At 37.6% G+C, this 123,586-nt stretch overlaps 10 protein-coding genes across 12 annotated transcripts; 5 read left to right on the top strand and 5 right to left on the bottom strand.

Moving 5' to 3' along the window:
- The first annotated feature begins 7,191 nt into the window (after window positions 1–7,191).
- ccdc177 (coiled-coil domain containing 177) lies at window positions 7,192–9,651 on the top strand. The gene has a single exon (XM_020921594.1). The coding sequence runs from the start codon at window positions 7,192–7,194 to the stop codon at window positions 9,649–9,651; it is 2,460 nt and encodes an 819-aa protein (XP_020777253.1).
- Window positions 9,652–14,158: 4,507 nt separating this feature from the next.
- plekhd1 (pleckstrin homology domain containing, family D (with coiled-coil domains) member 1) lies at window positions 14,159–25,486 on the bottom strand. Its single transcript, XM_020921870.2, is given in 14 exon segments — window positions 14,159–14,476; window positions 15,261–15,404; window positions 16,255–16,399; window positions 17,332–17,464; window positions 19,887–20,092; window positions 20,784–20,835; window positions 20,837–20,875; window positions 21,790–21,884; window positions 21,960–22,012; window positions 22,557–22,648; window positions 23,251–23,327; window positions 24,073–24,162; window positions 24,235–24,328; window positions 25,332–25,486. Coding segments are annotated over 14 exon segments (1,533 nt in total). The 3' UTR covers window positions 14,159–14,318.
- Window positions 25,487–28,172: 2,686 nt separating this feature from the next.
- On the bottom strand, window positions 28,173–32,959 carry slc39a9 (solute carrier family 39 member 9). Its single transcript, XM_020921673.2, has 7 exons — window positions 32,428–32,959; window positions 32,088–32,196; window positions 31,645–31,845; window positions 31,184–31,252; window positions 31,015–31,100; window positions 30,811–30,945; window positions 28,173–30,131 (listed from the first exon to the last, which is right to left on the bottom strand). The coding sequence occupies exons 1-7, from the start codon at window positions 32,521–32,523 to the stop codon at window positions 29,898–29,900; spliced, it is 930 nt and encodes a 309-aa protein (XP_020777332.1). The 5' UTR covers window positions 32,524–32,959; the 3' UTR covers window positions 28,173–29,897.
- A 186-nt stretch (window positions 32,960–33,145) lies between these two features.
- rbm25a (RNA binding motif protein 25a) lies at window positions 33,146–42,682 on the bottom strand. Of its 2 annotated transcripts, none has more exons than XM_055159723.1 (18): window positions 42,523–42,682; window positions 42,254–42,348; window positions 41,874–41,923; window positions 41,400–41,564; window positions 40,909–40,966; window positions 40,541–40,701; window positions 39,973–40,158; window positions 39,788–39,871; window positions 37,802–38,142; window positions 36,957–37,068; window positions 36,731–36,820; window positions 36,548–36,621; window positions 36,312–36,462; window positions 35,234–35,609; window positions 34,349–34,647; window positions 34,171–34,269; window positions 34,043–34,090; window positions 33,146–33,664 (listed from the first exon to the last, which is right to left on the bottom strand). In XM_055159723.1, exons 2-18 carry the CDS (start codon window positions 42,345–42,347, stop codon window positions 33,572–33,574), a joined length of 2,481 nt encoding a protein of 826 aa, XP_055015698.1. In that variant the 5' UTR covers window position 42,348; window positions 42,523–42,682; the 3' UTR covers window positions 33,146–33,571. The 2 variants fall into 2 exon arrangements, with proteins under 2 accessions (XP_055015698.1, XP_055015703.1); XM_055159728.1 differs by having other exon boundaries at window positions 42,254–42,362; window positions 42,523–42,681.
- A 560-nt stretch (window positions 42,683–43,242) lies between these two features.
- LOC110157386 (nucleolin-like) lies at window positions 43,243–45,238 on the top strand. The gene has a single exon (XM_020921717.2). It carries the CDS (start codon window positions 43,464–43,466, stop codon window positions 44,787–44,789), a length of 1,326 nt encoding a protein of 441 aa, XP_020777376.1. The 5' UTR covers window positions 43,243–43,463; the 3' UTR covers window positions 44,790–45,238.
- Window positions 45,239–46,158: 920 nt separating this feature from the next.
- Window positions 46,159–53,619, top strand: arg2 (arginase 2). Its single transcript, XM_020921737.2, has 8 exons — window positions 46,159–46,391; window positions 46,476–46,548; window positions 49,689–49,863; window positions 50,483–50,642; window positions 51,110–51,204; window positions 51,281–51,385; window positions 51,503–51,639; window positions 52,375–53,619. Exons 1-8 carry the CDS (start codon window positions 46,278–46,280, stop codon window positions 52,566–52,568), a joined length of 1,053 nt encoding a protein of 350 aa, XP_020777396.1. The 5' UTR covers window positions 46,159–46,277; the 3' UTR covers window positions 52,569–53,619.
- Window positions 53,620–54,341: 722 nt separating this feature from the next.
- vti1b (vesicle transport through interaction with t-SNAREs 1B) lies at window positions 54,342–57,847 on the bottom strand. The gene is made up of 6 exons (XM_020921773.2): window positions 57,612–57,847; window positions 57,437–57,495; window positions 56,984–57,166; window positions 56,206–56,379; window positions 55,806–55,867; window positions 54,342–55,730 (listed from the first exon to the last, which is right to left on the bottom strand). The coding sequence occupies exons 1-6, from the start codon at window positions 57,706–57,708 to the stop codon at window positions 55,637–55,639; spliced, it is 669 nt and encodes a 222-aa protein (XP_020777432.1). The 5' UTR covers window positions 57,709–57,847; the 3' UTR covers window positions 54,342–55,636.
- A 533-nt stretch (window positions 57,848–58,380) lies between these two features.
- On the top strand, window positions 58,381–67,928 carry rdh12 (retinol dehydrogenase 12). The gene is made up of 7 exons (XM_020921674.2): window positions 58,381–58,538; window positions 60,225–60,343; window positions 60,914–61,069; window positions 61,149–61,253; window positions 62,040–62,249; window positions 63,034–63,223; window positions 64,805–67,928. Exons 1-7 carry the CDS (start codon window positions 58,465–58,467, stop codon window positions 64,905–64,907), a joined length of 957 nt encoding a protein of 318 aa, XP_020777333.1. The 5' UTR covers window positions 58,381–58,464; the 3' UTR covers window positions 64,908–67,928.
- Window positions 67,929–68,434: 506 nt separating this feature from the next.
- On the bottom strand, window positions 68,435–100,789 carry zfyve26 (zinc finger, FYVE domain containing 26). 2 transcript variants are annotated; one of them, XM_055161145.1, is made up of 43 exons: window positions 100,674–100,789; window positions 99,766–100,046; window positions 99,603–99,678; window positions 99,349–99,435; window positions 99,128–99,277; window positions 98,646–98,979; window positions 97,929–98,053; window positions 97,681–97,845; window positions 97,492–97,580; window positions 97,137–97,291; window positions 96,842–97,045; window positions 95,544–96,092; window positions 94,961–95,125; window positions 94,119–94,267; window positions 93,747–93,987; window positions 92,968–93,231; window positions 91,072–91,191; window positions 90,817–90,984; window positions 89,836–90,069; window positions 89,433–89,538; window positions 88,047–88,870; window positions 87,175–87,374; window positions 86,197–86,301; window positions 85,984–86,106; window positions 85,281–85,457; window positions 83,472–83,721; window positions 82,476–82,574; window positions 81,970–82,157; window positions 81,353–81,489; window positions 81,175–81,203; window positions 80,437–80,573; window positions 78,754–78,974; window positions 78,129–78,276; window positions 77,033–77,242; window positions 74,050–74,265; window positions 73,286–73,483; window positions 73,108–73,188; window positions 72,359–72,486; window positions 72,123–72,282; window positions 71,923–71,982; window positions 71,169–71,351; window positions 71,004–71,054; window positions 68,435–70,601 (listed from the first exon to the last, which is right to left on the bottom strand). In XM_055161145.1, the coding sequence occupies exons 2-43, from the start codon at window positions 99,954–99,956 to the stop codon at window positions 70,389–70,391; spliced, it is 7,710 nt and encodes a 2,569-aa protein (XP_055017120.1). In that variant the 5' UTR covers window positions 99,957–100,046; window positions 100,674–100,789; the 3' UTR covers window positions 68,435–70,388. The 2 variants fall into 2 exon arrangements, with proteins under 2 accessions (XP_055017120.1, XP_055017123.1); XM_055161148.1 differs by lacking the exon at window positions 94,961–95,125.
- A 567-nt stretch (window positions 100,790–101,356) lies between these two features.
- On the top strand, window positions 101,357–120,967 carry dnaaf9 (dynein axonemal assembly factor 9). The gene is made up of 37 exons (XM_055157531.1): window positions 101,357–101,532; window positions 102,125–102,201; window positions 102,307–102,432; window positions 102,500–102,624; window positions 102,708–102,804; window positions 102,896–103,002; window positions 103,071–103,148; window positions 103,227–103,328; window positions 103,579–103,634; window positions 103,718–103,853; window positions 104,145–104,226; window positions 104,398–104,434; window positions 104,521–104,605; window positions 104,677–104,753; window positions 104,827–104,871; window positions 104,958–105,003; window positions 105,323–105,434; window positions 105,668–105,738; window positions 105,837–105,884; window positions 105,980–106,067; window positions 106,267–106,370; window positions 106,440–106,583; window positions 106,878–106,963; window positions 107,077–107,178; window positions 107,533–107,650; window positions 107,739–107,827; window positions 108,239–108,373; window positions 108,888–109,013; window positions 111,759–111,796; window positions 111,932–112,067; window positions 112,635–112,721; window positions 113,485–113,591; window positions 113,884–113,958; window positions 114,676–114,836; window positions 115,616–115,681; window positions 115,750–115,843; window positions 116,104–120,967. Exons 1-37 carry the CDS (start codon window positions 101,477–101,479, stop codon window positions 116,208–116,210), a joined length of 3,426 nt encoding a protein of 1,141 aa, XP_055013506.1. The 5' UTR covers window positions 101,357–101,476; the 3' UTR covers window positions 116,211–120,967.
- The last annotated feature ends 2,619 nt before the right edge of the window (window positions 120,968–123,586 follow it).

Here is a 123,586-nt window from a genome sequence, read left to right as displayed (position 1 = left end):
TGATGTTAATTGTTTCTGGCATGCACTACATAATGAATCATTTATCATAGCACAAAATCTCAAGCTAAAAGCCAAAACATATAGCATATATAAAGTTTGCTGTAGTAGGATGCTTCCATATATAGGCTTAGAAATAATATTGTTTCCATTTTTAGTCTCATTTGAGCCAATGCTGCTGTCTGACGCAGACTGAAGCTGGTGGCTATATGGAAAAGTTGGAGGTCACATAGAAAGCCCTCTTCTTTAAAGTGTCATCTGGATTTCATTTCATAAATTCCACATATTTTACATGTACTGGCTGCAATTTTCACTAGCTCCTGAAACAAAGTGTACATTTGGCAGTAAAGATCAGAGTGAAGTCTCCACAGAGAACAACACAAGTGCATAGGCTGAAGTGACAGCACAAACAAACACACACTGAAAGTGTGAAAAGGACCATTGAGCCTGGACTGGTGTCACACACCTGCGCGCCCCATTCACCCTCTGTTTACACACTGTCATACACAATTACAGCCCTGCGCCTGTCCTCCTCACCCCCCGTCAGCCCCCACCCTGTCAGCCCCCACCCTCTTGGCCCCCACCTTCTCAGCCCCCACCCACCCGGTCCTTATGGCTGTCTAATTGAGCATAGCGCTCAACTGATTGAATCAACAGCTCTGTCTCAGGGACCTTTCCCCTGTGCTGAGGAGGGGTCTGCTCCGCTCCAGGACGTCCCATAGCACAGGACAGTTATGGAGGGGGCAGTGGTGTAGGGTCAGGGGGTATAGCTGTTGAAAGTGTCCAGAAAAGTGTCCTTTCTGTTGGCAAACTTCGACTGGAGATGTGAAGTGGGGGCACCCAAAGGTCCTGTCACAGGAGCAGCAGGGTGTCACAGAGGCACATTAGGCTGCACTTTCTCACACTCACTCCACTCAGGTCTGGGTACGATGTTCTTAAGTTGAGTTGAAAACATAAAATGAAATGGAGGAACTGTTCCAAGTTTGGCCCATTTCATGTGAAGACCATTGTGTCTTGGATAGATTCTTACAGATGGTGCATGAATTGTTCTACATCCATATTCATTATTTTGTATTACTCTATATATCTTGTGTAATCTGTGGCTCTGTGGGATCCCTCAAAGAACAGACCCACAGTGCACAGTTGATAATCTCCCAGAAGTGCTCCTTTCAAATATTCTTTTTCCCCCTGTATTTGATCCCTGTCAATGCAACATGGGGCAATGTGCATCCAGAGGAAACCAAGTGTGAGGCAAGTTGTGGGTGAAATTGCAAATCTATCTACAAGGAATGGATTCTTTTAGCCGAACAGAATAAAGATGTTATTGTATATTTTTATTTGACAAATAATAACTATTGGGGAAGTTAGGCAAGCTTTGGACATTTGGCACAATGGCTGAAGTAGCACTCCGGACTCACAGCAAGAAGGTTGCACACGGAACCAGACTTTTATGTGAGGAGTTTGCATAATTCTCCTTGTGGGTTTTCTCTAGGGACTTCAGTTTCTCCCATAAACCCAAAAACATGCACAATAGGTCCAATCCTCCAGCTACAGTTGGTCTGTCAAAATCTAGCTCAAGATCTGGAGATGGGACCTGGGTGCTGGATGGTGAATCTCAAGGCTCTTGACAGAGTGCCCTGGAAAAATAGGTAACAATTATGGAATTACATGTAATTCATTGCTCAAACCAAGAATTAAAATGATAAACTTATAATCAAAATCAAAACCAAGCAAGAATCTTAGCAAAATCATAAATAGACTATGTTTTATTGAAGTTGGTAGTCTAAGCTGTCATATAGAAATAGTAGAATTGACTCTTATATGATTGCCTCATTACAGAAATATTCTCACCTCCCGATGAACCCATGTCCATCTTTAGAGGGGAGCATGCCCAACCATAAACACAAACAATAACATTGAAAAGTGTCTGCGCCCTCCAGACCCCATGCCCCTAGTTAACAAACCATGGCCCGCACGTTCCTCTGGTCACTGGTTTCACACTGTCCCCCTAATACGACTCACGGGAGGGGCCAATTAAACCAGCACTGCCCCCCGTACCATCCCCACAGCACCCACCCTCCTTCAGTTTGGGTCAGGAGTTTAGTGGGTCAACACAGCACTTCAGACACAGTTATCTAATCCCGGTTCAGATCTGGAACTGGACCAAACCGGACCTGAGTCTGTCTTAATGCATTTGTATGTGACACTTTATTTAGTAATGACTAACTGGGCTAATGCTTGAGTCATGAGGGTTTTCTGCATGAATTCCCCCTTACTCACCACAGACCGGAGACATGGGGTTGGTGTGGAATATGTAAAACAAGCACAATTAAAGCCGCAAGCGGCGTCGAACGGCCCTCGCCCGCCGCGCCCGTGAACGCCGCGCCCGCGAACGCCGCGCCCGTGAACGCCGCGCCCGCGAATGCCGTGCCTGCAAATAGTGTGCCGTGCCAACACCATACTGTAAACGCCGTGTCCGCAAACTCTGTGCCTGGAAATGGCAAAATGACATAGTACGCCTGTAAATGTTCTTTGCACCCCTACTGGCCAACCTTGAAAAATTCCCATGTCAGCAATATATCTTTTTTCTTCTAGTCATTAATAGAATTTAATTCCCAAATGTGGTGCAGATCCGACAATGTTGATGTTTCATGTCTATGGTAGGGGGCGCTATAGTGTTTTTTCATATGTTTTATAGTGTATTATATTCAGACTGAGATCACACATTAGTGATACAAATTTCAACACGATTGGACTAAGTATGTGGGAACAGGAGCAAATAATGTCACCTTGAAATTCGCCAAAACTTTGACCAAATTTTGCAGCTTCGCCGCACGTAAACCGTGACAGTTATCAAAAAAAATCAGCTAACTTTAGATGTTCCACTTGTCTAGATGATGTACGGTGATTTTCAGCCCTGTGGGTGAAGCACCTTCAGAGGAGTTCGTTCAAACGCAATGTGAACGAAAATGCGGACTGAAACTTCAATCCAAGATGGCCGCCTTCTGGTTTGTCAGGGGGCGTGGCCATAATACATTTTTTTGTTTGTCTTGACATGACAAATGTATGTAGCGAATTTCATGGCTCTACGACAAAGTTGACTGGGACGTATCCCATAGGAGCCAAATTTTTGAGTCTTTGCGCCCCTGCTGGCCAACAGTGAAAATGGTATCATGTCCATAATATAATTTTTTGCTCATAATCATGCATAGAATTTAATTCCCAAATTTGGTGCAGATTTGACTATGTTGACTTTTCATGTCTATGGTAGGGGGCGCTATAGTGTTCACTTTTCATATGTTTTTTAGTGTATTATATTCAGACTGAGATCACACATTAGTGATTCAAATTTCAGCATGATGGGACTAAGCATGTGCGTGTAATATATTTTTTAATATTTTTGGAAGGAGTTTTAGCGCCCCTGCTGGCCAACAGTGAAAAATTCGCCATGTCCATAATATACTTTTTTGCTCATAATTATGCATAGAATTTAATTACCAAATTTGGTGCAGATCTGATAATGTTGACGTTTCATGTCTATGGTAGGGGGCGCTATAGTGTTTTTTCATATGTTTTATAGTGTATTATATTCAGACTGAGATCACACATTAGTGATTCAAATTTCAACACGATCGGACTAAGTATGTGGGAACAGGAGCAAATAATGTCACCTTGAAATTCGCCAAAACTTTGACCAAATTTTGCAGCTTCGCCGCACGTAAACCGTGACAGTTATCAAAAAAAATCAGCTAACTTTAGATGTTCCACTTCTCTAGATGATGTACGGTGATTTTCAGCCCTGTGGGTGAAGCACCTTCAGAGGAGTTCGTTCAAACGCAATGTGAACGAAAATGCGGACTAAAATTTCAATCCAATATGGCCGCCTTCTGGTTTGTCAGGGGGCGTGGCCATAATAACATTTTTTGTTTGTCTTGACATGACGAATGTGTGTACCGAATTTCGTGGCTCTACGACAAAGTTGACGTCGGGACGTCTCCCATAGGCGCAATGTATTTTGACTTTTCGAGGTGGCGCTGTGTCGCCATTTTTTTATGCCCGTGCACGAAACCTATATTTTATCGAATTTTTCGCCACTTCTGAATTTTGGGCCAAGTTTGGTGAGTTTTTGAACGTGTTTAGGGGGTCAAATTAGAGTTCAAAGAGCAGAAGAATAATAAAAATAAAAATAAAATAAAATAATAATAATTCGAGCAAAAACAATATATCCGAAAACATTAGAACAACATATTATACGTTTTTTGAAAGCTCTCGACCTTCCCCACGTCACCGTGGGGTCATTGGTGAGTGACGGGCACTGAGGCGCTCGTCATTCGCCATCTCGTCGAGGTCACCCATCGCCTTCCATTGACTTCCATTCATTTTTAGCAGTAGTAAATATGAGCCAGGCCTTGGGCGTGGGTTACTGGATACTGCTGTTCGTGCCGGGGGACCGTGGACATAGTTGCATGTCGTCTTGTCGCATTCGGACATGCGCACGTCCCTTCCCATTTGCTCCGCTGAGCGAAGCAATAGGCCCTACGCCCTGTCGGGGCTCGGGCCTAAAAAGAGAGAGGTTATGAACAAATATGTATATCCAGATGCACATCCAGCAATTTACATGCCATTTCAATTAATTTGTCAGTTTATTGCATTTATCTTACAATATATTAGCCCATTAAAAGTCATTTATTACATAAAATTGAATCTTGTGAGCCTTAAGCCATGTTAGAACATCGAAAAAAAATATTTGGACTAAACATTGCAAAAATATGTATAAAAAACTGAAAAAGAAGCCATAATATACACTTACTTATCAATATGGTATAGTCTATTAAAGTAAATTGTGCTATAAATGGTAAAATCAAAAGAATGAAGTTGCCTATGCTGTCTTCCTTTTTGCTCACTTCAAAGTGTCCAGGCATTCAGTCTAGACACAGGTGCCAGGCAGCCACAACTTGCTTTCTTTGTAACACTATACTGCACACTGTACTACCATCTAGCGGCATTATCTGAGATTGCAATGCCATCCAACCTTTTTCTCAGAGGTTTCATTACTTTTACTACACCATGTGTCCAAACTATTATTGAGTAATGATGATGTTAAGTGCGTAATTTTAGAGACGTTCTGAGAGAAAACAAGCTAAACAACAATTTATTGCCTTTGAAAAGCTTTTTGTCTTACCACATTTTAGGCTTTAAAGCTACAGTTACATCTGCTCTATAAACCCACCAGTCACTTAAAACAATCGCCTTCAAGAAAAGTGGCACTGCAGTCATCTGGTCCTGTCAGGTGAGGTGAGCTCATAGACCCTAACCATCATCTTAACAAAGAAAGGCAGCGCCGCGTAGTGGCTAAAAGACGCAAAAAGAAAGAAAGAAATCAAAATACAACTTTATAGTCCATAACTTAATTTAACAGTGTAGATGTACTATAAACATGAATAAATAGTTCGATTTCATTTCTTTTTTATTATTATTATTATTTTGTTTAGATTTTTTACTCTCCAATGTAATACCATGGGCTCCGAGCGACTGAAGAAGCCAGGAGTCACTAAATCTTGAGCCAGTGTAGCAAAGTGGACTGTTAGTGTTTTTGCTCTCGGGCAGATACCATTAAATCAATTGGCCGCGTGTTCTTTGCGCGTGCAGAGAGCGGACAGGCGCGCTTAATTGCTCGTGCAGACCAAAGGCATTATATGTTATGCACTGGCTTGTACATACTGTAGGCAGGGGAGACATATTCTCAGCATCTTTTCCAGAAGAGGGCGGAGCTACGGAGGCTGGAAGAGGGATGCTGACGCTGAGCAGGTGGGTACCGCGGATGTTTACTGGCGCGCTCTCTGCCACAACACCTCATCACAACCTGCTTATAACCTCGATATATCAGCACATATCGATCTTACGTTACGCGTTAAGAATTGCCTAAAGATCGTATAAGATTTCTGTTCGCTGCTGCGTTGATTGACAAGCTGTGAAGCCCACCGTCTGTCGCGATGCTGTACGGGATCTGATGCTCCCATAGCGGCGCCGCGGCCTCTGCCTTTCCGCCTTGCGTTTTTATTATGCGGGAAACAAGGAGCAGCGGACGGAGAACAGGCGAACAAAGCACCAGCCGCTGCACTACCGAGGCGCAAGTAAACAGTGGCAGGTTAGTGCATTTGGCTTATATAGGCCTACATATACTGTGCTAGTGTAGAAAATTAGCCAAGACGCAGATTTTACGCAGCAAATATCCACTGTGACCATTAATACTATTTGTATTAAAAATAATTACACGTAGGCTATGTTTTTAGAGGTTTTATTTGCCAATTGCTCTTATGTTAATGAAAAGTCACAGCCTAGTGTTATTGATGATTCACTATATATCACTAAGAAGACCCCCACCACACCTTCTACTCGCCAATACAGGCTAATTAATGTCATGGCTAGGTTCCGGATGCGTTTGTAGGTTGATTGAGGGATATAGAGTGAGAAAATACGTCTACGAGTAATCAAATCGTCTCAGCCCAGTAACTTTGCCAAAAATAGCGTCTCTATAAAAGGACAGTGGTGTTGCCGTGCGTTATGTCACTTCCCTAGAGGCCAGATATGTCTCATCTGGAGTGCATGAATCTGTGTTTTCTGCATGCATGAACTTGTGTTAGGACCATCCCCCATAGACTAGACGTATTAGAATAGAGGTGAGGGGAAACATCGTAAAAAGTACCCCACCAAATTCATTTAGAGGCCTGGAAACAACAACATAGGGATTTATTTCATCTTGTACAGTGTAGGATTGTAATAGTGTTTCAGTGTGAATTATTTTACTCTATGGCTCAGAGTTGAATATTGATCATGCATAGTGGGTTTATTAGGAAATTATTTGGTTTGATAAAAAAAAAAAAAACATTTGCCGTTGTATGTTATTTAACCTTGGCACTCTTTTCTACATTAATGCCATGATTTTAATTTTACCAATGGCTGAAAAAAGTAGTTTATCATATCTTACCTATTGAGGAAGTGTGTATTTTGAATTACAGGCAAAGTCATAGCTATTTTGAACACCAGAAGTGTTTTAGTAATACTCATTTTTACAAATAAACTGTCTGCCTCTCATAGTATCAAGCTTGAAACTTGTAATCCTAATTGTTGTTTTTTTTCTCTTCTCTTTTCTATGTGTCTCCAACTGCACTTCCCCCCTCCCTGCAGTCAGTCATGGTGGACCCTTCGGAGGCAGAGGAGCAGACCAAGTGCAAGAGCCCGAGCGTGGCAGCTGAGGACCCCCGTGTCACCGACCAAAACACAGACGACGGCGATGGGACCGCGGAGGAGGATGGCGACGCCTGCTTCCAAACTCCACCCACTGGCAGCGCCGAACCGAGCCCCTGTCATACCATATCCATCCCGGAAACCCCTTCGCCTCAAATTGTCCCTTCGCCACAACCTCCACCTCAGGCTGAGCGGGATTTAGCACCCAAACTGCACTTGGATCTGTACAATTTCGACTCGCCAGCTGCGGAGGGGAGCCGATATGTTTTGACCAGTCCACGATCTCTGGAAGCATGTGCAAGATGTGGAGTGAAGCCGGTGGAGCTGTTGCCGCGGCCTTTGTCCGATTTTGCCAGAGAAGCTCCCGGGAGGTCCATGCGGGTAGCCACAGGATTGTTTGAGGTCTATGAACGAGAGAGGCACGCCAAGCTGAGGCAGTGCAGAGAGGAGAGAGAGAGGATAGTGAGAGAGGAGAAGCGCAGGATTTTACAAGCAGCGGTTAATAGTAACGTTTCACCTTCACTGGAGCACAAAGCATCACCTCCAAAAACAGTTTCAGTTATTGCACCTTCAGACAGTGGACCAACCTCAAAAGCAACAACTCAAGCTCCGAAATCCACTCTTTTGTCCAAACCTTCCATCAGCAATCTTAGCACTTCCCCAAAATTGACCCAAAATGGTTCTTCCAAAATTGGATCTACAAGCTCCCTGGCATCTTCAAAGGGAGGATTTCAAGGATCTAGGACCAAATCTACAGAGCAAGTCAGACTGACTCGGCAAGGATCTTCAGGTCCTCCTCCTGTTTCAAGGAAGTCCTCTGGGGGCAAACCTCCAAATACTTTTCCTCGATCAACCCCCAAGCCGCCTGCGTTTCCTAGAGCTAACACTACGCTAGCATCGTCTGTGTGTAAACCAGTGACCACTCAACCTAATGGGGTAATAGGAGGACACTTTGGGCAGCATAATGGACATTTTAAAGTGAGAGGTAAAAGCCATTCGCTAGAGTCGTTACAAAGGAAAATAGATCCAATTTACTCATCGGCATCTACTAACACTACAAACACATGCACCTCTTCAGAATCAGGGGCTTCTTCTTCCTATAGTTGGGACGGTACCAGAGATCATTGGGCAAAGGTTTCCAGTCCTAGAGCACGTACTCTAGCAACATTCAATTCTCTAATGGGACGAAGTTTAAGTCTGGGAGATCTGAGCCACTCTCCCCAGACAACTCAAAAGGTAGAGCGAATTGTAAAGGAGGTGAAAAGAAGGGGACTCAAAGCTGTTTCGGAGCGGGACAGGAAGATAGCGGCGTTGATGCTTGCTCGATATCAAGAAGAAGACATAATGAGTCAAACCAGATTCGTGGCGCATCTTCAGTGGGACAGTGAAAAGAGGATGGAGGAGTTTCGTAGAGAGCAGGAGGAAAGGGAGAAGCAAAAAGCAGTGCAACAATGTCAGAGAGTTTGGCAAAATCAAATATCTATACGGCAACAACGACTTAGCCAGCAAGAACGTGAGGTTGCAGAGGCCAAGCTCAAACAGGTTGAGGAAAATGAGGAGAAGTGGAAGGAGTTAGCCGAGCAACAAGAGAAAAATCGGTTGCTGAAGTTGCAGCAAGCTGCCAGAGAGGAAAAGCATAAGAAAGTATTGCAGGAGCAGAATCTAAAGGCAATAGAGGAGGAGCGGGCAGCGGTGTTGGAACAGGAGAGGCTACTGTTGAAAGAGAAGCTAACTATGGCAGAACTAAAAAGGCAAGAGAAGGAACACCAAGCCCAAGAAGAGAGACGAGGTTTGAATAAGGCGGAGAGGAGAAGACATGCAGCTATCATCCAAGAGATCGCACGTAGAGAGGAGGAGGAGAGGGAGGAGGCCAGGAGGCAGGCTGAGGAGAAGCTCAACCGATCGCTGGAAAAATACGAACAGATTGTGGAACGTAGGGGGCAGGAGATGAAGGAGAAAGCGAAGCGAGAAGAGAAGCAGATCCAGAAAGCACGCAAAGCTGCAGAGAGGCGTGAGAAAATTCAACAGCAGCAGTTTGTAGCCAAGGTTAAAGAAGCAGAAAAGAGGGCCCAACATGCAGCATTAGTGGTGGAGGAGAGAGCAAAGGAGAAGGCACAAAAGGCAGTTCAAAGTAGACAGGAAAAGGAGAGATTACAGAAACTTAACAGGCAAAGAGTGGAGGAGGAGGAGAGACAGAGGAGGTTGGAGCTCATGCAGTCCATTGAGAGAAAACTGGAGAAAAGCGAGCAGATTTTCAAGGAGAAGAAGGCGGTTTTGGAGAGCGCCCGGTCTGTAGCACGAGCATCTTTTCACGTGAGGGACAAAGTGAGAGAGGAGACCAACATGCGTACGTTTGACAAAATGGCTCTAGAGGCACAGCTCAAAGCGAGTCTGGATGAGAAATAAACTACAAACTATAAAACATCTGCCTTCACTGTCAAACAGCTTTACCCCATTTTCCAAATTCAGTGTTTTTCATATCTTACCCCTTAATTTTCTTATTTTTTTACATTATAACATGGATGTAAAGGAGACGTCAGCTGTATAAAGCCAATCCGGGACATATAGTACTTCATTATGGATGAGTGCATACTAAGGACTGCCCGATAAAACACAATTTCACTCTGCCCTCTGCACTGCCGCAACCACTGGACTGAAAAATGCACTGTTGAAAAGACTTATTGTTAACCAGGAAGCACAAGTCCGAGATACAAAGCTTTTAAGAGTCCTTCTGCAGGGCATGAATAAACTAAAAAAGCAAATGGTTTGACATTGTGCCCTTGAGCAAAGCTTGTTAATGACGTGATGCAGTGGGCAGCCTCTGCAGAGAAATAGCCTTGAAACAGTCACATGTTGTAACTAAAGCTGACGATGCAAAGAGCCTCGTGCTGCTGACCAATCAACATGGGATTTCACTTTGTGCAAAATGCCAACACCATTTAACACAGTAAGGACTCCCTCTGCCTCCCCTCCACAGACACACTGCAGCAAAGAAAGGCCCAGAACTGCTCACATCTGGTACCTGGAAATATGTCAAGGTCAAAAACAGGTATGACTTATATAGATATGTGCTGATCCCTAAAGTACAGCTCAGATATGGTGGCTTGTTTCAGCAATTGAAATGGCAGAACACATTTATTATTTACATTCAGAACAAACTGATTCAAAAGAAGGGCATCTGACATTTAAAAGCATACATTTAAAAGTGCACTGCTTAACTTTACTGATTTAGACTGTTTGTTCCCATGGACAGGTTATTGCTTTGCCTACAATGTTTCACAGTATGGCTTTAAACTTATCTATCAGACAAGCAGAGACTAGGATATGCAGGTCATATTGCTCACAATAAGAATGCATGTTTTTAAAGGCAATAATGCACTTGTGTATAAATGCAAGATAGATTAATGTAATGACATAATGTGGGGAAAAAACTAAACAAAAACAGAATCTCCATGGAGGCAAGCAGGTGGCTGGACTCCTACCAGAAAAAATAGCAGCTTTAAATGAAATAAGATTTTAATTTAAAACACTTAAATGCAACTGATAATATATTTCATTTATGTCCACTATTTGTGTTTACGGTAGTTTGTATAATCGTGTAGGGCTACTTATAATCTACCTAAAAAGGTGCATTGTGTAACATTTCTGGTGGAGGGTTCGTCCCATCACCTACTTGTTTCCATGGTGATGTCATTGCTTTGCCTGTAATATTTTTATAGCTCAAAAATACTTAGAAAAACATGCATTCTGACTGTGTGCAGGATTTCCTCTCCACAGATCTGACCTGTAACTTGGTCTGGTTTGGTCTCCATGATGTTAGAAAGATTTAATAACATACTGTGAAACATTCCAAACGAAGCAATAACATCTCCATGGAGAAAGGCATTTGATGGACCCTCCACCAGAAAATACACAATGCACCTTTAATCATTTTAATTTTTTAGTTTGCACTACTGAAACCTGTCTTTAAACATGCTCACCCTTGTGTGACTTTGCAGAATGACTAAAACACATCCTCATGCACAGATAGCATGAAACCCTGTGCTCTATCTGCATTAATCCTGCACTGTCAGATTTAAAAAAAGATGCGTGTAGCGGCTTGTGCCCTCTGAGGCTGCCGTTGCCATAGTGATTAAGGGATAAAGCAGCGGGTGGTGAGTCACATGGCAGAGAAAATAATGATGATATGAACATTGTAAATATTGCATAGCTGTAGCACTAAAACAGCATCATATACTAGTATAGCCATTATAAGTATGTTAGCTCAACAGCTTTAGCATGGTTAAGTCTTCATGAGATCTTACTTAGCATGGTGTTAATTTAAAATGTGCACTACATTTGTCCTCTAGCTAGGTACACTCCAAACTATAAACCTTTATCTCAACATCTTGAAATGGGTTCAGGGCATTCGAGTCACTCGCTGCTCTTGATAGAAAACACTGCTGCACTTTTTGAAAAAAAAAAAAACATCTGAAATGCAGAAGACAAAGGTCCATCATGTTTCATGAATTGAACTGAAAAAAGGAGCTTTAACACAGTATTATTCTCAGTCCCAATTTAATCCTGGGAGAAGGGGATGATTTGCAGATTTAGAGTGATATTATTTAGTGCTTTACTGACGTTTGTTCTCTCTGGTTTTATGAATAAATAGACTAAAACCAAAGACAGACTGGACAGAGCAAAGCTTCATTTGAGCAGACAGGCTCAGACCTCTGACTGGTGATGCACAGATTATCCACAGATGAGACTTGTGATGCATCAGGGAGCTGAAACATCACAGTCAGACAGAGCTGTTACTACTCAGCCCCTTGTTGTAGTACTGGGTATAGTCAGACACTGTTGCTTCTATGGACATTTTATTTAGAATACTTTAAGTAAACTTTTCTTCATTCTTAATTATTTTTTAGCAAACTATACAGCAACAATGCTTATACACTGATATTATTTTGGAATTCAAGAATGGTTCGATATTTTCTTCATAGCAGCATTTACAATGCATTACAGCTTAAAAAGCACTATATAACTTTTTTGGTGGACAAATGAGCAATAAAAACACCTAACAAAATGTGTTATTGCTTTTAAATGAAAGCAAGAACTTAAATGTCATACTATGGAACATTACAGGTACTGCAAAAACATCTCTGTGGAGACAAACAGGTGGCAAACCCTACACTAGAAAAGTTACTTAGTGTGTCTTTATGTTTGTATTTATTGGTGTTGTATTATATTCTATGCAGCGTTAAACACGTTTGTAGTCAATAACCCCAGGTGATTATTCCCTAATATAATTCCTAGAAAAATATTATTTGAGAGACATTTGTATTGCTCATCTATTAGCATTACACACTACGGTGATTAATTATTTCTTGTATTTTGTTGCAGATCCAGGTGGTCACACCCACTCCCTTCAGTCACAGCAAACCAGCACCGAAGTGAACTCGTCCCAGATGAACCAACACACATATCTCCTACATGAAAACAATTTTAGTGCCATTTTTGTGCTGCTAAAAATATCTGATTTTGTGTTGCCCTGAAGTGAACCATAAGCCTTCTACCTAGATGTAAAATGGTTCAAAAACAGCTTTATCAGTATTAAGGCATGTTTTTCATTGCATTGTTAGCTCTCTGTTACATTTTCCCCTATTATCATTTTGGTGTCATTGTATAATTTGTACATGGCTATGAGATGTACCAAATGCTTGCTTTTAGAATTACATAAGTGGTATCATGAGAGAAAGACATTCAGATCAGTGTTGATAAAGTTTATTATTTCATTATCCCTCTGTTACAAACCAGATTTACAGTTTTCTGCTTGTCTTTAAAACTACAGAAATAATGTAATGCTGTTTCATGTATTTGTCAATGATTGGAATGTAAATTAAAGGCACACTGTGTAACTTTTTTGATAAAGGATCTGCCACCTGCTTGTCTCCATGGTAATGATACTGCTTTGCATTGAATGTTCCACAGTATGGCATTAAATGCATTTACCTTTACAATTACAGGTGTTACTACTTCAGTGTACCACAAAAAACATGCATTCTTACTCTAAGCAGGGTGACATCTAAACAGATCTGAACTGTAATTTGGCTTGTTGGCGTTACTTGCTTGTTACCATTTAATGCCATAATGTGGAACATAGCAAGTAAAGCATCTTCAAACATCTTCATGGACAGAAGCAGGTGGTGGACCCTTCACCGAAAAAGTTATGGTACACAGTGCATCTTCAATGAAAATGTATCAGTGTTTATTTAGTGCTGTAACCAATGCCAGTGTTTTTATTCCCCACAGAGACAAAGGATATTGGATTGTGCAATTCAGTCTCATCTGACGTAGGCTGCCAGTTACTTCTGTCTGTTTTTAAAATGAACATGAAAACTGTGAACAAAACCTGTACAAAACAATGTGTGCATACAATCAAAACCAGAAAAATTAAATCATTTTTCAAGATAACTTTTCACTGCGTGTGCCTGCTACTTACATTTAATAATATTTCCCTTGGATCAATAAAGTTTGCCTAAGTCTAATATAGTTATTTACATTAGAACTTTGTCTTTTTATGTTAATTCCTGTTAGGTATATATAGTTTTTATCCTCCTCAAATCTACATTTTCAGTCCTTCCCTGTCTGGTCCAGTAAAAGACTGGAGGACTGTCTATAAAAGCAACTTAAAGAGACACTGTGTCACTTTTTGAATAGGGGTTCTATCTCTTGCTTGTTTTCATGGAGATGTTATTGCTTGCACCTCCATGACAACAAGCAGATGGTGGAGCCTCCATCAGAAAATGTGCACATTTAAAAGGCAAAATATCATAAAAAGTTGTTAATTGTTCTTGAAGTGTGATTGAAGTAGGCCTTATATTATGCTTATTGAAATCGCCAGGATTTGGAACATTCTTTGTTACGGCTTAGAAATACCAAATCTGTTTAAAGAGTTTCCATCTCAACACATTTCTTGCATCTTCTCATAACTATTTAATAAAGAATCAATCAATCAGTTGTGCTTTACGAATTATTAAGGTCTTCAGTGCCTTCTCAGACCCATTACAAGTTAGTGAACCCTCAGACCTTTGTTACACATTGGTCCCGTTGGTGGCGTCCTTTCGGGACATGATTTTATAAACACTTTCTCTGAAGCTACTGTCTGAGGTAAGTCTTCGGGCTGTGGCCTTCAGCTCCTCCATCTCACCAGCTTCTTCACTGGCCACTGCAAAAGACCTGGAGTGTTTCACTGGACAATAAGAAGAAAAAGAAGAGGGAGGAGAAGCAAATTACGCAAGTAGCATTACCACGCCACAAGTAAGTAAAGTGTGTGTCTAGTCTGGATGCTCACTGAAATGCTCATACAAACAAGTTCAGATATAACAAAACACAATTAACACTCATAACTACAAAAATGTGTTGCCAAAACAATCCATGGTTCAGAGACTTGAATAATAGTAGCAATGCACTATTTATGCATTGAGCTGTCCAGGGAACGATTGATGCCTTAGTCATTCAGTGCTGCCACTACTGTAGCCACAGCTGTAGCCTCTTCAATCACCACAAATGGCCTTCACAAACCACATTTATACTTTATGGTGAGTGAAGTGTCTTGTCCAAGGACACAACAATAGTATGGATTGGTCAGAACAGAGATTTTGTGATTTGTGCCATGGTCAACTCCTTCAGTGGTTAAAGAAAATAATATTTTGCATGCCAAAATATTGGGTAGTATATTGAGTAGTAGTAAGACATGCAAATTGAAAATTACAATAATATTTCTGCAGTTTCAATAAATGCAGAGTAAAAGTAACTTACGGATGGCAGTCGAAATGTCTGCATTTGAAAAACATTGTTTAGATGGCTCTGACTAAAACCTTTTCTGTCATGGACTACTCGTGGGCAAAAGAGAGGATTACACGGAATAGTAATAAATACAGTGAACCTCTAGAATAGTGAGCATTGTTGTTGAGTACTTGTTTGTATTTTCTTGACACAAATCTATTCAATATATGTGAAGGAGGCAAACTTACACCAGTGCCGTTTAGAGGCCCTCCTCTGGATCCTGCAGCTCTTTATCCTCCTGGCCGCTGCTTTGTGGAGATACACAGCGTTCTTCATTATTGATGGGAGCTTTGCCTCGATCTCTGCAGCACAAATGCACTCCTCGAAAAACTCTGCAACAACATGCATTTATCACACATGGCCATGGCTGTACATATTTACTCAACATTACATTACATTTACTCAGGACTGTTCTAATATGTTGCAATTTTAGAATAATTATTTTGAAAAGAAAAATAGCACATCCATACAGAGTATTTAATTGCCCGCCATTAGCTATCAGCTATTCATGCTGGAGACCTATGTAACATGTTTTGGGTCGATGGTGGAAACCAGAGTGGCTGGAGAAACCCATCCAGACATGGGAAGAAACATGCAAACTCTACACAGAAATGGGGATCAAACCTTCTTGTGAAATTTTGTTAAAGTTTGTGCTCTCTAAAAAGTTTACTGGTATGTTACATTATGTGTAAAGATTGACTTGGATTTTAGTTCAGTGTAAGTTTATTGAATGTTACCCTTGGAAATTCCCAAACCTCCAAATGTTTTTCTAACCAACTATAGCCTGCACTCTACAGCTCCTAACACAGGACATACCTTACAGTTCATTGAGTTGCATGAAAAGTAATACATATTTTTTCCAGTAGGAGGCAGATTCTGGACTAAAACATTTCCTTGGGAAAGTGCATAAGTTCAGTACAGTAATGTTAATCTTGCTTCTAATGCTTCTAAATATAGTAACATGATTCCAGTGTTACATGAATCCCTGTAATGTTATATCAGTGGGCACATTTATATCATCAGTAAAAGTCAGATACATAGGATAACTGGATCGATTTTTGTTGTTTGTGCATAACAGAAATATGATCATCAAAAGCACCAAGTCACACTCTAATAACTCCAGAAATCAGATAATAATCAGACTTTGGTGTACATGTAAACACAGTCTTAGGCCAAACTTACTCCTGAGCTGTGTAACGTCTCCCTTCATCTTCTCGTCTTTCTCTTTGCTTCGGTCCAAACTGCTGAGTCCCTTCTCCAGATTCTCCAGCGCTTCTTCTGCAGACTTCAACCTTCGCTCCAGCTCCACTCTCGACTCAATCTCAGCCTGAAAACACAGCACTTAAAATGAGTCTATTTTGTCTGTTAAAAATTATCATTTAAAAAAAGACATTGCTCCTCTCTTTGGTCATTTTCATGTTCTGTATCACTGTATCACCGTTTTTGTTTGTCTCCTTCTTGTATGCATAAAATAAAATTTTATCTTTCTACAATATTCATTTTGAAATGTATGCAGTAATATTGCTATTACTTATTCATTATAATATTAAATGCTGACAAAAATGTCAAAGACACTAAGGAGGGGGTTTTGTGCAAGTGGAAGCATTTCAGATAGAGAAAATAGAAATAGGAGTCAATATTACAAAGGTAATTTGATACAAAGATACCGAACAAGAACAGGAAGTTTCTATGATCTGATATACAAGGAGACTTGAGCAGTTTTTAGATCGAGTTACTAAAACAAAAATGTATTCCCACTGAACTAAAGCAACACCGTGTGACTTTCTGGAGGTGACATGTCACCTGCGTGTTTCCAAGGAAATAGAAAATTGAAATAATACTTCAGAACATTGGCCATGGAGATGGATAAGTTTTATGCCATATTGTGTAAGATTACAGTCAAAGGAACAAATTCAGGTGGAGGCCCTCCTCCAGGCCAACTAAGAGTCAGGTTTGTTGAGGTATAAGCCCGCTCAAACTAAGGGCAAGAAATGACAACAAAAAAAGATTTTATTATTGTCAATTTTTTTGGATAAAATGTTACATGGTTGGGTGTTAATTGCTGCCCTTTTTGGCCATGGTAAAACAAATAATATGTGTTAAATATGAACAATTTACAGACACTTAAATGAAACCATATGAATACAGTAATAATAGGGTAATAATAATAATAATAATAATAAATAATAATAATAATAATAATAATAATAATAATAATAATAATAATAATAATAATAATAATAATAATAGAGTAATGACCTTGAGCTCAGCCTCTGTCTGCTGTTTGTCCACTGTGAGCTGAGACAGAGACTGCTGCAGAGTCTGAGCCTGAGACGAATAAAACTCCTTCTCCTGCTGCAGCACCACAGACCTCTCCTCATTCTCCTGGAGTCTGGAAAATATGGATGGATGAATAAACAGATAGACAGATAGATAATATGGCAGGGCGCTGTGGACGAAAATAGTTTATGATGAAATATGAAAATTTGCCATAATGGTATAATTGACGATATAACTTAATGGGGCCTTTTATACTATGTGTACATATTTCTTCTGGGCTATAAAAGTTAGAGCTATAAACTCTACTTCCACTCGTCATGTCTTATCTCTTTTATTATAACAGTTTTAAACCTCTGCAGAGCCTCCACAGTAAGTGTATAGATAGCTAGATTGTTCATTACATGCTGCAAAACCAAGAGTTAAAATATTCTTCTTCTTTCTCATACTACGTACGACGTACTTAACTCAAGTGTTGGTCATTTCTAAACATGTGTTGCTCTAATTGAGTTGTTTATATGAATACTTTCTACCTGTTGATAAAATGTTTTGGTTAGTTTTCATTAAGATTTAGGTGATTAGCAAAAGTACACAATGGCAAAATTATCACAGTTTCTTAAAGGGCCCATATTATGCTATTTTCCGGTCTATGTGATAATGTTGTTTCCTCATGAGAAACATACCTAGAGTAGAGTTTCATTCACACATGTTTAACACACAAACTCTGCATTTCGGTGGGATTCTTCTCTCAAACTAGAAACACTCTGTTGCACCTTGTGATGTTATGTGGTAATACAGGAAGTACACTGCTGTGTTTTTAAAGTCTATAAATTTTCACTAGAATCATTTGGATAATTTCAGCCCTGGAATTAAGAATCTCAACTGAACTAAAGGTAAAAGGTAACTGATAACTTGAAAACTACCACTTTATGGCAAAAATGGCACAGAGCATTTTGAGCTTTGGAGATGAAGACAAGCCAATATTAATTAATATTAATTACTCAAACATGTGTGAATGAAAGAAAACATAACTCCAGGTATATTTCTGAAGAAGTAACAGCATTATAACATGGCTTAAAGTCAGTTTTGTGTAATATAGGGCATTTAACAGTTTTAATTATACTTAGTATCAAATTAAATCAAATGTGAAAACTGCTCTGTGCAAAAAAAAACAAATGTTATAATTCATGGCGTGTGTCTAGTTTGGACATTAGTGCTTCAGAGTCAATATGTTTTGCTGTAAAATCCCACTCCGGAGCCGCCCGTCAATGCACCACTTGTTTATGGATCAATACACTTTTCCACTCAGGCCTCTACTCTTGTACCATTAGTAAAGACCTGGCCAGACCTCACGGCATGAAGCTTTTGGATACTTTGAACTAATGTTATCAGATTGTTATCCACTGAAATTTCTTTTAAAACTTGGAATGTAATTTATGGACAGTATTTTGAGCTTCTGACCTAATTTTGACAACCAATTTTAATTAAATTTTAGTATTCTTATAGTTGTTGTTAAGTTATAAATCATGCTGTACCTTTCAAAGCACATTACATGGCATTACATTGCATAAATTGACTCTATACTCAGTGGTGGCAAGTATGGGTGTGCAAAAATATGGAAATATCGATATATTGTGATACTAAATTTGGTGATACAGTATAGTTATCATGGACTGCTGTATCAATATATTGCTAAGAGTATTTTTGGTTATCTTTTAGCAATTTTTTGTAACTGCACTACAATTTTGTTGCTTAGTGGAAGAAAACTTGTTTATGCAATACACTTGACATATTCTCCATACATGTATTTCATATTAACTTTGCACACGTAGAGGTTTAATAAAGAAATACTGTTGCTAAAATGTATTAGATTCCTAGAAAGCTGCAATATATGACAGAGGATCATGTGCAATATAATGATTATCACATGTATCGCCATATTGAGATGATATCATGTATTGTGTATGAAACCGAATCGTGAGGGACCCTGTGATTCCCTGCCCTAGTGGTAAACTAGTGTTATAGCTGCCAATCTGACCCCCAATACTCACTATCACACCACATGCAAAATAGGTAATTCAGGTGAAGTGTCTTGCCTAAAGACACAACAGCAGTTTCCCCTAAAGCCACAATGGCCCTCTGTGGCACCTGATAATCTCAGTGGTCTCCCAACCAAATACTAACCAGGTCTGACCTTGTTTAGCTTCAGAAAATGAGATTGAGCATTTACTTGTACATGTACATTTATATAATTATGCCTTATTGACCCTAGTCTCTTGCTATTTTTGCTACTTATTTTGAATTTATTATTACTATTTCTATTTTTGCTCTTTGTTATTATATTTATAATGATGTGTAAGCGACTGTGTTCAAATGATTTCCCTTGGATCCCTTCCCGTGGATCAATAAAGTTTGTCTAAGTCCAAACGGAAATTCATCTTGCTTTTGTAATTACTGGGTGTTTTCATGTAGTTTTATGCCAACAAAGAAATTACACAAACAAAACTATGACAAAATATTAGTCAGAAAGTTCTTACTTTTGTTCAGCCTGGTCTTTCTCTTTGAGTAACACTTTCATCTGGTCCTCGATGTGTTTGAGGTCCTGGAGCAGAGCTGTGTCCCCCTCTTTTTCACCATCTCCAAGATTTAATTTCTCATGATCCTCTGTGTTTTCCTGGTCATTGTCCTGATGCTCTTTCATTCCAAGAAGCTCCAACGTGCGCTGTTTCTCTCTTGAAAGCTCCTGTGAACAAAATGTAAACAAATTAAAGTTGTGCTATAATTCACTTTTTTAAATTTGGGACTGTAAGTATTGCTCCAGTCAATTACACAAAAAATCATTCTAAAAGGTATTAGTTAAAATCTTCTTTGAGTAATATAGATGTTTGTTCTGCACCACACATTAATAAAAATAAAGTCTACTCTTTTTATACACTGCCCAGCTTTTCTGGTAGGTCGGTAGTTATTACATTCCAGGGAAAGCCTATTGCTTTCCATGGAATGTTCCATGGTATGACATTAAGCACATACATCTAGCATATATTTGTTACAGGATTCTTTTGCTCAAAATACAATATTTTTTTCTGTTTAAAGGGCAACTCTCCATAGATCTGAAATGTAATGCAGGTGGCAGACCCTCTACTAGATATGCTGCATAACACATCTTTAACTTTCAATAATAATTACCTATATTACAAAACAAATAATCCTGATCATATTTTTTAGAAATCAAGCAGACTCAAAATTTACAGAAATTATCTGTATCTGAAATAAATTTTATACCTTACTTGAAAGCAAATTTTGTTATGAGTGACAAATCATCTAAATAGAAGTGTATTATTTAAGTACTGGATCTTTATTTATAAAATGCATTATCATACAAGGAGAAGTAGCTCATCTAAAATAAAATGGTTGATATAAAAGAACATTCATACCTCTATAGATTTCTGTAACATGACCGTGAGGCTGCTCAGCTCCTCTTTCTCTCTCCACTCCCTTTAAAGACCGGGACGTTCCCTCCAGGTCTCTGTAATGGACATGTACAGTAAATGTGTATTAGGTTTATGTATTATGAGGCAGACCATCACTCACATCTAAACTGCATTATTGTCACAGCTTAAGTGACTGTAAGGCCATTTAACCAAACTAACTTCACTGAAGCTAAGCCATCATCAGAATACCCTTTGGTAACTTCTGAATATTTTTACAGAAATTATGAACACACAGTTATCTTGAAGGGAACAAACTAGTCTTTAGCTGGGTCATTTTTTTGTTTGTTTATTTGAAGGTCCTACAGTATGCAAAAATTGACTCTTGTGAGGTTTAAGTCATAAGTTATAATGTTGTGACCTCCTTAATAATATACCTGGAGTGCACACACTCACACATGAGTAATCTTGTATCACTGGACTACATCTTCAAAGCTCAAACTGCTCTTTCCCACCTTGTGATGTCATGAAGTGGTAGTATTCAAGTTAACAGCTTCTTCTTATTTTTGTTCTGTTATTATTATTATTGTTGTTGTATTATATTGTATTGTATTGTATTGTATTATTGTATTATTATGTTATTATCCAAATGATTCTAATATAGGTGTAAGGAGTTTAAAAAAACGCAGTGGAGTACTTCCTGTATTACCACATGACATCAGAAAATAGATAATACAGGATCAGAAAATAGTTTAATAAGGAGCCCTTTTAAATATCCATTATGTATCATTATTAATACAACATAATGTTCATCATATTTATAGTAATGTGGAACAAATGGTGAAAAATTGTACACATCCAACTAGAAACAGGCTTATTTATGAGTAGCACTTAATTTTAAAATCAAATCTTTTGCATCACATTTGGTGTATTAAGCAGTAATAAATTACCTGTGTGAACCCATTAGTTGAGGCATAAAGGTATGAATAAATAATTAATTATAATACATTACTGTTTAATTTGTTCTTGCTCTGCCTTCAGCTCCATCACAACCTCTTCATATTTCCGCTTCTCTTCCTCTAAAATCTGGTTCAGACGCTCCAGCTCCTGCCAGACACAATGCAAAAAACATTTATGTACCTTCATTCACTGTTTCACCCACATCAGTGTCTACAATCTAACCTCTCTCTGTGCTCTCTGGTGGCTCAACTCCTCTGTCTCCTCCATGAGTTTATCTACAGAGAAAAGCACACTGTTCTAACCAAATGACATTACAGGTGCTATATTATGTATAACAGAACCTTGAGAGCTTTTAGCCATCTTAAAATGCTGTTACTTCATCAAAAATATACCTGGAGTTGTATTTTGTATTATTCACATGTGTTTGAGTAACCATGGTTTATTTGTATGTATACATCTCCAAAGCTCCAAATGTTATCTTAACGCTTACATTTTACCTTTTGTTTAGAAGATATTGACAATTCCTGAGCTGAAATCATTCAAATTATACTACTGAAGGTATGTGGATTTTAAAAAATACAGTGGAGCACTTCCTGTATTACCACATGACATCACAAGGTGCAACAGAGCATTTTTTGTTTGAGAAAAGAATATGGAGGGTTTGTGTGTTAAACATGAGAATGAAACAAAACAAAACTTCAGGTATGTCTGTGATGAGGAAACATTATAACATAGATCAAAAATAGTGCAATATAAGCCCTTTAAAGATAACACAGAAGAATAAAGTATTATGACGTATAGATAGTGTAACTAACGTACCTAAATATTCTTGCTTCTCTTTGGCGAGCTGCAGGCCCTGAGCTTCCAGACTCTCGATCATGGCCTCTCCGAGCTGAGCGTTCTTCCACGTCCTGAAGGTTAATACATTAAACTCATAAAATACATTGGCTGCAGTTACATGCATACTCAAAATTGAATTACAGTATGAACAGATTTTCTGAGTTGTAAGTCTATTAAAATGACATAATCTGGTTTCTTTCTGATCATTATGTCAGGTTTGGTGGTTTGCATTTAATTTAAATAATCTTAAAGGTCCAGAAATCCAATAATAATCAGATTTTGGTGTGCATGTGAACAAAGCCACAGTGTTACCCAAACATTTTGAATTATTTTACGCACCATGCAGTTATAAATCATGGATGCACTTATTTGCATTTATTTAGTCTTAAATATATTACTCTGATCTTGAGTTATGTCGTTGATACAGGCCTATAGATAGACTGCAGTAGTAAAAACTATATATTTGACAACTACAGAATGAATGCATTGGCTATTTTCTTATTATTTGTGTAGGAAGTTTATCTTTCACTTACAGAGACAACTCAAATCGCATATATACTATGGCTTTAAATAAATTAAGTTAAAAAAAGTAATACATTTCTCTAACAGTATGAAGCATAGATAGATTTCAGTTTTTTGTTTTTTTTATATAATATGTATTGATTTTGCTCACACTTTTCCAGACTCCTGTATCATCTCCATCCATTGAACCTGGTCCATTTCAGACTCCGCTGCCAGAACTATAGTGCCCTGGAAACAATAAAATAGAAATAGAAATAAAACAAACTTCAACTCAAGTCCTAGTCTACAGTGATTCAAATGTCTGGGTGAATCTAATCTAATAAACTTATGCTCCAGAAATGCCATTTTACAGATGTTCCATAAACGCCTCACATGGGAGTCCCTGTCTGTGGTACTGTCCCTGTCTGATGCCCCAGGGGAGTCCCATCAGTATGAATGGGAAGACACTGTACCTCACCAGGGACCTACTCCAGTTTGAAGACCCACTTTTGTCCAGTAACAAAAAGTATCACATACATACACCTACTATGATGACAATGAGGTTAAACACAAGTTAACATTCATGACCTATAAACATTAGAAGAGATGGCAATGTGGATAAAATTGATCGATTATATTAGATTACCTCAATTACCTCAAAAACAATTATTGGTAAATGCATGTTGTTTGTTTCTTGCACATATGCTAAAACGTGCCAGTAAATTTCTTAATTGAGTATTAAGTATGAGACAAACTATAGTGATTAACCAGACACCACAAAAATATTGTCCTTTTTGAAATATTAGTCTTTATATACCTTTTTCTTGTTAAAGACAATATACTCAATACTGAAATTTAGAATATCTCCAAAACAGCAATTTAAATGTTGTCTTGTATGTAATATGTATGCTTACCTTTAAACATGCCATGTTTTACTAAGCAATTTCAAGGTACTGAATTTTTAAGATGCATTTGCGTGTGTCTGTTTTCTTACGCAGAAGTCTTCTAAGTGGATTTCAATGGCAAAGGGCATCCCCATGTTCTCACTGGCCGACACCACACATCCACCCAAAGGAATCACTCCCTAAAACAAATAGCATTTCTATTTTAATGTATTTCTTACACTTCCAGTTAAAAATTGAAAATATTCACAAACCTTTGGATGGATGTTGAGGCACCTGTTAGTTTCAAAGTTCCTCTTCTCATTTTCAGCGTAATAGAGCAGAAAACTGTCTTTGATGATGAAGAATCTGAACCAGGAGACAATGTTAATCTGTATTACAAGGTGTTACAAATGTTAAGTAATATATAGGTGTATCTGCTATATGAAAAGACAATTAATAGTAAAATAAAACGTAGGAATGGGTGTTTTTTTATTATTATTATATGATTAATACATGTTTACATCATTAAGGGGTCCATATTACATTATTTTTTATCTATATTATAATGTTTTTTCTTCATCAAAAACATACCTGAAGTTGTGTTTTGTTTCATTCATACATGTTTAACACGCAAATCTTGCATTTTTAGGTTGAGTTCTTCTCTCAAACAGAAAACAATGTATTCCGTCTTGTGATATCATGTGGTACTACAGGAAGTGCACCACTATGTCATTCACCTTCACTAGAACTAAAGGTAAAACATAGATGATAACTTAAACTTCTGCTTCATAACCTCCCAAGGTGGAACAGACTATTAATAAACACTCAAACACATGTGAAAGAAACAAAACATAACTCCAGGTTTGTTTTTTAGGAAGCAACAACATTATAAGATGGTGTAAAACTTACAAGAGTAAATTGTGCGGAATATAGGACCTTTAACTAAAACACAAACCAAAAAAAATCCAATAACTACACTGTTTGTAATGCCCAATAGGTTTTCTGTTTAAATGGACAAGTCTGCAAGCAGCAAAAGCTTTATGATGATTTTGTTTCTTGCATTCCTCTTTCAGATATGAAAAAGTTGTTCTAACTTTTCTGGTATTTTCAAATGATAGACCACAAATCATGACTCATGTTTTGTCTTTCCAATTAAAATAACTTCAAATTGTAAATCAGATGTTTTCTTTCTTTCAGTTAGTCTTATATTCTTACTTGCACCACTACTTTGTATTTTTAAATGAGTAATGTTATTTTAAAGTAACAATACTCAACTCTTACTTGAAGTACACATTTTTAGCTCCTCTACTCTACCAATCTGTGATAAATACTCAAATATTTAAAACCTCCCATCTCGTTTCTCACTGACCTGCGGGACCACTTTGCAGACGGGCGTCCAAACGGCCTCTTCCACAGCACGCCATGAATCTGCACTTTGGTGCTGATATCCAACGCCTCAGAGTCTGACTGCTCCATGGACGACCACGACAAGTGTAGAGAGTTTCTGGATGAAGAGGAGAACATGATCCAGCTATCCGGCTATCTCTCCCCTGTCCCGTGAAGAGATGGTGAGAATCAATACCAAAAAAACAAAGAATTAGTCAATAACAATTAGCCCAATAACACCCGATGGCAGTGGCACACACACATATATAGTAGATAGGTGCATCCCAGTGCGTCAGTGTAGTGGAAATAAGTAGCGGTCAATAGCTGGCAGTGCACTGGACACAGCAAAACACAATAAGCAGAGAGGAGGAAGCGAAGGGGGAGGGACCAGAGAGGGAGATTTAGGAGCGTCAATAATACAGAGCCAGGAAAAAGCCTTTGTTGAGATTACAGTAGGACATTTGGCAGGTAGTTGTCATGCAGAATTAAAGAAAACATCTGCATTTGTGTCCAGGCAGCATCAAGAGCAAAGCAGGGATAAAGAGGGAGTGTATCAGATTAATTGACAGGACATGTGTTGGAGTAAATGGAAGAGGGATTATAGAGACACGGACAGCTCAGCCTCTGCATATGAGTTAAGCAGCAGACAGCAACTTCTTGCCAAAAGTGACGATGGATGACCACACATATACAAAATATATACAGTACAGTGTAAAGCATTAGACAGGAGGGCAAATTCTGATGAGAGAAAAATAAACAGTGGTTTTAGGGGTCATAATAGTTTAAAGGGCCAATATTAAGCTGTTTTCTGATCTAGGTATTTTATAATGTTGTTTCCTCATCAAAAACATACCTGGAGTTCTGTTCGGTTTCATTCACACATGTTTAACCCTCTCAGGCTCAAATTATTTTTTAGTATCAGGAAAAATCTGATATTTGGGGAAAATTATAATATGGGGTAGTAATATACAATCCTGACTTTTTTATCCTTTGTAAACAAAAAAAGTATTTTGCACTTCAGGCCGCTTGTAGTCATTCTTGCACAGTCTGCATCGTCCACGTTTATCAGCATGGATGGGAGAAAAGGCTCCTGAGTAAAAAAAGCTCATAAAATATGGATGTGGAGTAAGTAGGTAATTGGAATTTAGCTGTTGCAAATCTGCAACGCCTGCCTGGAGAGGGTTAACACATTAATCCTGCATATTTATGCTGAGTTCTTGTCTCAAACTAAAAACACTCTGTTCTACCTTGTGATGTCATGTGGTAATACAGGAACTGCTCGACTATGTTTTTAAACTTCATACACATTCACTAGAATATTTTGGACAATTTCAGACCTGGAAATACAAATTTCCACTGAACAGAAGTTAAAACTTGAAAACTACCCCCTCATGACATCACAAGGAGGAAAAAAGCATTTTGAGATTTAGAGATGTAGACAGACTAATATTAAAGGGTTACTCAAACATGTGTGAATGATACAAAACACAAGTCCAGGTGTGTTGATAAAGAAACAACATTCTAACATGGTTTAAAGATCACACGTCAATTTTGCACAATATAGAATCTTAAAAATAAAAAAATAATTAGATAGAATTAGTATGTTCTCAACTTGCGGGACAAGTTCAAAAACTGGAAGGATTTGGGACTCAAAAGGGTGAAGCCGTTTGGGATTTAAATGGGAAAAAAAACAGCAAATCAGATCATGTGGAGTAGTCATTAGGCAGCTTACATGCACAAAGGAAATCTCATAATCCAAACCCCACATTTCACTGGTTTTAGAATAACAGTGGTATTTGGAGGTTAAAGTACAATTATTTTGGGAATAATGCTGTCCATATTTTACCCTTTGTCTGAAATCTGTTAGTTTGTCTTTTTGTTGTATTTTTCATGTTAATATACTTCCACAAGGGTGAATCAGATGTTGCTGTTTGCATATTTCATCACCAGAAATCAAATAATAATCAGATTTTCGGTGTAAACATAGTTGGTTTACAGAAAGTTACTATAGAATTTAATGTTATAGGTCAACTCATTTAGCTCAAGGGACGGGGTGACCTATAGTTCATTGTAACTATATAACACTGTCAATGCACACTATGGTTGCATAACAGTTGATGGGTTACAGTTGGGGCAAAAGTAAATGACCACTTTCAAATAGCTGTGGTAGCTTCTATATCCATATAGTGATAAAAAGTGTAGTTATTTAAAGGTGCACTGGGTAATATTTTAGTGGATGGTCTGCCACATCAAAATGTTAATGCTTTGTCTGGAATGTTTCACAATATAGATTAAACCTGTCTATCAGGAGAGAGACAAACATGTTACAGCACAACACTACATTATAGTTCAGATCTGTGGAAAGTCGCCCCTATTCCCAGAAGGAATTATTTTTGACCAATAGAAACACCTATAATGAATATATACTATATGAAAATGTTTAGTGTCATACCAGAGAACATTCCAGGCAAAGCAATAACATCTCCATGGAAACAAGTAGATAGCAGACCCTCCACCAGAAAAGTAGTGTGTTGCATCTTTAATAACTTCTAAAATAAAATAAGAAAATAAATGTACCAATATGCAACAAATTGATTATACATTAATTAAGTTTGCATATTGTAAACATATAATACAAAGATGCTAAGCTGTAAACTGCCGTAACCCAAAACACCATAATGGTGACACTAATTGAAGGACACACACGTACTCACTATTGAAGCCCTAAGGGTGAAGCTCATTACGCAAAACATGATGTAGTTATGCAATCGTTACCTAGATTATCATTAGCTAAATATATTGATCTGAACCATTACGTTAGACCTTGTTGCACCAGTTAGAAAATGTTTAATTTAATCATCATAAAACACAATGCTTTACAAGCCATATTAACAATCAGAGTGTGGAAATAAGGCAGACTCTTTCAGGAATGACAATAAATAAAATGCATACAACAACAGACATGTGAACCGCCTTCAATAAGTGTCAGCCCCATTGTGTACTAAAATATTAAAAGACAAATTCAAATTTCAACTAAAACCACTAAAATCTTTCTCTTCTTTCCAGTTTGAGATTACTTTGTGATAGGTGGTTTGGCACTTACATTGAATTCCAATACAAACAAGGTCAACACTAAATTATAAGACTGTCTAGAACAAAAAGCAATAATTCAAATAGATGTCTTTGTAATCCTTCAGTCGTCCAGGTAAAATCCTCAGCAAAAGAAAAAATTAAGTCTTCACTAAGAGTAACATTTTTCTTCTGCTATAATTCATATATATTTTGCTTGTCATTTCTGTGTGTAATAAAAATAATATTTTCCCTTGTGGATTAATAAAGTGTGTCTAAATCTAAGTTTAATTAATGGTTATAGTAGTAGTACACAACGGGGCTGTCACTGAAATCCCTTTTAACCCTTACTTTTTTCAGACATCAAGTTGTCAGTCTAAAAACATTGGTATTTCTTGCAGTGAATAGTAAGAGATGTAATTAAAAATGTACACATAAAATAATCACTTATAACATTTACTGTGGGCAAAAAACTATCAATAATGTCCCAAAAAATAAGTTTGTTTAAAAAAAAAAGATAAAATTAAAAAAAGTGAGTAAGCAGTCCATCTCACATCAGTTCGTTTTGGAAGAAAGGTTTTCTTTACAGTATAGACAAAGATTTACATACCCAATATATAAGACAAACATCAACAATATCCATGTATCCTGATAAAACATTAAGTAGTTTATCCATTGTTCATGACTACAGTTGCGTTCAAGAGTCTTAAGCTCCTGATATGTCAACCAACCACAATAATAAATCCACAATTTCCCCATTATTGCTCAGGTTTGATTGAGAAGTACATCTTTAGACTTATAATACAATTCTCCTGAGCCACTGGTCCCTATGGGGAGGTAATGCCCCTGTATAAGGCAAGTTATTCATTCACTCAATATCCCTCCATTTCTATACAATCAGTTTCTGTACATGTAGTATTGTATGTTTGTATCTTACGGAGCAAAGAACCCACCACCAAAATTAAAAGTAATCTCAAAATGTGAAGCTGGTGGAACTGTCATCTTGTCAGAAATGTCGGTAGCAAAAAGCATTCTTCAACAGCTGTATGTGGCAATCCTCTGAAGAGAGTAGCAATTTTCTAGCTTTGACAAGGTCTACATGGTCTAATTTTGTTTCTACATCATAAGCAGCTAATATGGCACTTCAATATTGTTACAGCTTTATAAACATACATTGAGTCTAGTAAAATCTAGCTGTATTCAAATCAAGGATGTTTTTTGACATTGGACAAAAAACCATCAAGACACGAACCATGAACCTAAATCTAGCTCAAAAAGAGTCCAATTTTCACTTGTTAAAATACTTTGCGCACTGCAGTCTTTATCAGCAGTAAGAACATCACTGTCCTTATTGTCACAGCAACAAATAAATTTTCCAAGACTCATTAAATGTAATTCCACAGGTCCATTCAGTAAAACTGATTGGCATGATTGACAAGTCTGTTTTCCTTGTTCCATCTTTTGGTCTCTAAATAGTTCCTTAATGATGGTGGCCAACTGATAGCACCAGAGGAATGAGGCAGCCCAGAACCAGAGCTCCCACCTCCACTTTGCTCAGTCCTTTGCCCCCGCTGGGTCCGTTTGGGGAGTGGGAATGCCCCCCGCCCCCCACCTCCGGCAGGACATGGACCGTAGCTACATACAGAAACGTGCCTGCAGAAAATAACATAGCGACTCCAGTGGCGTTCACATCTGATAGGGCTTCTTTGCTGCTCTGTAGGAAGAAGAGAAACAAGATTATTATTATAATATGTCCTTCTTCAATTACATCTTATAAGTTCTACGATTGCAATCTAAAATTACACATATTGGTATAGTTTTAAAATATTACCAGTCCTGATTTAATTTGGCTTGGGACTGGCACATACAGTAGACTGGTGAGTGAACATCAACAATATAATAATCTCAAATAATTGCTGTATTATTTTCCCTCCCTAATACTGTAAAAGTTGATTGAGTAACCCAATGCTATGACTAAGGCTTCATTCTGTTTTGCCAACTCCTTTCTACAGCTAGTTTTAATCATTAACAGAAGAAATTAAGTATATTACAATCTGTTAATTTGCTTTTCTAGCATTTGATATATATATATATATATATATATATATCATCAATCTTTTTTCAGTGAAGCAAATTTATTTTAGTATATTGAGCATAATTTGGGAGGGTTTTAGCTTTCATATGAGACATTTCTAAAACCAATCGATTTATTTAAAGTCAGGTTATAAGCTTTTGTTTCTACAAAATGGATAAGCGACAAGACTTTTGTCCGGGACTGTATATATATATATATATATATATACAGACAACAAATTATTCACAAAAACATGCAGAATGCATCATGTTGACACTGTAAAAAACAATACATATTTTGAGTCACTTGGGCTATTTACCTGACTGAGGCCAACAAAGGTTAGCATGGCGAGTACAGGAGCAGCCAACGCAAAAACCAGAAGATGTTTGCGAATGCGATTTCTCTCAAGACCCGCATGCATCAGAAATGACACAAGGCCAAATGCTGCTGGAGCCTAAGAAAGACACCAGTTGTATTAAACCTATAATTTTCAATATCATTACAAGATTAATTAGCTTATTACCTTATGAAGCATGATTGCTACAAATACAATGAGCTGAACGCTGGTTTGTGAAGTGGAGGCTGCGGCACCCAAAGCTACTCCATCAGCTGTACAATGAAAGAATATTGAAATTAGTGACATGAATGCGAAGGCAACTTTAATTTATTATGTGCACATATTTTAAACCTGCCTGCAGCATGGACCACAAGTCCCAGTGTTGTGGTGATTTTGGAGGAAGCAGCTCTCCCAGACTCTGGATCTGAAAAAATGTCAAAAAAATATCAAATGAACACAAGCTTCCAACTATTGCTGCCCCTTTTGACCGACTGCTTAAAATGTTTGTAATGAATTATTGTAAGTGTTTGCCCGAGAAGAGGACAGGGTGGTTTTTTTGAATAGTGTTCATAGTGTTTGATCTAAGGATGGAAATATATTTTGTATTGGTATAAAATGAAATATGAAAGTGAAATGTATAATGTATCAATCTACATTAGAGTCAGTTTTCTAGATTGAAACATCAACCTGCCCTTCCACTACAGGTGGAAGTTACAATATTTTGCAATAGGCATCTTTGCATTTTTGGTCAATACAACACTGTGCACGGTCTCTGTATAAGTAAAAGCACACTACTACAATTCCCTTAACACTTACCATCAGTGCTGTGCATGTGGGAGCTGCCGATTTGGTCGACAAGCAGCATAAAGACAAAGCCGAGGACCAACGAGACTCCGATGCAGGCATGGAGCTGTTCATGGCTGTGCTCGTGTGTTCCACTGGCCACAAGAGCCTCTGCTGCCTCTGCCTTTGCCTCCGAGACCTCCACCACCCCAGGCTGAGCATGACTGTGGTGTCCTGTATGCACAAGAAGACAGAAATCAAATAAATTTAAAGGTGACAAATCTAGAAATAATGATGCCGTTGTGGTGTAAATATTTGTGCTAGTTTTGTGTACTTATATTTGTATAGTAGTGCCTGATGAACTTTGCTCTTGATCAATAAGAGTCCAACTAAATGCTAACTAGTCTAATCTCATTCACAAAACAAATGTAAGCGTCAAATAAGGTATAGAAATTAAATATTTAGTAAAATACTACCTTCAAGTATTTCTTCATAAAGTGCATGGACCCCTTCAGGAATAATAACAGCCAGTGCAGTTCCACACAGCAGCCCAGCTCCCAGCACTGTGACAAGTTTGAGTCTCTCCTGAAGAAATAAAAGTGCGAGACATGTTATTAACCGGTTATGCTGGTTAAATAATTAAAATGGATACAACTACACAAGGTATAAAGATTTGCAATTATGTAAAAATACAACATTTTATGAAGTTAGAGACTCACAATTGATTCCAGATTGCGAGTTGCATTGTGCTAGTGACAATAGTACAGTAGAAGCTACATATCCTTTATTTCTCTATATAAAATGAAACAAACTCACCTCTGAAAAGTTGACAGCTAAAGGTATCGTCCCTGCTACATAACATCCCACCAACATCGCCAGGGACAGCAGGCTGATCGAGCTGAAGTCGTCCATCTCTTCTCTTTCTACTGATTAGCTGCTGAAAAGACGAGCTAACCAAAACATCCAAAATAAGCTCTATTTAACAGAGCATAGACGCGGATTACGACGACTTTAAAACCATCCTCGTGGATAAAATAAGCGCCAATAAGATATACGAACTAAATTTAAGTCTGTTTTAAGTTTAAGTTGAATCTGATCACATCCACGTTAGCTAAACACCAACGCTGAGCTCGGTGTTCAAGCTAAGCTAACCAGGCTTGCAAAATTGGTCAACTCTCAAATGAACAATTAGAAAAATGTCTTGTTATCATCCTCTTAGAAAGCGCGATTAGTTCACAACGTTAGTCTTAGAGAGTTGTCAAAATTGTAGAAACTTTAAGAGATGTTCTGCAGCGAAAGCGAGTTAACCGAAAACCAGCCTGTTTGATTAGGAGCAAAATGCTTCCGGGTCACGTGCTCTCTCAACCTGCCACGTATTTGAGACAGACGTTGGAACGTTTCGCAGAAATATGTAGTGCAAGATATTTTTTATCAATTTCTCCACGTCTGAACAAAGAAAGATCAAGTCTAACATTTAAAAAGAACAAATCTTCATCATTTTAAGATGAAAAGGTGCTTACAAGACAACCCAACATAACTGTACAACTGACTTTATTTCTTTGTAATAAATGACAATTACATATACCTGATCAAAAATAGCTTCCAATGAATTTAAGTGGTACAAGTACACTGAATAAAAATCCTAATTATTTTTAATTTCAACTTTTCAGTCATTCGCTGTTAGACACACATAACATTTGTAAAAAGAATCATTTTTATTTGTCACATTGAAGCAGGGCCTCACGATGACATTAGTAAATACAGGCAGAATATGTCCAACTCAACGCCATTCCCAACATGAAAAATATAAGATTCGTCATGCTGTTGTGCAAATGTTTGGTTCAGTCTCTCTCTCTACTAAACAAATTGCAGCAGGTCCACAGAAGTGTGAGCTGAATGTTGAATCAGGACATTGCAGAAAGAAAGATTAAAATAAAACAATGAGTGCTGAGTGTAGTAGTTATTTTGCCAGTCCAATCTTCTTTGCCTCAGTTTCATAAATTAACAGCCTCCACATTTTTATGATGAACACTTCAGCTTCTTCGTCAAGAACCTGCAAAGACGAAAGCAGATTTGGTAAGTACATTTGTTTATATTTACCTTAAGTGGCTGCAACTATAAAGTAAGACAAGCCTAGACTGACATAACAGGACAAATGATTAAGATCCTTTAACCATGTTTAAATACAAAAAAATTCCAGTTTACTGTAGATCCTAGAAGTAGAGTTGGGCGAAAGACAAAAAAGAATTTTGCTAAAGTCTGAACTATGCTACCAAATGCTTTTATTGAGGATTGACTCTAGACCCACTGATTAAAAAGCCCCAAGCTGATCATTGACCATTAGATATGACTGAATCTCAATCTTCATTAAAGTTTAATTAACTGACCAGCCCTAAAAAGTTCATTTGAAATATTGTCTGATACTACTTACCGTTGCCACATCTTCAAGAATACTCTCTGCAGAGCTGTGTGCCTTTAGCTAAATAGAAAAAATAATAATAATTTAAGTTACATTTAAAATTAATTTATTTTTTAAATTAAAAACATAATTGAGCTTACCTTTGAACATAGAAACTCAACAAGGGTGGGTTCCTCTTCTCCTATGTATTCAGCAATTTTCTTACTAATCCACGGTCGTATACAGCGATCCATTAACGTCTACAAAACAGAAAACAAATTCATGAACAAAAAAAATGAAAATCTTTTAAATTTAAAATGTAAACAAAAATGTAATTACCGAGTCCACCATGGCCCAGTCCAGTGAGTAGGAGAACAGCTCAGCTCTCCCTGTAGGAATCTTTTCAATAAGTTTGACTATGTGTTTACGCTTCTCTTCTGTGTTGATGCTACTTTTGGAGGCAGAGTTTTCTGCCCCATCTGGGCGCTTGTTGTTGTCCTCTTCATAGTCGAGGGGAACTAGTTTTCGTTTGCGCGGCTGCTCCTCTGTCTCCTCATCATCAAATTTATTAAAAACGCTATCAACAGCTTCAAGCTTTTTGCGCTTTCCTGTCAGCTGACTAGGGCTGTTTGTGGCACCTAAAATGGAAAGGAATTTTTATTATGTTTTTGTTTTTACTTGATGAACAAATTCAGCAAAAGATCATAAGCCAGTCGTTTCTTTGTGTCAAGTGTAAGCCTGAATATATTAAGGGCGGTGTAAGGGAGAGCTACCCAAGGGATTCAGAATCATGAAAACTATAATGCCATTAACATTATTATGTATAGCCATCAAATATTTAGCCAAACTTCTCCCATTCAGTGACATCAAACTTAACTGTAGACTACTGAACTTAAAGATGCATGTAAATTTATGTTACTCCACCACCACAAATATGTAGCAAGGTTGCATTACTTCATTCTCACCAGCTGTTAAAAACCAAACACCTAAATGTGTTGTTTTTTTGTTAAATTTTCAGACTTCAGATCTTTTTAAAAATTGGCAGTGTTTGCTAATGTGTGCATTGTGTCACCATGGCAAATGTTGAATATTCCATGAATAGAGATACATGTAGAGCACCCTCAGCATGATGTCACTGCAAACTATCAACAACATCTCCAAGTCCACGAGCACAAAAGTTACATAGTGCACCTTTAAGTGACTGAATAAGTTATAAAAACATACCCAGTTTTAGGCTCAGTCCGATCTTGGGTCTGTTTTCATCGAGAGGCTGCAGCTCGCCTGTCTTCTCGCCGGGAATAATGATGCCGACCGGGGACTCGTTTCCGGTGGAGTTTGGCGTGGCGTCGGCAGAAGACACTGAGGGGGCGATGGTGATGGGGCGTAACAGCGGTTTGGGTTTGGTCTCCTGAGGGTCCTCTCTGTTGTGATTGTGATCCGGCGGTTTGTCCACGTCCTTTTCCTTTTCTGATTGGTCCTTGTGTTTCCGTGACGATGGTTCTGGAGAGTGTTTAGATGATTTCTTCTTTTTCTTCTCTTTGTGTGGCTTTTCCTCAGAGTCGAGTTTTAGTGGGGACTGTTTGTACTGCTCCTCCTCAATCTAAAAAAATGTAAAGTTAGTTACTAAATTGCTGGTTAGATAGGTAATTAAATTAAAGTAGTAGTTAGTATTCGTAATAGTAGTAAGTAGTAATAGTAATAGTAGTAGTAGTAGAAGTAGTAGCAGTAGCAGTACTAGTATTAGTAGGAGTAGCAGCAGTAGTAGTGGGACCATTGCGATAAAAATAGTATTGTACTATTGTTAGTGGTACATTTTGTAAAATTGTGATAATTGCTAACCAAGATAATTGCCGTTATACCAAATTGTGCAGAAAAAAGCTACTTATCCATCATGTTCTCTTCTCTTCTAGACGTTGTTTCTAATACCGAGTTTTAAATTTAATATTTCATGCCTACGTAACAGTAGAAAGTCATAATAATTAACAAATGACAAAGGCTGTAATGATTTAGGTAAGATAATGCCTTCTAGAAATAAATATCCCATTCCTGAACTCTTACTATGTATAGAACATGCCAATACAGCGGTTTAAAATTTGCATGGTGACCTAAATCTTGATGTAATAATATACATTAACTATTTATTTACATAATAGTAAAGACACAGTATTTGCTAGCAAAACTGCAAAAAGATATAAGGGAAACCTATTTTAGCAAAGCATACAGGAAACATTTATATACAAAAAAAACACATATAAAATAACATTAAAAAACTAAAAATGTATAAGATGCAGATGGGACTTACCCTCCTCAGTTCTGCCTCAGGGTCTGGGTGCCCTTCAGCCAAAAGCCTCTGTCTGATCTCCTCCATTTCTTCCTTCTCTTTCTTTCTGTCTCGCTCATCCATCTCTACCTCCTTCTCTCGGTCTCGAAGTCTCTTCTGGAGCGCGCTGCCCCTGTCGTTGGAAAAGACAAAAAACTAATGAGAGATAAAATACAGGAAATATATCTTTGAAAGTTTAAAGAAGTGAAAATATCCACCTGAAGTACTTTGGGTCGTCTCTGCCGTCCTCGTAATCTTCTAGGAATTCTTTTAGTCTCTTTGCCTCCTTCACCTGAAAATATTAAAATATGTTGTTAAAATCTATAATAAAGAAGATGTAGTAGTTTACAATACAATGTGTTAATCTTCAAATTTTATCATTTTAAAGATTTAATCTTTACCCTTTCACGGCGTCTTTCCTTCTCACGCTCCATTTCTTTTTCATAATCGCGTTCTTTCTTTTTCTCGCGAATTTCCCAGTTTTTAAGACGCTATGAAATGCAGAAAAATAACAAGCAAATGAATGAATTAGATTTCTTTCTTTTTCTTATTGTACTTCATTGTTGTGTCCATTTTCTCCTCTTCCTCTTATTTTCTGAACACTAAAACACAAAAATATCTACACACCTCCTGGTAGGCAGCCTCCTTGTCTCGAAGTCGCCGCTCTAGTCTTCTTCTTTCATAGACATCTTCAATATCTTCATTAGGGTCTATTTTTTCATCTTTTCTTGTTCTTTCCCTAAATAGTGAGAAAAAATATATATTCTTTTACATTTAAAAACAATAACGAGGTTCATCCTAAATGCCTAAACTAATGAATGCTGGGTAAATGGTTGTGCGCAGTTGCTGTCCTCAGATCCAAACATTCCAGCTACAGTCTTTGTAATGAATGTATTTATCAGCAATTATGTTATAAATAATGTTACAACTTTAATAAATAAAACTTACTTAACATACACATACTCAAGTATTAGAGAATTTCATAATATACCATTATAATATGTTTGTACTGTAGGTAAAATATTGAGTTTTTTGTGCTGTCAAGTGTAGTAACACTAGTAAAGGTGCACTGTGTTACTTTTCTGGAGAGGGTCCACAACCTGTCTATCTCCATGGAGATGTCAATGCTCTGGTTTAAATTCCACAGTATGGTAGAAAACTCCTCTACCTTGCATTTATGCCTCTCTACCCTTATGGAACTACAGGTAATTTTTATTGCTCAAAAGTATCTTAAAAAACTTATATTTTTACTGTGAGTGGAGTCACCTCTCCACAAATTTAACCAGTAATTTGGCTTGAAAGTCTCCATGGAAATTCTTAAGTTTATGGCCAGACTGGGGCATTTTAGGCTCACCTCCATAGAGACAAGCAGGTGACAAACCCTCCACCAGACAAGTTACACAGTGCACCTATAAAGCAGTTTGAAATGCCACCTAATTGATATAATACTATCCCGACAAAACATGACTGACCTGGACTTGCGGTCTTCGCTGACTTCTCGACTCCTGTCTCTGTCCTTTTCTCGCTCCCTCTCTCTCGTCCTCTCTCTGGTGCGGTCTCGTTCTCTGGTCTCTCGTTCACGCTCTCTCTCTCTGTCTCTCTCTCTGTCTCTCTCCCTCTCTCTCTCCCGTTCTCTTTCCCGATCCCGGTCCCGTTCCCGATCTCTCTCCCGATCTCTGTCTCGATCTCGCTCTCTGTCTCGATCTCTGTCGCGGCGCTCGCCCTCGTGTTCGCGCTTCTTGTCTCTCTCTTTTCTTTCCTTTTCAAGATCCTGTCGTTCCTTTTCTCTTTTTCCTTTCTCCTCTTCCAGTTTCTGCAAGAAATTAAAAATACAGTCATGCACCACAGACTACATAATATACAACACGTAAAAAATAAATATTTGAAATTCAGTGTTGCGTGGAGAATGACATACTATCATAGACTGTATAAATAAATGTAAATAGCTAACCTACTAGCCATTGCCTTCCAAATAGGAAGTGATCATGTGGGCACTTCGGGCTCCAGCAACTGTTTCCAATTGACTTAGCACCTAAAAATTGTCATCCCTCTCTCTGTAAATGTTTTAAAAATGTTCATATTAACCTGCTCTACATGATTCTGGTGTTTTTATTTCGCTATTATGTCCATAAATAAATTCTTGATATGGAACTTGGTTCCAAATTCACCCCTATAACTGAAAGCATCATGGGCTTCATTTGACTGGAGCTGAACGCTGTAGGTGACATCACACTCCCTTAGTCCACTTCTTTGTACAGTCTATGCTGATTATAGGCATATTATACAGGTAGCCATTAAAGAATTGTACAGTATTAAACTAGTATATATTGAATATTGACCACAATATTAAACCACAAGAAAAGGAAAAATACTTTGTGTAGAATGCTATTTTATTGGGTACCAAGTTATTTTATAATAAAAATAATCCCTATATTTCATTTTCTATACCTACTTAATTTGAATATTACTGTATTGTAAAAGGCATTCACCCATCAAATTGTCAGTGACTTGCCCATTTCCTTTTTCCACTATATTCTATTGAGTGCTTTAAGCTTATAACATGCACATATATCGAATTAATGTTGTTCATGTATGTAACAGGTCAACCTGCCCTCTGTGATTTGCAATGATCACAGATTATGGACCTGATGTAACAATTCCAATAAAAGTCAGGCTCCAGGCAAATACATCGGTCACATGGTTCTGTTCTCTCTCTTTTTTTTTTTTTTAAATCAATGTGAGTTCAAGCAAATGTATAAAACTAGAACTGCAAACATAACTTTGTCCTATATAGTAGCTGCATTGTGTACTTGTTGTCTAATATACAATTATTTTAACTACTTGGTTTTCTTATCAGCATATTCTACAACACTGACAGCAGTATATAAGAGGAAAACGTGCATTTGGATTTCTTGGTTTATTTTGTATTAGGTTTAAATGAAATGGACTCATGTAGCGATGAAAGAATTTGGCGTCAGTGCTGTCAGCCAAATAGATTAAAACAAATCCAGATTTGATGTGGCCAGTGGCCCAACTAAGACATTTATGTAATACGTTCCCAATGCTGTGACTGTTATGTGCCAGAAAACACAAACAATACTTTGTCAAACAATGAGACTTCAATACTGATATACTTTCTTAAACAAACATGAATCTTTGCAATATTTGTATGTTACAATTTTAGGTACAACATTCTACAATGTATCAGTAAACCTGCTTGATTTCGCTGGACCCCAAATTCTACAATTTGCTGATCAGATTATCTTTAACACTGTGTCATAAGGTATATACTTTTTTAAATAAATGACTGGTTTGCCTAAGAGGCACTGACTTGGAATAGGAATTACATCTAAACTTTATTTCTGCATTGCAACAAACAACCCTTCACCATTTATTTGCAGTTAGGACAGGAGTCTGCTGGCTTATAAACTGTAATAAAATGCATAAACGTGACATACCTTGTGTGTATCTCTGAATTTACTGATCTCTCGGGAAATCAGGTCTCGTTTGTCATCTTCTATCTCAATACCACTGATATCCACCTGTGCAAGTAACAGAAGCCAGTCACATTCAGTACACATTTTAGCATCACTTTTTCTCAACTATTGACATTTCTTTTATCCAAATGCAACTTAAATGTTACCTCATCTTTCTTCTCTCTCAGTTTCTTGATGCGAGATTGACTATCATCGTCCTGTGAGGTAGCACTGTGGTCAGTTGCATATTCTCGTAGCAAAGCGCTAATTGCCACTTTCACTTCCTGATCACGGCGCAACGTGTCATCATCCAAAACCTCTTCTTCCGCATCTTTGGATTCACCAGCTGCCTCCTGCAAGTTTAAAGTACATTTTGGACAATGCAATATTCAATTTGCCATGTGCGTCATCATCAATTGGGCTGTAGTATTTTGCATGGGGCTGCCACTCTTGACAGCAAATGAGTTTAATACAAACTACAATGCTGTTTTCAGGCCCTCCAGAGCATTGAACATTGAATATTTTACACAAATGAACTCACTTAATGTCATATACAGAAAGCAAAACTTTTCTCAAAATTGTTATTGAAATGAATAGAGTTAACATTTAGAGACAAAGGTGTTTAGGGCAGAATAAAGTAAACTCTGCTGGCTTTTGTTCTAATCACACCATCTTCTCTAATGTTATGCCTGTTCTATAGTAAGTTTTTTATTACTTTTCAACTTGTATACATACTCCATTGACGCCTTTCTTCTTGGCTTTCCACTCATCCAGCTGGGCCTTTGTCTTGGCATCCACTTTCACCAAAAGCTTTTTGTCTCCAAGAAGTAACTCATGCAGAAGTCTAAGCGCACGGAGGGTAGATTCTGGTTCTTTGTACTCACAGAACCCAAAACCTGTGGCATAATACACATATGGTTTCAGTATAAAACACATTTGGTTGAATAAATGTCCAAACAAGAGTTTATTTGTTTATTTATCAGGGACAATGTACATAAAAACATTGAGCTACACAAGGAATTTACATGTTTGTGCCAGCAAAATTGTTAATTTCCACCTTCAGTCCCCAAGAAACTAAACTTTTTAAGAAAATTTAAACTTACCTTGTAGTTTGCCAGAAGCTCCTTGCACACGTTTCCAGTTTAAAACAACACCACATTTCTGCATTAATAGATCAAGGTATTTGACAGTTATCTCAACACGTTTCAAGCAGCCTAAACCATTAAAACTATTAACAGCTCAAACCAACTATAATATCTGGCAAGATACACCCTCAACAAATGCCCATTAAACATAAGGCTACCTTATAGTTCATAAACTTTATACTTGAACTTTATTGATTCACAAGTGAAATTATTGAATTGGATAAGAAGAACGAATGAAGAATTAATTAATAGTTGCTTATCATCCCTGGAAAGTTATATTCTCCGCCAACATGCAGATGACACAGAATGGTTTGTACAAGCAATAACCTTCACATTAATAATGCATCAATTTTATATAGAGCTTTTCTGGACATTCAAAGGTGCTTGACAGAACATTATTAATTTACTCCACACTTAGTGGTGATTATTTACTGATAAACTAAACTCACCGCTAGCAGCTGTCTAACCAAGAGGTCTGAAACTTTGTCTGAAATGTTCCCCACAAACACAGTGGTGGTAGGAGCATCATCAGCATCAGTGGACTTGGCTGCATCAGAACCAGCCTTTGTTAGAACTGGCTTCTGGACAATAGTAACTGGAGTGGTAATCAAAACCTGCAATAACACATAAAAACAACAACTCAGAACTGCCAATCACATGTATAGTAAATAATAATGGTTTTGATATATGATTTGAGAATGACAACATTATAGATCCCATAAACCAAAAACAAATTAAAGGTTATATTAAAATAATAATTTCATAATTATTATAACAATATAATATTGTTGAATATACAAAAAATACACACATCACAACAATTCTAAAATCATAATTATATTTCTATAACTAAGCACTTTCACAGATATTGTCATACCACAATATCATGCACACGTGTGTCATTCAGTAACTTTTTAACTCACTGGTGGTGCAGAGGCCACTACGCCCATGTGAACAGGGATCATGGGAGTACCTGGAAAAAACACCATATGAAAAAACATATAAGGAAGATGCATGGATCAAAATAAGTGTGATGATTTCAGTGATTTCAAAAAAGGCATTTATTTAACCAACAAATATGTATTAATGAGTGACTGACACAATTTATTTCCTGGTCATAATACATCATAGTAGCATCAAAGCAGTACTATTTTGGACGGTGTATTAAAATTTAAATATGGAAACTAGTAATGTGCGTTTGAACAGTGACAGAAAAGAACTAGCAACTTAAATTTAGCTTATCTACACATTACAAAGGCTTTGATTGATTCTGCACTGAACTATTAGAAGTGTACGTAGTTACCTGGAGGGATTGGAGGAGCATATGCCCCAAACTGGGTAGGAGGGACCCCCGGTGGTAAGGGCTGGATGCTTATCTGCTGAGGCGGGAACGACATCCTGAAATATAAGGGCTATTTAGATTAGATATATTGGTTTTATCTTAGTTGATGATAGCGGCATTTTCATTTCTACAGGAGTCTCCCGTGTTAGCATTAAGTGGCTAAATAAATTAGCTCACGTTAGCATGCTATTCGGCTTTGTTAGCGCAGTCACAATGTTTCTTTTACTCACTTGCTTTTTAGACTGAATCCAAGAGAGTATTATAATGTAGCTTTGACCGATACTTGTTAATTAAAGACACTTTAAAACCATTGTTAAAACATTAAACTTCTCCACAAAGGTGCCATTAGCTTCGAAATGGATTGTGGGAAGTGACACTGTGTTTACACGCGGCTTGCGCCCATGGTTTAGTCTTTCAGGCAAAAAGATTGTGTAATTAAGAAAAACTGTAGAATATTTGGGAAGAAAAACATATCGTGATTTACTGTGGCTCGAATCGTTTAACATCGACTTTAGTATTTCCTCTAGTTCAGTGAGTACCAAATACCACTGCAATTGTAAAAGCATTTATCAAAACAAGTATTTAAACTAATATTTAATTGTTGTTTTGGTCTTGTAAAATGAATCTCCATTGTTTAATGTGAAATAAAATGTGTTTATTTCGATTTTACTGCAGACATGAAATACCGATTCTATTTATAGGTGTTCATCATAATTCATCACAAATAGCCTTTGCAGAATCAGAAGTGGTTAGCTGAACCTCCAAGTTAAATCTACTAACATTTTGGGATTAGATGTTGAGATCTGCCTGTCCCATCTGAAATTATTTGGGAAACTATTTGGCTAGAAAAATATGCCTTTAGAAATGTACTCTGGGAATAAATTTTTTTACTAGTTGCTTGTCTGTTTTTCAACACCAGAGTGCGCCAGATATCAACACACGAATATTCCTTTCGCTATCACATTTCATGACACCGGAAGAAAATTTGGACGACGAGTACGCGCAAAGGTAGCAAAATTTAGCAGAGAAGCCGCGGCCCGTATTCGTAAATCTATTTTTTCTGTCCATTATCTGTGTAGCGCAGACTCAGCCACGTGCGTGATTGTGTGCCTACTTTATTCGTCCATATTCGTGCAGTAACGCGTGTTTCTTTGTAGCACACTGCGGCATCATGGTCAGGCTAGCTAAAGGAGCTAATAAGCAGGCTACACAGAAGGCTAACCCTCCAGCAGAAGAACTGGAGGATGAATCGAGAGAAGACGAGAACAATGAGGAGGAGGTAAACGAAGAGGCGGCAGATGATCTGGACCCAGAGGATCCATCCCCAGAGGAGGCCGCTGAAGAAGAGGGCTCTCCTAAAGACGACGATGAGGATGGAGAAGACAACAACCACTCTGCCAAGAGGAAGGCTGAGTCCGACGAGGAGTCCCCAGATGCTAAGAAAGCGAAGGCTGTGGCGCCAGAGCGCTGCCTCTTTGTGGGAAACTTGAATACAAGTAAAGAAGCAGATGAAATAAAAGAATCTCTAAAGCAGTTCTTTGGCGAAAACAACCTTGAGGTTGTTGAAGTCCGGTTAAGGGACTCCAAAAAGTGTGGTTACGTGGACTTTGCGTCAGAAGAGGACCTGGAGAAGGCACTAGAGCTTAATGGTCAGATGCTGTTGGATCAGGAGCTGAAGCTGGACAAAGCCTCCAGTAAAGACTGCACACTGGAGGACAAGAAGGAAAGAAATGCACGTACGCTGTTTGCTAAAAATCTGCCCTTCTCCGCTACACCTGAGGAGCTGAAGGAGGCCTTCAAAGATGCAGTGGATCTGAGGTTACCACCAGGAGACAGGAACAAGGGCATTGCATACCTAGTGTTTGAGTCTGAAGCTGTGGCAGAAAAAGTGATGGAGGAGCTGAATGGGACTGAAATCCTGGGAAGAACCGTCAGACTGGACTATGTCGGGGAGAAGAGCAAGAACAGGAGAGGGGAGGGGGGCAGATTCGGGGGACAGTTCAAAACCTTATTTGTCAGGGGTCTTTCTGAAGACACAACCGATGAGACTCTCAAAGAAGCATTTAAAGGCTCTGTCTCAGCCAGGATTGTATCAGACCGGGACACTGGGGTTTCCAAGGGCTATGGCTTTGTGGAATTTGAAACTGAGGAAGCTTGTAATGCAGCTAAAGAGTCTATGGAGGGTGCAGAGATTGATGGTAACACGGTGGCTCTAGACTTTGCTAAGCCCAAATTCAACAAGCCCCGTGGGGGTCCTGGTGGAGGAAGAGGGGGCTACGGAGGCTTTGGAGGACGGGGTGGTGGAGGTGGATGGGGCAGAGGAGGCTATGGAGGAGGTTATGGTGGAGGATATGGTGGAGGTGGTTGGGGGGGTAGAGGAGGCAGAGGAGGAGGAGGTTGGGGTGGCCGTGGAGGTGGTCTTGGGGGGCGTGGCGGCTGGAGAGGACGAGGAGGGGGATATGGAGGTGGAAGAGGTGGAGGTGGATTTTATTACTAACCCCCCTTTTTCATATGTTGTTTTTTATAATTTGATTATTTTCAGAGAGTTGGGGCATTCCACAAAGCATCAATGTTTGTTTACTTTGAATAGGCTTTTTAGGCCTAAATTTTGTACCTTTATATCCATCATGTAAATCTTGTGTTCAACGTGAGCGTAATCGGAAAAAGGTTTTATGAGAATTATTTTTTGGTTGAAATTTGCAAAACATAAATCGTTTATTTTTACCCTCCCTCTTTCAAATATCTTCAAGTCATGGCTTCTTGTTTCTTAGTTTAGGTGCCAATTACTATCATATGAAATGTTTTTGACAGAAAGCTGTGAGCAAAATAATGTGGTCATGTTCTGTGCCATCTTGTCTGATGGCTGTTGGTGTGAGTCAGAAGAATCCTCAGTATTTGTAGTGCACTTAATTTTTTTCAATAAAAATGACTTGATGGTTGAATAAACTGTTTTTTGTTTTCATTTTATTACATATATCACTCTTAACATATATTATTCCTATGCCAAAGCTGTTTACAGTGTATAAACTGATGGATGACCTCAAATAATCTTATGTATATCAGTGATGTGAGCCAAACAGGGCACATATGTTCATGTTACATGTATTTCACAATAGACCAGTGCTATTTTTAAAGACGTAAACATGCTGTACTTCATCAATAGCGGGCTACATTTAATGACATGATTCTACAGGTTAATTTAAAACCTAATTCAGATCACTGGATACAGTAGATGCAAATAATAAATCAAAATCAACTTCCTTTACACTTGACAATGCGCAGATGTGTGGTCTGCAGCAACCTAGTGAGGGCTCAATGTCGCTGTGTGTTTTCAAATTGACCTGAAAACTGACATGTGTAGAAAGGTGGCTCGCTTCATGGGCACGTGGTTGACGCAAACATCCAGGTCGAACAGTAAAATGTAAACACTCCTATCTATGCCGCTTGGCTGCGTCTTCTGCACAGCTGTGGAAAATTTCACCTTGCGCCGACAGCAGAATATAGTTGGCGATCCATAACAAACATTTAAAAACAGGGTCCTTGCCCTACATCACTGCCCAGACCACTCCCATCGCACGAACTCACTCTTTATACGCACTCCTGATTGGCTAGTCAGAAGGTGTGTCATTAAGCTTGACGTCAGAGTCCTAATATAGAACTTCTTGTACTATTGCTAGAAACTGTTTAAAACATACTTTGTATTCACAGTTTATTACATATAAATCGGCGTAATGTGATTTAATTGTGCTTGGTTTGTCTGAATAATGATAGTCCTAACCGTCTCCATTCACCCTGCGCTTCCCATTGAACAACTCATGAATATTTAAGTAGGTCCTGCCGCCATAAGACATGCCCCTTGCAGCAGCGCGTCCACATTCAGCATCCATCCACGCAACATCTCACTGCGTTTTCGTCAGACATTCGAACGGCGCGCAGCTCTTTGGTACTCCGGTTTAGACAGAGACTTCATTTCAAAGAGGGAAAGATGGCATTGAGAGGATCGTTATTCAGACTTCTCAAAACGCAACTAAATCACACTTGCCAGCAAAGCAGAGCGCAATCCGTGGCTGTTCTTGGCGCTCCTTTCTCCAGAGGACAGGTAACATTGCTAAATTTAGACACGATTTAGTTTTATGCGTAATCTTTTTACCTACCTTCAGCTAAATGGGTTTTTGTGTTACAGAAAAGAAGAGGCGTAGAGCACGGACCTAAAGTGATACGAGATGCCGGGCTGATTGAGAGACTGTCGGCGTTAGGTGAGTGAGAACGAGTCAGACAGGATGATAAAAGAAAGTGTTCTGTCGCCTCGTTATATAACGAGCCGTGGGTGCTTTCTGCAGTGTTTAGCGCATATTTAACCTGTAAGTTCCGGTATAAAATTAGGCAGCCAGTTACATCACCTGGGTACTGCGACAGGAAACATATAAGCCTATACATCCGATAGAGGAGTAGTTTGTACAACAAAAGCATCTGTGCAGTACTTATATCGCAACTCAACACGTTTTTCACGTCGTGATCGCTGTAATTACGGCTCTTGAACTCAATGACCTGAGACTTGGATGTACCAAAATTTTAATAGGCTTACAAACGTCAGCGTGTAATCACTGAAGACCTTTTTTGTCTCACAGATCCCAGCTATCGCTACCGCGTTCTTGCTTTTACTTTTAAGCTTATATTTTATTTTTTAAAAGCCTTTAATCAGCTTGAACTTCACGTTTACCCAAGGCGTTTACGGATACACGCTGGAATTTTCCAGACTCATAGCTCTTTTGATGTGTCAGACGTCACCAAGTGATGATGGGTGCTCAGTGAGCTTTAATGTGATGCAATATATAGTACTGTACAGTGCAAATGTTCAAAAGAAGTGATGCAACTATTACAGATCTTTGCTTCAGGCGTGTCCTTTGATGTGAGTTCATTTTGTCTGGTTGGAGCCACATGGTTCCGCTGTAGTTTTCTTTTCCATTGTACCAAGCGCACATGCTCGGACGGGAAGTTGCACTGTCCTCACATGCGCACTGACTGTTAATGGGCTCCTCTATAATTTGGTCACAATGGAAATGCCCACCGTGAATGCGAAGGGCAACACCCCGCGCGGAAAAAGATTTGCATTGTTAGTGAAATTCCACGCGCAACTCCGCCACTGTACATGACAAAAGAGATTGACTCATCAGGCCGACAGGGCAGCTACGTCAATCTGTGTGGGAAAGGCTGTAGTAACTCATTTGAAAAAAATGTTAGACCTGGTCATTGCATTGTTACAAGACTGTTTAGGTTAGATTATCACACCAAATTATACGGAAAAAGACTAAAACTAAATCCTTATTTTAAAGTTTGATTATAGGCTAGTTTAGTATCATATATAACTGCAATTAAAAAGATTACTGTATTCTAATGGCATAGGTTAAGACTCTACAGTGATTAAAGTCCAAGTTTATTTTAAGTGTAAGTTTATTTTAGTGTCAATGAGACCTTGTGGCCTCTATATGTAAGAATGTGTACATCAGCAAAGTAAGAGTCTGGCCACCTCATCAGTATTGTATGATTTATTAGACAGGTAATAGAGGAGGAGGAAACATTTGGCAGGTATTTCCAGCATGTGGGTCTGTAGGGCTCATGCGATGTAAACATTTGTGTTATGTAAGCACCAAGGCACTTCCTCAGGACCAAATCAAGCCATGACAAGTTTCGGCTCATGTAATATTTCATTTATATAGGCCAAAAATTTTACCACGACTAAATCTTTATGACTTCTCTTTAAAGAAACATCTAAAAAATTAGTACAGTAGTTTTCAAATTGAGTCGTGGTGCTCTGGCTTCCTCCAATTGTACGAGGCGTCTAGTCCAGTTCTTTTGCTGGTTCATTCCTCTTTTAAAACTGGTGTGGTTCCTGGTTAGTTTCCATTTTTTATTTAGTCCATATTTACTCTTGAATTTACTGATGAAGATATAATTCCCACAAGATGAGTACATAAATATAATATAAGTATATGTAAAATTGTGTTCATGATAATGACAAGACAATATTTTGACATAATTTATGATACATTGTGGCCTCACCATTTGTACTTTATTTGAGAAGCAAGCCAAATGTAAAGACAGAAAAAAATGTCACAAGATGATTATCCATAAGTGGAAAATATTGTGGATATTGAGATCTTGTGTCATCTATTCTGTTTAGTCCTTGAATTTTAAAATGTCTCCTTTGAACTCATGAATAAAACCTGTGATCTGTGCCCATCTTCATTCAAAGTACCTCTTGCTCTTTCTGAGGCTTCCACCAGAGCAATTGACCACACTGTTGAAGATATACTGTGACCAACAGGCTACGAACTAAGCATGGCCAGTGTATGAAACCAAACACGAATGGGCTAAATTCCCAAGCCATGTCCACTCAGCCACTTACTTGCATCATGTTTAAATGCATTGGAGAATATTTCTGCAAAAACAAACAAATTAGCCAGCAACTATCTGTCCTCTTGATCAAAATGGAACAGAAATAGGTAAAAAGAGGAACAATTGAAAGACTTTCAGGTTTTCTTTAGTGGGTCAGACTTGAATTGTCCTATATCAAATTGTAACTAAGACAAGGGCTATTCCTGTCCAGTCTACAAATGGTATGGAACTGAAAGTAGACCGTTGGTTCTTTTAGATCAGCAGAGTAACTTTATACGGACATCGGGGCTCACATTTCCAAGATGAGTCCTCAATATGGCTCCTCGAATCACTTGTTTACCCCACTCTGTCTGATGAAATGGAACTTTTTCTTTCATCTATTTTATATCTATGTTTGCTGGGTACCATACTGTGATATCCTTTGAGTGTAATTGGACATAAGTGAGAAACATGAGATCTGGGAAATGCCTCGTCACGAATGTTACCCCAACATTGATTGACTAAGGAAGAGAATACTTGTCATGTCACGCTTGAAGGCTCCAGAGACACCCTCAGAGAAGGACAGTCTGCCATGTGTCCATAAATAAATCTCTATGACCTTGACTAGCACACTAACTGTAAATGATACTAAACAGTGACTCAGCCAAATGCTTCAGAATAGGGCTCCAAAAATATCACCAATATATCATTGTAATGTATCATACCATAGTAATAGTTATAGTCTAAAAAAAGAATTTGATTAAAAAAAATTATCTTAAAATTTTAACTTTTTTTCTAAGTCCCATTTGACTCCTTTTTTACCTTCCTGGTTTATGCAGGGTTATTCTTTCATTTTACATTTTGGGAGTAGTAGGGCAAGTTTGCACAAAAAGCACAATTTGTAAACATTGCCATAGAAAGAAGGAAAAACATTTGTAATAATAATTTTAGAGTAATCAGCTTATTTTGCTTGTCCAATTATTTTACAAGGTTTTACATGTGGTATTATATGTGTTTTTAGACTACTCTGTCCATGACTTTGGGGACCTGACGTTTCCCAAAATTGAGAGTGATGAACCCTACATGGAAGTGAAGGCCCCGCGCACCGTGGGAGCAGCCACTAAGAAATTGTCTGGAGCAGTGAGCAGAGCCATCGGGGCTGGACACACCCTAGTTATGCTGGGAGGGGATCACAGGTAAGGACGAGATGTACTGTGTGATAATGTATACTGTTGCTTACTGTTCTTTTCACCTTCTCACACAAAACAATGAGACAAGGCTATATTATCTATTATGGTTCCAAACTTTACTTTATATTGTTTATTTTATTGTTCTGGTGTCTTATAAATGGTCTTAGTTTAGTTTAGTCTGGTTTATCAGGTTCATTTGTTTTGGTTTAGTTTTTTCTTTTATACAGTAAAAATGTATTAAAAAAAAAAAGTGGCCTATATATAAATAAATGTATTATGTCTGCTTATTCCATGTGACTGCTTCCAAAATAAATACTGGGGTTGATCTATTTTCACTTAACATACAATATTTAGACGGACAAATAAGTCAGTATTTTATTTTTAGAAGTAGTTAGACCTGCATTAAAAGTTTAATTGAAAAGGTACATGTTGGTATGAATGTTAATCTTTACAATACATACACCAGGAAACAGAATCTGCTCAATGTATCTGCTGCCTTGTACATATGTAATCTTTACACATAATGAAACACTTCTCAGTGTCATGACTCCCACAAAGACAGGCCTATACATAAACACCTGTTATTTTTATGTTTCTGTTTATACTTACATTTGTTCCTCCACAGTCTTGCCATGGGCTCAGTGGAAGGACATGCCCAGCAGTGCCCCGACCTGTGCCTGATTTGGGTGGACGCTCACGCAGACATCAACACCCCCATGACCTCTCCTTCTGGGAACCTGCATGGACAGCCAGTGGCCTTCATGCTAAAAGAATTGCAAAACAAGGTGAGACAACATCAGAGGAAATTACTTAAATCTCATTCTTATTATTGTTTAGAGTATACACAGGGTCTAAGGTCATTCATTAAAAAAAAATAAATAAATATATATATATATATATATATATATATATATATATATATATATATATATATATATATATATATATATATATATATATATATATATATATATATATATTATTATTATTATTATTTAGAATGATCTATATCAAAACCATAATAAGACCACATCATAATACCTAAGAAAGTGTTCAGTATTGTGACAACATGCATTTGACATGGGTGGCATTCAAATCAAATTGGGCCCAAAAATACCAGATTTCTCTACATAACCTGATTATGGCTTAATTTAATCATGAAATAGCTATTGTTATTGTAATGGTTTATAGTTAAATAGTAAAGTTAGAGTTGAAGTCCACTTTTAAAACTGTTTCTATGACTTTCCCAAAGGTTCCAGATCTGCCTGGATTTGGGTGGATGAAACCGTTCCTTACCTCAAGAGACATCGTGTACATTGGATTGAGAGACGTCGACCCTGGGGAGCAGTAAGTATATACACTTGTGTCATATTCATTAAATTAGTTTGACATGTTAGACTAAACATAACCTTGTATATTACAGTCACATACTGAAAAACCTTGGCATTCAGTACTTCTCCATGAGAGACATCGACAGACTCGGCATCCAAAGAGTCATGGAGGTCACTCTTGACAACCTTCTGGGAAGGTATTTTAGTGTTCAAACATTTCAAAATAAGCTTGGCATTAGCTCCTTTTTCAAAGAGTTAAGGCCCTAGATGACACTATCTTGGTCTTACCTGAATTCTGTCCTTAATTTTAACAGACAACAGCGTCCCATTCACCTGAGCTTTGACATTGATGCGTTTGATCCCTCCCTTGCTCCTGCAACTGGGACTCCAGTGAACGGGGGGCTGACCTACAGAGAGGGCATCTACATCACAGAGGAAATACACAACACAGGTAAAGGGCTAGCCTATGAACAACACTTCTGCATTAAAAATGTGCAAAAAAAGACACTGTAAGAAAAGTAATTAGGATTGCTCAAAATACCATACATGTCCATTAGCAATTCATTCCATAATAATGGAGTACATCTCAAGCCACAGTTACCCTAATGCAGTCTCTCAAACCAGTGCTACACACTGAATGCAAAGTGTGAAACAATAGCTGCTCTGACTAATCAGATTGTGTGACAAATAAATAATTGACTATAATTAATATTAAATAGTAATTGTTATGTGGACTATAGACGCAGTGCAATTTGTTTAAGAAAAAGTTTTTATCACAAAGACATTGCCTTTATTAAACCAAAAACAAATGTAATGCATTCCTAGTTTGAAATGTAAGTATTGTAACAACAGTAAGAATGTATATTTTGATGGTGGGACAACATCTTGTGCCACAAGGTCTCAGACAAAATGTTCAGGCAATTCTGTCTGAAGATTTTGTGCACACATTTAAAAAAAAAAATCTTGCAATTACATTTGAATTGGACAAAAAAGAGTTAAGTAATGGTGAGTTACATTTCTGAGAAGCAATTAAAGCAATTAAAAGGTTAAAAAAGGCAAAAAATTTGAACCGAATCTTGTGGAACCAATCTCCTTCCTCCTTCTAGTCTCATCCCAACACTATTAATAATAACAAGTATACTATAAGTATTACCCTAATGTCTAATCTTTTCTTTTTGCTAACTAGGCCTGCTGTCAGCCATGGACCTTGTGGAGGTGAACCCTATTCTGGGCGCAACCCCTGAAGCCATCGAGGCCACTGCATCTTTAGCCGTGGACGTCATCGCGTCATCCCTGGGGCAGACGAGAGAGGGCGCTCATGCTTCCCTCCATGAAATCCCTGCTGTGAATGCAGAGGACACAGAACAGCTCAGACTTTAGGAGATAACGAAGCTGCAATGTCCCTGAGCATTCCACAACCAGAGACTGCATTGACTGAACTAAACTGAATATGTACTTTTTTCTTTGCTGCGTTGTTCTATTTAAAACATGTGAACGGACTTCTCAAAGAAGTCGTGAACCACTACCATATGTAACAAGAGGGATGTAACAACGCAATAAAAACACAAATCAATTCTAGCCTTAAGCCAGTCCTAAATTTTCCTAATAAGGCTCACCCCAACTCTGTTTAAACAGCTTTTGGGATAACTGTAGAATGATAATCAGTATAATTTATACTGACTGAAATTCAGTATAACAACAACAGTCCATTGTGGATTAAAAGAAAAACTTAAAAGTGTGCAAAACAACAACAAAAACAAGTGATACTACTGATTGTAATACTGCACCATGTTTTTATGCTGTTAGAATTATGCATTTTTACTGTATATTTACCCTCATTTTTATATTCAGATATCAAGAACACTAGAGTTACATAATTAAGATTTAATCATAACATTATGACCACCTGTACAAAATGGGTCCCTTAATGCAACCACCAGCATTAGTACTAAAGGTGCATTATGTAACTTTTCACTGTATGTTTAAGTGGCTCCATGTGCGTTGTTACATTACTGTTATTAAAGGGGATTTGTCATTTCTTCAACATTAACTTATTTTGCTATATGATGTACTGTGTTAGACCTCACAGCTACCACATATTTATTGTGTGTTCATTTTAACAGAAAGAGTCTGCGTCAGAGGTCCTTATATGGGCTCATTTGTGGCTGTGCCAGTTAGAAATAATGATACTGAAATGTGTTGCACTTTTGGACCAGCTATGGTATTTCTTTAGAGTTTACTTTTGTATTTCATCAATAACATATAGAAAAAGAGATGATCAGTATTAACTGATACCTAGTTTTGATTGAACTGCTGTGTTTTATTTTGCTATTTTAATTTAATGTTCACAAAATAATGTAGCCACTACATTGATACCTCTTGTGACTACTGTTTCTATTTTGGTCTTCCATAAATGTTATGTAATATTTTATGAGTGTTTGAGATTCTTTGTCTTCATTTCAATTACAAACAAATGAAACATCATTTCATACCATTCTAGGACATCTAAAACAGTATCAGGTGACAATGGTTTGTTTTTGTATCCAGTGGTAGTGGACGGATTGATACCAAATATTGATCTATCATTACTGAGTGTAAAGTTTCAGTTCTCAGACAAAAACACTGATACTTATTTTTTCTCCAAATATTGCTGTGAAAAAGTCAGATTTGAAAATGCATTGTTAATAATTTAGTTTATCTACATATATATTTAATCTTTAAATCAATTCAAGCAGGGGTGGAGAAAGATAATGTCAAGGTGGAATTCTTCATAGAAGAGGAATTTCAATGCATTATAATATGAAACTCATTGATATATTAACAATAATAAATAATACATTTTATTTATATAGCGCTTTTCAGGACACCCTTTACAAAACAATTTTAAAACAGTCAGAAGAGCAATAAGCAAATAATACAAGAAATGTAAAAACAGTGAACATACAGAGAAAAGTCTCAAGATTTTTTTTGGTAGGTGGTGTATATCGGCGCAGTATTGGATAGGTACCATGGTATTTGTCATGTAATTACTTGGTATCTGATCACTGGTGTCTTCCATCATTAATATCCAGCATCAGGCCAAGAAAGCACTTTTTCTCTAGAACATGAAAACATAGTGGCAGATGTGGCACTTCAAGAACGCTGCATTAAAAACAAATTTATCGCCTTTTATTTGAGAATTATAGCCATAGTAACACATGTTGTTTGTTCAGCACTAACTTGGCCCTCTGTGACATCAGCTCCGCTCAGAAAGTTTTTGTCAACTTTAGTCTCTTTGGCTTTTGGGGCCTCTTTCTAATTATATATAGACACCAAGAACATTGGAGTTAAATAATTAAGATTTAATCATTGCACAAAGGCAAAATAGTCTGTAACAATGCTTTATGGATTTTACAGTAGATAAATAAACAAATCAGATATACCAGTATGACCAGCTGTGCAAAATACAGCCCCATGTACAATAATCAGATTTCATATTAAAAGATGCATTATGTAACTTTTCTGGTGGGGGATCTGCCAAGTGCTTGTCTCCATGGAGAATGTTATTGCTTTATCAGGAATGTTCCACAGTATGGCAAAAAAACATTACCACTGAGACAAGCTGTGATGTCAGAATGCCAAGTTACAGTTCAGATCTGTGAAGAGGTGCGCCCACTCCCACTAACATATAATAATGTTTTTAAGGCATTTTTACAATCAGGTAATACAGCACCTGCAATTGAATGAATGCAAGTGTAATCCCATACTGTGGAGTATTCCAAGCAAAGCACCTCCATGATCACAACCAGATGGCAGACTCTCCAGCAGAAAAATTATATAGTGCATCTTGAACTTGAATTTGTTGCAATAAAAAGTAATGTTTAAATGTTTTCTAGAGGTTACATTTTCAGAGCTTAAATTATGAAAAGGTGTGGAGTCTAGCTTTACCTTCTCCCAATAGTTATTGCCACACACTAACTGCTGCCTGGTCATAAATAAAAACACTGCAGTTTGTATTATTAGTTTCCATTGGTTATTCACAATCATATTTCTGACATGTTTTGATTCAAACGATCATCTTAACATATGCTTCAAAACTAGACCCAGTGTTTGTGGCATTACATCATCATTCACTCATAACACCACAGTACAATAGGGTAATAAAAAAGACACCAGCACTGCAGCATCCATCCACCATGAGAGAAAGAGTGACAGCAAAATCAGTAATCTCTTGAAAATTAAAAATGTCCCAAAAATTCCTTCAAAGGTTTTCATTATCATCATAAACAGTGTGCATTTAATATTCACGTTTTGGATAGCTCACATGCTTCACCAGTCTGTTCTTTTGTCTGGACGTTAATCCAACCATCCGAAACCATTTCACTGTCCTCATGTAAGAAATAAAACAGTATTATTGCTACTGCAGAGTCACGAAAGACTCAAGGTCCATCTTTTCTGCCAAGAAAGTCCTATTTTTTGAAAAACTTGAGGTATACAACACCACCCAAAATGGCCAGTTCCATCAGAATAATAATGCCCAACAGCAACTTGTTCGTCACAAGCCTGCAATAAAAAAGAAGAAAACACATTTTAAGTTTGTTTACTTGAACATAAAGGCTAAAACATGAGACAGCTTACCGTCGTGCCATGTTACGCAGAATTTTCCTACTTCGTGTAAGGTTTTCTCCTGTATTTACAAGCTGCAGAACAGAAAAGGTGTCAATCAAAGAATACGATGAGCCATTACGAAATATACATTGTAAAATTTAAGTCGGAGATTATTGTTATAATAAAAAAGAGAGTTTTAACTTTCCCTCTTGCATGAAGTAATTGCTAGCATTAATTACTTTGTGACCAGGAAGTAACATTAATTAATTAATTTAGCTCCCCATGCCCTTTCACTATTTTACAGATATTTTCTTTCATATAATTCCAACTGTTCAATATGCTTATATTGCCCCTGTGGGATAAATAACTTATTTATGTATTTATTTATATATGTATTTATGTATTTATTTATAATGCCCTTTTCACTTACTCTATCCCTTGTTCGGTCCAGCTGTTCTCTCTGCTCCCCCAGCTCCTCAATGATGTCAGTGCCGATCTGCTCTGTTTCCACAGCGATGCGTTGGCTGCGTTCGATGCTTTGAGTAGCATTATTGAGAGACTCAGTTCCCTGCAGGAGCAATGCTCTCTGGGACTGTAAGTGTGTCTGTACAGAATGAGAATATGGGAATAGACAAGTGAGGTAAATACAATGAGAACAGATGTAGCCAAGAGTAAGTTTTCCAAAATAAGAATTACAGAGAGCAAAAAGTAAACAAAACAGTAACACAGTTTCGTAATGAGGAATTCATAAGAATGTGGATGTTCATCAGACAAAAAGAACATTTTGTTTTTGGCTAAACAGTCTGCTAAACATGTTAATGTTTTTGTAAATGAACAGCCAGTGCTGTAACCATATCCACTGTCAATTTACGTAAGTGACAACAAAAACTCTATGTTCTATTTCACTACATACAAAACATTGTAATCTAGCTGTATATCTAATACTGGCACATTTACAGAAATGTTTATTAATGCGCATTGTCCCCATTCAGAAACTAATAAATAAGATAAAAACAATTTGGACTTTTATTAGGCTTCCTGCTAAACAGGTGTAACCTTGGCATCCTAAAATCATATATTTATTAGTCTACTGTTGCTCCATTATATTTGGATTTGGATACTTGAATTCTTTAACTCCAAACCACTATATGTGAGCTATACCTTTTATGTACTCATTCCTAGCCCCATATTGTATTGATAACACTTACACTTTGCTGGTTTTGTGAGGAGTAGATGCCATAGTTGCTTCCTTCTGATGTCAGATGGGAGGAGTTGTTCTTCATCTCTCTCTGTAGTTTGGCCAGATCTCGCCGATAAATACGGATCTTCGTGTTCATGGCATTTCGAAACGATGGAGGGGCCCCACGCAGCTCATCCTCCATACCTTGTAACTATGACAGAAGAAAAACTCAATAATTCATGTACACAGTTAGGACACAGAGGAGCTAGGTTATAAATGTAAATGCTCCACCACCGAACCCCCAAGTAAAATGTTGGTGGGTGTTTTGTAAGGAAGACTATCAAACAGAAATTTATACATATAAATTAAAAAAATTGTCTACAGTAAAAGAAAAATACATCTTTACAGAGCAGTGATTATAGCTAAAGAACAGACAAGAGGTAACAAGAGGTAAAATGCAAAAATCAACATTGATGCTCACCACTTCCTCAGCCTCCCCTTGCCTCTCATCAAAGACTCTGACCAGCCTCTTCCTCTCCTCTATAAAAACATTTTAAAGGTAAAAGCACAATAGCAAATAGCAAATAAGAATATTAGTTCATATAGTTCATAATACTATAATGATACTACAATACTACAATAATGGGACTGTTTACCTCCTTGGCATTTGAGAGCTCTCTCTGGTAGCAGCTTTAACTCGTCGTACAAAGATCTGTACATCTCGTGTAGCTTCTCAAACTCTTCGGACGACATTTTGGAATAATTTGTATCCAAAGCTATTATGATTACAATAGAATAAACGAGGAAAATCGATTAAAACTGCAGATCAAGTAGTTTTACTTTGATTTTAATCAGATCCCCGGGACTTCCTTATGATGGACCTCGTGATGAGCTGTCTCTACAATGCCTGAATAAAAATGCATTTTAAACATTTATTGACAATAATTTTATCCATACGAAAGTTTTGTGTGTTTGAAATGTAAAAAGGTGAATGAATCTGTCATGTTGTTTAGTTTTGTCACGATACTTTAAAGCCTAGGCCCGATTTTAGTATATTTTCTGTTTTGGCACTAACTGGGCTTCTTAAGGTTTTCTGTAAATGTAGTTTTTATAGCATTCGCACTTTAAATACTTCCACTTTTATTGCATATATACCTCATATTTACGGCTTTATACTCAAGCTACAAGCCATTAAACACTATTTTGAAATTATAAACGGGACTAAATTAACTGTATAAATTGTAAGTATTATTATTATTGCTTAAATGCTTCAAATTGTTACAAACAACTACTTAATAAGGCAAAATACAGCTTTTTTAACTATACTATGAATCGTAAATTGTTATTGTTTTAATACTCTAATCATAACCGAGATAGAAAGACTACAATCCCATGATGCAGCGCGGGATATCTTTCACACACCGCTTTATGCTTTGACATCAGCTGTTCTGCCTCCAGAGAAGGACTGAGGCAGTAGAGACGGAGAGCTCCATAATTATCCTTTTCATTATGTTGCTTTTATGTATTTTAGCGAGCATCGTCGTGTGCGTGTTTTTAGCCATCACATTTTCAGCGCAAATCAGGTGAGTGCCACTCGCTATTTTGGATATATACTGGGAAATGCAATGTCTAAGCACGTCATGGATGGCTTGTCTACTGCCAGGGCGTCATAGTGCAAAGATTATACCATTATTTTAAGGATTACAAAGGCGCTAGTTTTCTGTTGCGCACAGTTAGGGTAGATCTGGATATTTATTGGTCCATTTCATTGTTCAACGCGAGGGTGAACGCATGGCCCATAGAAAATCAATGAAACAGAAGAGTGATGGAGAAAGGTGGGATTTTTGCAAAGATGAGATGAGGCGGCTAGGTTTCTTCCGTCTAACCTGCTCGCACCAATCAGGTTACAGCGCGTGGGCGGAGCTATATTTACATGCATTATTCCAGCAAAGTCATTGGGCAAAGAAAAACTCTGCTCACTCGTGTCTCGTACGATTTACACACAGCAAAAGGTTCATCATCCAAGTCAGATACAAACCATGTGAATAATTAAACCAAGCTGTCCATATGTCCAAGTCTATGTAATGAGGACAATGAGACAGGCCAACTAGTAACTGTAACTAATTACTAATGATGATATAATTACTGTGTTGTGTGAGCTACAGTGTCCAAATAATTCCCCTTGCGGATAAATAAAGTTTTCTAAGTCCAATTACATACTAGGCTTGTGGAGTATTTGTATATAGCGGCAGCCTAGTTGAAGTCTTCACTGACAGTAATAAAGGGTGACCAGGTTTTCAAAATTCCAAACTGGATCACGTCGGTTTGGGGTGGTTGTGAAATAAAATTGTGAAAAGAGCATGCGACATTGTCCTTGAATCACTTCTTTGCTTCCTTATGGTCATTTTCAAGCACGTGTTTCTGTGTTTTAGCTAAATAAATGATAATTTAACTACATTTAAATTGGTCAAAAATAGGGACACCTATGACATTTCCTGTGTAAAACTGGGACAAATCACTGGTTTTGGATAAATCTGCTGGGGACAGGGGGCAGAGGGACTGTCCAGGGACAGACCTCTGGTCACTCTATACTATAGGTTTATAGGCTGTTGTTTTTGAACTTGTATATTGTAGTAGTCTTAGTCTTAGTATATTGTAGTAGTCTTCACTGTCACTAATAGAAAATATCACACCTGTTTGAGTAGTCCTGTATTCTAGTCTGTCTACGTCTCCAAAGCTCAAAATGCTCTGTTCACCTTGTGACCTTATGAAGTGGAAGTTAAAGTTAACAGATACCTTTTAGCTTTAGTTCAGTAGACATAGGCAGTTCCTGGGTTGAAATTATCCAAATGATTCTAGAGAAGCTATTTGGAGTTTAAAAACTTCCTGTATTGCCACATGACATGACAAGGTGGAACTAAATGTTTTCTAAAGATACATCGTTTTTGTGTTAAACGTGTGAATGTGGTTTTGATCAGGAAACACATTACAACATAGATCAAAAATAGTGTAAAATGGGATCTTTAAGATCTTAAAATATACATATTTTAGAGACATATTTAATGAGTAATTAACTCAACCAAAAGAGAAGGAGATCCAAGCCACATGTCCTTTATTTGGCTTTTGGGACATGCGTTTTGACAATGTCTTGGTCTTCTTCAGAGCATTCTAACTTTGCATTGGAACTGAGTGATACTTAGTCTGATTGTATTATAGTATGTTAATGCCATTTCTGTGCCTTTTCTTTCTCTGTTGTTTATTTTGAACAGAAAATATGCAGCAGGAGCAGAGTGCACATCACAAACTCGACTCGATGGAAAGACAGTCCTCATCACAGGAGCCAACACAGGGATCGGGAAGGAAACAGCTCTCGATCTGGCAACAAGAGGTGAGACTTCTAACACCTTCATGTACTGTAGGCCCAGTGATAGTGTGTGTTGATTGAAAATACAGGAAAAAACTGTTATTGTCACAGAGTTAGACATAACAAAGGTGGAATGGATTAGGACAAAAATTCCGATTGTGATTTAGTTTACTTTGCTGATTTTAAATACATTCATACTGCTGAACTAATACAAGAATCACATGCATTTGAGAATATTGTAGAGGTGTACGATGCAGGATTTGCTGGTTATATTGTAAGACCTCATTTGCAGAAAAAAAAAAACAAATAACTGCAGCCTTTGTGATTTTGCTATCTTTGTACTTTAATTATTTAGAACCATGATTTTTTTTTTTACGTTGGTTATCGTATTGTAAATTATGAGCTACTGTGTTCAAATAGTTTCTCCTGTGGATCAATAACGTTTGTCTAAATGAAGCTGTGAAGTGATTTGCTAATTGCATCCAGTCAAATTGTGATTCTGATTCTGACTGATTTTGCAGCCCTCCATAACATCAAAACTACTGGCATAACTGCAGTAGACTAACTATTAATTAATGCATGTATTTTTTGTAGGAGCCCGGGTGATCATTGCCTGCAGAGACGTAGAGAAAGGAGAAGAGGCTGCTGCTAGCATACGCATGTCCTACTCCAGAGCAGATGTGGAGGTCAGAGAGCTAGATTTGGCCGATACCTGTTCAATACGAGCGTTTGCACAGAAATTTCTCAGAGGTATGAACTATAGTGAGGAGAAAATGAGAGCCTATGTGAAGATAAAGCAGAGACTTATTTGTAATTTTGTGTTTTGCAGAGGTCAACCAACTTCACATTCTCATAAACAACGCAGGAGTGATGATGTGTCCCTACACCAAAACTGTGGATGGCTTTGAGATGCACATCGGAGTAAATCATTTAGGTAAGAATAGATTATAAATATATGATATTTATATATGAAATATAAATATAATCGAGATATGAAAGTTGCAAGTTGTTAGAATGTCTATATAGTCAAACATGCGTTGATTAAAATATATAGTAACAATGTAGTTAGAAGTCAGTTAATGTGTATTTTTCTCTGTTTCACTATGAGGACAATAAAGTCTACCATTATCTTAAATGACATCATAGCATCCTGGCTAATAATATTTAAAGGTCAAAATGCTCTATTCTACCTTGTGATGTCATCAAGTGGTAGTTTTTAAATTAACAGCTACCTTTTACTTTCCGTTCAGTAGAGATTTGCGATTCCAGGTCTGATATCATTCCTAGTGAAGATTTATGGAGTTAAAAAAGGCAGTGGAGAGCTTTTTGTATTAACACATGACATCACAAGGTGGAACACAATATTTCCTGTTTCAGCTCAGTCTAAATATGCAGAGGGTGTGTGTTGAACATGTGTGAATGAAATAAAACACAACTCCAGGTATGTTTCTGACAAGGAAAGAACATTATATCATGCATCAAACAATAGCGTAATATGGGCCGTTTAATACAGAGAAAGAGTGAAAATTCATATTGATAAAATGTAGATTTTTGTTGTTATATAGCAAGTACTGGGGCCTATAGTCACTAATGACCAGGTTCAATGTTTGTGATTTTACCTTTTGGTATTAAAAGGTCAACATGACTTTTTCTCACAGCTGGGAGTATGACATAATTTTGTTCCTTGATCTGAAAACCACCTGTCCATCTCTTGCTCCAGGTCACTTCCTGTTGACGTACTTGCTGATTGGTCTCCTGAAGCGCAGTGCTCCCTCCCGGATCGTGGTGGTCTCGTCACTGGCCCATAATTTTGGCTGGATTCGCTTTCATGACCTCCACAGCCAGGGCAGCTACAACAGTGGATTAGCTTACTGCCAAAGCAAACTGGCAAATGTGCTTTTTACCAGGGAGTTGGCGCGCAGACTGCAAGGTACACAAACAGTTTCAAATCTAGCACACTCAACATGGGAGACTGAGCAGATGACTGAGTCTGGGTAAACACAGTAGTAGGAGACTGAAGATTAGAGAGGGAAATTAAATACAAATGTCCCTAATGTCCTACATACAGACACTTGTTTACAGAAATTTGGCTAAAAATAGAAATTAGGGTAAGTGTGTCTTCAGTCTAAATGTGAAAGGTGCACTATATTATCAACAACTGGACTTTTTTTTTCCTTGGATGTCTAAAAAATTGCAACAATTAAGGGTGCACTATGTAACTTTTCAGGTGTGTGGGGAGACTGCTAGTCTCCATGGATATGTTTTTGCTTTGTCTGGAATGTTCCACTGTATGGCATAGTATGTGCACGGGTCCTTTAATAGATACAACATTTAAAGGTGTAACTTTTCTGGAGGAAGATTCGTCACCAGCTTCTCTCTATGGAGATGTTTCCTGGAATGTTATCACATTACACTTATTTATCTCTATGGAGACAGTAGCTGATGCCAAAGTGCAATCGACTGCTCACCCACTCACAATAAGAAGGCAAGTTTTTAAGTCAGTGAAACCTCATGTTACTGAATAAATGCAAGATGGATACACTAATGCGAGACTTTCCAGACACCATCTTCATGGAGACAAACAGATGGTAGACCCTCCACCAGAAAACTTACACAGTGCCTCTTTAAACTTAAAGCATGACTTAATATCTAGATTCTATTGATTTAGTGTTAATCCTCTCTTTAACCATCTCCCCTGTTTATTGTCCCTGTAGGCTCTAATGTGACAGTGAATTCAGTGCACCCTGGGACGGTGAACTCTGACCTGACGCGGCACTCAACTGTGATGATGATCCTGTTCACGGTGTTTTCCATGTTTCTGAAAACGCCTCGAGAAGGAGCTCAGACCAGTATCTATTGTGCTGTGGCCGAAGAGCTCCACGCCATCTCTGGGAAACATTTCAGGTATCATCTACCGTCTACCATTGTTCACTATTGGTGAATGTAGTCAAAGAAGGAAGACAGGAGGATGGAAGAAAGAAAGCATAATAATAGTATTATTTTATATTTAATTACCTTAGCTTATTACAGCATTTGAGGAATCACTGAGAAACTGTCAGCCTGGGCGATCTTAAAAAGGCTTATTTAAACCACATAGACAGTTTAGTAAACTTTCAGATGGAGACATTTCACAAAGATATTTTACAGCACAGGATTTCACTGATAAACATGAACCTTAACATGATTTGATGTAGCAGCTCAGATGGCGGAGAAATATCTGTGAAAAGTTACGTGACTGATACAGATCTAATTAAGTCAGTAATAATATACCGCATGTTGGACAGCATCTTCACCCTGGTCACTCTGTGCACCCAACAAAACTCACTGCATAATTTACTGGTAACACAGAAAACAGCAGCAGTGCTTGTGAGATACCTAAGATACAGTCAGGAACTTGGGGTTGAGCTGTTGCTCCTCCATGTTTGAACTTCAATTCATAAAAAGCTGTTCTGTAGTTACTTACAGGATAAATAAGTTACATAACACAACTGGAAAAAAATTGTCAACTGTGTTTTGATACAAAAAAAAATAATAATAATAAATAAATAAATATCCATTCTCATTCCCTGCACTGATATCAGTTAATATCAGATATCAGCAGATACATAAAGGCATAGTATGGATATTGGTAGTGGAACTGAAAAAGCTGGATCTAATTCAGTGTACCTCTATAAAGTGACTAGAAATTGACTGACACATAAGCACTGCTGACCAAATTGTATTTCCTTTAATCATTAGGAAATAGTGTCTTGGCTCTTACATAACATGTTGATTTCTTGTGTTTCGTGAAGTGTTTTTCCATTGTCTGACCCAGAGTAGTGTGGCATGATTCATAATTAATGCTCCTGGCGCAGTTTAGCCTTCTCCATCTGATCTGACAAATAACACTGCAGCCGTCAAAGGAAATGAAATCACAGAGGATCCAAATGTGATCTGATTGCTGTGAGCTAATGTCCTTTCACACACTCAAAATATTAGCCTGAAGGATTGTTTAAAAAGGAAGTTTTAGTGGTTAGACATTAGTGTGACAAACTGCAAGTGGAAATTGTTTTATGTTACGGTGATATAACTGAGAACTTAATGGTGCACTGTGTAACGTTTCAGTCATGGTGGTTCATCATCTTGGTTCCGTGGATAAGCCATTACTCTGCTTGGAATGTTCCACAATATGACATTAAGTAGATTTCCCTTACATGTATTCAATTACAGGTGGTTTTATAGCTCAAAAATATCTAGAAAAATAGCATTCTGACTTTAGTATACCAAATAACAAATATTGTATTATTTAATGTTGAAAAGTCCTCAAAATGTTGCCTATAATGCGAAGCTGAAACCCATGAATAAAATCTTAAATATTCTTCCTTTTTATAATTCAAAAACTCACTTTTTAATTCAGTAAAAATGCACTTCTAAGCATGCAGGACTTTCCACTGTTGTAAGTCCAACCGCATCATTACTTTTTAATCTCATTTTGTTCTGTTCCAGTGACTGCGCCCCTGCCTTCGTCGCTCCCCAGGGCAGAAGCGAAGAGACAGCTCGCAGACTCTGGGAGGCCAGCTGTGAGCTACTTGGCATCGAATGGGACTGATTTTTATAATAAATATACTGTATACCTATCTTAGATCCAAAAGGAGGGCTTAACCTTCAAAGTATCATCTTTCTCAATTGTTTTATCTGATTTGTCCTCATCAGACTTTGAATACAATCTTTATATCCAGGTTACAAGCTGTACGATAATGTGAATTTGCTTATCTTGTGTGATATTGCTGTAAGTACTTAGATATACAGCACTGTGCAAAAGTTTAAAGATACACTATGTATCTTTTCTGGTCAGGGGGTCTGCCATTTTCTTGTTTCCATGGAGATATGTGTGCTTTGTCTGGAGTGTTGCACAGTATGGTATAAAACTTATCTATCTTGCATTATTTCAATTGCAGGTATTTTTATAGATATTATTAAAAGAAATACACTGAAATAGCATGCATCCTTATGGTGAGTGGGCTCGCCTTTCCAAACATCTGATCTGTAACTTGGTCTGGTGGCCCACTTTTCTTTATGGACATAGACAAGTTAAATGCCATTCTGTGGACCATTCCATGCAAAACAATAACATCTCCAGGGAGCAGGTAGTTGTATCGTGCAAGAGTCTTATAATCTTATAAGAGTCCTTAATCTTATAGTCTTATAATTATCTTATAATACAAATGTAAGCTTAGTCAGTACAGTATGTGCCATAGGGAAATTGATTAATGTTGGTGTTGATTAAGATTATGTTTTAAGGGATTCTTATGTCATATTTTGGGATATGGACCTGTACGCCAAACTTAGTTGTTTAAAGAACTAATAATTTGTTTATATTAATTATTATTGTAAGATTTTAGTTGTTTTTTTGTGTGTCATTGAAAAAGCATTTACCACTAACCTGGAAAATCTTTGAGTTGGAGACCATATCTGGGCACTGTTCCATCCATTTTATTTTAATTTTTTTTATTTCATGTATTGTGCATTACTAAACATTTTGCTTTTTAGGACTTTTGCACAGTACTGTAGTAATACTTGGGGGTTTCTTGCACAACAACAGGCAAAAAGCCAACCTCACTTGACAGTATTATTCTGTAACAAACAATAACTTTTTAACTATATATTTTTGTGAAACAATGTGAATACAATGTAGGCAAAAAGCAACCTCTCGTGTACTGCTGTAGGATACTGTGAAGGGTCAAACCAGGGTAAACAACCAGCATACTGTATTTTGATTCAGTCCTTTCCTCGCGCATTATAAGCTTGAGCTAAATTACCTGCTAGCATTTTACTAAGATAAAGACACTTGAAGATGCCATATTGTAGAAATAGGAAATTACTATATTAGCTTCATTGATAATTGCTTAAATATTGTCAGAGCAATGGAGTGTTCAGACCTTTTTGTTTATGGTTTCCACATGTTGAAAGCTATATCTAGGTGCAATGTGAAATCTTAAACGTGATTGTTTCTTTGGCTTTTGTTACAGTGATACTTTGCTGATGCCATCAAAATTCCCTGGGGGTGTGAAGCAAAATGAAAGCAGTGCTCTGTCTGAAGCTCTTTTACTCAAGTTAGACTTAATTTGAGCTTCATTTTAACACAATCTGGCCAGAAAGAACTGACCTGGTCGGAAGTACAACAGGAATGATTTGTGCTGTTAAACAAGACTCTCACACATAAAATTACAGTCACAAGCTAGAATAACCAACAGTTTTTCAGTTAGTCACACTCACCTTTTTGTACAAAATCAAACACCTCAACAGGGCCATGAACGCTTGTATTAATCACAGGCTTTGTTTATTTTCTTGAATTTTCTTGAGATCTTACAACTTTTTTTGTCTGTGTTTGCTAATGTGGGCATTGTGTCACCATGGTAACTACTGAACATTCCCCCAGTAGAGATACATGTAGAACACCCCCCAGCATGATGTCACTGGAAAGTATCAATACTATTTCTAGAAGCAGTCATGATTTACAAATGTGCTCTTAACTCTAGGTCTGGGGCTCTATAGTCTCAATAACTGTATAAACCCCGTAATATTTCATTGAGATGGTCCTCAGTTGGAGGATAGGCATGTGAGTTTGGATAAAAGTGAAGGGAAGAGTTAGTTATGGGCGCTATGGTTTGAAATTCCTATCAGTTCATATCATATTTTTAGAGAAGATGGTGCAATATATAGGAAAATGTGTCTAGATATAGAAATCTTAAAATATAGTTACATATTAGGTTTATAAATCACTACAGGGGCTGCTGTATAGCTACATTTAAAGTTGTTCAAAACAGCAAAACAAACATGGCAGGAGTTGTGGTGCGCTCACATCCACAAAATACTCTATATGTAAAGTGAGCACCCCATTGAAGAATTTAGCACGCTGATAGCTCCCCAAACAAAAATGACTGGTGCCACCCCTGAGATAAAGACTCAAATTTATTTCAATATGACAGTTAATACTGGCATATTTACTGCACTTTGGAAGAGCACGTTCCACTGTAGAGATATGTGTACACTCTCTGAGGTGAAATCGGTCAATTTATTGTCATAATTCTTGTTTTGTGGTCCCAAATGACAAAGGTCTGGACACTTCTGTTGTTACACATAAGTTGTATGTAAAGTGCGGTTGCTTATGATTTGGAGAAGTAGACTACATCAAATGGGAAACTAAATAATGTACCACTTACATACACGCACACATGTTGGATCAAAGATTACAAATATAGGGCTCTGCTGAACATCTTCAGTGTGTTTGCTTCTCCAAATCCAGAATGCTGCAACTGCTCTTTGTTTTGTTAAATTAGGCTATATTAGCACCAAAACATTAAGCTATTCCTCACATAGAGTTTGTATTTAAAATAAGTTACCTAGAATAATAAGATTGTGCCATTGCTATATATTATTCCCATTGCCAAAATGAACACATCCCCAAAGCAAGAGCACTGTTCTCATGGTTTTCGCGCTCACATATTCAGTACAAACGTTGCCAAGTTTCTATTCAGTGTTTTATACAGAATCTCATGCCTTTACTACATTTCCATTCATGTTCAGAGTTGAATGTTTACATTGATGTAAATAAAATGGACTATTACTACTAAGTATTTTTTTTTAGATCTGTTATTGTTTAACAGATGAACTATAAGACCAACTGAGGAGTTTGAAGTAGTTTCTCAATATTTAGAAAATTCATTTTGTCTTTTTTTATATAGGGACTGTTTGTGTTTCTGACAAATTGTAAAAAGCTAAAGAGCTTATTTACTTGACTTCATCATGATTGGATATGAGAGGCTGAAATCAGGAAGCGGGGAACACAGACCATCAATGAACACATTACAATTTGTCTTATCAGAAGAAAACACAAAGTTTCATTTGTTTCTTAACTTTTAGAAAATGCATTTATTACTTATTTAGAAAGAACTCACGATAACAATTCAGCTTTACCACTGATAATTACTTATACTGTAAGGATTGGTTAATTGAAGTTGTCCGCAAAAAGTATAAGATACTAAAAACTGCAACCATGATGTACCTCACTTGTTAAATTAGTGTTTAAACTTTTAAGAACTTTCTCAAATAAATCACACTTGATGTCAAGGCAAATTGGAAAAAAAAGACATTTGATATATTTATTATTAAATTACATTTTAATTTACACAGAAAAAAGGATTAATTACAATTGAAAAGCATTATTCTCCGCTCATTTGTGCAGGACTTTTTTTTTTATTCACCAGTAATTTAATAAAGTATAAAGTGCGGCAGTGATGAGACAACAGTCACAAAGATCAGAGTGCAAACATATCAGATCTGTAGCTCAAACTGGCTTTTCTGTCTCATGATGTCTTCTTCTAATTTAGGATTTCAAAATAGTTTTAAGCATGATAAGGACAAACTGGTGAGTCATTTTAAACATTAACAACTGGTGGGTTTCCAGTTTTGTGGCATGCTATTATTATTAGGGATGCAAAGAACCTATACTGGTATCAGATATCAGCGCCGATATTGACATTTTTTTTCTGCACCGCTATGGGTTGGCAGAGACTTAAAGTCAAAGTATCAGCAAAGTATCAACATCGGTATCAGAAGAAAAAAAGCTGGTGCATCCCTAATTATTGTTATATATATTCATTTTTATTGTAACCCACATATCACAGAACTATTATTCCTTTTGTCCAACATTTTTGGCACACTTATTTTAAAAACAAATTCACTAAGTGAGAATCATTAAAACAATATTTAAACTTCAAATATGCTGAAAAGGTTCAATTCTCTATGGTCTACTTTGGAATAAGACCTAACAATTGTGACCCACCAATTTCAATGTAAATAATATAATAATTAATCCAAACTTATTGTACACAGGATTCTTAAAAGGCATCTTACTTAACTTCAGTTAACTTCAGGTGTTAGGCAATACATTTGAACAAAAAACATTGGGCACATCTCCCTTTTCTTAAAATAATTTCACATAACATGACATATAGGGTTACCACTCAAAATAATTTCAGTTTTCCCAAAGAAAACATTTAAAATAACCTAAAACATTGGTTGAATTGTGTGACATCCCTTTAGTAGCTCACCATAGCATGTGAAAAAACAAAATGCCCTTAAATATCTTTTACAGTGCAGTTGGCAAACAGGAAAAATACTGATAACAATGTGTGATAAAATGTGAAAAGCTAAAATGGTAAACAACCTCAGAAACCAGAGACACAAGGCAAAAGATAAGTTTAGGTTAAAGTCTGAGTCAGGGCACATTTAAGGGTTCACACCTTCATACAATGTATAAAAACTGTCACAGATAGAGAGACAAAGACATAAAAGATTTAAACTTTTGTTACGTTTCTGCTTTTCCCTTTTGGCTGAGGTAGCACAGATTTGTACAATAAACTCAATTCTACTTTTTTTGTAACATTTTCCTTCTTTGAAATTTGAGTAAAGCACTATGGTGATTCATACATTTTAAGACTCTTTTTTTAACATAGTTTTAGAGTAACCAATTCTAGTAGTTAGTTACAAATATTTAATTTTTTTGAGCACCCCATGCTTGCCAATTAGCACCTAAGTGAGTGTATTTATTATAAAGGAATTCAGAACAACAAAGCAGTGACATTAAATATAACAATTTGGTGATATTATACATTTTAAATCATCATGTAAAGTAAAGGTCTAACAGAGAGGGGAACTCAAAATACTAAACAGATAAACAGAGGTTTGCAGCAGAAAGGGCATCTGACGTAAAAACAACAAAAAAACATAAGTAACTGAAGACAGGGAGAATAATTATTTGCTGTAAAGGACAGGTAAGATAAAGCATGTATGTAGTATTCTTTTTGCATGGTATTGCACTCAAGTCCAATTAAAGTAGGTTTTCACGCCAAATTTAGAATAAATCAAAAGATCCTTGTCAGTCAAAGAAAACTAAAAATATTTTGTAGTCCTTTTCCAATCCAATCATATTACGTATTAGAAAGAAATGGCAACGTTAGTATTTCTGGGCTTGTTATAACTTCTATCCAGTTTAACCATTCACCTCTGGCACACCCCTCTGTTCCTTTCACCTGGCATTGGTTCGACCTTGACGTTGTTGTGTGGGAGACTTGAGGTGCTCTGAAAGCCACTGTTGACAAATGTTCATCATCACAGAGTCCTTGGCTTCCTCTGCCGCCTGAAGGACGTCCTGCACCAGGGGCCCCGCACGGCTCGAGTCCAGCTTCACCGCCAATAGGTATGCTGGTCGCAACTTACTGCACGACAGGTACGCTCTGATCTGAACATAAGAATAAAGAAAAACTAACTTTAATGAATGAATTGCTTATTGCAAAACAAGGTGGGTGACGTGTCTTGCATATGGACAGTTTGTACTACTACAGTTATTGCTGCCCCACTGTGGCAACTAGTAATAGAACAGCAAAAAGCAATCTATAGCCAACTATAGTAAAATCAATGAAGTATTTTTACAATGTGGATTTAACAGCAAGGTGTTATAAATTACATACATTACATAATTTTAAATATTCTAGGAAAGCATTGCCTTGGTAGAATTGAAGGAAATCTTCCAAAAGAGGACAAAGGGCTTTGTTACAATTTTCAGTCAAGTGAAATAAAAAGAAAAATATTTGAACATATGTACATATATGCACTGTACTGTACTGTACTGTAACACACAAACCTTGTTTTCTGTGCTCTTGATCTCCAGAATGAGACTTTCCAGCTCTTTTGCCTGATGTTGATAAAATACATAAAATCACATATCACTGCAATACACTGCAATATGTCATATATATTAATATATTATTTATCATGTCATTTTCCTCCTAAAGTCTGTCTCACTCACATCGGCCGGGGCTTTGTCAGCGCTGGACACACAACTAAGGAGGAGAGAGTCACAGTCACTTTTCGTGGCTGTTCCTGATTCCCCTACACACTTCAGGAGCTGCTTCACTGCAGAGTATTTCCTTTGTCTAATGAGCAGCTGACCAGCCCGCGTGTAGACAGACTGGGCCTCCAACTGGAAATCCTGAAAATTATACATAAGAAAAAAATTACATGAGTCTTTAAAAATTGTTGATCATGTGGAAGGAAAAAGCCACTCATGAATTTCGCAAGTATTAGTATTTTCAATTGAATGCTAAAATTGTGTAATTATATCGGACCAGTTTTGATTAATTGATAGCATTTCACTTCATCATTATGCAAGTATTTAGTTGAACTTACGATTATGAGCTCAGATGAAAAGAACTTAATAATAATATGTATGTAGAAGAAAATGTAGAAGAAAATATTATTCAGTATAAAATTTGTGTAATAATGTAGGATTAAAATTGAAAATTAGGTCAGGTAACAAAAAAAAATAGTGCAATGATTTATCTGTGTTTAGTAAGCTTAAAAGGCCCATATTACACGGTTTTCTGATCGATGTCATAACATTTGGAATTGTGCCTCCCTGCATATTTAGGGTGAGTTCTTCTTTCAAACTGAAAGCACTCTGTTCCACCTTGCAATGTCTTTAGTTTGCTGGCTTGGTCACTCCCTATGATTGGTTTAGATACAGATTTAAAAATTAGGTAATAGTGTTTTGAGTTACCTACCTGTATAACTCTGTATGCAATGCCAAACCCCTCTTCTATATTTTTTCCACCGAGCATCACCTGTAAATATAAAAACACTGTATTTAACCTAAACATAAAAAACTAAATTAAACATAAAAATTCTGACATTTAAAAAAAACAACTATGGACATAACCAACCATAACCAAGTTTTAATCTGTATTGTTAGAAAGCATCAAACCTTGCATGCAACATCAATCTTCATTGCACTCCCTCCGAACAGTGTAGGTGGAGACTGTGATCCAGATTTGGCTGATAATGTACTGGTTTGTTGTGTTTTTATCTCACAACGATAAAGGAACCGGGTCACCTCCAACTGCAGCTCAATTGTATTCATATGCCTAAATAAAAAAATTACTTTAGCTTCTATTGTTTTTATATTTCATAGTTTTGAATTAAGTGAGGATCATTTCTAACCTTGAAACATCACTAGCGGACATAGTTTTTCTGAAGGAGTTGACTTGAGATCTTCTCCGGCCCACTCCTCTGCCCTGCTGCTCTTGGAGATATGTTCTTAAATGATCTTTGGCTTTGACCAACCAGCTCTGAGAACAGACATAATGAAGAAATGAGTCAGTGCTTCTCATAAATAAATAAAAAAATATAAGAAAGAAATAAGTCTACACTTCTCTCCCATAGTCTCAATAACAAATTAGACTTGGTTGACTATTCTATAATCAAAAATATAGAAAAGTGACTACACTGGTCAAAATTATTAAATATAGGCAGTGAAGTGAGGAGGAAGTGGCAATTATCCTCCACAAATTGCATAAGATTATAATGAAAAAAATCTGCCACCACAGACTCTGCATTTTATTTTATTTTAAAATGCAATTTAAAAGATACCTGTAAAAAATATATATTATACATAAATATTGCTTTTGGCCAATATTTAATTTTCAACCAGTCCATTTTTCCCAATGTACTTGCTTTCAAATGGGCAGCCACCATACACCAAACACTGCTCATAGATGCATGCTTTAGATGGTAGGGAAAAGCCAGAACACCAAGGACAAGACTACAGGGCATGCTTGGGTGATCGTCTGCCAATAACTAATATATATAAATAATACATTTTCCTGTACTTGGCTTCTCAAACCTACCACAATATATTTAATCTAGCAGTTGAGAACTCTGTGTACTGTAAAACTTAGTGGATGATGCACCTGTTGTTCTCCGAGCTGATGGTATGAACTGGCTCCATGTGTGAAGAAACGAATACAAGTCATGGCAGCTCGCACGTGATCCTGAACAAACAAATGAGCAAATGTTACCTCCTTGGTTGCATAACACTTAAAATGTATTGCCAAGATTTCCGATTTCATAAGAGCAAAATGTTATCACCATCATAAACTGTTGTAGTCGGTACAGAGTGTGAAAGTGTCCTCTGCGTTGCATGACTTGACAAGAGGCGAGGAGGTATCGGCTGCATGTTTCTAAACCTGGGTCCAGCTTTTCCAAAACTTCCTCCAGAGATCCAAGACGTCCCTGCTCCAAACTGGGCTGTAGCACTCCCTCCAGAAACACCTCATCTGGACATTCCTGAGACAAGTTAACAAATACAGAACCCCAGAATTATTGAATTAGAAGATGTGTTTCTGAGGATAAAACATAACAGCATTAAAAGCTGTAAGCGTACTACATAATGTTCCTGGTAGAGATCACTTGAAAAGTTCCGCACAGTATGGCATTAAACGTATCTATGTCCATGGATACAAATGTATTTCTTTTTAGTAATAACAATGCAAGAACGCTATTTTATCAAGTTTACTGCCACACTTCCATACATTCCAGTGTAATAGCATGGGGATAAGCAGTAATGTTAACAGAAATGTTACATAACATGCCTTTAAATCACCTTTTTGGACACTCACAAACCCTTACATGGCACTATTCTACAATGCAATGCAAATAATGGCTTCTACTTCATAATAATGACTTTTAATTGACAGATGCTATTGCAGGTTGGATCAGTTGACAAGTAATTTGCTTACATAACATTTAAACCTTAAGTCAGTGTCTACAGCTACATAAATTAATGTAATTCCTTTTAAATATGTATATCCTCTACTCTACTGACATGAGTTAATGTACATGCGGATCCTGACCTTGTTGAGCAGGTATTTGAGTGCCTCCAGCAGGCAGTCGTGGCGCATGTAGAAACTGATGAGAGCCAAGTGTGTACCATAAGTGTTCAGGTAAAACAAACTCTCCTGATGAAATGAACTGCTTCGCTTTTGTCCGTCTGATCGCTCAATGGGACCACTCTCACTCAGGGCCTCCTCCAGCTCATACAAAGATGCCAAAATATCCTCGACAAAAGACTGAAAAACAAGAAAATACATTATATCAGAATAAGATAACTGGTTATTTAAAGGTGCATTGTGCAGCTTTTCTGGTGGAGGGTTCATCAAAAGCTTTTCTGGAGATGTCATTGCTTTGTCTGGAATGTTTCACCATATGGCACTGAACCTTTCTACCTTATGGAGACCAAACCAGGCCAAGTTACAGGTCAGATCTGTGGAGAAGAGACCCTTCTCAGTCAGAATGTTTTTTCTGGGTATTTTTGAGCTATAAAACCACCTGTAATTGAAGGTAGAGCTGTTTAACGTCATACTATGGAATGTTCCAGGCAAAGCAATGGCATATCCATAGAAGCAAGCAAGTGACGGGCCCCCAACCAAAAAGTTACATAGTGCGCCTTTAAAGTAAGATATTGCAAAGCCTTAATATTGTAGTAAATAGTAATAACTTGTAATAAACTTGTATGCATAAGCTTTACAGGTGGTTCCACACTTTCCCTGGCATGCTCCTGGTTTGAGATCAGGTTTAGCCTAATGTAGCTCAGGTTTGATCCTGTTCTAGTGCACGTTTGCTCCAGGTTTAGCCACACTTTAGACTCACTTCTGATGTGGCCCAGAATATGCTTCTACTGTTATTGTTACACTTCACCCACATTGCCTAGTATGAAAGTGGTGTGTGTGTGAGTGATGGTGGTGGTCGGAGGGATCGATGGCGCCGATTGGCATGGCAGCCGCACTTCCGTCAGTATGCCCCAGGGCAGCTGTGCCTACAATAGAAGCTTACCACCACCGGGTGTGGAGAAAAAGAATAATGAATCTATAAAATGCTTTGTAAAGCCTCTTTGTGACATATGTCTGTGAAAAGCGCTATATAAATAAAGACTTACTTAAATAAAGACTTACTGGGAAAGTTTGTATTTTATTTACTTTAGATATAATTATTCTTACAAATTGCATGCACATTTTATCTCATCCACCAAGACAAGTGAATCCACTATGAGAGGATTGATAAAAAAAAATAATAAATAAAAAATAAGTGTAAGATAAAAGTAATAATGAAAAAACAAAATTACCAGAAGGGCATTTTGTTCTCACCATACATGGCACAATACAACTTACAATAGCAGTGTTGTGCCTGGAGGTCTCTACTCCAGCCCAACCCACATAGACACAGGGCAAACGGGCAAACAGCCATACACAAACGTCTGCCGCATTCTTGTTGCGAGGTGACAGTGCTAACATTACCACAGCTCTGGTTCCATTACAAATCAAGCTGACAAATTACTGGTCCTAAATCTTGCATGTTACATAACCTGAATTTGAATGTAGCCTACCGTACAAGTTTTTTCTGTTATGTAATTCTTTAGAGTTCGATTACATGGCACTTGAGCAGAGGCATTTTGGGAAATTTCCTACGTAATATCCACACCCTAGATACACCCACAACTGTAGTTCAGATATTAATGTTTTATAATCTCTGCATTATGTAACTCGAGACAATTAGATGATGCCACCAGGTTACAGGCCAGATCTGTGGAAGCCTGCTCACACTAAGAACTGAAACACCTGTAACTGAATATATATCTGATACAAAAGGTTTAAGGCATACTGTGGAACATTCTTGACCCCCTTAAAAAGAGATAATGCATCTCAAGGGGCTAGCCAAAATATATACACATTCCACGCAAAGAAATAACATCTGCATGGAGATAAACAGGTGGCAAACACTACCAGAAAGATTACATCGTGCACCTGCATAAGGCTTTACCACTATGTCCTTTAGGGTGTTAGAGGCATCTTCCCTTTAGTTTCACTTCAGCTTTTATTCTGTTAATCAATATATAGCATTATAAAAAAGCTGACATTCATAAAATACATTTTTAAGCCTAACCAGTTATTTATCATTTCTTTTGGACTAAGTAACTTTTATTTTGATCTGTGCTAGAACTAGACAGGCATCAATTAAAAACTTAAAGATTATAGACATTTTATGGGTTTCAGTTTTTGATACCAGCATTTTTTTGTACAGGAAAGGTGACACAGTGCACTTTTAAGAACTATACAAGGCTTTAGCACTATTTCCAAGTATTTTCAGACCATTGGACAAAGGCACCTTCAGTTCACAGCACAGACACAGGGGTGATTTATACTTGCTGTGTAATTGTGAGAACTCATCAGGTCATTCTGACTCTGGCCTGGGTGGCATACTACAACTGTTTTATTATTTAACACTATCTAGACTGACCTGTTGACCTTGCAATCTACTTTTGAAAACATTGCACAAAAGGAAGTGATGTGTGTGTTTAAATTTGTCTGGTAACTTTGGATGTACTCTAACATTAACAACCTTACTAGAGATACTACAGTGTGTAGGACAGTTCTGTACCTGTTAGACAAATAACAAGATATACTGTTTTATAATAAATAGAATGGATTTAAAAAGGAGCATTATGTAACTTTTCTGGTGGAGGGTACACTACCTCCAAGTCTTATTGGAGATGTTAATGCATTACTAAAATGTTCCACAGCATGGCAAGTTGCTGATTCAACAGTTTTGCAGGTGGGGGGCCCACAGTAAGAATGCATGTTTTTCAAGGCATTTTGGGGCAATAACAACATCTGTATTGTAATAAAGATGACAAGATTTGTATATAATGCAAGAAGTATATATACACAATCATAGGGTTAGGACTCATGGAATTAAGCAGGTGGCGGACCCTCTATGCAAGCTACAGATAGTGCTTAATTACCAGCCTTTACGTTAAATAGCTTATTTTGGTGGTCTTACAGTAGTTGTAGCAGGCCGAACACTGGTCTCTAGATGCTGTATGATCTCCTGTAGCAGAAGTGGGCCCTGGTTGAGCTGATTTCGATCCACAGGGGGCTTCAGGCAGCGGGCAAACTTCTCCCTGGCTCCAGAGAGGTTTCCCCCTTTCAGACAGGCCATGCCCCAAGCCTGCCACACTCCACTGGGGTCCAGCCCACTTTTGGTTGAAACCTAAAAGACAAATAAAAAATAAATATTGCAATTTTATTATTATTATTATTTTTTTATATATCAAGCTATTAACTCTTGTTTCACTCAAAACTCAAACTCCAAACTAACTGCTGTTTCAAATCAAATCTCAAGCCTGATACAAACTTTGATACTATATTACAAGTTTTCAGGTCAGTGCGGTCCAATGCTATTGCTTGGGATGGAAAGTTCTGCAGTATGCCATTAAACGTATCCATCTCGCATTTATTCACATAAGGGTGTTGAAGTAAAAAATAAAAATAAAAAATCCCAAAGAAACATGAGCTGGGGTGCCTCTCCACAGATCTTGTAACTTTGCCAAATGGCATCTCATGTTTTCCTCCGTGGATATAGACAAGTGTAAAGCTATACTGTGCAACATTCCGTTTTATTTTAACTACAATCCAATACAAAAGAGTAGAAGTTTTATTTATTACTGCAAGATACAAATAATTTGACCTAATAATTTGGTCTGCAAACGTCTCACAATTCAATACGAAAATGCATACACAAAAATGAAATGTATTCTTTTACATTTATTTAGCTTCCGCATTCCCTTTAAGTCAAATTGACACAACCACACAAACACACAAACTCACACACGCACACGCGCACACACATGCACACACACACACACACAGACTGAGTCCTTAAATAACCTGGAAGCTTCAAGGGAGATACAACCTGAGAACGACTCAGTGTGGATCCCAAAACAGTAACAGTGTGGCGGAGGTCCCGCAAAGTTAACATTCGGTCCTATTTTAGGTGGCCAACCAGTGTTAGTTTGAGTAAGGTTGTGCAATAGCCTAAACAGAGGCTACTCCAGGTCAGACAATTTTAAAACAAGGTACAGCATTGAATGCCATACCTCTACTGCAAGTTGGTAGTACTCAGCCTCCAACAGCTGGTTACGAAGTCGTGTGACCGCTGAAGTCTCCAAAATGTCATCCAGTGAAGGAATATATTTATAATTGGCCATCACCAGAATCTTCAGCACGTCGACCTTGCTTATGTAACTGGACACACAAAAGAACAGAAACAGTATAGGATGTCATTAACCAGCACAGAGCAGATCTTTGACTAGCAAACATTGTAGCCGTGCATAAACACGTTAAGGTTATTACAGTTCATGCATCAGAAAATAAAACATATAAGACATAACAATTTAGCCTTTTTCACAAGTAAACACACAGGAAAGGTGGGCGGGGTGTTTTGCCTAAAGACAAAACAAATACGTTTGGGTACCTCTAAATTAGTTTGGAACCAGGACTTTAAAATGCCTGGTTCAAGATACAAGTAACTTTCTTCAAACTTTCTTAAATTTCTTTAACCCAAACCAGTTGTTTATCATTTGTTTATGCTGAAACTACCTAACTTTTCTTTAGATTTGTGTTGGAACCCACCAGTCAGTTATCAAATCAAAACTTACTTACGTCTTTTGAATGGTGAAAAGTATTTAGAATGGCACCCATAAACAAGTCTCTAGTACAGACCTGTCACACAGCACAAGGTCCTGGCTGCGTCCAACCTTGACGAACATGAGTTTTGCACTGAACAGGAGCTGCTTCATAATGTCAGTGAGGAGACACGCATCCACCTCTGGGTTGGTCAGTTTATGGGACAGAGAGCGGCAGTGGGCAATGAGCTGGTGACCACAGAACTTTTGGTCACTGTGTAGAGACAAAATGGCCACGCAGAGGGGTGCACACGGGGCCTACGAGGAGGAATAGAAGGTACATTAGTTTTATTGAGTATATACTGGGCTAAAGGCTATGGGCCGTAGCTTGCCCCCCAGTCTCAGCGCTGGCGCAAGTGTGGGGCGTGGAGTTCTAAACAGGAGGTGTGCCGTGACTGAATATCAGGTGGAGCAGAGCAGACTGAGGGCATGGTGAGGCGCGTTCAGTGAATTGCCAGAACCGTAAAAATAAATACCAAACGAGTTCACTGAAAAACAACATGTAACATGCTCAAGGCTTCTTTTATTTGGAAATATATTAGGATGATAAATGCTCAACATTCATAACATGTTCATGTGCTGTGCGGGAGTTGTCCAGATGCCCCTGTGCAGCAGAGCACAGCCCCTCGCCCGCTCTCTGTATCGGCTCAGTTCTGCTCTATAGTTTGGTTTGGTCTGGATCTGTACAAAACCCATTCAAATTAGGCCGTTTACAGCACTGTCCTAAAGTGTGTTTTCTTACACTGTCTGTGGTCCTAATGCATATCCATATCCATATTCACTGACAGCTCAGGGCTGTGACAGCAGAGCAGACGCACGTATCGTATCTGTGCGTAACATCAGAAACAATAAACAATAAACGTATTCCATAATCCGTGAGACATCCACCTGTGTGGGACCAAATGCAGTGGGCATGGCCTATACAAAATTCTATATTCCTGGTGTCTGCTGGTGTGTACTTGCATCGTGGGGCTCCGGAACAGTTATAACATATATAACTTTTCCCCACACTCCACTTTGCTGCCTGATAATGAGGCAAAGACTGCACACATTACCCACACGGGCAGTGTTTTTAAATGCCACAGCAGTCACAGATTGGTTCAGATGTCATCACCATATATGTACTTGTACCGTCCCACTCCAGCCTCCAGCAGTGAAGTACAGCCTCACCTGGACACGCCCACTTGCGCTTTGCACTAAGTCTGGGGGCAAGATGCGGCCCTATATGTTTTTATGTCGTTTTCAATTTAAGAAGTTAATAATCAGTCAATCAATCCATATTTCTACAGCCCTTTACAACACTCAAGGTGACCAAAGTGCTTTCCAATAAAACCAACACAATATAAAAAACATTCAAAACATTAAACAATGAAATAAAACAAACTGTGCAAAGTGTAACTGCATTAGCCACTCTGAATAGGTACATTTTGAGCCTGGATGTAAACAGGCCAACGTCTGTGATGGCGTGCATATCAGGGGACAGTTTGTTCCAGAGTTTTGGGCCAGGGATCATCAGAAGATCATTATATAATTTTAGAATTTATGCAAATATTAGTTAAGATTAGTAATGAGAGAACAAGTACTATAACATGATTAACTGGAACTTTTCAACAAAATAAGACAAGTACACAAGTACACTGTGTTAATGTGTGGTTGGTACTGTGAGCCTAGGAGTGTTTACTATGCATAAGATATTATGAGTTAACACTTTACAGCAGACCTGTTCAAAGTAAAATTCACTTCTAAGCAGTTGGTTTTCTGCAGGGTTTGTGCATAGCTGGATTTGTCGATGGGTGACTTCAGGAAGATGCAGTGTCCCTTCCACATCTTCCTCTGGGGCTCTGGGACTGCTGGGGTCTACAAAAACATAAATGAACAACAAAATATTGTTGCCTCATTAATGAAATTACTGACAATAAGTCTCCTTAAAGGTGCCCTGTGCAGCTTATGTGGTGGAGGGTCCGCTATCTACTTCTCTCCATGTAGATGTTATTGCTTTGCCTGGAATGTCCATGGTACGGCATTAAACATATCCATCATTCATTCATTCATCACTGGTGTTTTTGTTGCTCAAAAGTACAGTAATTCCTTTTGTGAATAGGAGCGACTCTCCACATATCTGAATTGTAATGTAGTGTTGCACTGTAGTGCTCATCTTCCTCATGATAGGCTTAATTTTACTTACTGGAACCTTCTAGACAAAGCAATAACATTTTCTTGGAGACAAGCAGGAGGAACATCCTCCACTAAAAATGTTATGTAGTGCACCTTTAAGCTCACTAAAATACATTTTACTACCCAGGCCCAATTCCAGACCTTAATTATTGTGTATAAAATGACAATGTGAGCATTTAGGTGGCCATATTTACATATAGGCCAGTTATGCTGGGAATAGGTGTGACTGGGTGTGCAAGAATCAAATTTATGAATTGAGCCGTATATGGCCATAGACACATACCTTCATCTGGTTCTTCCTCATCGTCAGATCTGCAAACAAAAACACAATTATGTATCTCAAGATGTAAGTCAATTGACACATTTATATATGAATTATTTTAGATTATTTAGTGTTTACCCTAATAAATATCTAAATGTCATAGAATCCAATACAATATGTCTAGGGTGCAGTGTCTTACTCTGGATGAAAGAAGGCATAACACTGATCACAGACTCGGACTTCCTCTCCGGGACATCCTTCCACGTTCATTTTCTTCTCAGAACAGGCCTGACAAACCAGACGCCCACATCGCCGACAGTGGTGCCTCCGGTTAAACTAAAGAAGAGCAAAAATACATATTTATAGTGATACTATGTCAATAACAGCCAATATACCAAAAGCACTAAACATATTTGTGAGGTTTAAGTCATGTTATGGACACCTCAAAAACACACCTGTAGTTGTGTTTTGTTTCGTTCATATATGTTTGAGTAATCCTGGATTATTAGTCATCTTCAAATGCTTTTCATTCTTAAAATGCTCCGTTCCACTTTGTGATGTCATGTAGTAGTATCGAAATGATTCCAGTGATGGTGTATAAAGTTAAAAACCACATGATGTCACAAGGTGGAACTCAGCCCTAAATATGCAGGGTTTATGTCTTAAACATGTGTGAATGAAACAAAACACAACTCCAGGTATGTTTTTGATGAGGACACCACACATTATAACATGGATCAGACAATAGTGTAATATGGGCCCTCTAAAACTAAATCAGGGTTGGAATAACTTCAGTAGAATATATTTGGGACTCACCATAGTAAACCTCTCTCTCTGACAGACCATACAGACACTGTGCTGAGTGTCTGGGACCCAGTCTTTCTGAGCTGGAGGCTGCTCCGGAGGCTGAAACTTCACTGACAGACGGCGCTTTTTACCTGCTGACGCCCTGTCTCTGTCCTTCTCTGTGCTGTTTGAGTAGGGTGTGTGAGTCGGCGTGCTGTCTGTGTACATATTTATTTAAAAGGATACAGGTTATAATAACTAATATGGTGTTTCTCACAGGTTTACACAAAGACTATGATGGCACAAGAGATCCATATTTTAATCATTTTATTTAATATAATATTTTGGTGTATAACTGTCACTTATTGGCTCTACTGAACAAAAAAAAAAAATGTTGTTCAAATTTTTTGCTCAGATAGTTTTTATACTATGGGCAGGGCGGGTAAGACTATTGGGGGGCCATCGTAGTCTCCTCTATTAATTGGAAACACTGCTAATAGATTGTCTCATGAGTAAACATGTGAAAATGTTCTTACTTGTAGATCCAGTTGGGGATTCTACTCGGCTGGATGAGGAGGAGCTGGTATCTTGAGCTGGACACTGCAGCAGACCCTCCTGGAGGCTTATCACAGAGTCTATAAGAAAATACCCACGGTCATTACGATGTTGTTCAATATCTGACCTCAAACAAGATATTGCAAAATTAGGAGTAAAAACAGCATACAAAAGTTGGATGAAATATTCCACATAATGTTTATTAGTATTATAATGGTGTCACATTAGAGGCATTAAGACTTTGGTGTGATTGTACAAGGCAGTTTCATCCACAATCCTTTTATAGTTGAATAGCCTAATGATAGAAAGTGTAATATATTTAAAGATCCTATATAATAGAATGGATTCTTGAAAGCTTTAAGCCATGTTAGAACATTGTTATTTCCACAAAAACATACCCGGAGCTATGTTTTGTTCAATTCACATATATTTGATTAACCTTTTATTACTAGTCATTAGTCATTTTCAGGTTAACAGCTACATTTTACGTTTTGTTCAGTGAAGATTGAAAATTCCAGAGCTGAAATTACTCAAGTTATTCCAGTAAAATTGTGTGGAGTTTAAAAACCAAGTGAAGCACTTCCTGCATTACCACATGACAACACACGGTGGAACATAGTGTTTTCTGTTTTTTCTGTTCTGAAAAGAACTCAGCCTAAATATGCAGGGTTTGTGTGTGAACCATGTGTGAGTGAAAAAAAAACATGTTTTTGCTGAGGAAACAACATTATAACATAGATCAGAAAAATGCGTGTATGGGCCATTAAGCTAGACAATATGGTTGACTGTCTTCATTTACTGGAACAATATCATGTAATAGTGCATATTCTGCTACTGTATATCTATTTTACCTCACCACAGTCAGTGCAAAAACCTTTTACTTTGTTATTGTGATAGTTTTGTAATCAATGATAGAGCTTGATGCAAAGTAAAATACATGTTACAATGTGTTGAAATATGTTAATTTTATCACATACCGGACCGTGATCTCTGGCTGGGTGCACAGGAGAAGTCCAGAGCTTTGGAGGCGTATTCTGCTAAAATCTCATCTATGTGTTCCGCGCTGAATCCCGCCTCCTGTCCCACCAGAAGACCCTTGAGCGTAGCCACAGCTAGCCCCGCCCAGTCCACCTTCAGGTTCATCAACAGCTGCTCAAGCATCAGCAGCGGCTCAGACAGAAGTGGGAAGTAGTCCTGTCTTGCAGTAGGAGGCAGGGTCAATAACACCTAGAGGAACGTAAAACACACAAATATACATTATAGTTTGCTTTATTTGTTTATTTATCAGTAACACTGCATATACAAACATTGACCTACACCTAAGAGATATAGCCAGTTTTGTGTGGTAATTGGAAGTTCAGTCAGCTAAGACTTTGATTTATGCAGCAGACAGATATTCTACATTGATAAATTATTTAAAAAGGACCCATATTAGGCTATTTTCTGATCTATGTGATAATGTTGTTTCCTTATTACAAACATACCTGGAGTTGCGTTTTGTTTCATTCACACGTGTTTAACACACAAAACCTGCATACTTAGACTTAGTTCTTCTCTCAAACTAAAAACACTCTGTTCTACCTTGGGATGTCATGTCGTAATACACAAAGTGCTCAGCTGTGTTTTGAAATTCCACACACATTCACTAGAATAATTTGGATGATTTCAGCCCTGAACTAAAGGTAAAAGGAGCTGTTAAATTGAAAACTACAGCTTCATAATAGCTGGAGATGGAATAGAGCACAAGGTGAGTTTTGGAGATGTAGACAGATTTATAATGCAGGATTACTCCAAGATGTGTGAATGAAACAAAACACAACTCCAGTTATGTTTCTGAGGAGGTACAACATTATAACATGGTTTGAATCTCACAAGAGTCAAATTTGTGTAATATAGGATCTTTAACATTAGAATAATATTTATGTGACTTTCAATGATATTTTGCCAAACCAACATAAGGTCCAAACTTTTCAATTACTACATTATTGAGAACAGAACAAGTTGGAAATATTAAAGTTTGGTGTTTTCATTCCATTTTTTGTAATTCAGAATATAACTATTAAATTAAAATGCACACTTAACCAATAGCCTTGTGTAAAAGACCTCATCAAAACTCTAGAGGCTCTAAGAATTTAAAATTTTCAACAGTTCTTGGAAAAAAGTCAATGAGTTACACAATGAAAAGTTACTGTATAAGCACAGGCATTTGTTCTGCAGACAATGATGAAGGACTTGTTTCTTCTGTAATAGGAGGCTAAACCTTACTCAGAATTAAGGGGTGAATGCAATACAAGATTTAACATGTCTATGACGTCAAGGGTATTTAGTGGAAATACGGAGAATATGATAGCATTCAGTATAAATGTTTGTTTGGACAGTAAATAAAAGACTGTGCTGGATCACTGATGTAATCTTTCCCACGTATCTAAAATGTAGCCTTCATAACCATTTTGCGATGGTGAAAAATACATTCAGAATAAGAGGTCAGAAATACTAAAAATCAAAAAATAATAGTGTATTTGCATGATGCAGTGTTGATGTACGCTTTATTGACCCAGTAGGGAAATTTGAGCTCTGCATATGACCCATCGTTTAATGTCACTGGAGTAACCTTTCAGGAGCAGTGAAGCAGGTAATTATCCCATGGACATAATAAAAGTCTTTCTATCCTTTTTACCCCCATTCTGAAAATGGATATTTATGGAAACAATATTACAACAACCTCAGTAACCTGAAAACTAGTGTCAATATTGAAATGTATGCATGCATGTTGACAGTGATCTAACCTTTGACCCCAGGTGAAGAGCGTGTATGTGCCGCCTTCGGGCAGGTGACACCTGTCTCTCAAAATGCAGCGTGAGGTAATCGGCCAAAAAGTGACAGGCCGACAAACCGGGCCGTTTATCCAGGGCCTGTTCACACACTTCCAGCCCCACTGAGTAATCTGAGAGGCCCTCCAGCAGCTACCAGTGAGAGAAACAAAAGATTACATCATTGTACTAGATAAAATTAATACAAATATACAGATGTAAAAGACAGATAATATATTATTGTATGGTCTGTTTTACTGTTCAAATAAAAAAAAAAACACACACACATTTTCAAAGCTGCTTATGGTCTCTAATCAAAATTTTTGTACGTTGTTTTTCCGTGATTTACTACCAAGTAATGCTTTGGATTTATATAGCACTTCTCTGTTTGACCTTCAGGTTGGTGGACAAATGCTGTGACCCATAAGCCACTCATTAACACAAACTGTAAATTTTTAAGCTAAGTTATGCAACATTTCTAGCTAACTTTTGCAAAAGGATAAAAAAAAGAAAGTGAGAGATTAATGAATAGTTATAAATAAACACCAAAAGGCCAATCGTAATGTTCGGGGATATCCAGAAAGTTAATCAGTGTGTCCAAAATGTTGAAAATGTCCCATGTCATTATTTTATATTTTAAAATGCATCATTATCATTATATATTTTTTGTTATAAAGACCTGAAAAGCTTCGTCACTCTGTCCCTTCTCCAACAGATGCAGTAAATGTTCAGTGGTGAGTTTTAGCCTCAACTGGTCAGACACAGGATACAGCTCCACCCACTGGGCACATAGGGCAAACTCCTGCAAAAGAATTTAAATAATTATATAATAATAACAGTATAATTTTATAACACACACTACACTGTATCATAAGTTTTCTATGCAAACTACCTTCGCCTCCAGCATCGTAGATATTAAGAGCTCAGAGTTTGTTCTTGATTCGACACGTAGCTCTTGCCAAGTTGCCCAGGGCAGAGGTGGCTGTAAATTCAACATCTGGCAAAAGAAGTTCAATTAGTTATATAAATAGGTTTCATAAGCAACAGAATAATATGAATAATGAACAGGAAACTCATCCATATTTACATTACCTGCTATGAATGTGTAATATATAAATGCTGAAAAAATAAGGTGCAAATCACAATGTCTACTATTAACAGTACATAACTACTGTTACTGTTTACAATTTCTCAATTTTTTATAAAACCTACACTTTAAGCTGGTAATAAACTATATGAATGAAAAAAGCACAGTACAATTTTTTTTGAAGAATGATTTGAAGATATTTTTTTCCTTCAAAAATTTCACAGAATATTCTTGACATCTCTAATGTATCTCTGAAGTACATGCAAAATAAAGTGAAGCTGACAACTTAAATAAATAACTTTAAATTAAGATTTGGCAACTCGGGTGTTGCATATAGTTTGATATGGTGCACTGTGTAATTTTTTGGTTGGGGGTCCGTCACCTGCTTGTTTCTATGGATATGACATTGTTCTGCCTGGAATGTTCCACAGTATGACATTAAACATCTCTACCTTACATTTATTTAATTACAGTTGGTTTTAAAGCTCAAAAATACCTAGAAAGACAGCCATTCTGACTGTCAGTGGGGTCGCCTCTCCATAGATCTGACCTGTAACTTGGTCTGGTTTAGTCTCCATGATGATAGAAATGTTTAATGCCATACTGTAAAACATTTCAGACAAAGCAATAACATCTCTATGGAGAAAAGCATTTGACAGAAATTTCACCAGAAAAGTCACACAATGCTCCTTTAACTAACCTATTCCTATTTACAGCATCTGCAAAATATACTCAAGGAAAAGTTAACAAGAATTGGTATTTGTTACATGATCATCACATTACCCAGTGATAGATATCCAGCTCCTTCTTCTTGAGCTCAAGTTGGGCTCTCAGGGGTGGGTCTGTGAGGGGGTCGTTGAGGCAGAACTCCAGCAGCTCCAGGCAGGACGTCAGGGGCCATCGCTCCAGGGACTTTAAGGTCACATGGGCTCGAAGGTGAGGGTCCTGAACACGGAAGAGGTGACCGATACCACTGTACCCTTCTGAAGAATGAACAAAAAAAATTATATAATAGCATGGATCTTAATGTGGGACTTCCAGGCAATAAAAGTTGAACACGTGTTTACATGAATAGTTATTCTATAGTGGTATTTAATCATAATTTAATTTCAAATGACTCATTTATACTCTCCCTAAGTTAGAATGTTTAGTTTGTTTTTTTCCCCTTTTATTTATCTATTTTTATTTTGTGTCTGTGTGTGTGTGTGCGGGGGGGGGGGGGGTTTGGTTTTAGTTCTGTAAAATATAAAAATTCATTAAAAAAATAAAAATAATAAAATAAAATGTTTTTTTTTTCTGCAAAAATACATGTAACGTTATGTTTGCAGGGACTAATACCAAAAATTATAGTTAAAAATGCTATAAATTAAAACGTGATACTTGCTTCAATAATTACTACAGTATTTGTATTTTTGAATTAATCTTTTATAGATAATTAAAGGTATTACTAATAAATATGTTAAGTTTACAGGATAATTGTTATACAAGTATAAATAAAGAGTAAAAAAAATATGTATACCCATACACTGACAGATGAGGTGTGCTTATAAATGAACAGAATAGCCCTTTCCTAATTATATAATATGCTATGTGCAATAGCTAAACCCTTTAGAACTCCTTGTCCCAAAATAAGTTCACATTAGGTTCCTTCCTACCTTCAAGCGCAGCGCAGGCAAGTAGTCTGTCTCTTAGCGCCCCCTCCTGGCTGCAGCCGTATCCATATAGTTCCAGCAGGTTTAGAGCTCTTTTCAGATCTTTGGTGATTAGGGCTTGTTTAAATGCTTCAGCAGCCACATTTTGTGTCATCTCTTCATGTGGTCCTGAAAACAACAAACTAACTAACGCTTTCCCACACAGGACAGTGCCTAGGCCAACTTCGTCCTCCTCTCCTAATGGGAAGTCCAAGATCGGTTCCACCATTGAATAGATATACGACCGCAGTATAGGAAACTCTTTTAGAAGGCCATCAACTTCTTTACTGATTTGCTCTCCATCTAGGACTGCCTGTTTGCGGTCACTCCAGAAGAAAGATTTTTGAGTCTTGGTTGCTTCTCCTTTGCTAGCACTGAGACAAGCTAACGTAGCTAATAAAGGGGAGCGTGATTTTAGAAATGTTAATGCAGCTGGGGTAATAAGGAAAGATGTTGGAGGAGGTTGTGAAGATGTGAGGGACAGTGTGGAGTTTGAGATGCTGCTTTGAGTGGTCGACTGATCTTCCACTGAGTTTTCTGACTCAGACCCGACTTCAGATTGACTGTCCCTCGTTATTCCCAAAGTAGACATATGTTCCTGCATGTGTTCTTGGAGCAGAAGTGATAAAGTGGCATCTCCAAAAATACTGTTTCTGTTAAGGTCTTGAATTAGTTCAGAGTCAGATCCTGGAAAGGAGGTCCACACAGGTAAAGTCTCACAGCATCTCTGAACAATCACCTCCTGAACGCTTAGATGCAAATGCTCCTGCTGCAGCAAAGACAGTACTCTGAAACATATATATGGTTAAATTATTATCTTTGAATCTTTATGGAGGCATAGCATTTTTTAAGTTGCACTGTGTATTTCTTCTGGTGGGTCTGCCATGCTGTCTGCATGTCTGCATGGTGATGTTATTGATTTTCCTGGAATGTTTCACAGAATGGCATTGAAACAAATATATCTTGCATGTATTGAATTTTAAGAATTTTTACTTCTCAAAACTACAACAAAAGCATGTATTATTATTGCAAGCAGGCCCACTTCTCTATAGATCTGACCTGTAATTTGACCTGGTGATGTGGCTGCTTGTCAATTTCAAACATTTCATGGTGTGTGCTAAATTAACCATTGTGTTCATTTTTGGATTGAAAATATAAAGTACATTTCAATTTCAACAGCAGTATAATTTTTTGATGTATTCATTTGTGTAGCTCTAATAAATACCATGTGATTTGACAATAAAGTGATCTTATCTAAATGGCTCAACCAAAAGAAATACTTATGCTATAAAAAAAATACAACTTAAATAAAAATGTTGCAAAATTTTGGTGCACAGGTTTTGTGGATACCTGTCAGGGGACACTTGTCGGTCAAAAAGCAGGTGGGACAGAAGTTGAGACGGAGCTTGAAGCAGCACCAAGAGAGGATTTCCAAGTTTGACATCTCCAATGTTATCTGAAACAAGTAAATCCAAAATGTAGAGTTAGGTGTTACAATACAATTATTTCAGTTTTTCCAAGTTCATTTTTCACTATTAATTAATAATGCAAAACTGTACACGTCTCAAATACTTCTTTAAACATAAAAAGTCTAATACAATATGTATTACAACAAAAGACCAAATGGTTTAGTTGTACTCACATCTTTAGTTTTGTTATTTTCTACAATAAACTGTACAGGTAAAAACATATTAACATTTACCTAATAGACTACTTTGACAATGAGTTATTAGTGAGGTGACAGGACACCTACCATCTGTCCCAAGGCTGCGCACTAGAACAGAGGCCAGGATGTTGACATAGTCGAGGAAACTGCGGACATAGTCGGGTCTGGAGAGAGCTCCGTCAGGCTCAAAGGGGCAGAGCTGGTCCAGAGAGCGGAGCAGCTGCTTCATGTTGGAGCGCACCGGGTGAGAGTCCAGCTCGGCCTGCTTCAGACGGGACTGCTCCACCAAGAGATCTAGGAGAGGGCTGCCTACTGTGCCCTCTGAGAAAGAAGGAGAGATGTGGTGGTTAGTAGTATCCATACTAGTAGTAGTACTAGTAGCCTTTGCAGATTAATAAATAATTTGTCATCAAGGGAAACAGAACAGTTTGAGAGTTAATAGAGAGATAAGACATGTTTTAGTTCACATGCACATAAAATCCCAATATTTGGCAGTATTCCTTTGTATGTAACTCAGCAAAAATCAGGAAATATACCATGAACCATTGCTGTATAAGATGATGAAACAGATTTGTAGTCAAAGTGAACAAGGTACACAATAATACAATAATATTTCAGGGGGGAAAATGAGAAACTACAGAAATTTAACATGTAAATATACATACACTACAGAAGGCCTGAGAGGCAAGAGGAAAAAAAATAGGCAGGTCATTTGGGCTCTATTTTCTGTGTTTTCAAATGTTTTTTTTGTTGTTTTTTTTCCCACAATTGATGTGGCTGATGAAAAAAAAAATATACTGCTCAGAAAGGGTTTTCCCTGTATAGTCCTGTAAATACCAAACTTCAGTGCTGGCAAACCGGTGGAAAGTTAACTCATGGTTTTAGGCACCGGGTGAGGACGTAGGAGGCCAGGGTTCAAAACTCACCTGCTCCTGGTTATGCATGTATTCATTATAGCTGAATATAGTGTTTTCATGAGATTTACTTTTGAGATTTCTTTTATGAGTAATACGAGAAATAAGCTCTTTTTTTTTTTTTTTTTTTTTTTTTTTTTTAAATCAGTCTGACCTGTGCTCTTAGTGGCTGTGCTGAGTATTTGCAGAGTGGACTCCAGCCTCTGAGCCAAAGTGAGACGAGATGAAATGGACTCTTCACTAAGCGTCGGGTAACAACACAACAGCACCTCCTGTACACAGCAACCGAACGGACTAGAAAACACCTCATCTACAGGAGAGTCTGTGAACAGGGGAATAAAAGTGACACTAAATACAGAAGTAAAGTGACATATGTTATTTTATCAATCATTGTTTCATCATATTGTACCTGTTTTGGTGGAGCTTTTATTAGATGAAGAATGATTCAAGAGCTTGTTTATTTGTTGTAAAACCATAGGAAATCCACAGATTCCCTCTGAATGGGGTAGTTTGGGGTCCACTCTTAAACCTGGAGAAACAAAATGAATATGTTACGAAACTATAAAAATATAAATTCCTTGGAACAACTTTATTAGGTAATTTTTTTGGGGACTAAAAATCTATATAATTTATATTACAAAAAATGTTTAAGATTCAGGACAATGTAGTAGGCAGATATAAAGCTGATGTAGCAAAAATTAGACAATTAAGAATTGTGAATTATTACCTAACATACAGAATGTAATGTATAGAAAAAAACACTCCCACTGATACACTTATAGAGGAAGGTAAATCCAGCAAGTAACTCCCCAAAGGATTTAGGAGCTATAAAGTTGCGCTCCCCACAAACACCACTCCCTGCAAGCGCCATGCCCCGCAATCCCCATGCCCCGCAATCCCCATGCCCCACAATCGCCGCGCCCCACACACATTGTGCCCCACACTAACCCCAGTAACTGTAAACACCTACAACGACTCTAATCCCTAGTTCCAACCCCAATGCTAGGCCTAACCCTAAACATAATCTTAAACCTATCCCTATAGTCGTAACCCTAATCCTAGCCCCAATCCCTATCCTAACCCTAGCCCTTACCCTAACTCCTAACCTTACCCTGCCATTTTTCAAAATTTTTGCATGTGTTCTTTTTTTTTTTTTTTTTTTTATTCCAACATGGAGGACTTCCGGTTTATAAAGGGACATGGTCACAATATACATTTTTGTTCCTATTGCCATGATGCATCTGGCTTCCAAATTCAGTTTGGCTACGCCAAAGGTTGTGTAGGTACTTCCCATTGGTTGTTGTTTTTAATCATTTTAACCATTTCACAAATGTGGGTCAGGGTGTGCACCCACGATTAAAATTTGAGTGAAATTGGCCAAAGCTTGTGCAATTTGGCGATTTTACCTTTGGAATAACATGGAGAGTTTATGTCATTGCTATTTCAAATTTCATGGAAAATCTGAGCAATGTGCAAATATCCAAAATCTCCAAAATTGTGTGCATTTTTTATCGTTTCACTGCTCAGAGACCGTAACACGTGTGTCAAAAATTTGGATAACGTTTGATGTCCCGGCCCTTGAGATAATGTGTACTAAATTTGAGTCCATTCGGATGAACTTCCTAGGAGGAGTGTGTGTATGAAGTTTACAAAAAATGCTGACTCATGTTTAGCAAATTTTAAACCAATATTGCTGACCCCTGGTGGAGCAGATGGTGTTTGCATAATAGTATTTTTTCTTGTCAGTTAATCATTTATTTATTTCAAACCTGCACATACAATTCATATAACAACATAACAGCACAGAAGCAGATACAAACATACATGGTTTGAAAAGGGGATGGATGAAGCAAAGCTTATGCCTTTCCAGTCCCCTCCCCACTTGTCTTGTTATGATCTACTTCTATGTCATTTTATTTATTTTTGGAAAATGGAAATAGCCAAAAGTTAGAGAAGTGTGAGTTTTAACAGTTGGCCAAAAGCAATAGGCCCTATGTCATGACGAGTGTCCCTGGTTACTATGAGCATGTCACATCGTGTCATTTCACTTCCCGGCCACTAGGAGCATAGCTTTGCGATACTAATAGGCAGCTTCTGGAGCTCAGGCCTAAATATATATATCTAGTATATTCATTTATGGTTTATGTTTATAGGCACCTGAAAACGCCAGATCTATAGCTATAGTTGTTACCTTGGCTCAATATGGTGTAACCCCTAAAATTAGTAGCTCACGAGGAAAAAAGGTTGGAGACTGCTGTTGTAGAACATTATAGGAACTTATCACTTACAGTTACCACTCCCATACCTCTGTCCTCATGACTGGTGCTGAGCCTCCTCTCGGCTGTGTCCAGAAGCTGTCTGGACGTCCTCCAGAGCTGGCAGTGGCAGCAGGCCAGGTCAAACGCTGCCATGGCGCCCGGGCTCAGCTCCTCTAGCAAAGTGTACAGGAGCCCATAGTTATCAGAGGGGCACTGACGGATCCAGTAATCCTCCTCCAAACAGGGCAAAGGGTGAGCCGCTGTGCTCAAGAGGCGGTCTGCTATGTCAGAGATAGAGTAGAAAGCAACACCTAGAAGAAGAGAAATATGGAGAGGATTAGAGTTAATTATGGGTATCAATGTAAATGGAAAACAGGGCTAACAGTTAAGTGATTTACTGCGTTAACTAAGCCTAATGAAAAATAAATATTATCAAATGCAATGGCAACAATGTGTTGAATGGCACATGCATTAAGTATTATTTTGTTGCATTTTGGTAATATTTGAATGTGTTTTATTGCTTTGTTGTTGTTGCTGTTTTCTTCTTGTTTTATAAGGGGGTATGTATTTCTGTTGCACTGTGAATCAGTTTGTAACTTTTGTTTACAAAAGTGCTATACAAATGAAAATGATTATTATTAATATCATAAATTATGTTTGGAAGATTTTTTTTTTTTTATTCAGACCAAAGAGGAAAATAAAAATGCACAGAAATACAATATAAGCATGAATGAAATACATTGAAACACAATATAAACATAATACATAAAGAAGAAATGAAAAGACAAAAAAACATACAGTATAAGACAGATAAAGTTCTCATTACCAGCAGCAGCAGCACTTCCAATGGCCTGCAGTGTAGTCCTCCCGCTGCTGCCCAGTCTGGTCCTCCCTGCTCCAGCCGGGACCGCAGACCCCAGTCCCTCTGAGGATGAGGACGAAGACATAGACTGACTCTCCATCTTCTGCTCCACCTCCCCCAGCTCCACCAGCACCTTCTTATAATGCTCCATAAACACGAGCTCTCCACAGCACGCAGATGCTTCCAGATTAAACATCTGAGACACCTAGAGAGAGAACATTTTTGGTATGATACCTATGATACGATAAAATGATACCTAGAGAGGTATCATTTTTGGCTTACACATACGTCTGAACAAACAGTTGATGTATAATAAACTAATAATGTCTCTTTTACATGATGTGCCTCCATATAGTTCCCTCTCCGGATGCACGATATGAGCAGAGACTCTGGGGTGGACAACATGGCAGGGACCAGCCAACTGTGAGGTCCTCCACAAGGACAAATCTCTAGGTCTGGGGTAGATGTAGACCCTCCATTGCCATCTACAAGAAAATTTACATATATTTACAAAAAAAAGTCAGTGCAATATAAAACAACAATATACCTTCATACATTGTTATCAAATGTATATGAATGTGTTATTACTGAACTTCATGTAAAGTTACTGTGTACCTTTTCTGGTAAAGGGTTCACCACCTGCTTGACTAAATCCAGATGTTATAGTTTTTTCCTGAAATGTTCTACACTATTTATTTTTTATTAATTTTATCTATCTCCGATCAGATTTGTGGAGAAGTGGTCCCGCTCACAGTAAGAATGTATGTCTTTGAGGTAGTTTTGAGAATTAAAAACACCTGTAATTCAATAAATAAAAAAAATAATATAATAAAAGATTTGTTAAAATACCACACTGCAGAACATCCCAGGCAAAACAATAACATCATGGAGACAAGCAGATGACCCACCACATGAAAAGTTACACAATGCACCTTTAAACTGAGCGTACAGTTTTTACATACAAATTCATTCTTTCAATTCAGAAAAACTTTGGTTTGGTAAAATGATGGCTCACACAAAAAATATACCACTGATTTCATGAATATAAAGTAATTTGGATATCTAGGAAAGAGATATAAAAGATTACAAAATCAATAAGTGCATGTATTTCAGTATGTATGAGTATATTTTGTGATGTTCTGAGCAGGTCAGTTATTCCTGGTTTAAATTAATCCCACCTGAGGCACTGGTGCTCACTTCTCCATTGTGTTTCTCCACTGAGTTCTCCCTTTCTATTGAGTGTCTTCCATGTCGCCTCCTCCTCCTCAGACTTGAACTTTTACTACGACCCAGAGACGAAGTAGGAAAACTAAATGTCGAGGTTTGAAGAGGGCTGTCTGTACCTAGAACATAATATATTTGAACATTTGTATATCAGTGGCTTTTATATAGCAAAAATGCTTTCAATTATATGCATGCAATGTATCTCACTTTTTCAGTTACAGAGCAAATACCTATAAAACCTATTATAGTCCATTTTCCATTAGTGTTGAAAAGTTACAAAGCCTCAACACAAGCTTGTAGATTTGACAAAAATACACATCATAGAGGTGAATTTAGGTCATACTTTCTTGTTAACTAGTGTACAATAATTCTAGATTCAATCAAAGTCAGTACAAATTCTGTGGACCTAAAAATGTGATCAACTGTAATACATATTACTATTTGTTATTATAATATATTGTGATGAGCTACTAATTCCCTCCCCCCTCCCTTGTGGATCAATAAAGTTTGTCTAAGTCTAAGTCTAATGTGTCTCACCATCTGTACTGTGATTACAAGAGATGATCTGAAGTCTCCACTGAGCTTCTGCAGTGCGTTTGGTTAGCCTCTGTAGCCGGACCATGAAGGAGTCTGGAGTCACAGAACAGCCGATGCTCTCTGCCAACTCCACATCAACAAGGGGAGCATCCTGCTGCGCCAAGGCACTCAGGGCATCCAGCAACTCTTTCAACAGCTTCAGAAGTCCTTCCATGGCACTGGCATCCACCAAAAAACCCCTACAGCCTTGGACAAAATGTGCCAAGTCCAAATGATGCCTCGCTGTTGAACAGGATGGTGGCATGCTTTCACTTTCTTTGTAGCTTTCTTCAACCTCCTCTGTCCTGTCTTTGGTTGAATTAAGAGTTTGTGTATTTGAACCCTGTGAGGATGTTGTTGTATCTTTTATAACTGGCAGGGTAAAGTCTGTGCTGGATAAGAAAAGTAGTGAAAAGATGTTTTCCATGAGCTCCAGGCGAAACACAGCAGGCACGGCCTCTAGGTAATACCGGCATTCGGACAGGTAGCTCTGGAAAGCCACTTGGCATCCTAAAGGAGAAAAACAAAAATAGTACAGCTAGTTAACCTGAGAGCTTATAATGTATATTTCTCATGACAAAGGCCAGTAAATGAAAGGCAGTGTCAAATGTTGAGTTGGCTGGTTGCTGTTGTGTTACTGGGCTTCAGATTAAATAACAACATTCTACAGTCTAATATTTAATATAGATACGCTAAAATTAATATTGTTAAAATGCAGATTTTTATGGTAATACAATGAGTTTTTGGATCTCGTGAATAATAGAAATGATCAGGTTCAACATTTTTTAATTTACCTTTTGGATATTTCATGTCAAATTACAATGTTTTTAATAGGGAAATCTGCGTGGCTACATCACTTTCTAGAATCGGAAAACGACTAAATGGCTTTGTGTACGTATTATAATCTTATCATTGGCCAATTGCTTTGACATAAATGAACACATTAACACTATAAAACCAGGCCACAATCTTCTGTCTGTATTAATACGTTTTACTTTTAAAAAAAACAAAAAAACAACTCTGACCTTTGCTACAGAGTTTCCTTCTTTCCTAAAAGTATTTCTTGGTACCACCAGTAGTTATCAGGGTTGACTGTGACATTTTATCAAGAAGAGGAAATATAAAACTGAATGTGTCTTGTGACTCTTCAATAATATGCTGTATCATCAACTATGTCAAACAGTACTAGAAATGAGCTTTTATCATGTGTTTCATGCTCATATTAAGATCGCAAGGAGGATAAAGGCTATTTTGCAAACCTTCAGAGGAAGCTGGGGTTTGGTGGTTTTCTGCTTGAGATGCTTCATCCTGCTGCTTGGATCCACACTCGGGGCAGTTGGTGTATTTATGAGCATTCATACACAAGGCATACACTGCATATTTCATGGCACAAAAACCCTGGAACAAAACAATGTTCCTATGGGCACCAGAGTTCTTAAAGCTGTGAATGGCCTCAGTTTCATCTGGAAAAGCAAAATAACTATACATTATACAGTATCTATAGCAATGGTCAGTAGAATCAATATCTTTTTATGGAGGAACAAAGAAACTAACCTGTTGCTTGCTGGTGTTTTGGCAGTTGTTTTAGAATGTCTAGTATTTTGTGCTCTTCAAATTGAGCCAGTGGAATTAAGGAATGTAGAATATAAAGAGCCGAGTGATTGTCCAGGCTGTGAAGTTGTGCCAATAATGCATCTGTTGAAATTTCCCTGCAAACAAACACTGCATTGAACATTGATTTTTTTTTTTCCTCAAAAATACTGGCAACAATGAAATGATGCATTTAACCATTCAAAGGCTAACATACTCTCATTTCATTAGCATTTAAAACTACAAACAAAAGCATCAATGATAACTAAATAGGAAGAATACAAAATAAAATAAGGCTCAGTAAGTTTAAAACTCTTACGGGTTGTTGTTTTTACACCATTCAAGTATCCCCAGCTGAGATGATAAAATATTGGCAAACTCCTGTAGAATTGTATCATTAGCAGCCACCTAAGAGGATAGGGACCAGACACAGATATGAAAACACTACAGAATAACAATATGCTTAATAAAAAAAGTACAATGCACAGAGTTCAGTATCTGATCTAACCTGCTCATTATGGAGGATACTCAGCAGTGTTTGACCAGAGTTAAGGCTGCGGCACTGAGTCCATCCCAGCAGTAAAATGAGGCGAGACAAAGGCCGAAACTCCAAGAGAAGCAAATTTTTGAGCTGAGAAAACTCCTCATGTTTAATCAGGTCAAGGGCAGTAACCTACAACAAATAATTACACTCATTATTCAATTGTATCACAAGTGATCAACTCCAAAATGCAAACAGGAAAAGAGGATGCATACCAAAACTTGTTCAAGAAAATGTTTTCCACTATTAAGGCACTCGAAATAGATGGTTTTCCAAATTGAGGGACGATCCTTATGGCTACACAAAGTGAGTGTGAGTTTCTGGGCTTCAGGGAGTTCAACTATCAAGAAAATAAGAATGCTTTTATTAGAATCAGAAACTTGTATTCATTAGATGTTTAAAATGAAAATCATTTTTTTTCTTATTCATGCAGCTGACTTTGCTGTAATTGGCTGTTAAATATGCCATTCAAACCATTTGTGTGTAATTAATCCAATGTGACAATCATGTAAGATTCCCTCTACCAAATATAGCATGTTGTATAAGTGCTCATACCAAAATGTCAGACCACAAATTTAGCTCAAAAGAGGAAGTGACAAGTGACAACTCATTTGATATTCATGCAGTCACTACTTGAATCTGACCACTTTCAACCGGCAAAAGAAAAGAAAAGCTAGAAGTAAAATTCTGTTTCAGCTAAATAGAGTACTGAACCACAATGCACAATGTTATTCAATAATAAATACTCATTAATTGTAGTTGTGAACTTGATTTAACTGTGCTTAGAATGCTTGGAACTGCTACAAAACCAACACATGGGCTTAAACAGACAGGACAGTGTGATGAACTATGAGAAATATTTGACCAAAAACATAATGTGCAAATCTTTCTAGCCATAACAGTGATGTTAAGTATTAAAAAAAAACACATACTTAGTGTATCGGGTCCAGTCCTGAGAAGATGGTCCCTTTGAAGCCTCACAGCAGTAGAGCAGTACATAGAGACCAATGTATCACATTGTGGCCTCAGTAGTGCGCTCAGGACCCTCTCTTCTTTGAGCGGACCCTCTCTGGCAGTCCATAACGCCTCGCACAAGACTTCAAACTGTCCATTGTTTGTACTGGAGCTCCATGGCATTACTGACAGAACAGCACAAATGTCCTTTACCCACTCCTCCTTCTTCTCTGGATTCAACTCAGGCACCTCCAATTTCTTTATGAGGTGCTGGATGAATGGTTGCTGAAGGGTTGATTCTTCTGAGCATGACTAGCAAAATAGTTATATTAGTTGTTGTAATGTTCCACTTAATATATTTACTGAATACAAAAGTTACTGTCCTCTCATTGTTAAACCATTTTCTGACAAAAGCTTCAAAATTAACAATTAATTAATAATACTGAACAACAATTTATACCTGTAAGAAGCACACAAAAGACTGCGCAAGTCTTGGCCTCTTTTTGTCCAATAATGTATGAAGACAAGACTCAATCACAGCATTTGTTTTTCTGAGAACATCTGGGGTTGTTTTGTCAGTGTAATGGGTTGTAAATATTCGGTGTAATTCCTGGTAAAAACAAATATTGATATTTAGCTGACAAAAATGACTCTGCAATTTTCTTATCAAACAAAGATTACCTTGATTTGAGCTGTTGGTATGCCCTCTGACCCTAACTCTTCTAAAAGAAGCAAAAACTCCAGCTCTCTTCTAACAGTAGCAGAAACCTGTGGAAAAAGATGGGTCAAAGGGATTATTAATAATAATCTGTGGTGTGATTTGAAGTCAGTTTACAAGGTAAAATGAGTCAAGTGCTGTGTTCGTACAAAGATAACACAACCTGCATGTAATAGGTTCACATGATTAGTTTAAAGTAGAATTATGTTATTCCTACCTGCTCCTCTGACCATTTCTCCAAAACCTGAAGCCAGTACCAAGCCAGTTTGTGTGGACTGCCCAATGACTGCCATCTAAACACAACAACATGCATTCAAGCCATTCTAACTCTACCTTTCCTCAGTTTTATACAAGTTACATAGGGGATTAACAATACTCACTTCAAATCATATGGGTGGCAGATTATAGACTTGACTATGTCCCAAAGGTTTTCTGAGAGTGCCTCATTAGAGTTCACCAGCTGAGGTACACAGGCGCTGGCTAGCTCCCATTCTCCATGCTGCAGAGACTTCTTAAAGTAAAAAAATAGGTCCTCCAGTGAGGTCTCTGCTTCACGGCCAAAGGGATGCATGGCCTCTGTTCACTGGTGCTCAGCTCAGAAGTGGTCACACAAGTACCTTCACACAGAATAGCCCTCAAAGCACTCCAGAGTATTCTTCACCTTCAAGAGAAAATGTATTCTTTATCCAAAATGGCATTCAGGTATATAAGCAAAGTGTGTATACTTAATAAATAAATACATGTCTAAATAATCAAATAATCTATGTTGAGATCGTAAACTTTACTGACACATTTCACTGATGGCATAACAACAGATCTTGCCATTGCTTAAAATGTAACTTATTCACTCTTTACAGTAAAATAAAGCCTACACTGTGCTAATCAGACAAACGATAACGAAGAATATGTGTTTGATTAATCATCGCATGAGAAGGTAAGAACAACCATAACCACTATTAAAACTTAAAGTTGAACAAAATGTTCCAAGTACAGTCTGAGCATTTCATTCTATGAAAGTAGCTATTTTAATGCATCAAGAAAAAATCCAACATAGTGCAGTGCCATTGTGAGGCTCTTTTAACATCGGTTTGTGAAAATTTAATTAACATCTCTGGAATCTCTGGTTTTGTATCAGTTGAATTTGTTAGCATTAGCTTCAAATTTGCTGACTTTCTGAAGCTGAGAGTAAAGCTACTTCACTTTTGCTTGCAACTTGCCTCCCATTATTTTAAATCTAACGCTAGAGCAAAGCAATAACTATGTCTAAATTTACATCCAAGTTACTCACATATTGACTTGAGTGGTATTCCCCATATCTGAGACTGCTACACTCCGTAACTCTCCTGTGCCTTGATCGCTCAAGTGTTATGCTAAGCGGCTAGCTGCATGTTAGCTGCGGTCATGTGACAGATCAGCTGTTCTGGCTCATCTGATTGGTTAAACCTTGACACGAGGTGGGCGTTTCAGCTGCACATTCTTTTTTCTTGATGCCAATTTTACTTCGCTTTTAAAAGTAAAATGCGTATTAAAATGTTTTGGAAAAGCACTTTTAATCATTGAATTGGCATTGTGTAACGGTCTCTTACATATATATTCTTACCTCCCGAACATGCTACTTTAAATGTACTCTTTTGGTTTGTTCATTTAAGTCTTGCATCTACAAAAAAGTAAGAAACAAGCAGAGCAACGTGACTCATTGCTGGGGGATTGCACCATCGCCTTTGCTCCTCTACTGTCAACGGCCTAAAACAAGACTGCACTAAAACACAAAAAGTGGGTTTTCGTTTTACATACCTATTTACAAAACGTTCAAATTCCTTTATACATGATTGCTGAATGTATGTTTCTGTGCAATATTTACTTTTCATGTTTTGTGATTTTTGTAGATCTAGTAAGCTGGTGCTGTTTGTATAATTCCAGTAAATATTTCGTTTTACACCCCTACATTTGCGTTGGTATGCCCCGTTGCTACGTTATTTGTAGACATTCTCCAGGGTGATGGAGAAGATGTAACCAGTGATCGGGCCTGAAAATATTTAACGTTTGTATTCTTGAGGCTTTTCGACTCCTACAAGTTATATCGGTGGCATTATGGCCGGTATAAGGAGGCTGAATGGGAAGTATTCTGGTGTCAATCCAGCTGTAAGGTAATGGCGATATTAACTGTAATCAAGCAATAAAGCTAGTATGGCGCTAGCGTTAGCAGAACAGCTGTATCGACATTCCTTTGGCAGTTATAAGCGCTAACTGCAAACTAATGCAAAGATAAAAGTGGTAATATATATTATAAGTCCTATAATGGTTTTATCAGGTACGTTGTTTGTGAGAAAGTAAAAGCAACACGAGAAACATTTATTTATTTATTTATTTTTTGACTTAACTAAACCATACTAGTGTAATATCATGCCATGTATATCTGCTTTTGATTTACACCTTGCAGAATCTCGGGACTACAAAGCCTTCATAAGATTAAATAAGAGCACTATTAATTAGTTCCTGTGGCATACAAAAAGGTTCTTTACATGCACATTCATTTCTCAAAAAATGGTCAGGTAAACTGATTTAATAATAGGCTTAGGCTATTGTAATTATAATTATTTCAACCTTTTTTATGTCATGTCTGTTAATGCTACTGACCCGTGCTTGAAGCCAAAAATAAATGAAAACCTAAAGTCCAAAAAATCAAGTAGGTTCTGTGACCCATGTTAACAGATTTTTTATTTTTTATTTTTCTTTAAGCTGCTGTCGACTGCGCCAGGTCCAATCTTTGCTTTGTAGTGGTACTGCAACTCCAGACGGAATACTGTGCTCTCTTGGTATGTTTTTGTTATTGTCTTAATACAACCAGTTCCAATATTTTTTGCTATATTATGTTAATTGTTTGTTTTGTTTTTTTGTTTGTTTTGTTTTGTTTTTTGCAGGAATTGATAGCAGATATAATGAAGGATGCACAGAGCTCGCCAAATACCTGTTTTACGGACTATATGGGAGAAAACAGCCCAATCTTGATAATACTAATGGGGATTTTTCTGAGGAGATGCTTGATGGTATATTGTTCTCTCTCAAACTGTCTAATTCTTGGCTGCCTATTAATTTCTTATGGGTTTTTTTCAGATGTCATCCTGTTGATTAAGTCTGAGTGTGTTCATCTTTACTGCAACCCTCTGAATTATAATTACCTTTTGCCCTATATCTCTCACTGGAGGAACCTACATCTCTACTGCATGACAGAAGCAGAGGTTTGTAATGCTTATATTTCTATATTTCATACACTGTAGATAATCTTTCTTCCCGTTTCTAAATATTTAATTCCTGTTTCCAGTATGAAGACGAGGAAGCTGCAGAGGAATTTAAAATATCCAGTTTTGTTAGTATGGTGCAGAACTGTTACAATATTGGAGTACCTTACAGCTCAAGAGGTAAATACATAATAATTGCACAATCATGCCATCCATATTTTAATAATTAATAATACATATATGTACCCTGTTTTGCATATCTTTGTTTCAGAACATGTTCAAAAGTTTGATATGTTCATGGTTGAAAAATGGCCATTAATTCAAGCATTTGCTCTGGAAGGCATTGGTGGAGGGAGCTTCTTTACCTTAAAATTCAAGGTACATTTTAACACTGTTTACATCCTCAGACATTGTTGACAGCTGCTGATGCTGTTTATTATTTTAAGCTCATCGACATGAGTGAGAAATTGTGGGAAGTGTATAACAAACTGGACCCAGTGTCTCTTGAGCATTTTCTATCAGAGGTAACACATCTGTATATCTATTGTTGTCATAACAGCTGTATACAACAACATGTACTGTAAGTGATGTTCTTCTTTTAGGACCTGGTCACATTTGAGAAGCAGTGGAGCAGTTTCTTCTCCAGCATGGACCTGGAGAGCCATTTGTCCATTCTTGAGTTGTCTGAAGCTCAGGCGGGAGCGGTCAGTTTAGACATTATTAGATCAGTAACACAGAAGCAGAGCAACAGGCTTGCCAGGTTATCCTTTGTGTGTGAGCACAGCCATATGATAATAATTACAGTAATAATATTGTCAAAGAACAAGCTCAGTTATTGCATATTGCTGCTTGCCTATATGTGCTTGTTATCATTTCATCACCAGTGTATATAATATTGAACTCTTGTAGCTACCCCAGATAAACAGACCGATTTGTTTCATTTTTGTTCCACAGTCGTTTCGAACATACTATTCCCATGGACTTATCTCAAGCAATATTACTGATAAAAGGTGATTAATCACATTTAGTTGTGTGTACATAATTACAGAACTGGCCATTCTTGTAATGCTTTTATTATTTTATTTTATTCCAGTAAAAATCAGCAGCCCTTTGTGCTATTTGGAAGACACAGTTCATCTGAGGATTTTGAAAACTACTCATTCAACTTTCCCTCAGAGAGTCACCAGGTCCGCAACACTGGGCCCCAGGGCTCCACTGCCAGACACATGGTAAGCAGAAGAGGTAAAAAAAAATTGCTAAAATGACAGAAAAAGTCTCAGAATTTATTCTTACAACAACAATTTATTCAGAATCTCAAGTTGCAACATTATTAAAGCCCACATTCAATAAAATGTACTGATCACCACAAACAAGAATTTGTAATTTTATGCTCAAAATCTTAACTAATACAGTATTATTTCCATGTAATTAACAGACCCCAGAGTATAGTAGAGAGTTATAAGGATTGTCAGTGCCTGTGATATTAAGTTAACTGTGCCCTAACAAAGCCATTACTCTAGGTTCTGCAGTGTGTGGCACCTAAAGGACCTCTCTCCTGCTCAAGGACCTATTTTTTTGGGACCACACATAGCCCATTCATTGGTAAGTGTTTGTTCATTGGGTAATCCAGCACAGCCTCTGTGTACCCTGGGGTGGTGTGTCTCTGGTGCTGGGTGTAGTTTTATTTTCTTAATGATATATCACAAGTGCAGAAGGTTAGAGGCTTGTTGAAATCCAAAAAAAAAAATATTATTATTATTTTTGCACCTGCAGCATGTGAGAACACACAACAGAAGAACTCTGAAGTTTTGTAAGTAGATTTTCTTTGATTTAATTTTTTTCAAATTTTCCTGACCTGGGAGTACAATCTCCTTTTTTCTTATTTTATTTTTAAAGAGTTTTGTCACAGATTTATGCAGCAGTTGTTCAGGCTGTTCTATCAGGAATCAAGTGTTACTCATCCACCACTAGTCTGATTAAAGTAAGTATCTTAACACATCATCATGCCTTGTTTTTTGCTTGTGAAGTTACAGATTTGTCATTATATTCCAGGCTAAGGATGTGGCAGAAAACACCTTTTTGTTGGCTTTAGACTCCATGAGTTTATGTCAATATCGCAGTGTTCTGAGGTAATAACAGATAGCATGTTATTAATAGATATCAGTGTGTGTATAATGTTGAATTGCATTTTTCCCCTTAAAGGTCTAAATGTGAATTCAATATTCAGGCAGTGGATAATGAAGGAAGGTATCGTCAAATTAATATGATTTACAGCTTTTGCGCTACAAAAAAATAAAAAAAGATTTGTCTCAGTAATTATTTTTCTGTTTCAGAGTAATACCACTGGACGATGATGGCAGTAGTTACTTAGTGAAAACGGTATTTTAAAATATATAACTCTCCCTTTAGTAAAACATTTACTTTTGCCAATCTGTACCTTTTTATTTGCACTCAGCACTGAGTTCAGGAGATGTGTTATGTGATTCATAATTGTATGGTTATTCACTACAGTATATAATTATAATCATATCCTATATAATACTAAAGCAGTGCATGTCTAGAAATTTATGTGAAAAAACTGCATATTTTATGCTCAGCATTCACTTAGCATTCACTAGTATTTCTACACTGTTTTACTTCTATATACTTACCATGTTAAGGGTTTAGTCTAATTCTGTTTGTCCTTATGTGCTCAAAGGCCTCCATGACAGTGCACAACATCCCAGACCTACAGTGGGACAGGGGCGATATGGGCTCTATCATCTTCTCCGAGTCCTTCCTGGAGTCCAGCATCAACATTCAGCAAAAAGGTCGAGCCTTGATTTGATCATGTCCAATTAGACAATGATTGATAGATTCTGAGACCAGATCTAATTTACTCATGTATTTAAAGTCAGTCGTGACATCATTAGTAATTCTGAAGTAGCAGATGCTAAAAATATTTCATTGTATGTTTCTGAGGCAACATTTGTCATTTATCATCCTCACATTATCCAGCTGATGGGGTTTAGGTTAGTTATCTATGTTTTTTTGTGTCCTCCAGATGGCACTGTGTCCTCAGATAGCTGCTACACTGTCCTCACAACTTCTGTGCCTTGCTACGCCTGCTGGCAGGTTTGTGTGCAGCAGAAAATAAACCTTTAAATATTATGATAGGTCATGTGGCATATGTTTTTTAAACATTTGCTCTTTATTTCGTATTTAAAATGTAGCTGGAAGCTGATGTCAAACAATCTGAAGAAGCACAAAATCTCGCAAAGGTAAATCCTAAGGTGCAGTGAAAACAGGAGCATTACAATGTAGATGTATGTAAATGAAATCAGTTGATGAAGAAATTTCTGTGAATTCTGAATAGAAAGAAGGTGGCTGTTTGGGGACTGCTCTGACTGCTGCAGATGCTGCCTATGTGCACTCCAGCAGTAATCTCTCCACACCTGAAGAAGGTAATGATGAAAACTTTATTGTTAAGTTTTTATGTATAATGTGATTTATTTATTTATTTAAAACAAGATGAGTGCACAGAAAACATTAATCTCAGAGAGAAAAGATGCTCTGTGCCAGATTTAGCTACAAGCTCCTTTCCATCTGCAGTCCTGTATATCTATGGCATTTCACTGTGTGAATGTTTGCTTGTATTTTTAGGGAAGATTGTTTTCTTCTCTGAGGGGCTCTTGTTTATCCACTGTCAATATGGAAGTATCACTATTTCAAGAGATCACATAAGCTCCATCAAGCTATATGACACAGTAAGTGGTTGTATTTGTTTATAAACACATTCTCACTTATTTACACATTTTCTTTTTGTACTTTCATAGGACTCCAGCTCTTTAACCTCTCTGTTTGTGGAGTATGAGAAAACACTGCTTCCACACCTGCCATTTCCTCTGCACAGCTCAGACCAGTGTCTGGTGTTTGCTCTACAGCCTCGGTCCAAGAGTCACAGAGCCTTTTTCTCTAAGGTAGGACATTCTGGGTGTTAGCACAGGATAAAAACTTTACGAGAGGGTCCCCTTCCCTTTGGATCACTGAGACATCTGTGGACAGCAGAATCTGACCTCTATTTAATCCTCCTCTGAGATCAGATATGGCATAGGATGTATTCCTCTCTATTTATTTATCATTGTCTCTATGCACAATGATTATACAAGTCAAGTCTTGCTGCTTGATTATACATAAACAAACAAAACATGCATTTGAAAAAAGAGTTTTCATAGATTTTCTATGATTTTATCCTATTTTTCTTATTGTTATAGGTTTTGCCTGTTTGGCAAAGCTCGGACTTCAGAGTGACTCTACAGATTTTGGACCAAGAACAGTTGGGCTGGATCCACACAAACATGTAGGGCCTATATTTGCATTAAACCCATCTATTTATAGTAAATTTATACCAGTGTCTAATTCAACTGTTTGTATCCTGAGTTTTTAAAGGTAATTGAAAACTCTATATTCCAGGCACCGCAGACTCCAGAAGCTGCACGACAGTCAGGAGCCCCCAGTGGCCAAACGCAGAGGAAACATGAAGACCTCCTGCTCTCAGCTGCCAGAGTTGGACATGTCTGTACAGCTTCCACTCTCGATACAGGGCTTTAGAGCTCGACTAGACCCCCAATAAAACATGATGCTAAGTCCCATTCATAATAAACTGTATTTATATCTTTCCAAAATAATTTAAGAGGGTATTTTTATTCATGATTTAGGGATGGCTTGTTTTGACTTTTGTTGTTTAAGTCCTGACAAAGCATATTGACTTTAATACTGAATTTTTTAGTTCTTCCATGTTTTTAATTGAGACTATATCAGCATTTGTTCTAATAATTTAATGCACTTAATATATAGCCGTGCCAAATAGTATCAAGTAGAAAAACATTTCTTTTCTCCATTCTAATTCCCATATCCTGCTCTCCCCAGGTTTCTGCAGCACTTTGCCTTAAGTAGCATTAGTCATGAGCCCATTTTGAATGATCACCTGGGGGCACTCTTCCCCTCCACTGAGCTGAGGAAACCAGTCAAGAGCCAAGGAGACAAGGTAGAGGACGGCCTTTCCTTTTTATTATCCTACACCGAGTGACTGTAAAGGTGTGCTTATCTGACCTGGGCTTTTTCATGTATTAAAGGTTGTCATTACCATCATCACTGGGCTGCCTGGGAGCCATAAAACTAGACTTGGTCAATTTCTGGTGAACTTCAGCCAAGAACGTGGAAGGTTTGCAATATATTCCTGAACTGTTTTTAAAAATTCAGTTTGAACTTGTCAAAATCAAGATCTGCCAATGGCAGTATTTCATTTTATAGGAACAAGCAAAGTATTCAATATTTTTACAAATGGTCAAGTAAATTCAAGAGATAATGTGTATCCATTGTCTTCTTGGTACAATTAATGGACAGTGAAATAACTTATTAATAACTTATTCAAAATTATAATTATGAATTGAGAAGGTTTTCTGATTCTTTATATTTATTTTAATTTTAGCATAGTAATGTATTCTTGTGTTGTGTCAGTTACAGGCTTGAATTCACTTGAAAACACTTGCTCATGTTTTAAATGTTGTTGAATTACTGTTAACTTATTAATACTGACAGCTGAAATCTTCTGCGCTCTGTGATGCCCCTTTAGGTGGGTGGTATATGAGGCTGGTTCTGACAGCTGCGACCGTTTCTCAGCCTCTCACCTCCAGCAGTTCTTGTCTGGTTTCCTGGAGAGCCACCCAGGCCTGAGAGGCAAAGCCCGTCTGCTGCTGCTCTCACCTGGGTAGGGACGCCCCGGGACCTGCCTCACACTGAGCACAAACAAAGACACCGCATTACACCACTTTAGCAACAAACAAAACAAGGGCTTCAGTAGAGGAATCTGCCAACATTGTCTCACTAAATAGCTTTGGGATTTTATAAGAAACATTACAGAACACTGCAAATCGGAATACCTGATCTATTAAAAAAAAAAAACTTTTTCATTTCCATATGGTTAAAAATGTGTTTAAGCTTCCTTTGACTGCAGTGTGTTAGAAGTACAACCAGTAAGAACAGATGATGGTTATGCTATACTATACTTTTTACATGAGCATATCTGCCAAAGAAAGAACATAGATTTGTGTATGGCAATGACAAATCTGCAATATCTTTCAGGTCTATGTTTTCTCATAATATTTGTCTATTTATCACTAAACTCTGACCCAAGATGTTATGGTGTAGTAATTCTCACTAGCTTGGTTGTTTCCAAGACTTACTGGAGAGTTATTAATAAGAAGTCAATGTGTTTTCCACAGATACACAGATGTTTTGGATGTGGTCCAGGCTATCCTGTTCCACCCTGATCCAGGCGCCCAGGCACGTTTCACCATAGGCGCAGTCACTGCCTGCATTGACCCCCTAGCTTGCTGCATGGAGCACAGGTAACATAATGAAGATCTGCTTTGGTTCTTCCCATTCACACAGCACAAAGACCCACTCACAGCAGCCCCAGCTTCCCATTGTGCCGTAAGTAATGGATTTCAGGACCGAGAGAGTTCACACCTGGATTAACACAGGCCACTCGTTATCCGAGCTGAAGAAGGCATTTTAATTTCACTACTGCACAAGACTATATATATCTATAGCAGTAATAATATATAAGCTCTGCTCCTGTTAACTGTAATTTGAACATTTTGATGACCTATCAGATAACAGACGTTTCTAACAAACTTTATTAATGGAGGGTCCATCACCTGTTTGTCTCTGTTGAAATGTTGTTGCTTTGACACGGGTGTTCTACAGTATGACATTAAATGTATCTCTCTCCATGGAGAAAACCAGGCCAAGTTACAGGTCAGATCTGTGGAGAGGCCACCCCACTCACAGTATGAACATGAGTATTTTTCAGCTTTAAAAACACCCACAATTCCATAAATGCTTTATCAATTATGTAAATTCCATACTTTCCAGGTAAGGCTTTAATATATCTATAAAGATAAGCAGGTGACTAGCCAGAAAATAAAAGACACGCAGTGCGTTTTTAAGTTTTGTTGAAACACCGAACTTGAAAACAAAACTTTAACTTTGGACAAGTCAAAATACAGCGAAATAACCAAAAGGCTTCATTTGCATTTCCGTGTCTTGCAATGACCCAAGCGAACACTGGTATGACAGACAGGAGAGGATGTTGATAAATTGCAAAAGCACTCAATGTTTCCAGGAGGTTACGTGACACTTTTGGTTATTAAAACTCAAGGCCTGCTGCTTTTCAGAGAGAGGATCAGACCCACATTTAATCTGACTGTGCTTTTGTCACAGGCTTTGGTCGTAGCTTACCGAGCTTCTCACTGTCACAGATTGACTCTTTTACTCCACACAATACGACATACCACTCTGTTTAATAGTCTTTTCAGCTGCCCTGTGAGAAGCAAGGCCAGCAATTATTTTAGTGAAAGTTCCACCAAGAGACATTTCCAGAAAAGTGTTTGGATGATGTACATTTGAAGATATAGGGTTTTGTTATTTTCAAAAGATAATATTCCAACCGTGGAAAATCATAATTAAATGATACAAGCTCAAAGTACTTAAGATAGAAAAAATACACTCTGCAAAGTGTAAAATTGTTACAAATCACAATGTGGTAACCAGAAGAGCTATGTTTTCTTATTACTGTTGCTCTATTGACTTCACGCTGGGGGTGTTTTACATGTATGGTGGAATGTTGCAGTTGATGCAGTTACCATGGTGAGATAATGCACACATTAGCAAACACTGACAAAAAAGTTTTAAGATTTTAAATGTGAAAACTCAAGAAAAAATCCAATGTGAATTTAAACAACACATTTTCAGGAGCCTTTGAGTGTTCATGGACCTTTTGCTTGTGACTCTAATTTTATGTGTGAGAGACTTTTGAATCACAGAAATCATCTCACCTGTTTTAGTTCCAACCAATTCAGTTCTTTCTGGTCAGATTGTGTTAAAATAAAGCTCAGTATTCAGTCTATCGTGAGTAACAGAGCTTCTACCAAAGTAGTACTTTCTGCTAGCTTTGCACCCCCTAGGAATGTTGCTGACATCAGCTGCAAAGTATCAATTGTTGTAATTTTTTAAGTCATATGAACAGTTTAGTTTACATTTAGAGTTCATTTTTAATGTAATAAAGTATTTATGTAATATATAGAGATCTTATCTAGTGTTGGACATTTTGAGTCTGGGTATGGACCTGTTGCAATGAGTGACAGCTCCACTCAACTCTGCAGTGGAAAAATGTGTCATAAGAGGTTTAGTCAGCGATGCAGTTAGTATTGACTTTTCCATTTGAGACATCTTCAGCAGGCCCCCTGCCACTTGCTGTTGCTAGGGGCTGCAGCGTGGACGTCCCTGGACCCCGGTGTAGCACTAATTGGGTGTGGTTAGCCCAGCTTAGGCCTGACCCGCTTGTCACCCCCACAGCATAGCCCGCTAATCTCCCTGATCCACATGAGCGGCCCACTCTCGCTCCTCATTGAAGCTCATCAGTCAGTCATGATCCATTCTTTGTGATGGATGTGGACAGTTCATTACATCAGGACAGAAAGATAAATGCCTTTCAAAGAGCCTCCGCATGCAGGCTTCCTAAAAGCTGCACTGTGCTGCTGCGGCTTTGATAACATGAAGCCCCTCTCAGAATGGCTGTTCAGTGGCCAACCACTGATCGATTTAAAAATATCTCAGGATAAATAGTGCTTTCTCTAATCCACATGAAATTTAATTACAAAAAGCCTTTTCATTGGCCAGTAGTAATGATGTCATTTGAGAAAGATCTCTTGTCAAATTTAACATGACTTAACCATCACATAAGAATAACCATTTTGTTTTTCAATTCTATAGTGAATTTTTTTCAGATTGGTCAAGTATTTTACCATCAACCAAAAAAAATTTTTTTTTTCTAAGACTAGTATGTTTATGTTCTTCTAGCTCTTAATTTACACACACATAATTTATTAAAAGCATTTTCAAATGAAATCAGACCCTTTAATCTAGGATGGCAAGAGCTTGCCTTAAAATAATATTTGAGAGTCTTGATGTTACATGTGCTGTGTACTGAAACCTTCCCTCGGTACAATGTCCAGCATAGTGATGAAACATAAATAATAGAACACTTTTCAGGGGAAGTTTGTACTAAGCACTGTGCCTTTTGTTTTTAGATTTGCCTTCCCCAAACTGCTGGAGCAATGCAGCCAAGGTAAGCCAACGAGACACACCACTCTGAAATCAAAATGAACCTCAGTGGAGTGCTATTCCTGCCATGGCTATATACATAAAATAGGAAATGTGTGTGATTTTTTTCTCCCTCTTGCTGCTCTTTGCCGTCTTTCAGGTATTGTGAGTACAGTGGTGTTCACCGGTCTGACAGCGGAGCAGAAGCACCCCCTCCTGCAGCATGTACAGCAGCTGGTACGCTCTGCCAACCCCACCGCCGCCTTCATCCTGGCTGAGAAAGGAGCTGTCACCAGGTATGCGCCCACTGAATTACGATCAATGCCACAAACAGTCACTTTACCGCCTTTATCATTTCACAATATATTCACTACAGGATACAACTTCTTTTTTACACTGGCGAGTGTCTAAATCTGTCCAGTCAAAGCTTTGTGAAATCCTCTCTGAGTAGACTCCTTGCATAAAAAAGACTTGCTCTTTCATATTATTACTTCTGCTTGTAAGGTTAAGGTTTACTATTGACTGTTAATTATTCTGTTAGTGGAATAGCAGGGTTACGCAAAAAAGAATGGTCAGATTTGTATTCATTATAGCTGTATAATTTCATCGTTACAATCCAGATACAGTCTATTTACAGTCAATTACAAGGAAAAATTTATCTGAATGCCAATACAGAAATTCAACAAATTATTGAATGATTATTTAATACATAGAAAACATAATGGTTTGCCAGTATAATTGAAAACATTAAGTTGTCCTTGAAATAAAAGATTAACAGAGATCTGCATGGATTGTCCCATTCTCTTGTAGAATGTATTTAATTGCCATAATTAGAAAAATATATCTCCTCTTTTCTCCTTTAGGACTGAAGATGTGAATGTGATATTGTCAGACAGCAGTTTTAATGAAGCGCAGATGCTGAGAGCGCGTTACGTCCTCTATCCCGGCTGGTAAGGCTCCTCAATGTGACCCCTGTGTGCTGTCCACTCAACCTTCAAGCAGCAGATTGGTCCTGATTCCTGGTGCAGAGTTGGCTCCTCTCACTGCAGCCTGGATTCCTCCCTGTGGCTTAATTGCCTGGCGGCGTGTGTGCTGGGGGTATCGGGGGCTGATTGCTGTAAAGCCCCTCAGGACGGCTTGTGTTCTCTCACCAGCTGCCTCCTGGAAGCACAGTAACAAGCTACGGCCGTGTACGCACAGGGGGTCTGCCTCCTCTGGAGCAGGGCTATGCCTCAGTGCTCAGCCTAATGTGAACCTCAGTAAATCCCATATATACTATACACACACATGTGACACTACCTTCACTGACCTGTGAGCTTTAATTGAGGTAAATGTGTCTCAAGTAAAAGGGAAAACTTCAGTATTGAAAAGCAATTTTTGTGCTAACAAGGGTTTATTGTATTGTAGCACTGTAATTAAAATGCATGATGCCATATTTTGATTACATTTGCAGGTAATTTAAGACATTTTCCATGGTTAGATTTTGATTAGAACAATGAAAACCATTTGATTCCATGTTTGAAAGTGTTTTGAAATGTTGTAAAATGAGGGCACACATACCAGCCACAGGAAGCAAACAATTACTTTTATTTTATTTATTTTTTTTGTATATGTGTATATAGAAGTAGACCTCTAAAGTAGAAGCTCCTCAGTTATCCTGAAACAGTCTTTGAGTTGTTTTAGACATAACTTTGTGACTCTGTTGTGGTTTAGGTGCAAAGGGCGGTTTTTCACTGGTGCTGGGTCTGTGGTCCACTCACAGTGGCACCTGGCATTCACTCGGCCCCTGGAGAGGCCTTTATTTGTCGCCCGCTGCAAAGGTGAGATGGAACAAAATGCCTGGCCCTCTTTTACTTTTACACGTGACACGAGCCTTAGATACAAGTGGGCAGAGTTTGACCAGGGTTATATAAGCTCTACACCTACAAATATGGAGACAACTTCACACAGTAATTGTCTATGAGCCTTATAACTGCCCCATATGACTGAAATAACTTGCAGAAATTAACAAAGGAATTGCTAAATATAATAAAATACTGTAATCAGGCAGTATTGCTTTGTTAAATCTGTTAAATATGTATATTAATATGTTTTCATTTGATTTCATTGCAGCATTAAAATCATCTTTGAAACCCAACCCCTTCCATGGAAATGTCTACAATATTTCAGGCAGAGTGTGCTTTTCTGGTAAGGAACTATTTTGAATTCAAAGTTCAGAGTTAGCTGTATTGAACTATATTTCTTCACATGTAGTAGACATACAAAGAAATTGAAATTACATTTCTCTCTGTTGCACGTGTAGACAAGACAGGACAAACAGGACGACATTTACATACACAGACACGTCAATTAACAATGTAACCACTACAGTAATCACCGTTGAATAAATTAAACTAAAAACACTAGTGTATAGTAGAGTGCAGTTTAAGTGAAGTTCAAGAATGAAATGTGTAAAAGAAAAGTAAACAGTAAGAAAAGTAAGAATTTATTTTATTTTGCTTTTCATTGTTAGTTAAAAAAAATGTTTGCCCTGCTTTGAAGACTTGCCTGATAATGGTAGGAAGATTCTCTATGCATTGTTAGTGATGAGGGCTATTCTTAGAAACTATAGAACTTGTGAATATATTGAGCTAGTTGGTACAGTATATAGCTTTAGAAATGCCTAAGTGAAATTGTTATGTCCTTGTATTCAGACCCCTTTGCCTGTTAGAGACGTGTTAATGTTTTTGCTGATAGACATTTTCCATTAAACACGTGTGATTTCTGGGAAGCATTGGGGTCACCCAAAGGTCATATGTATGTAAAGGCGTAAACAGCGCTCAGACAGCCTGCTGGCAGCATGTAGAGCCTCTGTGGCAGGTGTCTTATGAGATGTGAACCAGGCTTTCTTCTTTGGGCCTTCAGACTCCGACCAAACTGCGGAGTTGACTTACAACACCGTGAGTGGGACCCTCAATGTTGTCCCAGCCAGCAGTCCTGAGACCACTTCCTTTTTCCTGGTCTTTGATGGGGTGGGTCTGACTGAAAATGGACTGAAGGACTGGCTCCGAATGTGCACCAAGCAGGTAGACATGTGTACAGAGCTCGAATGTTTTGTAATATTGTAAGTCCATAAACACAGCAAACACATTAACATAAAGGTGGAAAAAACATGATGACTGTTAAATTAAGTCTGTTGCTTGTTGAAACAAACATTTGTTGAGATTAGCCTTTGTAGCTGCAGTGTTATAACCCTGTGTAGGACAATAACAACAGAAGATAAATTTGAAGAATTTAAAGTGCACTATGAAACAAGTGGGTGATCGTTCACCTGCTTGTGTCCATGAGATGTATGAGATGCATGAGATATTGCTTTGCCTGGGGTGCTCCACAGTATAGCATTGGACCTATCTGTCACACATTTATTCATTTACAGCCTTTACATTTTTATAACTTAAAAAAATACCTTGAGAACCATGCATTTGTACTGTGGGTGGAGTCGCCTCCCCCAGATTTGATCTGTTACTTGGTCTGGTTGTATCACTTGCTTTTCTGCCAAGCGATAAGTTAAATGCCATACTGTGAAACAATCCAGGCAAAGCAATAATATCTCCACGGAGACTGGCAGGTAACAGAACTTGCACCAAAAATGTTTTGTAGTGCACCTTTAACAAACATTTATTGAGATTACCCTTTGCAACTACATTATAACACTGCAGAACGATAACAACAGAGTATTAACATTATCATTCAACTGTTGTGTCTCTGTAGTAGTAGTCTCTCAAGTAGGTACTAATAGGTTTCATTCAAAGTGTTTTGACTGTTGCAAGCAAGACACTAACTGAAATGTATCTTTATTTTATAGAAACCCATAATGAAGACCAAGAAGACCAAAGCCAACCTCACTTCATACGAAATCAACAAAATACATGTGAGTATTTATGTTCTCATATGACTCATCGATAAACATGATGTGAATTCATTTGTGTATCTGAGCAGGCAGCCAGGCATCTGGATCCATTACCAGCAGGCTACTTCTACAATGGTTGCCAGTTTGTGAACTTCTTTGGAGAGAAAAGAAACCTACATCCAAGTATCCTTTGCTTGATGTACAGTTAATTTACATATGACATAAAACATAGTATGCTTTTTCAGATATTTGGTATTGTAAACCTAAAGCTATATTGATTTAAAACAGCTACATGACATTTTTCATCTTTGTATGTATGAAGGTGAAAACAAGCAATTTTCTGAGCACTCAAACTTTGAATACAGAACCATAGGATTCTTAAAGTAAAACTCATTATTCATTTGTGTACATATATTGTTTCCCTTATATCAGTGCTTCCTCAGACATTGACCAGTTCATTGACGAGTACATCACTGAAGCCAACAAAGAAATTGAGCATTTCAATCGAGAGTTGGAGTTACACCCACAGCCCGACCTGTTTGACCCATGAATGAACTGTCTGTATGTTGTTGACCGTCTCTACACCAGAAACACTGGGAGGGGCAAGGGCGGGGTAGGGCAGGGCTCAGGGCTCGCACCATACACACTACATGTCCAAGTGCACTGGCAGCTGCAAGGGTTGTTCCATTATTATCAGATACATCACTTTGTGTTTCCCTTCGGAGCCATGGAAAAGTTAAACGCCGCTTAGTTTCAATTACATCACCCTTCAAGAGGCAACTGACAAGTTGAGATTGCATTTGTCGACTTGAAGAGGGAAATCAATGTAGTTCTTGTAGGTACAGACAAGTTATGAGTTATTACAAGTGGAGACAAATGTAATATTGCTGAACCATGACACCAGGCTGTAAGTTACAAGGAGAGGTGGGTAGAATAGTTAAGTAGCAGTGTTCAAAATGATAACACTCTCTACTCCTACTCTTCCTTTTAAAGGTGCACTCTGGAACTTTTCAAGTGAAGGGGTCTGTAACAGGCTTTTTTCAATAGAGATGCTATCACTTTCCCCCGAATGTTCAACTGTATTGAAATAAACGTATTTATCTTGCTCAAAAATATCTTAAAAAACTGAATTGTCACTGTGAGTGAAGTTGCCTCTCTACAGATCTGACCTGTAAATTGGCCTTGTAACTTTGTCTGCTTGTCTCTATAGAGATGCATATACTGGAACATTCCAGGCGAAACAATAACATCCTCATGTACACAAGCAGTTAGCTGACCCTCTATCAAAAAAGTGACACAGTGCTCCTTTAGAAGCAGAATTTACTTAAGAATTTACAAACGTTACTGAAGTTTATATATAGTAAAGTATAGCTTAATAGGGTTCTAGCACAATTGAGGGGAATTTCCTTGCAGCTTTTTGTTTATCGCAGTTGGCAAATTAAGCCCTCTATTTTGGGCTTGGCTTGGATGGCCGTGTGATACTTGGTGGACTCCCTCATGGTTTTTCTCAAGAAGCCCTCTCCTCCTCCTCCTTCACCTCCTCCTCTTCTTGTTGTCACCCAATCCGGGCCCCACCTGTTAGCTTGTCTGCGTGCCATGGCGAAGGCAGCAGTGGGCCTGGGAGCGCGATAAACACTGCACAGACTACTGCTCTTGGATGACAACTGACGGACGCTAACATTAATCACATCGCGCTCTTTATTTTAAGGCTCCTAAAGTGAATCTAATGGAAGTGCAATAAAGCAGACGCGACTCCCCCAAGCCAAGTGTCACAGCAGCTGCGTCCGCACAGCGACAAGTTACATCACCAAGATGTGAGCAAGGGTCCAAGTATTTAGTAGTCCATAAAGACATGAATTTAACAAGACATTTAAATCACTACATGGATTTATTGCGTTTAGTTTTAATTTATTACATTTAGAGGCTATGTTTACACGCACACCAAAAGTCTGGTCATTATCTGATTTCTGATTTCAGTTATATCTTATGTGAGTAATCTGATTTCTGGCTCATTGTTCACACCTGTGCTGGTTTTGAGAGCATAATATGAAAAAGACAAAAATGAAATCCTTTTTCATCTTTTCATCTTTTTGTATTCTTTGAAAAGTTGTTCTAAAAATCTATTGATTAACTGACACATGTCTCCAAGTTTTTTGATGATCAGATTTCTTTTGTGGATGTAAACACAAAAATCAAATCTAATTACTGGGTTATCTGATTGTTCCAGTTATTTTTCTAGTTATCTGTTCTCAGTGTTACAGAACTGTCAAAACAAGATGCTCAAATTGTTATTCACCGGGTTTAGTTCAGTTTTAGTTTAAATTTATGTTTGGTGTTGTTTGGACCTGGACTGAATTAAGTGTGGATGAATTTGAGTTTATTTGGATTTCAGAGCGTGTGCAACCTTGGATCGCAGTGTGGCAACTGGTGCAATGTTGCATAAATCCAGATGTGTGCTGTGGAGTGAACGAGCTGGAGTTCACTGTTCTGAATTTGTCTTCCTTTTCGCTGCAGGTTCCAGATGAGGTTAAAACACAACAGTTAGAAGGATTTTCTGCAGTTTTACTTTCATTTGATATTTTAAAAGTGCTTCATAATTACTTTGATCTTTACAGATTCAGCAGTCGTCCAACATTAGACATTTCCTTTGATTAAAAATTCAAATCAATTTATTAGATAGACATTTTTCCATAGCTCACATAGATTGTTGAATATGCATTGTCTTTTTGAAGTGTTTCCCTAAAAATAGGGAAAGAGAAATATAGTATATAAAAGATATTTAAAAGAAATTTCAGGTGTTTGTCATGAACGTGGCATGTAACAGTTGAAATGAATTTTGATAACTAAATGTCAAGTCCAAAATGAAAGTATATGTTACAATATAATTGTTTGGGGTGCTGTGTTTAAGCCTCCGTATCTTTCAGCAGCTCATAAAGATGTTTTAATGAATTGGATATTTCCATTGACAGACTATTTCTGTCAATGGACATCTCAGATTAAGCCATAGTCACATGCCCCACTGTCTTTCAGCAAAATAACACCACTGGTATAAAATGTTTTTTTTAACCGTCTAAAGAGGAGTCCACACACAGACTGACCTCAAAGTCCATTTTCACCTTTTTTATCTAAATGTTTTTTTAAGAAGTGCAATTCCAGCTTGTTTTTATGTACTCTCTCTCAACTGTACCCCCAAATAGATCTTTAAGGACAAAGAGACAAATGAGCTGTTAGATTCTCAGTCTTTCACAGCTTGGAGTATGGCTTTACTCACAAGGCCTAAAAATATTGAAGCCATTTTAAAACAAGCAGTGATTTGGTTGACATACATTAACACTACACACGTATTAAATACATCTCAAGTGGGACATGATAATATTAAACAGACATTTTAAGATCTAAGCAAAGAGATGGGGGTATCTTAACTAACAGCTTAGTTGACCAAAATACAAGTCCTTAAAGACCCTGGGATTGTTTAAGGTGCCACTAACATGTAATAGTATGTAAGGCTACTACTATATGTACACAGATCAGGTATAACATTATGACCACTGAAGGATTTTTATGGTACCTGTTAAAGGGGGGGACAAGACAAGGCAACCATTTTATCTATAAAACTCTCCCATAAAAAGGTGGTTAAATGTTATATCTTATCTATAGGTGATACTATTTTGCATGCTAAAAATAGAATAACAAATACACTACTTTGTATATATATCCTACCTTTGCCTTTCACCAACATAGAGTAAAAACATCTATTTTAAATTACCTCAAAGCAGAGTATTTTTATAAAACTGTGAATTCGCACAAGTTACACAAAAACAAAGAACAAGATGCAATTTTTAAATCAACAAGAGAATCTGATTGGGCTCATATCGGGTTTCTCTGATCCAGCAGTGCCTCCGCAGTGGACTGAAGGATCCAAATGAAAAGTGTTGGTGAAAGGAAATCGTGTTTTTATTCTGACAGACGGTCAAGTAGAGCAGTAAACTCACAGGCCACTGGAGGGCTCAAGACTATTCAGGTACTTCAGGTAAAAACAGACCAAATACGGGCTGGATATCAGGAGAACAAAAATATGCAACATTATTTTGTGCACAAGTTCAGATTTAACTCATCAATAATAATCATATTACAACAAATGACAGAATTTGCATAGATTTGCACAGGTGCTTTTGATATCCAGTCTGGAGAGATTCAAAACCAGCTAATATGTGATTGAACAAATCTAACTTTTGACCCATGTTTATTGGGGTCACTCTGAGCCCTCCACAGCCTCTTTACATGGCTCTGCACCACACTCTGTCTAACTTCACCTGTCCTCACCCGTGTGTGGACCATAGACTGTATATAAAAATGGACAGCTAACGCACTAGCTGCTGCAAACCAAATAGGAAGTGAGCATGGGGGCGTTTCCAGCACTTTCCATCGATTCTTGCTCCAGTTGACTTTACACTGAAAAATGGTCACCCCTTTCTCTGTAACTGCTGCAGTGAGCTTCGTCATTTTGGTCTTAAAATATTCGTATTAACCCGCTCCACATCATCCTGGAGTTTTTATTTTGATTTTGTCCTTAAATAAATTCCAATTCCTAATATGGAACTGGGCTTCAAACGCTAAGGGTGACGTCACACTCTTTTAGTCCACTTCTTTATACAGTCTATGGTGTGGACAGACTTCTGTAGCTGATGTTATGGGACTAAAACAAGTTTGGTGAAAATATATTTATTAATGAACATGGTGTACTGCATAGAGGGAACAGCAGTGGTTGATATCCAGTGGAGTTCTTTCTTGTGTTGGAAAGATTTTGAAACAATTTGGATTTTTGTTAATACATTTTCTTTAAGGTACTTTTTGAGGAAATGGTTTACTGGAAAAGAGACCAAATATGTCTAAAAACCTCAGGGGGCTACTGATTGTAAATAGCTGCTCTGTCCCATTGTAGTCCAAAGGGAACAAAAAAGTAATGTACAAATATCTTATACCTGATATAATTCAGATTCTATATTGTTACGTATTTATTTGCTGTTAAAATGATTGATAGCAGGATTAGATTTGGGACAAAATCAAAGGGCTCATGTCTTCTCCTTTATATAAGTTAAGGCTGTACCAGGAGGACAACTATAACTTTTAATGGTCTCTATTGTGAAGAAAATGTGCCAATTTGACCTTCACATGTTCAGAGGGAGTGAACCAACTCGAATGCTTTTGCACAAACACTACTGTAACTTGTGTTTTTCCTGTGACTGAAGCTTTTATAATCTGTCCTATTTATTGACTCACAGTAATCCATTAAATATTTATAAATTATGTTTTTTGTCTCTTTATTTAAAACACCCATATTGCATTATTGCTTAATCTATGTTGTAATGTTCATTCACGCATGTTTAACACACAAACCCTTCATATATAGGCTGAGCTCTCAAACAGAAAACACTCTGGTCCACCTTGTGATCTCACATGGTAAAACAGGAAGTACTCCACTGTGTTTTTAAACTCACTAGAATTGTTTGGATAATTTCAGCCCTGGAATTGCTAATCTGTACTGAAATAAAGGTAAAAAGTAGCTGTTAACTTGAAAACTAGCACTTCATGACATCACAAGGTGGAACAGAGCATTTTGAGCCTTGGAGATGACTAATAATAAAATAACTCAAATGCGTGAATGAAACAAAAGACAACTCCAGGGATGTTTTTTATGAGGTAACAATTATATAACAGGGTTTAAAGCTCACAAGAGCCAATATTGCATAGTAACTTCAACTTTGAAGATATACAGTTATAAGTTTATCAGTTTCAGATCAAGCTTTTTTTCTGGTTTGTTGTTGTGTTAAATATACCACAAATTTCATGTCATCTCTCATTTCTTAACATTTGTCACCTGTCAAAACTAGTCAGAGAGCAATTATTATTATTATTATTATTATTATTTTTTTTTTTTTTTTTAAGTAAATCAGAAATTCCATATGAAATTCAGGGAAACATTCATTTTGAGGAGTTCTGCCTATTCAAAAAGATATCATTTAGTTTTGAATAATGAATCACTTGTACAGAAGAGGACTTAATATTGACCTAAATATTTCTACAGAGTTGCGTAACCAAGACACATGTGGTCAAATGGGAAGTGAACCAACTGGATCTAAACATCTATTCTCCTCTCCCTGTAACCACAGCCCTTCCAACAGATCCTTTTATGATCATCTTTTGGTGCTTAGATATTTTCAGTTTGTCCAAGTTTAACAGACAGCTGGACTTTACTTCAAGAGGAATCCCACTTGACACTGTCCCGCTGTGGCACACTTTATTTCAGCTTGGTCACATAAGGAGCTGTCGTCCTTGTATTGTTGCCAGGCAGATCTAGCAGCCTGCATGGCTAACCTCTGACATCAATACAATCTCTACCCAGCGACTCAAGCAAGCAGGACCCCCCCTCACCCCCTCCCCATGGTGAAACGCATTGGCACCAAGTCTGTTTAGCTACACATTTGTACCCCCCTTGTTTTGATGCTGTGTTTTAACTTTAGGCACCAGCCAGGGCTATTTGAGGGGTATTATGACAGCCCCATGTAAACAGTCATCACTCAGAAAGCCAAAGCTGGGTCACTGCAATAATAGAGCTCGGTACAGAATAAGGGATTTGTACTTTCAACTCAATACATGACAATTTAATACTACAAACATGAGCTACTGATTGTCATTTAAAGTCTACATTACGTTTAAATTAGCCAGCAAATTTATTTTGGAAAGTTGATTGTGATGGAGGTGTAGAAATTAAGAGGTAGTTCTACAATTGTATCTAATATTTTACATCTCTTCTGGCTCCTAAGACACTTCTGTTTTATAAAGGGGAAAGAATGATTTCAAATATACCTTAATGGTGCACTATGCTCTGAATATGTGACTGCTTTGCCTGAAATGTTATGCAGTATGGAATTAAATTTATATATCTCCATAGAGAAAACTAGGTGATGCCACCAGGCCATGTTACAGGTAAGATCTGTAGTGAGGCAAGCTCACACAATAAGTTTTTCTTATTTTATTTTATTTTATTTTTTTAGTAACAAAAACACATGTAATGAATGATGCTTGAAAACATACTGTTAAACATTCCATGCAAAGAAATAATATCTCCAAGGAGACAAGCAAAGAGGCAGACCCTACAACAGAGAAACGATTTTCTGAATACCATTTGCCTTACATTTTGTTTTACATTTATACAAACCCTGTGGAGACTGTGACCCAACTAGCCGTTTAGTCAATATTTATCTCCTGTCAGCTATTGGCACAGAAAGGATTGAGTAAATACAATTACAGTACTGCAATGTCCCATGAAGAAATTTGAATTTGAATACTTTTTCTTGCAACTTAGGTCATGACCACAGCATTGTTTACTGTATGGATTGGAATATATATTTTAAGTCTCTACAACCAGGCTAACAGGTATGCTTGGTATTCAGGTAATGAAGGCTTGCTTTTCCATATTTAGTTAGTTATATGGCCTCAAAAACTCAAGGGACAGTAAATGATAATGACCTTACTTAACCTTTTAAGTCACTGTCTGCATCTGTTACTAAGGGGGGCATAGTGATGAGTGACACTGAGAGACAAAAGGGGCTGTTTTGGGTGAAATTAGCTCACATCAAAGCGTAAGATGACCTTGTTACACTGAAAAATATATAACAAAAATATGCTCAGTCATTTTTGGAGTTATTGTTATATGAAAATTACAAATGTCCACGTGTTAGCATAAAATTTTCTGTTACCAAAAAGGCAAACGTGTGAATAGCAGGAATAGAATTAGATGTGATTGGAAAAATTACACTGCTAAAAGGGTTCATGTGACTATATTTATTTTCAAGCTGTTACATTATAATAGTTTTGCTATATTCATCTCTAAAAACTATGTCTGAGAAATGAAGTAGCCCTTCA

This window comes from Boleophthalmus pectinirostris, unplaced genomic scaffold (assembly GCF_026225935.1).
Source record: "Boleophthalmus pectinirostris isolate CB_2022bp ecotype Guang Dong unplaced genomic scaffold, ASM2622593v1 HiC_scaffold_10, whole genome shotgun sequence".
NCBI classification, from domain to species: Eukaryota; Metazoa; Chordata; class Actinopteri; order Gobiiformes; family Gobiidae; genus Boleophthalmus; species Boleophthalmus pectinirostris.
The sequence above is the reverse complement of the archived record's forward strand: the minus strand, read 5'-3'. Positions and strand labels throughout refer to the sequence as shown.

Coding starts and splice junctions, on each gene's coding strand:
- ccdc177 (XM_020921594.1), top strand. CDS start 7,192: ATGGTGGACCCTTCGGAGGCAGAGGAGCAGACCAAGTGCAAGAGCCCG.
- slc39a9 (XM_020921673.2), bottom strand. CDS start 32,523: ATGGACGACTTCAGCTCGATCAGCCTGCTGTCCCTGGCGATGTTGGTG. Junction 31,846..32,087: donor TTATGAAGAAATACTTGAAG/GTAGTATTTTAC, acceptor TTGTGCATACAG/GACACCACAGTCATGCTCAG. Junction 31,101..31,183: donor ACTTGTGGTCCATGCTGCAG/GCAGGTTTAAAA, acceptor TTCATTGTACAG/CTGATGGAGTAGCTTTGGGT.
- rbm25a (XM_055159723.1), bottom strand. CDS start 42,347: ATGTCGTTCCCGCCTCAGCAGATAAGCATCCAGCCCTTACCACCGGGG. Junction 41,565..41,873: donor TAGTGGCCTCTGCACCACCA/GTGAGTTAAAAA, acceptor GTGTTATTGCAG/GTTTTGATTACCACTCCAGT. Junction 35,610..36,311: donor CTGAGGCAGAACTGAGGAGG/GTAAGTCCCATC, acceptor ACATTTTTTTAG/ATTGAGGAGGAGCAGTACAA.
- LOC110157386 (XM_020921717.2), top strand. CDS start 43,464: ATGGTCAGGCTAGCTAAAGGAGCTAATAAGCAGGCTACACAGAAGGCT.
- arg2 (XM_020921737.2), top strand. CDS start 46,278: ATGGCATTGAGAGGATCGTTATTCAGACTTCTCAAAACGCAACTAAAT. Junction 46,549..49,688: donor TGAGAGACTGTCGGCGTTAG/GTGAGTGAGAAC, acceptor ATGTGTTTTTAG/ACTACTCTGTCCATGACTTT. Junction 51,386..51,502: donor CTTGACAACCTTCTGGGAAG/GTATTTTAGTGT, acceptor TAATTTTAACAG/ACAACAGCGTCCCATTCACC.
- vti1b (XM_020921773.2), bottom strand. CDS start 57,708: ATGTCGTCCGAAGAGTTTGAGAAGCTACACGAGATGTACAGATCTTTG. Junction 57,496..57,611: donor AGCTCTCAAATGCCAAGGAG/GTAAACAGTCCC, acceptor ATGTTTTTATAG/AGGAGAGGAAGAGGCTGGTC. Junction 55,868..56,205: donor TGGACCGAACAAGGGATAGA/GTAAGTGAAAAG, acceptor TCTGTTCTGCAG/CTTGTAAATACAGGAGAAAA.
- rdh12 (XM_020921674.2), top strand. CDS start 58,465: ATGTTGCTTTTATGTATTTTAGCGAGCATCGTCGTGTGCGTGTTTTTA. Junction 58,539..60,224: donor ACATTTTCAGCGCAAATCAG/GTGAGTGCCACT, acceptor TATTTTGAACAG/AAAATATGCAGCAGGAGCAG. Junction 62,250..63,033: donor GTTGGCGCGCAGACTGCAAG/GTACACAAACAG, acceptor TTGTCCCTGTAG/GCTCTAATGTGACAGTGAAT.
- zfyve26 (XM_055161145.1), bottom strand. CDS start 99,956: ATGCATCCCTTTGGCCGTGAAGCAGAGACCTCACTGGAGGACCTATTT. Junction 82,575..83,471: donor CAGCCAGAGATCACGGTCCG/GTATGTGATAAA, acceptor ATTTTCTTATAG/ACTCTGTGATAAGCCTCCAG. Junction 77,243..78,128: donor ACTACCAACTTGCAGTAGAG/GTATGGCATTCA, acceptor TTTGTCTTTTAG/GTTTCAACCAAAAGTGGGCT.
- dnaaf9 (XM_055157531.1), top strand. CDS start 101,477: ATGGCCGGTATAAGGAGGCTGAATGGGAAGTATTCTGGTGTCAATCCA. Junction 105,004..105,322: donor GTAGTTACTTAGTGAAAACG/GTATTTTAAAAT, acceptor ATGTGCTCAAAG/GCCTCCATGACAGTGCACAA. Junction 106,964..107,076: donor GGCTGGATCCACACAAACAT/GTAGGGCCTATA, acceptor TCTATATTCCAG/GCACCGCAGACTCCAGAAGC.